Source organism: Papio anubis, chromosome 12 (assembly GCF_008728515.1).
Source record: "Papio anubis isolate 15944 chromosome 12, Panubis1.0, whole genome shotgun sequence".
NCBI lineage: Eukaryota > Metazoa > Chordata > Mammalia > Primates > Cercopithecidae > Papio > Papio anubis.
In genome coordinates, this window is record NC_044987.1 from 26,456,281 (window position 1) to 26,600,459 (window position 144,179).

At 42.9% G+C, this 144,179-nt stretch overlaps 1 protein-coding gene across 4 annotated transcripts; it reads left to right on the top strand.

Annotated features, from left to right (window-relative positions):
* The first annotated feature begins 30,180 nt into the window (after positions 1 to 30,180).
* Positions 30,181 to 94,236, top strand: SLC35F2 (solute carrier family 35 member F2). Of its 4 annotated transcripts, XM_017948931.3 has the most exons (9): positions 30,181 to 31,018; positions 56,090 to 56,196; positions 73,031 to 73,205; positions 76,879 to 77,006; positions 81,797 to 81,956; positions 83,357 to 83,513; positions 84,102 to 84,154; positions 85,725 to 85,879; positions 92,399 to 94,236. In XM_017948931.3, exons 3-9 carry the CDS (start codon positions 73,061 to 73,063, stop codon positions 92,582 to 92,584), a joined length of 984 nt encoding a protein of 327 aa, XP_017804420.1. In that variant the 5' UTR covers positions 30,181 to 31,018; positions 56,090 to 56,196; positions 73,031 to 73,060; the 3' UTR covers positions 92,585 to 94,236. The 4 variants fall into 4 exon arrangements, with proteins under 4 accessions (XP_017804420.1, XP_017804418.2, XP_017804419.2 ...); XM_017948929.3 differs by lacking the exon at positions 56,090 to 56,196; XM_017948930.3 differs by lacking the exons at positions 56,090 to 56,196; positions 92,399 to 94,236 and adding an exon at positions 90,468 to 90,916.
* The last annotated feature ends 49,943 nt before the right edge of the window (positions 94,237 to 144,179 follow it).

A 144,179-nucleotide genomic window follows, 5' to 3' on the forward strand; every position in this document is an offset into this window, starting at 1 on the left:
CTGTTTCATAGAAGGAAATGGAAACTTCTTGACTTACAAAGCTCAAGACTCTTAACAATCAAATTTCAATTTGCCTTTCTTTCCTTCTCTTTTCCTGTTTCCTATCATGAAACCCCCTCTTTCAGCCAGGCCGTTTTGCCTGTTCTTTCATGTTATACTCCACTTTTTACCTGACTTCCAAATTCTCCCTTACTCATAGCCTATCCAGGACCTAATCATAATTTAAAGCTCAGGGAAAGAGGTTTTTTTTTTTTTTTTTTTCCTTCTTCTTCTTCCAAGTAAGCTTTCTTTGATTTAATTCAGAGCCATCTCATCTCGTTTGAAATTCCTGTATAATTTATCATTCATACTAACATTTAGTGCCTTACTTTGTCAGTTAACTTTTAATGCATATGCCTCATTTCTTTAATACACATTGCTAATTTCTTTTCTTTTCTTTTTTTCTTTCTTTTCTTTTCTTTTTCTTTTTTTGAAGACAGAGTCTCACTCTGTTGCCCAGGCTGGAGTGCAGTGGCATTATCTTGGCTCGCTGCAACCTACACCTCCCAGGTTCAAGTGATTCTCCTGCCTCAGCCTCCCAAGTAGGTGGGATTACAGGCACGCACCACCACGTCCGGCTAATTTTGTATTTTCAGTAGAGATGGAGTTTCACCATGTTGGCCAGGCTGGTCTCAAACTCCTGACCTCAGGTGATCCACCCAGTGTGGGCCACCATGCCTGGCTGATACTGCTAATTTCTTGATGCCAAGAACACATATACCTCTATATCCATTAATACATACAATAGTGTCTTGAGCCCAAGGGTCATATACGTTAAACTAAAAATTGGGACATATGGTCTGTGAAAATTTGTCTGTACACAGGACTGCCATTTGAACTTTGAGTACTCATGACTCATGGGAAACCCACCCAAATTTCTTGATCAGTTTATAAGTCCTTTGTGTTGGTGTATTTAAGTTTGTTTTCTAACTAATGTGCCTTGCAGCACAGTAAAGGCGATGTTATTTGGCATATATGAATGAAAAGTTTAACTTTTTAAAATCTTATCTGATTTAACACAAAAACAAGTAAATCAAAGCATGGAAATCAAATACATTAAACCTCAGAATATTCTTAGCTGATTTATTTTGACAAATGTTTAAATTATTTAGCTATTCTGAATTTGATTTTAATGATTTATAACACACTGTAGTGCATTAGTAAATGTCTTAAGGAGTGTTTTGTAAAAGTAAGCAGCATCTCAGTAATGATATCACTATAACTCTGCCATTTAATTTTTGCTGACAAGTGGCTGAGCCTGTGAGGATAATTGTAAGAAACATTAAGGAACACGGCTTACGCAGTTGATACAGGATGGCGCTGTATTTGCCTTTTCAATTCTTTGTGCCACTATAGTTTTTCAATACTTTTCAAAACTGCTAGCAGTTCAATAAGACTTTTAGTTCATTCTTGAGCTTAAAATATCATCTTCATATGCACTCAATACTATATGCCCAAATTTCTCAAGTGCTTACTTACTTACTTTTTGCCAGCAGCACTTTTAAAGGGTGTTCCATTATATCCTAAATGTCCAAACCCTTTCTCTTTTTACTTCTGCCTGGAAAATGTTCAAAAGCGCTTCAATTTTTAGGGACTGGGCATGGTGGCTTACACCTATAATCCAAGCATTTTGGGAGGCTGGAGCGGGTGGATCATTTGAGGTTAGGAGTTCGAGACCACCCTGGCCAACATGCTGAAACCCCGTCTCTACTAAAAATACAAAAATTAGCCGGGCATGGTGGTGGGTGCCTGTAATCCCAGCTACTTGGGAGGCTGAGGAAGGAGAATCGGTTAACCTGAGAGGCAGAAGTTGCAGTGAGCCTAGATCTTGCCACCGCACCCCAGAATGGGTGACACAGCGAGACTCAGTCTCAAACAAAACAAAACAAAACAAAAAAGCACTTCAGGTTTTGTTTTGTTTTGTTTTGTTTTTTTAGACGGAGTTTCGCTCTTGTCACCCAGGCTGGAGTGCAATGGCATGATCTCGGCTCACTGCAACCTCTGCCTCCCAGGTTCAAGTGATTTTTGTAGCTGGGATTACAGGCACCCACCATAATGCCTGCCTAATTTTTGTATTTTTGTAGAGACGGGGTTTCACCATGTTGGCCAGGCTGGTCTTAACCTCCTGACCTCAGGTGGGCCACTCACCTCAGCCTCCCAAAGTGCCTGGATCACAGGCATGAGCCACTGTGCCCAGCCAGAACTTCAGTTTTTTAACAAGAATACAGTAATCTACAATGTATATTTTACATGGAATGACTCTAGATAATGTGAATAGTTTCCTTAGGCATTTTTCTTCAATTTTTTTCCCTTTGACATTCTTAACAGAGGCTACTTAGTTATTCCTCAATGAGAAGGAGATTAACATAAAGGGGGCTATAGTAAGGCATTCCCAGAATTTGTTGACTTTGAGAGTAATACCAAAAGAAATCAATGTATTCATTAACTCTTTTTTTTTTTTTTTTTTTTTACCGGGGGATGGAGTCTCACTCTGTCACCCGGGCTAGAGTGCAGTGGCATGATCTAGGCTTACTGCAAGCTCTGCCTCCTGGGTTCACACCATTCTCCTGCCTCAGCCTCCCGAGTAGCTGGGACTATAGGCACCTGCCACCACGCCCGGCTAATTTTTTGTATTTTTCAGTAGAGACGGGGTTTCACCATGTTAGCCAGGATGGTCTTGATCTCCTGACCTCGTGATCCACCTGCCTCAGCCTCCCAAAGTGCTGAGATTACGGGCGTTCATTAACTCTTATAGTGGATAGCAGCTGCAGGAAATATCCACTCTAAGATGTGTATTGCCAACAAACACTAGGACTACGCTGTAATCCTAGGGCTGGTAAATAACTCAGAAAGTTGTAACTTTCAGCATTATCCAAGTGAGGAAGACACTATATTTTACAGCTATAAATACTCTGTTTAGGCCGGGTACAGTGGCTCACACCTGTAATCCCAGCACTTTGGGAGGCCACGACGGGTGTATCACCTAAGATGAGAAGTTCGAGACCAGCCTGGCCAACATGGCAAAACCCTGTCTCTATTAAAACTACAAAATTGGGCTGGAAGCAGTGGCTCATGCCTGTAATCCCAGCACTTTGGGAGGCCAAAGCGGGGGGATCACGAGGTCAAGAGATCGAGACAATCCTGGCCAACATGGTGAAACTCAGTCACTACTAAAAATATAAAAAATAGTTGGGCGTAGTGGCGCACACCTGTACTCCCAGCTACTCGGGAGGCTGGGGCAGGAGAATTGCTTGAACCCGGGAGGTGGAGGTTGCAGTGAGCCGAGGTCGTGCCACTGTACTCCAGCTTGGGGACGGAGCGAGATTCTGTCTCAAAACAAAACAAAACAAAACAAAACAAAACCAAAAAAACCGCTACAAAATTGGCCAGATTGCTTACACCTGCAATCCCTGCACTTTGGGAGGCCAAGGTGGGTAGATCACCTGAGGTCAGGAGTTTGAGACCAGCCTGGCCAACATGATGAAACCCCGTCTCTACTAAAAATATAAAAAATTAGCCAGACATGGTGATGGGCACCTGTAATCCCAGCTACCTGGGAGGCTGAGGCAGGAGAATTGCTTGAACCCCAGAGGCAGAGGTTGTAGTGAGCTGAGATCGAGCCCCTGCACTCTAGCCTGGGCAACAAGAGTGAAACTCCGTCTCAAAAAAAAAAAAGTTAGCTGACTGTGGTGGTGTGTGCCCGTAATCCCAGATACTTGGGAGGCTGAGGCAGGAGAATCACATGAACCCAGGAGGTGGAGGTTGCAGTGAGCTGAGATCATGCCATTGCACTCCAGACAGGTGACAGAGCGAGACTCCATCTCAAAAGATAATAAATAAATAAATAAATAAATAAATAAATAAATACTCTGGTTACTGGAGAGATGGAAGCTGCTGCGGGAAAGAGGCTTTCCAATTTACATCGCCCCTTTTGTGTTTCATTTACATGGTAACACGATGGCTTAGCACTTGATACCCCTTCAGTTTCCTTCCAGTGCGCCTTCCTCATTTGCAAAGGCTGGAAAGCAAAAAGTTTAGATTTCCCAAACTCCTAGTGGCTATGCGTTATTTAAAAAAAAAACTTTTTAGTATGAACGTTTTCAAACAAACATTTGCAAAAGTAGATAGATGCTGACGAGTTGATGGGTGCAGCACACCAACATGGCACAAGTATACATATGTAACAAACCTGCACGTTATGCACATGTACCCTAGAACTTAAAGTATAATAAAAAAATAAAAAAAATTAAAACAAAAACAAAAACAAAAGTAGATAGAATAGTATAATGTACTCCATATAAGCAAAAGCTCTAAAATATAGTAAGATGAGTGTGCTTAAAGGGGTTATCTTTTATTTTTATTTTTATTTTTATTTTTTAAGGATTGAAGTCTTGCTCTGTCACCCAGGCTGGCCTCAAACTCCCGGGCTCAAGCGATTTTCCTGTCTCGGTTTCTCAAATTTGCTGAGATTACAGTCATGAGCCACCACAGCCAACCATGAGATTATCTTTTATGTCACTCTGGACCTAAGCTTTATTTTATGTGCTATTTTTTTTTCCCATTTGTTTTTCTTTTCATGTACATTTTAAAAATTGGGTATAACTTAAAGTGCACATAAAAGTGTGGGTCACTGAATTTTTACATATGTATATACCATGTAACCACTCCTCAGATCAAGATATAAATTATCTTTATGTCCCGGAAGTCTCCTTCCTGCTCTCTCCCAGTTGATATTTCTCCACAGTGTGTTAGTTTCCTAGATTATCACAGACTGGGTGGCTTAAACCAACAGAAATTTATTCTTTCACAGATCTAGAGACTAGAAGTTCAAAATCAAGGTATGGGTGAGGTTGATTCCTTCTGGATGCTCTGTGGGAGAATGTGTTCCATGCCCTTCTCCTAGACTCAGGGTCTAGGAGACTGAGTCTCCTAGGAGACTTAAGGTTGCCAACAATCCCTGGTGTTCCTTGGCTGGCCTCTCTCCAGTCTCTGCCTCCATTGTCACGTGGCATTCTCCTTCTATATCTCTATATCCAAATTACCCTCTTCCTTTTTTTTTTTTTTTAGATAGAATTTCGCTCTTGTTGCCCAGGCTGGAGTGCGATGGCATGATTTCAGTTTACCACAACCTCTGCCTCCCAGGTTCAAGTGATTCTCCTGCCTCAGCCTCCTGAGTAGCTGGGATTACAGGCATGTGCCACCATGCCCAGCTAATTTTTTGTATTTTTTGTAGAGATGGGGTTTCTCCATGTTGGTCAGGCTGATCTCAAACTCCCAACCTCAGGTGATCCGCCCACCTTGGCCTCCCAAAGCGCTGGGATTACAGGCGTGAGCCACCTTGCCCAGTCCAAATTGTCCTCTTCTTATAAGAACATCAGTCGTTGAATTAGGGCCCACCCTAATCCACTCTGATCTTGTCCTACTTGATTACATTCTCATAGACCCTATTTCCAAATAAGGTCACATTCACAGGTACCTGGATTAGGACTTTGACATATTTTTTGTGGGGACACAATTCAATTCATAACACCAAAGGTAACCACTCTTCTGACTCTTAAAATGGATTAGTTTTACTTTCTTAGTTTTCTTGAAACTCACATAAATAGAAGCATGCAATATGTAATGGCTTTTGCCACTCAATATTATGCGTGTGAGATTTATCTCAAATTTTTTCCCATAGTAGTACTTTGTTCTTTTCATGCACTATAGTATTGTAGGAATAGACAACAGTTTATTCTGTTGATGGGCACTTGGGTGTTTTCCAATTTGAGGCTATTACTAATAAAAATGGAGCCGGGTGCAGTGGCTCACACCTGTAACCCAGCACTTTGGGAGGCCGAGCAAGTGGATCGCTTAAGCCCAGGAGTTTGAGACCAGTCTGGGCAATCTGGCAAAATTCTGTCTCTACAAAAAATGCAAAAATTAGCCGGGGTAGTGGCATACACCTGTGGTCCCAGCTACTTGGGAGACTGAGGTGGAGGATCACTTGAACCTGGGAGGTGGAGGTTACAGTGAGCTGAGATTGTGCCACTGCACTCCAGCCTGGGTGACAGAGTGAGAGCCTGTCTCCAACAACAACAACAACAACAAAAGTTACAAACATTCCTGTGTTCTTGTAACATTAATGCAAATATGTATTCATTTCCTCTTGCACATACACCTAGGAGTGGGTTTGCAGGGTCATGGCATATACATCTGTTCAGCTCTAGCAGCTATACTGCCAAACAGTTTTCTAAAGTGGTTATACTTCTTTCTATTCCTGCCAGCAGCATATTAGAATTCCAGTAGTTATACATCCTTATCAATTTTGGTATTATCATTGAAAAAGTTAGCGGTTCCTTTGGGAATGTAGTGGAATGTCATTGCATTTATTTGATGACTAGTGATAGTGAGTATCTTATGTTTATCGATCATTTGGATATGATTAATTTGGAACTGTGTTTTCTTCATAATACTTCTGATACCAACTACTGTGATCTGTTTCTACCCAAAGAACACTTCTGGCACCAAATGTGTGGGGTTTTTTTTCCCTGACGTCAACCAGTTCTCCAGCTCTTCAGATACCAACTGGATTTCCTACGGTTCTATCTGATATTATGTACTTTGAGTTGGCATCAGATGCAACAAATTAAGGGTTCAGTCCCACTTCATCTGCCATCACTTCAGATGTCAATTGCAAGCTGAGGGCCTCCCTTCTCGTGAATGACCAGCTTTAGATTGGGAGTTCCCATGATCCCCTCCTCAGGTTCTATAATTTGCTAGAACAGCTCACAGAACTCAGGAAGACCGTTTCCTTATATTTACTGATCTAGTATAAAGAACATAACTCAGAAGCAGCCAAATAAAAGAAATGCATAGGGTGAGGTATGAGGAAAAGGCATAGAGCTTCCATGCATTCTCTGGGTGCCCCACCTTCCCAGCGCCTCAACAAGTTCACCAACCCAGAAACTCTCCAAACACCATTGTTGCTGTTTTTTATGGAAATTTCATTATGGTGGCATAATTGATTACCTCATTGGCCACTGGTGATTGAAGTCAATCTCCACCTCTTCCCTCCTTCCCAGAGGTGAATGGGGGCCAAAGTTCCAACTCTAATCACATGGTTGATTCCTCTGGCTACCATCCTACACCCTACAGCTATCTAGGGAACCACCAAGAATCACCTTATTAACGTTATTTTAGGTTTAGTTGAAAGGAGCTTACTATGAATAACAAAAGACACTCCTCTTGTGTCAGAGATTCCAAGGGTTTTAGGAGTTCTGTGCCAGGAACTGGGATGAAGACCAAGTATGTATCTCATTATATCCCAATATCACAGATGTCTTATTTTGTGAAGGGCCTATAAAAATATTTTGCTGGCTGGGCACGGTGGCTCATGCCTGTAATCTAGCACTTTGGGAGGCCAAGGCAGGCGGATCACCTGAGGTTGGGAGTTCGAGACCAGCCTGACCAACATGGAGAAACCCTGTCTCTACTAAAAATACAAAATTAGCCGTGTGTGGTGGCACATGGCTGTAATCCCAGCTACTCGGGAGGCTGAGGCAGGAGAATCGCTTGAACTCAGGAGGCAGAAGTTGTGGTGAGCTGAGATCGCGCCGTTGCACTCCAGCCTGGGAAACAACAGCGAAACTCCGTCTCAAACAAAACAAAACAAAATAAAACAACAACAAAAAATTGTGCTGGCCAGTTGTGGTGGCTCATGCCTATAACGCCAGCATTTTGGGAGGCTGAAGTTAGAAGATCGCTTCAGTCCAGGAGTTTGATACCAGCCTGGGCAACATTGGAGAGACCCTGTCTCTACCAAAAACAAACAAACAAACAAACAAATAAATAAATAAATAAAATTTTACAAAGAAGACATTAACATAAAGAAAAATGAACAAAAATTTTTATGTACATTTTGCTTAGGTTGTCTTTTTCTTTTGGATGTATACGAGTTCTTTAAAATGTATATAGATACGAGTCTTTTGACGGCGTGGTGGCTCACCCAGTAATCTCAGCACTTTGGGAGGCCGAGGTGGGCAGATCACTTGAGGTCAGGAATTCGAGACCACCTTGGCCAACATGGTGAAACCCTGTCTCTATTAATAATACAAAAATTAGCTGGGCATGGTGGTGCATACCTGTAATCCCAGCTATTTGGGAGGCTGAGGCAGAAGAATGGGTGGAATCTGGGAGGTAGAGGTTGCAGTGAACCGAGATCACGCCACTGCACTCCCCCCTAGGCAACAGAGCGAGACTCTGTCTCAAACAAGCAAACAAACAAAAGATATGAGTCATCTGGCAGATATATGTATTGTAATTTTTTTTTTTCCTGAGACGGAGTATATCTCAGATATTTGTAAAAATACAAATATCACCCAGCTAATATTTGTATTTTTAATAGAGCCAATGTTTCACCATGTTGGCCAGGCTAGTCTCGAACTCTGACCTCGTGATTCGCCCACCTCAGACTCCCAAAGTGCTGGGATTACAGGCGTGAGCCACTGTGCCTGGCCTAATATTTTTAAATAAATAAGTCTGTTGCTGGATTTTAAAAATTGTTTTAATGGTTCAACACCTTTATATTATAGATTAAGTAAATGCAAAATTCCATTTCAGGCAGTAATGTCAATTAGACACCCTGAATGACCCTTCAAACTAAACAAAATATAAGGCACATAAAATAATTTAAAATGCATTACTGAGCTGATATGAAAGTAATAATGTTATCAGCAGAACATATCCAAGTTACAGAGCACCAAAGTATGTTACCGGCAGCAAATCCGCAAGGGTCTGCAGCAACCTCAATCCTTTCATACTAAGAATAATTCACCTGATGGGCATAAACCAGAGTGAGAGATCCAGGCAAATTTTAGAGCAGGAATTAAAGTTTATTAAAAAGGTTTAGGGCAGCAATGAAAGAAAGTAAAGTACACTTGGAAGAGGGCCCAGTGAGGGACCAGAGAGAGTGAAGTGCACAATCTGACCTTTTGACTTGGGGGTTTATGCGTTGGCATGCTTCCAGGGTCTTGCATTACTTCTCCCCTGATTCTTCCCTTGGGGTGGGCTGTCCACATGTGCAGTGGCCCGTCCACATGTGCAGTGGCCCACTAGCACTTGGGAGGTGAGCATGTGCAGTGTGTTTACTGGAGTTGTATGCATGCTCATTTGAGGCATTCTTCCCTTACCAGTCAAGTGTTCCTATAAAGTCATATACCAGTTAAACTCCACCATTTTGCCTCTTAGTGCACAAGTGTGAGCCTACTTGTCCGACTCCTAAGATCTTATCAGGAAACTGCCGATCACCAGCTTCAGGTTTTTCTATATATTGGGAGACCGCCTTTCCCTGGTGCTGGCTGCAACCAAGAGAGAAAGTTAACAACCACCTGACCATTGATGGTTGCCTAACATTCCTGGTAGGGGAAGATGCCCTCTCCTGCCCTGCTCATATCTGACTAATTACTTACTGTAACAATAACTGCAGAGTCCTCCAAACGAAAGAAAGCTCAGAGACCTTGAGAGGTAATATGCTAAAGACAGTATTTGCCCTGCAGGTTTCTGCTAAACCTTGAAGAATGTGAGTCTTCTGCTTTGAAGACCTCTTGGAGCTACTTCTTTTTTTTTTTTTTTTGAGACGGAGTCTCGCTGTGTCACCCAGGCTGGAGTGCAGTTGCGCAATCTCAGCTCACTGCAAGCTCCACCTCCCAGGTTCATGCCATTCTGCCTCAGCCTCCCGAGTAGTTGGGACTACAGGCACCCACCACCATGCCTGGCTAAAGAAAAGAAAAGAAGCGGCTAAAACCCACCAAAACCAAGATGGGCACGAGAGTGAGCTCTGGTCGTCTTCACTGCTACACTCCCACCAGTGCCGTGACAGTATACGAATGCTATGACAACATCAGGAAGTTACCCCATATGGTCTAAAAAGGGGAGGCATGAATAATCTACCCCTTGTTTAGCATAATATCATCAGGAAATAGCCATAAAAAAGGGCAACCAGCAGCCCTCAGGGCTGCTCTGTCTGTGGAGTAACCATTCTTTTACTCCTTTACTTTCTTAATAAACTTGCTTTCACTTTTACAGACAGCTCGCCCTGAGTTCTGTATTGTGTGAGATCCAAGAACCCTCTCTTGGGGTCTGGATCGGGACCCCTTTTCTGTAACATTCTGAATAAAACTGAAGCTCCAGGGATATACCTGAAGCTCCTGAATATACCTGAAGTATAAAGAAAAATGAAAAAATAAATTCCATTGTGCAAAAGACATCAGAAAATAAAGTTGCTTATCTGTAACAGCCCAAGGGGTTCACCTTGCTGGCTGCCTAGACAGAGCTGATTCATCGAGACAGGGGAATTGCAGTAGAGAAAGAGTCACGCAGAGCTGGCTGTGCGGGAGACTGGAGTTTTATTATTACTCAAATCAGTCTCCCCAGGCACTCATGGAGCAGAGTTTGGAGACGGAGTCTCGTTCTGTTGCCCAGGATGGAGTGCAGGGGCACAATCTCAGCTCACTGCAAGCTCCACCTCCCAGGTTCACGCCATTCTCCTACCTCAGCCTCCCAAGTAGCTGGGACTACAGGCACCCACCACCATGCCCAGCTAGTTTTTTGTATTTTTAGTAGAAACAGGGTTTCACCATGTTAGCCAGGATGGTCTCGATCTCCTGACCCCGTGATGCACCTGCCTTGTCCTCCCAAAGTGTTGGGATTACAGGCATGAGCCACCGCGGCCAGCGGAGCAGGGTTTTAAAGGAAAACTTTGTGGGTTGGGGAAAGCAGTGGGCCAGGAGTGCTGATTGGTGAGGGATGAAATAATAGGGAGTCAAAGCTGTCTTCTTGCATTGAGTCCATTCCTGGGTGGGGACCGCAAGATCAGAAAAGCCCGTTGATCAATCTGGGTGGTGCCAGCTGATCCATCAAGTGCAGGGTCTGCAAAATATCTCAAGCACTGATCTTAGGAGTAGCTGAGGGAGGATCAGAGTCTTGTAGCCTCCAGCGACATGACTCCTAAACCATAATTTCTAATCTTGTGGCTAATGTTATTACTATAAAGGCAATCTGGTCCCCAGGCAAGAAGGAAGTCTGCTATGAGAAAGGGGTGTTATTGTCTTTGTTTTAAACTATAAACTATAGGCCCAGGTGTGGGTTGCTCACGCCTGTAATCCCAGCACTTTGGGAGGCCAAAGTGGGTGGATCACCTGAGGTCAGGAGTTCAAGACCGCCAGGCCAACATGGTGAAACTCTGACTCTACTAAAAATACAAAAAACTGGCCTCGTGCAGTGGCTCACGCCTGTAATCCCAGCACTTTGGGAAGCTGACGTGGGCGGATCAAGAGATCAGGAGCTCGAGACTAATCTGGCCAACATAGCGAAACCCTGTCTCTACTAAAAATACAAAAAATTAGCCAGGTGTGGTGGCCTGTAATCCCAGCTACTTGGGAGTCTGAGGCAGGAGAAGTGCGTGATCCCGGGAGCAGAGGTTGCAGTGAGTGGAGATCACACCATTGCACTCCAGCCCGGGCAACAGTGCGCGACTCCATCTCAAAAAACAAAACAAAACAAAACAAAAAATTAACCAGGCAGGGGTTCCCTCTTTTGGCTTTGGAGCCCCCCTCCCTCTGTCTCTGTACAGGGGAGCTTCTTCCTTCTGTCTTCTCCCTTTCTTCTTGCCTATTAAACTGTCAACTCCTTAAAACTAAAAAAAAAAAAAAAAAAAAAAAATTAGCCAAGCATCCGAGTGGGTGCCTGCAATCCCAGCTACTTAGGAGGCTGAGGCAGGAGAATTGCTTGAGCCTGGGAGGCGGAGTTTGCAGTGAACTGAGGTCGTGCCATTGTGCTCTAGCCTGGGCAAAGAGAGTGAAATTCCGTTACAAAAACAAAAACAAAAACAGAAACAAAAAAAATGCGAACTACAAACTAAGTTTCTTTCAAAGTTAGTTCACCGTACGCCCAGGAATGTACAAGAACAACTTGGAGGTTAGATGCAAGATGGAGTCTGTTAAGTTAGATCTCTTTCACTGTCTCAGTCCTGCAAGTTGGTGGATCCTTGCACAGTTACCCTCAAGACCCAGGGCTTATATACAATAATAGGGAATTTGCCAAAAGGCAGGACATACAGTAAGTATGTGAAACTATAAATCTTAACAGGTATTCTCAGAACTGGAGTTAATCATAAATCAACATGGATTAGCATATGGAGTTGATTTAGCTTCCACAAACCTGTACTTCGTGGGGGAGAAGAAGCAAGCTAGAACTAAATTACTAGATAACAACAGCATATAAGCTGGGAGAGTCATAAAGTATTCTAAGGTTCTTGCATTGTTTGGGAAAAGGATAAAACTTTTGATTAATTTTAGACTTTGCTAAGTTTGTATGTTATGACTACTATGAAAGAATAGGCATAATGTACAAAACTTCCAAACAAGTATAAGAGAAAAAACTGAGCCAATTCAAAAGAAGGAAGAGAGAGAGACAGAAAGAAACATTAAGACAAGTTGAAAACCACATAGTAATTTGGTTTAAATAAATCCAAATATGTCAGTAATCATCCTATATGTAAATAGACTAAACTGTCCAATGAAAAGGCAAAGATTAAAGTAGATTCAGCGGTTCAAGTAACAAAAAGGAAAAAAAAAAAGGCAAAGAAACTAAAAATAAAACACAGCTGGGCATGGTAGCTCACGCCTGTAATCCCAGCACTTTGGGAGGCTGAGGTGGGTGGATCACTTGAGGTCAGGAGTTTGAGACCAGCCTGGCCAACATGGTGAAACCTTGCCTCCACTAAAAATACAAAATTTGCTGGGCACAGAGGCACACACCTGTAATCCCAGCTACTTGGGAGGCTGAGGCAGGAGAACTGCTTGAACCCGTGTCCGGAGCTGCACGCCCCGGCCATAGCGAATAATAATTGACGATTGAAAACGCCTGAGCTTTATTCATTTCCACCTTACACCTCCTCCCTATCTTTGCCTTTTCCCCTGTATTAATACCTCATAAAAGATGGCGCTCTTCCTGCTTCTTCTTCACCCATTTTTCCCGCGCCCGCGAAAATTGCTACCTGACAGCGCAGGCGCCACATGACGTTCGACCAGAGAAACCAATACCTATCTGGCCACACCCTCCGCGATGAGATCATTTTCGCCTTGGCCCAACCCCTTCCCCTCCAAGTGTATATAAGGAACTGCATTACCGCCATTAAAGGAGAGACTTGATCAGAGCACTGTCTTGTCTCCATTTCTCGTATCTCTTGTTCCCCAAATTCCCACCCCCTCTTCCAGGGCCTGCAGTGACGATCCCGCGGGCCGGGATAAACCCGGGAGGCAGAGGTTGCAGTGAGCCGAGATTGCCATTGCATTCCAGCCTGGGCAACAAGAGCAAGATTCTGCCTCAGAAACAAAAAACAAAACAAACAAAACAAAATCCAGCTATGTGCTATTTCAAGATATATATAAATATCATTATTATACAGAAATATTGAAAAGCAATGAATAGAAAAAAAAATACACCAGGCCAATACCAGCTAAAATGAAGTTGGAAAAGCTCTATTAGCATCAGAAAAAGTAGACTTTCACACAAAAAGTATTAGGACAGATAAAGAGTGTCATGTCATAATAATAAGATACTCAATTCAACAGAGATGTGTAACAAAAACTACTCTGTACCTAATAATAAAAATTTAAAACATACGAAGTAAATATTGACAATTGTATAAGGAGAAACTAAGTTTCTATTTCTTCCTATAATGGAAGAATAGGTTGGTTCTCAAATTTTAATCTAACTCATGATCCCATGATGGGCTTGTTAAAACAGATTGCTAGCCGGGCGTGGTGGCTCATGCCTGTAATCCCAGCACTTTGGGAGGCTGAGGCGGGTGGATCACCTGAGGTCGGGAGTTTGAGACCAGCTGGACCAACATGGACAAACCCCGTCTCTACTAAAAAGTACAAAATTAGCCCGGTGTGGTGGCGGGCGTCTGTAATCCCAGCTACTAGGGAGGCCGAGGCAGGAGAATCGCTTGAACCTGGGAGGCGGAGGTTGCAGTAAGCTGAGATCGCACCATTGCACTCCAGCCTGGGCTACAAGAGCGAAACTCCATCTCAAAAAAAAAAAAAAAAAAAAAAAAAAAGACAAAACCAGATTGCTAGGCTCAACTCCAGAGCTTCTGAGTAATAAGTCTAGGGTGGGGCCTGAGAATTTCCACTTCTCACAAGCACCTGAGAGAAGCACCTAGTTCTCAGGTGCTGCTGATGTTTCTGATTCAGGCCCATGCTTTGAGAACCACTGGTTTCACAAATGTTTCAGAAATTGATAGATCAAATAGACAAAAAAATCAGTAGGAGACTGAGTATTTGTTCAAATGGACATGTTAAAACACTGAGGGCCGGGCACAGTGGCTCATGCCTGTAATCCTAACACTTTGGGAGGCCAAGGCCAACGGATCACTTGAGGTCGGGAGTTTGAGCCCAGCCTGGCCAACATGGTGAAACCCTGTCTCTAGTAGAAATACAAAAATGAGGCGTGGTGGCGGGTGCCTATAATTCCAGCTACTCGGGAGGCTAAGGCAGGAGAATCACTTGAACCTGGGAGAAGGAGGCTGCAGTGAGCTGAGATCACACCACTGCACTCCAGCCTGGGCTACAGAGTGAGGCTCCATCTCAAAAAACAAAACAAAACAAACAAACAAAAAACCAACCAACCAAACAAACACATCGAGAATAAACACTCTGCCGGGCGTGGTGGCTCACGCCTGTAATTCCAGCACTTTGTGAGGCGGAGGTGGGTGGATCACCTGAGGTTGGGAGTTTGAGACCAGCCTGACCAACATGGAGAAACCCCGTCTCTACTAAAAATACAAAATTAGCCGGGTGTGGTGATACATGCCTGTAATCCCAGCTACTCAGGAGGCTGAGGCAGGAGAATTGCTTGAACCTGGGAGGTGAGGTTGCAGTGAGCCGAGATGGTGTCATTGCACTCCAGCCTGGGCAACAGGAGCGAAACTCCGTTTCAAAAAAAAAGAAAAAACAAAACAAAACAAAACATTCTTTTACACACACATGAAAAACATTTATCAAAATTGACCATGTCTTAAAATTTATCTCAATATTTTCAAAGTATTGAAAGTATCAGGTCAGGTCAGGCATGGTGGCTCACATTTGCAATCCCAATGATTTGGGAGTCCAGGAGTTCTAGACCAGCCTGGGCAACATGGATAAAACCAGTCTCTACAAAAAATTTAAAAATTAGCTAGGTGTGGTGGCGCTCGCCTGTAGTCCCAGTTACTCTGGAATCTGAGGCAGGAGCATCCTGTGAGCCCACGAGTTTGAGGCTGCAGTGAGTTATGACTATACCACTGCACTCCAGTTTGGGTGACAGAGCGAGACCCTACCTCTGAAAAAAAAAAAAAAAAGTATCATATAGCCTACATTATCATACAATTAAGTTAGAAATCAACTGTAGAAAATAATTAAAAACTTGGCCAGGCGCGGTGGCCCACGCTTGTAATTCTAACACTTTGGGAGGCTGAGGCATGCGGATCACCTGAGGTCAGGAGTTCGAGACGAGCCTGGCCAATATGGTGAAACCCCCATCTCTACTAAAAATACAAAAATTAACTGGGCATGGTTGCTTATGCCTGTAGTCCCAGCTACTCAGGAGACTGAGGAGAGAGAATTGCTTGAACCCAGGCGGCAGAGGTTGCAGTGAGCTGAGATCACGACACTGCACTCCAGCTTGGTGACAGAACGAGACTCCGTCTCAAAAAAAAAAATTAAAAGCTCTTATTATGCTTGGAAATTAAGGGATGTGTCTTTCCAACTCAGGAGTCAAAGAAGAAATTATAATGGAAACTGGAAAATACGTAGAGGTGAATGCGGGTGAAGCCGTTTTCAAAACTGGTGAGAGGCAGGTCAAAATTAATGAGTTTAGAATACAATTTAAGGAGTTAGGGAAAAAGCAACATAAACCCAAATAATGTAGAAGGAAGGAAATAATATAAATTGGAACAAAAATTACTGAAGTAGGGCAAGGGTCGGTGGCTCAAATCTGAAATCTCAGCACTTTGGGAGGCCGAGACGGCCGATAGCTTGACCCCATGAGTTTGAGACCAGCCTGGGCAACCCAATCTGTACAAAAGGTACAAAAACAGCCAGGTGAGGCGCCTCGTGCCTTTGGTCCTAGCTGCTTGGGAGGCTGAGGCAGGAGGATCACCTGAGCCTGGGAATTTGAGGCTGCAGTGAGCCATGTTCACGCCACTGCACTCCAGCCTAGGGGAGACCCTATCTCAAAAGTAAATAAATAAATAAATAAATAAATAAAATATAAAGAGAATTAAAAAAAGTTCCCAGAGGAAGGAATCCCTTTGCTTAGTGTTGAAGGACAAGACTTCGCCTTAATCTAAGGGAAAGGTATAGCTGTGCCAAACGGCATCTTGTAGTTCATGAGCTGTAAGTAACTTGGTCTGGCTAAAGGGATAGTTGTTGTAAGTGGGTGCAGAAGAGTGAAGAAAGGAAAAGGCAGTGAGAGAGGCACTGAAATTAATATATTAAAATTCATGCAAGATGTGTATGAAAAGATAAAAAGAAATATTTTTGTGAGGTCTCTTTACCGTTTAGCTTCTTTTGAGTGCTAACATGATTCTCAAGATACTTATGGGACTGTTCTCCATAGATGGGCAGGAAATGCTCTGTGGGCAGGAGAATACAATGTAAGTAATCAAATAACAAGATAATTTCAGATAATTTCTGTATTAGTTTATTAGGGTTGCCATAACAAGGTACAACAGACTGAGTGGCTTAAACGTATTTATTTTCTCACAGTCTTAGACGTTAGAAGTCTGAAATCAAGATGGTGGCAGAACTGGTTTTTTTTGTTGAGACAGAGTTTCGCTCTTGTGGCCCAGGCTGGAGCTCAATGGTGTGATCTCCGCTCACTGCAACCTCTGCCTCCCGGGTTCAAGCGATTCTCCTGCCTTGGCCTCCCAAGTAGCTGGAACTACAGGCATGTGCCACCACGCCCGGCTAATTTTGTATTTTTAGTAGAGACGGAGTTTCTCCATCTTGGTCAGGCTGGTCTCGAATTCCCGACCTCAGGTGTCCGCCCGCCTCAGCTTTCTGAAGTGCTGGGATTACAGGTGTGAGCCACCGCGCCAAGAACTGGTTTCTTTTGAAGCATCTCTCGTGGCTTGTAGAGGGCTATCTCTCTGTGTCTTCACACGGTCTTCCCTCTGTAACTATCTGTGTTTTAATTCCCTCTTGTTATAAGGATACTAGTTATATTGGATTAGGGCCTACCCTAATGTCTTCATTATAACTTAATACCTCTAAAGACCTCATCACTGCAATCACATTCTGAGGCACTGGAGGTTAGGATTCCAACATATGAATTTTGGTAGAACTCATTATAGCCCTCCATCTACCTGTCCTCCAAATTCATACACTCACCCTGCTCTAACGGCCCCAGAAATCTTAACTCATTTCAGCATCAAGTCTAAGCACAAAATATCATCTAAATCAGGTATGGGTGAGACTCATAAGAGTTATGATTTGTCCTGAGGCAAAATTCCTCTCCAGCTGTTATCTGCTATAAAACCAGACAAGTTATCTGCTTCCAAAATACAATGGTGGAATAGGCATAGCATAGACTTTCCCATTCCAAAAGTCAGAAATAAAAAATAAATCCCAGTCGGGAGTGATGGCTCACGCCTATAATCCCAGCACTTTGGGTGGCTGAGGCAGGTGGACCACCTGAGGTCAGGAGTTCGAGACCAGCCTGGCCAATATGGCAAAACCCCATCTCTACTAAAAATGCAAACATTAACCAGAGGTGGTAGCTTATGCCTGTAATCCCAGCTACTCAGGAGGCTGAGGAAGGAGAATTGCTTGAACCCAGAAGGTGGAGGTTGCAGTGAGCCAAGATCATGCCACTGCACTCCAGCCTGTGTGACAGAGCGAGGCTCCATCTCCAACAAACAAATAAACAAACAAATAAACAACAAACAAAGACTTTAAGGCTCCAGAATAATCTTCTTTGGCTTGATGCTTTGTCCTTGGCCCATCAGGGTGGTGGTCCATCCCCTCAGCCCCGGGTGACTGCAATATATGAATTTCTGGGTAGGAGGTGGTACACAGTTCAGTCCCCAACAATTCCTACAATGAAAATGTAACCTATCAATTTGATAGGGAGAGACTGGGAACCAGTGGATTAAGTCAAGGACATCTTCTCTAAGGAAGCAACATTGGACCTAAGACAATGCTTAGATCTGAAGGCAGAATATTCCGGGCAGAGGAAATGAGGCAATAGAAATAAAAGGAAAGAGAAAGCACAGTGCATAGGTTGAAGAGTTAGGCAGGGCATTCAAGCTAGAGCAAGGAGCCTAAATTTCATGCTAAATACAGCAGGCAGGCATTGTGGGCTTATAAGCAGGGGAGAGTGACTTTATTTCATAGGGATTTTGGGTAATGGATTGCAGGGAGGCAAGAACAGAATAAGTAAGAAGATATACCAGTCTGTTGCAGCATATATGCAGAAGATATACCAGAATGTTGCAGCATTCGGTGGTTTGGCCTATGGTCTTGAAGACAGAGAAAAGGGAATGGATTTCAGATATATTTTGAAAATGAAAATAAAAGACTGGGCTGGGCATAGTGGCTTATGCCTGTAATCCCAGCACTTTGGGAGGCTGAGGCTGGTGGATCACCTGAGGTCAGAAGTTCGAGATCAGCCTGATAAATATGGTGAAACCCTGTCTCTATTAAAAATACAAAAATCAGCCAGCTGTGGCAGCATGTGACTGTAGTCCCAGCTACTAGGGAGGCCGGGACAAGAGAATTGCTTGAACATGGGAGCCAGAGGTTGCAGTGAGCCGAGATCATGCCACTGTACTCCAGCCTGGTCGACAGAGCGAGAATCTGTCTCAACAAAAAAAAAAAAAAAAAAAAAGAAAAGAAAAAAGAAAAGACTGGCTATTGGATTGAATGAGAGAGATAAGAGAAAAGGAGAAACCATGTATGATCCCCAGATTCTTTTATTTTTAAAATTAATTTTTTTTCCCATAGAAATGAAGTCTTACTTTATTGCCCAGGCTTGTTTCAAACTCCTGGCCTCAAGTGATCCTCCCAGCTCAGCCTCCCAAAGTGCTGGGATTACAGGCATGAGCCACCATGCTTGGCAGATCCCTAGTTTCTTAGTTTGAGAACAGATAGATTGAAGTGCTTTATATTGCAATGGGTGTGAGGAAAGTAAGAAACGGAGGAACAGAAAGAGTTTTGTTTGGGCCATATTTGAGATGCCTTTAAGACTTCCTAGTGGATATGGCAAGTCAGCAATTATATATACAAATCCGAAGCTCAGGGGAAGCCTGTGTGGAGTTAAAAGTCAGAGAGTCATTAGCCTACGGTTGGTATTTTAAACCACTGCATTAGACAACAAGGGACTGCTATGGTTAGTGACACAGTTTAAAAGTTCTCAAGATGGTTTTTTGTTTTTCTCTTTTGTGTTTTAATTCTTTGTACAACCTATATTTGTTTCCTTTTCATTTTCCCTCCAGTACTTATTTTAGAAGTTAGATGACCTCAGGAAAAGGGATTCAGGCAACGGTACCTGGAAAAGAGGTGAAGTGAAGAGAAATCTTTCAGAACCGTAAGCAGAAAAGAAGGGGTGAAGTGGGAGCTGGCCGGGACCAAGGGATAATCAGGAAAAAGCTCATTTCTCAGAGCCTTTACTCCTCAATTAAATAATAAGGTTAGGCTGGGCACGGTGGCTCATGCTTTTTTAGGGGTTTTGGGGAATGGAGTCTTACTGTGTTACCCAGGCTGGAGTACAGTGGTATAATCTTGGCTCACTGCAACCTCTGCCTCCCAGGCTCAAGCTTTTTTTCTTTCTCTCTCTTTTTTTTTTTTTTTTTTGAGACAGAGTCAGTCTTGCTCTGTCACCCGGGTTGGAGTGTAGCAGTGCGATCTCAGCTCACTGCAACCTCTGCCTCCTGGGTTCAAGCAATTCTCCTGCCTCAGCCTCCTGAGTAGCTGGGATTACAGGCGCCCACCATCACACCCCGCTAATTTTTGTGTTTTTAGTAGCAACAGGGTTTCACCATGTTGGTCAGGTTGGTCTTGAACTCCTGACCTTAAGTGATCCACCCGCCTTGGCCTCTCAAAGCGCTGGGATTACAGGTGTGAGCCACCACACCCGGCCTAGCTCAAGCTCTTTTAATCCCAGCACTTTCAGAGGCCAAGGCAGGAGGACCACTTGAACCCAAGAGTTCAAGACCAGCCTGGGCAACTTGGAGAAACTCCAGCTCTACAAAAAATATGAGAAATTAGCATGGTGGTGCACACCTGTGGTCCAAGTTACTTGGGAGGCTGAGGTGGATCACTTGAGCTTGGGGAAGTTGAGGCTGCAGTGAGCCGTGATCACACCACTGCAATCCAGCCTGGGTAAGACAGTGAGACCTTGTCTAAACAAACAAACAAACAAGCCGGGCGCGATGGCTCACTCCTGTAATCCCAGCACTTTGGGAGGCCGAGGTGGGCAGATCACTAGGTCAGGAGTTCAAGACCAACCTGACCAACATGGTGAAATCCCGTCTCTAGGAAAAATACAAAAATCAGCTGGGCGAGGGGGCAGGTGCCTGTAATCCCAGCTACTCTGGAGGCTGAGGCAGGAGAATAGCTTGAACCAGGGAAGCCGAGGCTGCAGTGAGCCTAGATCACGCTACTGCACTTCAGCCTAGGCGACAGAGCAAGACTCTGTCTCAAAAAAAAAAAAAAAAAGGGCAGTTAGGGTTGTGCAAAGAACGTACTTTCCTCTCTATTAAATTGTAAACAATATGAATACAAGAACCAAGTCTTAATTACTCCTACATTCTTCCTGCCATCTAGCATGGGGCCCTGAACATAGTAGGTGTTCTAAAATGTTTTTGGAGGGAAAGAAGGAAAGAAGGAAAGGTGGATGGAAGAGTAAAAATGTCTTTCACATACTGAATATCAGAGATCACATCTAGAAATGTGGTCTGCACATAATTTGCATTCAACCAATATATAGTTGATTGATTTGTAATGGGTCCTATAATAAGATAATGGTAATAATGTGAATTCTCTAAACAAAGTTGCCATCTAAGCAGATAGTATTATTGATTCACTCTGCTTAATGACAGGTAATTCTGACATTTTCATTTGTTTGGTACCTTGTGTACTTTAGGCCATTCAAATCGAAGACAGATTGACACTGACCAGTATTCTTCGAATACTTGTGAAAGAGAAAATAAAGAGGCTTAGCTGAGATAAAGCAGCTATTGTCCTTGTGAGCCTCAAGTATAGTAGCAATAAATGCATTTAATAGGATGCTACAAACAGAATTTTTAAAAATAAAGCTTTTTAAGTAAGGGTTTTAAAATGAACTTTAATTATAGATTATATTTGGAAAGTTCCTATTGAATGTTTATAGAAATGACTTTCGTTTAACTACCTTAAACATTGGTTCTAGATTAAAGGAGTCTTAATTTTTTTTTTTTTTTGAGACAGAGTCTCATTCTGTCACACATGTTGGAGTGGAGTGGCATGTTCATGGCTCACTACAGCCTGCATCTCCCAGGCTCAAGGAATCCTCCTACCTCAGCCTCCTGTGTAGCTGGGGCCACAGGTGCAAGTTACCATGCCCAGCTAATTTTTATGTTTATTATTTATTTATATTTTTTGTAGAGATGGTGTCTTGTTATACTGCCCAGGCTGGTCTCAAACTCCTGGCCTCAAGTGATCCTCTGCCTTGGCCTTCCAAAGCCACTTCTTTACTACTGTGGTATTTTTAGTATTCAAATATTCCTCACAAATAATATAATATAAAATCTTGGTTGGGCATGGTGGCTCATGCCTATAATCACAGTACTTTGGGAGGCCAAGGTGGGTGGATCACCTGAAGTCAGGAGTTCAAGACCAGCCTGGTCAATGTGGCAAAACCCTATGTCTACTAAAAATATACAAATTAGCTTGCTGTGGTGGCATATGCCTGTAGTCCCAGCTACCTGGGAGGCTGAAGCAGGAGAATTGCTTGAACCCAGGAGGCAGAGGTTTCTGTGAGCTGAGATCACACCACTGCACTCCAGCCTGGGCAACAGAGTGATACTCCATCTCAGAAAAAGAAAAAAAAATCCAAACACTTAGTGCATTAGGCTGTTCTTATGTTGCTATAAAGAAATATCTGAGTTGAGTAATTTATTGAAAAAAGAGATTTAGGTCAGGCACAGTGGCACGTGCCTACAATCCCAGCACTTTGTGCAACAGAGGCCAGAGGACTGCTTGAGCCCAGGAGTTCGAGACCAGCCTGGAGAACATAGTGAAACTCTACCTCTACAAAAATTTTAAAAATACAAAAATTAGCCGGGATGGTAGTACATGCTTGTAGTCCCAGCTACTCGGGAGGCTGAAGTGGGAGGACTGCCTGAGCCTAGGAGGCCGAGACTGCAGTAAGCCATGATTGTGCCGCTGCACTCCAGCCTGGGTTACAGAGCAAGCAAGATCCTGTCTCAAATAATAATAGTAATAATGAGATTTAATTGGTGGCTCAGAATTCTGTAGGCTTTACAGGAAGCATGGTGCTGGCATTTGCTTCTGGTGAGGCCTCAGTAAGGTTACAATCACAGTGGAAGGTGACGGAGAGCCAACATGTCACATGGCAAGAGTGGGGGAAGTTTTTTTTTTGAGACAGAGTTTCGCTCTTGTTGCCCAGGCTGTGTGCAATGGCGTGACCTCGGCTCACTTTGCAACCTTCACCTCTCAGGTTCCAGCGATTCTCCTGCTTGAGCCTCCCGAGTAACTGGGATTACAGGCATGCACCACCACCACGTATTTTGTATTTTTAGTAGAGACGGGGTTTTACCATGTTGGCCAGGCTGGTCTTGAACTCCTGACCTCAGGTGATACACCTGCCTTGGCCTCCCAAATTTCTGGGATTACAGGTGTAAACCACCAAACCTGGCCGGTTCCCGACTCTTTTCAACAACCAGATCTTCTGTAAACTGAGTGAGAACTCACTTATCATTAAGGAGATGGTGCTAAAGCTTTCATGAGGGATCCCATTGATCCAATTACCTCCCACCAGGCCCCACCTCTAACACTGGGAATCACGTTTCAACATGAGATTCAGAGGGGACAAACATCCAAAACCATCACTTAGAACTACAGTCTTGGCTGGGTGCAGTGGCTCACGCCTGTAATCCCAGCACTTTGGGAGGCCAAGGCAGGCGGATCACAAGGTCAGGAGATCGAGACCACGGTGAAACCCCGTCTTTACTAAAAATACAAAAAATTAGCCGGGCACGGTGGCGGGCGCCTGTCCCAGCTACTTGGGAGGCTGAGGCAGGAGAATGGCAGGAATCCGGGAAGTGGAGCTTGCAGTGAGCCGAGATCGCGCCACTGCACTCCAGCCAGGGGGACAGAGTGAGATTCCGTCTCAAAAAAAAAAAAAAGAACTACAGTCTTATTATTTTTTTAAATGGATGGTAATCTTAATATGGATTTGACTATCATAGCTTTTCTTATTCAGTATGTTGTATTTGGTGAGATCTAAAAAGTATATCTCTTTATAATTATTTTTACAAGCAATGAGTAAAAGATACTGGGAAAGAGGCTCATACATGCTTGCCAATTAAATTGGAAAGACCGCTTGGTGCTTTTAATGTCAGTATCAATCAGTTACTATTCTAAAGATCTTGGACAATTAATCTTTTCTGAATTTTAGCTTACTCACCTGAAAAATAGTATTAATTATGCCTGAGAGCAATTTGCAAAGCATTTGTGGCAGACCATTGATGGCTTCAGCAATATCCTCCAACCCATATGCTCTTTTCCCATGTGATGGTGACACCCTGTTCCTTTGAAAGGTGGGGTCTATATTCACTTCCTTTGAGTCTGGGTGGGTTTGGGACTATGGTGGTAATGAGACTACATGACTTTTTTGGCTAGGTCGTAAAAGGAGATACTGAGAAAGAATAGGAAAATAAACAGTGTTTGTTTTGTTTTGTTTAGTTTTTTTGTGAAACTGGTCTGGCACTTACAACTGAGTCATATTATTATTATTATTATTATTTTTTTTTTAGATGGAGCCTCATTCTGTCACCCAGGCTGGAGTGCAGTGGCGCAATCTCAGCTCACTGTAACCTCTGCCCCCTGGGTTCAAGCAATTATCCTGCTTCAGCCTCCCCAGTAGCTACCACGCCTGACTTTTTGTATTTTTAGTAGAGATGGGGTTTTGCCATGTTGGCCAGGCTGGTCTCGAACTCCTGTCCTAGGTGATCTGCCTGCCTTGGCCTTCCAAAGTGCTGAGATTACAGGCGTAAGCCATTGTGCCCAGCCTTCATATTATTCTTTTATGGGAGATAATCTAACAGAATATCATTCTCAGATGAGATTATCCTGAGACCATGATAAAACAAAATAAAGCAAGGCTAGCTCATAATCTTCTCTAAGCACAAAAACAATGTCATTGTGCCACCCATAAAATATCAACTCTGGACTTTTTGACAAAATGAGTGACTGCTAGTTCTTTAACAATTATAGTTTTTTCCTCACCCAAGTCTGCCCTCCATATAGATGTCTTGAGATACCAGTAAGAATTGCATCCAAACAGCCTCCAATCTAGAGTGAACTCCTGCTTCCTTAAACCCTTCTTTGAATCACTCAACAAGCTAATAGCCTATATGTATTTAGTTCTTCCTAACTCGCTGTTACTGAGAATCTATGGTTCCCCCATCACATGAATTCTCTCTCACAGCAAGGAGTAATAAGTTCAACTTGTTGAACTACATATACATTTACGGTGGTCTTTGGTTGGAGGATACTGACAATAAGCTCTGGCTTTTTTCTCTTAGGGCACTTGCTTGGGGTAAGAACCGTCTGCCAGCTGCTAGGTATGCAGACTAATTATCCTAGTCACCTGGCTATGAGGAAGCCCAAATTAGCAAATTAGCCCACAAAGAGAGACCACTTAGAAAGCCCCTGAAACTAAATGGAGAGAGAGAGAGAGAGAGATGCTGGTCAGGTTCTCAATGCTCCAGCCCAAACCTCCCAGTCTACCCCTTGCCTTCTCACTTCAGCTACCTTCTGACTGCAACCACAAGAGACATCGCGAGCCAGAACCACCTGGCCCACACCTTCCTAAATTCCTGACCCACAGAAACCTCAAGCGATAGTAAAATGATTGCTGTTTGAAGCCTCTATGATTTGGGGTGATTTGATACATACAATAGAAAATATAAATTATCTGGCACACAGTAGGCACTCAATAAGTGGCAGCTGTTGTTTTGTAATTGTAAGAAATAAAGTTACTATGTGCAAAACCCCCAGCACCTAAATTATTTTTCCAGTAAATTTCCATCGACATAAACTTGTGGATCGGTGCCCGTAGATCCACTCAATGTATTTTAATCCTGATACCAAAATAAGGTAGACTGATCAATACTCCTTAGTAGGGATGAGCTCATTTTGGAGCAATGCTAGAGTAGTACTACTGTTGCCACTTTTTGAGGAGGATTTTGTGTTTAAGAAATACATATAATTTTGTCCATAACTTTATAATCCATGTCAGTGGTTAATTATATTTCCTGGCTCCATTGTCTCCTGGGGGTGACATGTTGAGCCTTATATGTTTTTGTTTTGTTTTGTTTTTGTTTTGAGATGGAGTTTTGCTCTTGTTGCCCAGGCTGGAGTGTAATGGCACAATCTCGGCTCACTGCAACCTCTGCCTTCTGGGTTCAAGCAATTCTCCTGCCTCAGCTACTGCCCAAGTAGCTGGAATTAGTCATGTGCCACCATGCCAGGCTAATTTTTTGTATTTAGTAGAGATGGGGTTTCACCATGTTGGTGGGGCTGGTCTTGAACTCCTGACTTCAGGTGATCCACCTGCCTTGGCCTCTCAAAGTGCTGGGATTACAGGCATGAGCCACCGTGCCCAGCTGAGCCTGTTTTAAATTAATATTAATGTGACTTATTGAAAAATGCCTTAATTGTATATTTTTTAAATTGCAAAGGCAGTATATGCTCATAGTAAGAGCACAAAATGAAGATACATATGGCAATCTCTCAATCCCTTATTCGTTCCCCGACCCCATCCCCAACCACTCACATGATTTAACCATCATCAATAACCTGTTGTGTATTCTTCCAAATCCTTTTTCTTGCTCATATAAACACAGAAAACATAAATATGTGTCTATCAGTGTATTAATATATGTATGTATATATAAAGATATTTGGTTGGTAGCTTTTATTAAAATGGAATCATATTATACAATTACCTTAAAATTTGCTTTCTTCACTTGACAGTGCACCCTGATTTCTATAAATCAGTGTATATACATTTGCATTTGTTTCCTGTGGCCGCCATAATAAATCACCAATTTAGTGGCTTGAAACAACGTAGATTTATTCTCTTACAGTTCTGGAGGTCAGAAGTCTGAAACCAGTTTCACCAGCCTATAGTCAAGGCTAAAGTTGTCAGGGCTACTTCCTTCTGGAGCCTCTGAGCTTCTGGTGGCTGCGTGTATTCGTTGGGTTGTGTTAGCCTTTCTCTGTCTTCAAAGCGCATCACTTCAACCTCTGCTTCCATTATATCACTTTCTTTTCTTTCTGTTTCCCTCCTGTTTTTTTTTTTCAGGACAGAGTCTTGCTATGTCACCCAGGCTGGAGTGCAATGGCGTGATCTCGGCTCACTGCAACCTCTGCCTCCCAGGTTCAAGCAATTCTCCTTCCTCAGCCCTCTGAGTAGCTGGGGTTACAGGGGTGCATCACCATGCCCGGATAATTTTTGTATTTTTATAGAGATGGGGTTTCGCCATGTTGCCGAAGCTGATCTCGAACTCCTGACCTCGTGATCCACCTGCTTCGGCCTTCCAAAGTGCTGGGATTACAGGCGTGAGCCTCCACGCCCGGCCTCTGTTTCCCTCCTATGACAATGTGATTACATTATGGCCCACAGGATAATCTCTCCATCTCACGGTGTGTTACTTTTATTTGAGACGGAGTCTTATTGTGTCGCCCAGGCTGGAGTATAGTGGCGCCATCTCGGCTCACTGCAACCTCCGCCCTCTGAATTCCAGTGATTTTCCTGCTTCAGCCTTCCGAGTAGCTGGGATTACAGGCGCCTGCCACTGCGCCCGGCTAATTTTTTTTTTTTTTTTTTTTTTTAGACGGGGTTTCACCATCTTGGCCAGGCTGGTCTTGAACTCCTGATCTCGTGATCCACCTGCCTCGGCCTCCCAAAATGCTGGGATTACAGGCATGAGTCACCGCGCCTGGCCGCCCAGTGTGTAACTTAATCACATCTGCAAAGTCCATTTTGCTACTCAAGGCAACATTAACAGGTTCTAGGGATTAGGACCTGGATATTTTGGGGGACATTATTCAGCTTGCTACAATGTATAAATCCATCTTTTAATCTTATGTATTTATACAAAAGCATACATTTTACATAACAGGGACTCTATTGGCGGGGCGTGGTGGCTCACACCTGTAATCATGGCAGTTTGGGAGGCCGAGCAAGTGGATCATGAGGTCAGGAGATCGAGACCATCCTGGCCAACAACAAACCCTGTCTCTAAATAAAAATACAATAATTAGCCAGGCATGGGCACGTGCCTGTAGTCCCAGCTACTTGGGAGGCTGAGGCAGGAGAACCGTTTGAACCAGGGAGTTGGGGGTTGCAGTGAGCCGAGATGGGGCCACTGTATTCCAGCCTGAGGACAGAGAGACTCCGTCAAAAAAAAAAAAAAAAAAAAAAAAAAAAAAAGGGGATTCTATTATATGTGCCAGAGATTTTTTTTTTATTTTTTATTTTTTAGACGGTCTCACTATGTTGCCCAGGCTGGTCTGAAACTCCTGAGCTCAAACAATCTTCCTGCCTTAGCCTCCTGAAGTGCTGGGATTACAGGCATGAGCTACCGCACCTGGCCCCGCACCCTCTTTGAAAGTTACTTGTGTTGATGTGTATCTTATATTTTTCTTCATATTCACATAATCAAACATAGTAGTCCTCCCTTATGTTTCTAGAGCCCCGGTGGACGTCTGAAACTGCAGATAGTATTCTGTCCTATACAGTATATATTTTTTTCCTATACATACCTATAATAAAATTTAATTTATAAAATTGGCACGGTAAGAAATTAACAACTCATAATAAAATAGAACAATTATAACAATATACTGTAATAAAAGTTATGTGAATGTGGTCTCTCTCTCAAAATATCTTACTACAGTCATCTATTTTCAGAGGGTAATTGGACGTGGTAACTAAAACTGTGGAAATCAAAACCTCAGGTAAGGGGGTGACTACTGTATATATTGCAAATAAAAAACAAATCAAATTTGGTTAAGGAGAGACTTTATTTGAAGGGATTATTGCAAATGGGGATGGGTGGGGACTACGGGGAAGGGTTCCTGCAGTAGGAGGAAAGGGTCTATTCTCTACCCACGGGAAGTGGAATGAAAAGGTGGCTCCCTTGGATAGTAGATCATAGAATGTTTCACCCTGAGGCCAGCTTCTCAGGAGGGGCTACTAAGGTGGGGTTACCTGGGCTCAGGGTCAGGGTGGGTGAAAGTTCAGAGGTATGAGGAAGAGAAATTCAACCAAAATCTTTGATTAAAAAAAAAAGGTGGGAGGTTTATTTTCTTCTTTCTCTTTATCTCTCTCTCTGTCTCTTCCTTTCTTTCTTTTTTTTTTGAGACGGAGTTTCGCTCTTTTTGCCCAGACTGGAGTGCAATGGCGCGATCTCGGCTCACCGCAACCTCCGCCTCCCAGGTTCAAACGATTCTCCTGCCTCAGCCTCCCGAGTAGCTGGGATTACAGGCATGCGCCACCACCCCGGCTAATTTTGTATTTTTAGTAGAGACGGGGTTTCTCCATGTTGGTCAGGCTGGTCTTGAACTCGCGACCTCAGGTGATCCACCTGCCTCGGCCTTCCGAAGTGCTGGGATTACAGGCGTGAGCCACCGCGCCCGGCCTCTGTCTCTTTCTTTCTTTCTTTCTTTTTTTGAGACAGTCTTACTCTGTTGCCCAGGCTGAAGTGCAGTGGCGCCATTTCGGCTCACTGCAACCTCTGCTTCCCGGGTTCAAGCGGTTCTCCTGCCTCAGCCTCCCAAGTAGCTGGGATTACAGGCGCGTACCAAAACGCCTGGCTAATTTTTGTAGTTTTAGTAGAGACAGGATTTCGCCATGTTGGCCAGGCTAGTCTCAAACTCCTGACCTCAGGTAATCCGCCCGCCTCGGTCTCCCAAAGCACTGGGATTACAGGCGTGGGCCACCGCGCCCAGCGTAGTAAGGTTTCTTAATTGTCATTATTTTCTAGGAGCACAGGGCTCAGGTAGAATTCAACGTTGTCAATATACAGGGTTAAATGAGTTGTTTACTTTACAAAAGTGAGATCTTAAATGTGCTTCTAATGTCCTCTTGTTTCATGATATGCTTGTATTATTATAATTAGTCCTCTACAGATGACCACGTTCTTAGTTTCAAAGGTTTTTTTGAGGTTCCTGCAGCTGCTAAACTTGGGGTTCCTGAAGCCATATTTCATTTTCGAAAGCTATTCTTTTTTCTTAGACTCCCTTTTACAAAATTGCCAGCTTGTCTGCATAGCCTATTTGAACATACGTTTATTTTGTCTCACCCCAAACCCCAAAGCAGGTGGCCAGGAAAAAAAAAAAGGTCCCAATACCTTTTCTTTTGTTTTCTGGATCTCCTCCTTTCCGGAAGCAGGGGGTCAGTGACGGGAAGTTTTCGACCCCAGCTTAGTGTCTCTTAATCCCTCTTTGGCCCGTGGAAGCCTCGGAAGGCGTGGCCAGGGCCGGACATCCCAGCCGAGCGCTGGGGTTTGGCACCGTCTCCCTCCCTGGCACGGCGGAGACAACTGAATACTGAAAGACAAAACCAACACACTGCGAGGAGAGGAAGGAGACACGCCTCCATCCACGCCACAAAGGCACGTTTCCAAGATCTTTTTAGGATCTTACCCATGTTTTGCAGGGAAAAGCGACACAGACCTGAAGCGCCTTCAGGTTTTTTTTTTTTTTTTTTTTTTTTTTTTTTTTTTTTGAGACGACGTCTCGCTCAGTTGCCCAGGCTGGAGTGCAAAGGCGCGATCTCGGCTTACAACCTCCGCCTCCCGGGTTCAAGCGTTTTTCCTGCCTCAGCCTCTCGAGTGGCTGGGACTACAGGCACCCGTCACCACGCCCGGCTAATTTTTGTATTTTTAGTAGAGACGGGGTTTCACCATGTTTTCCAGGCTGGTCTCGAACTCCTGACCTCAGGTGATCCACCCGCCTCGGCCTCCCAAAGCGCTGGGATTACAGGCGTTCCAACGCGCCCGGCCAGCCTTCAGCTATTTTAATGAAGCGATCTTGTGCAAATCAGCCAGAGGAAGGGAGAGTGGGAGGGAGGAGGAGGGGTCAGCCAGTCCTTCCAGTTAGCTCACTCACCAGTTAGCTCACTCACTGTCCCGGCTCACTCACCGCTTCTTAGCTTAGGAATCACCTACAATAACCTAGTGTTACCGTATCTTGTGATTTCAAACAAGGAACCCTAAAAACCTGAAAGACACATTGGGTGTCGCTCAACAATGAGGCTCAGCTGCCAAGACGAAAAAAAAAAATTGCCCTTTCTCCTCCTGCTACCCTGGAGGTGCCAGGTTGTAATCTGCAAATGTATTGTCTGGCCCTTAGGGCTTGACAGTTCATGATTGGTCGCTGAAGGAGCCGGGCGGAGGAGCGAGAGGGACGCGAGCGAGCGAGCAAGCAAGCGAGGGAGGGAGCGCAGGGCCAGAGCCGAGCCCCCGCCGACCGCACAGGCGCCGCCTCCCGTCTTCCGGGACCCAGCACTTCGGGGGTTTTGGGCGCCGGAGACGCGTAAGGGCGCCCATGGAGGCAGACTCGCCGGCGAGCCCCGGCGCCCCAGAGCCCCTCGCGGAGGGAGCAGGGGGAGAGTTCTACAGTCTGCTGCGCAGGATAAAAGGCAAACTCTTCACCTGGTGAGTGGAAGGCGCGCGCTGCAGCTCAGCTGGGGCGCGTGGGCGGCTACGGGCCCGACGCGCACGTGGACACTGAGCACACGCTCTGAGGCTCCCAGCAGGGAGGCAGAGGGGGCGGCCACACGGACTTGGGTTCAGGGCTCAACACGTGCGACAGGGATGGTGCGCTTTACCTGGCCTCGGGAAGCACTTGGTGCGTCTCCCTCGGCTCCCGTTTCGAAATCGTGGCAATGTATTTTAGAGGATTTTGGGGGAAATCCACCCTGTTGGCACTGTTAGGTCGGTCCTCTGGGACGTTCCGCCGGGGAGGGACGAGGTCCCCGGGGATGCCGTGAAGGAGCAGTGCCCACCTCGGGCTGGGCAGGTGGGTGAGCGCCACTTCCTGGCGCCGGCGCCCTCATTCCGTCTGCTGCCGAGCCCTCCAGACTGGGCGCGGTGATCCGAGAGTTGACCCAACTGAGAAATCCTGGTTAAGTTTTGTGCTGCTGCCGCGCGGGAGACCAGAGCCGGCCCTCTCTTCCTGGGCCTGAGCGAGGTGACATAGCCTCCCCCAGGGCTGGGGTCCAGGGAAGCCTGTTTGTGGTATCACTATGCTCTGTGCGAAGTAGGGACAAATGTTTTTAAGGAGTGGGCAGCGACTCTAGAAAGCGTTTCTGTGGTTGCTGGAGGACTTGCACTCTGGAAATGAGAGAACCCAGGACCTAAATTGTGAAAGACATTTATTGGGCATTCGCTCTGTGTCAGGTACTGTGCATAACAATGTATGTGGATAATATCAGCGAATCCTCACCACTTTAGGAGATGGTACTATTGTTATATCTGCTTTACCGCTGGAGAAACAAAGAAGGCTAAGCAATTTGCCCAAGGCCACAAGATGATCTTTAAGGGGTGATGCCTGCAAGCCCTAGTATGAGCAGCGTGGGCCACTGACAACTCATGAAACAGGCATCTGATTTTTTTTTCATATTAACAAAGCGAATTTCCCTTTAACGATTGTGAAAGATATGTCCTGAAAAGCCATACCATTTAAAAAATGAGATCGATAAAGCTGTGAGCATTTTTTTATCGTATAAATATAGTTTGAAATTGATGCATGTGTTTAAAGGGGAAACTTGACTCAAAACCACCTTGTAGCATCTAGTTGTGTGTTTCCTGATAAATTTGTTGAAAGTTCTCAGCTGGGAGGCAATTCAGTGTAATGGCTAAGGGCACTCACATTCTGGACTCAAATCCTGTCTGGGTGACCTTGGACAAGTCAGTCCGCCCCTCCCGTCCCCTCCCTCCCTCCCTTCCTTCCTTCCTTCCTTCCTTCCTTCCCTCCTCCCTTCCTTCCTCCCTTCCTTCCTTCCTTCCTTCCTTCCTGTCGTCTGTCCGTCCTGACGGACTCTCGTTCTGTCACCCAGGCCTGAGTGCAGTGGCTCGATCTCAGCTAACTGCAACCTAAACCTGTCGGGTTCAAGCGATTATCCTGCCTTAGCCTTCGAAGTAACTGGGATTACAGATATGTACCACCGTGCCTGGCTAATTTTTCGTACTTTTAGTAGAGATGGGGTTTCCCCATGTTGACCAGGCTGGTCTTGAACTCCTGACCTCAAGTGACCCACCCGCCTCCGCCTCCCAAAGTAGTGGGATTACAGGAGTGAGCCACCACGCCTGGCCTGTGCTCCAGTTTTCTTATTTGTAAAATGGAGATAATAACAGTACCTACCTTGTAGGGCTGTTACAAGGATTAATTGGGTGACTGCACAGGAGAGGGCAGGCAAAGCCTGGCTCCTTTCAGGGCTCCGTATGGGTTAATTGTCACCATTAGCTCTCTCTATTCTTGGGTGATGGGAACATGTGGTGATTACTTCAGGAGATGCCAGTGGCCTTGAAGCTGGGGCAGATGATATGGCAAGATGTCTGTTTAACAAGATGTGATAAGAATTAACAATGATTTTCTTTTTGTTTTTGTTTTTCTTTTTTTTTTTGAGACAGAGTTTTGCTCTTGTTGTCCAGGCTGGAATGCAATGGCACAATCTTGGCTCACTGCAACCTCCGCCTCCTGGGTTCAAGTGATTCTCCTGCCTCAGCCTCCTGAGTAGCTGGGATTACAGACGCCCGCCACCACACCCGGCTAATTTTTGTATTTTTGGTAGAGACAGGGTTTCACCATGTTGGCCAGGCTGGTCTTGTACTCCTGACCTCAGGTGATCCACCCACCTCAGTCTCCCAAAGTGCTGGGATTACAGACATGAGCCACAGCACCTGGCCTGATTTTTTTTTTTTTTTTTTTCCTCTCCTAATGTTCTGATACTTTTGGAATCTGGGTATGCTTTATAATCAGTCTAGTAGCCTCCTAAATATGATATTTCTTTTGTCTGTGAATGTCCTTTTTATGTATCTCTTTGAGGGCTTTTTCCTTTCTTGTGGAATAGCGGTTCTGTGCATTTTTTTTTTTTTTTTAGACGGAGTTTCACTCTTGTTGCCCAGGCTGGATGTTGGCTCACCGCAACCTCCGCCTCCCAGGTTCAAGCTATTCTTCTGCTCAGCCTCCCGAGCAGCTGGGATTACAGGCATGTGCCACCACACCTGGCTAATTTTGTATTTTTAGTAGAGACAGGATTTCTCCATGTTGGTCAGGCTGTTCTCGAACTCCCAACCTCAGGTGATCCCCCTGCCTCGGCCTCCCAAAGTGCTGGGATTACAGGTGTGAGCCACCATGCCCGGCTATGGACAAAGTTCTTTAACAGCAGAAATGGTGTCTTTTTCTTTTTTATGTCTACCACAACCCTTAGCACATGAATGAATGAATGAGTGAATTACTGAGCGATGACAAAGGTTCTCAAGGCTTCCTTTCCATTCTGCCTCCCTCCCTGAACTCTTCCCTTTATTGGTCTTTATTCCAAGGGTCTTGGGCTGAGCTTCTTGTTTGGTTGGCTGGGCTCTTTTGTTGATTAAAGTTTCCATTCCTACCTCTGGCAGCCATCCAAGCACTTGGATTTTGGATTGCAGTTTCTCTTTATCCGACCCAGCAATCAGAAAAGAGTGGTTTACCAGATATCCAGTACTCCTAATACTCAATATTTTAAACTTTGTTGTCAAAACTCATGTCCCAAGTTTGAGTTTAGCTTTGTGAATCCACACCTGTGGCCAGGGAACCAAGGGTGGGAGAGTGTAGAAAGAGGTTGGTGAATGGATGTGATGTGTTATCACCATATGGGCAAGATACAGAGAGAGATTTATAACCACATAGCTCATTTCTACTCCTTTTACCAAAAAGGGGCAAGAATAGCCTTTTTGGGCAACTGGATACTAAATATAGGGAAAATATTGGGGCCTGGAGCTTGTTATGTTTTCATTATGAGGAGAATATGTTCTAAGTGACCCCAGCTCTTAATATACCTGCCCCGATAGGGTACAGACATCTTTTCTCTATGATTAGGAATATCAGATCACTTATTCAATAAAAGTTTATTGAACACTTACTATGTGCCAGGCATTCATGATAGTGAGAACCATATATTCCTTAGTGGACTCTGTAATTTTGGCTTTTATCATTGCTGTCAACTCAAGTGAAAAATATTCTGATAGAAGACCATGGACTTCCAGGAGTGTCTGAGAATACTTCTTATTTAATTGTTTATTATTATTATTATTATTATTGAGACAGAATCTCACTCTGTTGGCCAGGCTGGAGTGCAGTGGCTGATCATGGCTTACTGCAGCCTCAACCTCCGTGGCTCAAGTGATCCTCCCACCTCAGCCTCCTGAGTAGCTGGGACTATGGCATGCACTGCCATGCACTACTAATTTTTTTTTTTTTTCGCAGAGACAGGGTTTCATCATGTTGCCGAGGCTGGTCTCAAACTCATGGGCTCAAGTGATCCACCTGCCTCGGCTTTCCAAAGTGTTGGGATGACAAGTGTGGGCCCCTGCGCCTGGTATTATTATTTAATTGTATACTGTCAGTTTACATTCTGACACATAGATCCTAATTTATTCATATATATGTTTTTAATTTTTAATTTCAGTTTTTGTAGGGACAAAATCTTACTATGTTACTCAGGCTGATCTTGAACTCCTGGGCTCAAGCAGTCCTCCCGTCTTGGCCTCCCAAAATGCTGGAGTCACTGCACCAGGCCTATTCACATATTTTAAAAATGCGTATTCCTTATAACAATCATCAACTTTGTATCTCTAGCAAAAAACCTTTAATTATTGTTTTATATATTTATCCTTTTTCCCATCAAACGATGGTAAACTTTTCGAGGGCATGGATTTTTATCATATTCCTTTTGTAGCAGAGTGCCGGACATGGTTTATTCATTGATTCTTTCATTCACCAAGCCTTGGACATCTGTAATGTTCTAGGCTTCAGACTAGTCTCTTTGGCCATAATGAACAGGACTAAGTTCCTGCTCTAAAGAAAGCTCATAATCAAATTATGGTAAAAAGTTATATTAAGTGCTATAAAGATAAGTGCAAGGTTCAGCAATGGCACCAAAGAGGGCAGAGACCAAGTTTACCAGGGTGAGGTAGGGTTGGGGAGCTTGAGAGGGAAGGTGATCGGGATTATGAAGACTGAATGAGTTTTCCAGGTGGCCTAGGTGAGGAAGGGTAGTCTAGGCTTGAAAGTGCCAGAAAGTGTTTTGCTTAAGGAACTTCAAGTGGCTTGGTGTGAAGGGGCATGGGCTGGAAGAGGGAAGGATAATAGGTGGTCAGTCTACACCCACATTCCTTTGTTTTTTTTTGAGATGGAGTCTCGCCTAGGCTGGAGTGCAGTGGTGTGATCTCCTGAGTTCACACGAGTCTCTTGTCTCAGCCTCCTGAGTAGCTGGGATTATAAGCATTGGGTCACCATACCTGGCTAATTTTTTTTTTTTTTTTTTTGAGATGGAGTCTTGCTCTATTGTCCAGGCTGCAGTGCAGTGGTGTGATCTCAGCTCACTGCAACCTCCGCCTCCCGGGTTCAAGCGATTCTCCTGCCACAGCCTCCCTAGTAGTAGCTGGGATTACAGGCGCATGCCACCATGCCCAGCTAATTTTTGTATTTTCAGTAGAGACAGGGTTTTGCCATGTTGGCGAGGCTGGTCTTGAACTCCTGACCTCACGTGATCGGCTCATCTCTGCCCCCTCCAAAGTGCTGGGATTACAGGCGTGAGCCACTGTGCCCAGCCAGTTTAATTTTGTATTTTGTATTTTTTTTTTTTTTTGAGATGGAGTCTCGCACTGTCGCCCCAGCTGGAATGCAGTGGCGCAATCTCGGCTTACTGCAGCCTCTGCCCCCCGGGTTCAAATGATTCTCCTGCCTCAGCCTCCCGAGTAGCTTGGATTACAGTGTCTGTCACCACACCCAGCTAATTTTTTGTATTTTTAGTAGAGACAGGGTTTCACCATGTTGGCCAGGCTGGTCTCAAACTCCTGACCTCGTGATTCACCAACCTCGGCTTCCCAAAGTGCTGGGATTACAGGCGTGAGCCACTGTGCCCAGCCAATTCTGTATTTTTAGCAGAGATGAAGTTTCACCGTGTTGGCCGAACTGGTCTTGAACTCCTGGTCTCAGGTGATCCACCTGCCGTGACCTCCCAAAGTGCTGGGATTACAGGCCTGGGCCACCACGCCCGGCCAACACCCACACTCCTTGTTATTGTCTAGCAACAGGTCTGGGATACACCTGTGCTTTCTCCTTTCATTTGGGTTTCCGCCTTCCAAAGGGTAAAGTCCTAGACATTTTTGAAGGAGTCATTTAGTTCTGCTTAACTGTGCAGACTTATCCAGTCAACAGACATCTATTGAGCACTCACTGTGTATGCAGCGTAAATCCTAAGCTGGTATGTCGCCCTGCATAAAAACATATTGTTTTATAGTGTTACTTAAACAAAGATGTAAGGTTAGGAATCTTTTGTGGCTTGTGCAATTCCCTGGGGAATTGGGAAACTGGATTCTACTAATCTTCATAAATTCTCCTCCCTTCCCCCTTTTACTATGAAATTATTTAGTATCTTCCCATTCTACTAGACTCTAGGAATCAGGAATCATCTAGTTATGGCCATTCTATATTCTGATTGTAACATTACTGACCTTGCAATAGATTCCCAATAAATATGTGATGCATGGCTGAGAATGAATCCTTAATACCAATAAATAGGCATTGTATAAAATATTACATCCCTTTTTTTAGAAAAAATCTTGACTGCATTATATGTTTGTGACCCAGTCATGTTATTTTGTTCATCTAGTGTGTTTTTCAACCTCAGCCTTCTTTTTTTTTTTTTTTTTTAAATTTATTTTTCTTTTTATTTTTTTTGAGATGGAGTTTCGTTCTTGTCACCCAGGCTGAAGTGCAATGGCGTGATCTCCAGTCACTGCAACCTCCGTCTCCTGGGTTCAAGCCTTTCTCCAACCTCAGCCTCCCAAGTAGCTGGGATTACAGGCAGCTGCCACCATGCCTAGCTAATTTTTGTATTTTTAGTAGAGACGGGGTTTTACCATGTTGGCCAGGCTGGTCTCGAATTCCTGACCTCAGGTGATCCACCCTCCTCAGCCTCCCAAAGTACTGGGATTACAGGCGTGAGACACTGTGCCTGGCCATCCTCAGCCTTCTTGACATTTTGAGTTGACTAATTCTTTTTTTTCTGGAGACAGAGCCTCACTCCAGGCTGGAGTGCAGTGGCATGATCTCGGGTCACTGCAACCTCCCCCTCCTGGTTCAAATGAATCTCCTGCCTCAGCCTCCCGAGTAGCTGGGATTACAGACACCTGCCACCATGTTTGGCTAATTTTTGTATCTTTAGTAGAGATGGGGTTTCACCATGTCGGCCAGGCTGGTCTCGAACTCCTGACCTTAAGTGATCCACCCGCCTCGGCCTCCCAGTGTGCTGGGTTTAGAGAATTGAGCCACCACGCCCAGCCTTGAGTTGATTAATTATTTGTTGGGGCTGTTCTGCAAGATGTAGATCCCTGACCCCAGCCAATAAGTGCCAGTATAGCACCCTCACCTCCACTCCCAGTTGTGATATTCGAAAATGTCTCCAGAAATTACCAAATGTCTTCTGGGGGACAAAAATCATCCCTGGTTGAGAACCACTGATTAGTCTATTGTTTTTACCCGCTACAGAGTATTCTGTGGTTCCACAGTCCATCCACCAGTGTTAGACAACCAGACAGTTTCCAACTCCCAGCCTCCACAAACATCACTGTGATGACCATTCTCAGACATGTCCCCTATGTGCTGAAGAAAGAGATGATAGCCGGGCTTGGGTCTGAGTCCCTCTAGGTAGAGGGGAGGGGATGCACCCTAGGATGGAGAAATCTTGGGCACCACAGAATCACTGTTGATTTCTGTTGTTCAGTGACCATCTGCTAAGCTATTCCTATCAGCTGCTCTGAAAGAAGGAGGAGGCGGTCTCTCTAGGTTACAGCCCATTAGCCCAAGGAGCTTGGAGAGGGTAGGTGAGGAATGATTGCTGGCTGGACAGCCTGAACCTGTTTTATTAATTTCTCAATACTGGAGGGAGTTGTTAAACGGGCAGGCATGTACTGTAGGGAGAGGTAAGACTGGAATTGAAAAGCTTTTCTCCAGGATGCCCTCCACTGGGCCTCTTGCTCCTCTCTCTGCCCCAGGGTGTAGTCTCCTTCTTCCCCTAGACCACTTCTAGACAATCTTTGGGTTATTCCATCTTTTCTTTGCTTCTTTTTTCTGGTTGACTTGAAGGAAATTAGTGCTTATTCCCTGTCTTGACAGCACTTCCAGAATAGTCCCAGAGCCCACCTCTGCCTTCAATCCCTATTGTCTTTTATTTTTTTTTTCCCGAGACGGAGTCTTGCTCTGTCGCCCAGGCTGGAGTGCAGTGGTGCAATCTCCGCTCACTGCAGCCTTCGCCTCCTGGGTTCAAGCGATTCTCCTGCCTTAGCCTCCCGAGTAGCTGGAATTACAGGTGCCTGCTGCCACGCCTGGCTAATTTTTGTCTTTTTAGTAGAGATGGGGTTTCACCATGTTGGCCAGGCTGGTCTCGAACTCCTGACCTCAGGTTATCCTCCTATCTCGGCCTCCCAAAGTGCCGGGATTACAGACTTGAGCCATCACGCCTGGCCTCAATCCCTATTGTCACTAATTCAGTTTAAGCCTTTATCGTCTCTCACTTAGTAATAGCTTCCATCCATGCCTCCATCTACCCCCGACTCCAATCATCTCGCTACACAGAAGTCAGAGTGATGCCTAATAAAACGAAGGAGTATTAATAGCTGTCATCAAATGAGAATTCGCTGTGTATCAGGCACCCTACTTACATTTCATCAATCCTCATGACACTCCTACAAAGATAGTTTTTTTATTCTGTTTTGATGGACAAAGCAGGTAAGTAACTTGCCCAGGACAGTTGGCTGATGAGAGGCAGAGCTGAGATCGTTTCATTTGATTCTAAAACCCAGACCTGCTTTACTCTTTCAGAAATCTCAGGTGATATGACCAGTGTACCCAAGAAAATTAAAAGAAAAAAAGAAAGAAATCTCACTACATTATGCTCAGGCTGAAAACCTTTTGGGATTCTTCCCATCAACTACCCCAGTGATTTGCAAACTGGAGGAGCTCTTGGGGTTCCCTGGAGGTTCCTTAGGGTTCACCATGGGAGACAAGTAGGGAATAGGAGCTGGTGGGCTTCTAGGCTGGCCTCTGGCACCCACCAGAGTGTGCTGCTATTGCTTTATAGTTGGGCTTTTATGCCCGATTAATAACAATAATACTGTACACTGGATAACTTATAAGCCAAAGAAACTTATTTCTCACAGTCTGGAGTCTGGGAGGTCTGAGACCAAGGTGTCTGCAGGCTTGGTGTCCCCTGGTTCATCGTCAGCTGTTTTCTTGCTGTGTCCTCACATGGTAAAAAGGGTTTGGGAGCTCTCTGGAGTCCCTTTTGTAAGGACACTAATCCCATTTATGTAGACTCCGCCTTCATGACCTAATCATCTCCCAGAGGCCCCACCTCCAAGTAATATCACATTAGGGATTAAGTTTCAACGTATGAATTTTGAGGAGACACAACTACTAAGTCTATACCAATGCTGTTTGAAGAAAGGGTTCTGTAGCTGAAACAAATCTGAAAGCCACTGTTTATTGGTTAGAGCTCAAACTGCTGCCCCTCCTCCTCTCCTCTTCTTCCTCTTTACCTGAACATAATAATTCCTTTTTTAAGTTTTTTTTTTTTTATTGTAAAATATGCATAGCATAAAATGTACCATTTTAGCCATGTTTATGTGTACCATTCAGGGGGATTAAGTACATTTGTAATACTGTGCCACCATCACCATATCTGTTTCCAGAACTTGTTTATTATCCCAAACTCTGTACATTTCAAATAATAACTCTGCACTCGCCCTCCCCAGCCCCTGGCAACTACGGTTCTACTTTCTGTCTCTATGAATCTGACTTCTCTAGATACCTCATATAAATGGAATCATTTAGCACTTGTCATCTTGTGAGAGTTCAGTCTTCTCGACATGAACTATGAGGCTTTCCATCACTGGCCCACTTCCCTCTCCAAGTTCACCTCCCAGAGTGTCCCTCTCTCACTTGGCACTCGGTCCAGCGACACTGACCTGCCCTTGTGCACACCATACCTGTGCCTTTGCACCTGTAGTTCCCTCCTGGGATTGCTTTTGCTGTTGGCACCAAGTAGGAAATCTTCCCTGTTTCCTCTCTCTGTCCCTCCTGACACACATCTTCGGTTGGGTGCCCCTCTGTGTACCTGTTCCTACCTCATCATTGCACTTCTCGTATTGTAATGCTAAGTATAATTATCACTTGCCTAGGAGGGTGCCTTTTTAAGGACAGAGATGATAATTCATCTTTGAAGTTCCTGCAGTACTTTATGCCTGGCACAGAACTGAAATGGTGGCAGTTCCTCCCATGAGATGTATGAGTTAAGACTGAAATAAAAATTAGGCTATTTCTGAATAGCTTTCAGAGATTATTTTTGAAGGTAGCCACATTTTTGGAAGAAGTGAATTGCCTCCCCAGGAAATTGCTTGTGTAGGTAGGTTTTGGTAGGTTTATTAAAAAGCTATAGTAGACTTGCTCATGCCTGTGGTCCCAGCACTTTGGGACACTGAGACAGGAAGCTTTCTGGAGCTCAGTAGTTCGAGACCAGCCTGGGCAACAAAGCGAGAGTCCTGTCTCTACAAAAAAATAAAAAATAGAATATTAGCCATGTGCAGTGGTTTAGGCCTATAATCCTAGCTACTCGGAAGGCTGAAGCAGGAGGATCGCTTGAGCTTGTGAGTCCAGTATTTCAAAGTCACTTCACTGCACTCTAGTCTGAGCGACAGGGTAAGTCCCTATCTGTAAAAGAAAAGCTATAAAAACTTCCTTATGTTGTTATTTACTGAAGACAATCAGAGAGAACGAATCATTTCACACAGACTAATTTTCCAGATAATTTAAAACTCATTCTTTTAAGCATTAAAATTCACTTTTTTTTGAGAGAGAGTCTCACTCTGCTGCTGAGACTGGAGTGTAGTGGCGTGATCTTGGCTCACTGCAACCTCCGCCTCTCGGGTTCAAGCGATTCTCCTGCCTCAGCCTTCTGAGTAGCTGGGATTACAGGTGCCCGCCACCATGTCCAGCTAAGTTTTGTATTTTCATAGAGATTAGGTTTCACTGTTTTGGCCAGGCTGGCCTTAAACTCCTGTCCTCAAGTGATCCACCCACCTTAGCCTCCCAAGGTGCTGGTATTACATGTGTGAGCCACTGTGCCCAGCCTAAAATTCACTTTTAAATCCAGTTGAGTGACACTATGTAATGGATTGTTAACGTTTGCTAATTCATTTATTCATAATTTTGGCAGCAATTCTTTGAGGATTAATTGGTTTGTACTGAACAACTGTCTTAGGGTAGGCCAAGCCATTTAGTTACTTAGTGTGTCCATTTGCAACTAATCCTGAAGATTTTGCCAAGAAAAAAACCATTATTTAAAAATTTTCATGGCATATTTAAGACAAATATGTGAGACTACTCTTTTGATAAACAGTACATTTATTGTGGTATCACATTTTCTTCATGATTCAGGATCATCATCGTTAACTTTTTTCTGCTGAGAGACAACAGTATGTTCATAGGCATTGGTATGAATTATTTGTCTGATTTTTTTCAGTCTTTTTTCTCCCAGGTTGTCAGGTGTTTTTTTTTTTTTTTTTTTTTTTTTTGTATTACCAGTCATATCTCTGGAACCCTGTGTTCTTTCTAAATTATGATTTCTACCATCTTAACACTGTAGAAACCAGATAACTCAGTTTCTTAGAATTGCTTGTAGTCGAAGTATAAATAGATCCCAAATAAAGATTTGAATGGTTTTCATTTTAATAAATTATAAAAGCTTTGAATCCAGATATTTTGAGCTGTTTATTTTGGATGATGACAGGAACTTATGTTATTATTTTTTTATTTTTTATTTTTTTGAGACAGAGTCTCGCTCTGTCACCAAGGCTGGAGTGCAATGGCAGGATCTCGACTCATTGCAACCTCCGCCTCCAGGGTTCAAGCAATTCTCCTGCCTCAGCCTCCTGAGTAGCGTGGATTACAGGCGCCTGCCACCACACCCAGCTAATTTTTGTATTTTTAGTAGAGATGGGGTTTTACCATGTTGGCCAGGCTGGTCTTGAACTCCTGACCTCAAGTGATCTGCCCACCTCAGCCTCCCAAAGTGTTTGGGATTACAGGTGTGAGCCACGGTACCCAGCCAGAGCCCATGTTATTTAAAACTATCAGACAAGTGATGTGTCACAAAAACTTGGTTATTTATGTTAATGATACACAGAGAGATTCCATGAAAAACCACAGGTAAATCCAAAATTTCTTTCTAGTAATTTCTTTTTCCTTTCTTTTTTTTTTGGAGATGGCATCTCACTCTATCACCCAGGCTGGAGTGCAGTGGCACAAACATGGCTCCCTGCAGCCTCAACTTCCTAGGCTCAAGCAATCCTCCAGCCTCAGCCTCCCGAATAGCTGAGTTTTGCCAGGTTGCCCAGGCTGGTCTTGAACTCCTGGGCTCAGGCGATCTGCCCGCCTTGGCCTCCCAAACTGCTGGGATTACAGGCGTGAACCTTCTAGTCATTTCTTAAAAATGTAGAGTACTTAAGGAAAAAACAGATTTCGTTTCTTCAGTCTAACACAGCCTTACTAAGGTGGATGGTGTTGTGCTGGGTGGATACAGTAGATCTTCCCAGAGAATTGTGGGGATATTCCTGCTCCAGAAGTGTTTAGGATATAGTTGAGGGGAAGAGCATTTCCTAAGCTTTTCACTGTGATATCAAGCAAGAAATAACAATAACAGCATTTGTTGAGTAAGGCTTACTTTGTGCACTGAGAGCAACCACACTATTCTGAGACCTCAGGGTGAATTAACTCATGTAATTCTTACAATAACTTTATTTATTTATTTATTATTTATTTATTGGAGAAGGAGTCTGGCTCTGTCACCTAGGCTGGAATGCAGTGGCACGATCTCAGTTCACTGCAACCTCTGCCTCCCGGGTTCAAGCGATTCTCCTGCTTCCGCCTCCTGAGTGGCTGGGATTATAGGTGTGTGCCTCCAGGCCTGGCTAATTTTTGTATTTTTAGTAGAGAGGAGATTTCACCATGTTGGCCTGGCTGATCTCAAACTCCTGACCTTAGGTGATCTATCTGCTTCGGCTTCCCAAAGTGCTGGGATTATAGGTGGGAGCCACTGCGCCTGGCCCTTATAACTTTCTACGACAGGTATTATAATACTATTATTGCTAGCGCCATTTCACAGATGTGAAAGTTGGAGCACGGAGGGGTGAGGTGATTTTCCCTAACAGTATTAGTCACACAGTGGTACGGAATGCAACCAGGCTTCCCCCTCAGGCAGTCTGGCCCCCAGAGCCTGTGCTCTTACTCACTGTACCATTCTGCCTCTTGTGATAGGTCAAAAACAAAAAACAGACCTTGGGCAGTCTATCCCTAGGCTTGTTCTGGATTATTTGGATCTCTAGGAATGGCAAAGAGTATATAAAGTCAGGATAAATAGAATGCATCTTCTGGGAGCATTATTTATTTTTTAGACCCTAGTTGCATGGAAATGGATTAATCATAATCACTGGCCTATGACACACTGTCATTGTGGGCCCATGAATGGCTTAATTAATATATATATATACACATTTTTATATATATACATATATACACACACACATATATACATATATATACACACACACATTTTTTAAGAGACAGAGTCTCACTTTGTCACCCAGGCTAGAGTGCCATGGTATGATCATAGTTCACTGCAGCCTTGAACTCAAGTGATCCTACTGCCTTGGCCTCCAGAGTAGCTAGGACTACAGGGGTGCATCACTAGACCTAATTTTAAAAAAATTTTTGTAGAAATGGAGTTTGCTATTTTGCCCAGTCTGATCTTGAACACCTGGCTGAAATGATCCTCCCACCTTAGCCTCCCAAAGTGCTGGGATTATAGGTGTGAGCCACTCTGCTCAGCCTCAATTAATTTTTTTTTTTTTTTTGAGACAGAGTTTTGCTCTTGTTGCCCAGGCTGGAGTGCAATGATGTGATCTCAGTTCACTGTAACCTCTGCCTCCTGGGTTCAAGCGATTCTCCTGCCTCCGCCTCCCGAGTAGCTGGGATTAGCCCAGCTAATTTTGTATTTTTAGTAGAGACGGGGTTTCTGCCTGTTGGTCTGTCTGGTCTTGAATTCCCGACCTCAGGTGATCTGCCCACCTCGGCCTCCCAAAGTGCTGGGATTACAGGCGTCAGCCACTGCGCTCGGTCAGCCTCAATTGATTTTTTAATGTAGTAAGTTCCCATAAACCCATCTAGCCCTAAAGCTAGAATTTACATGTACCTAGACCAGAGATAGTCACAATCTGGAATTTTCCTTTCACTATTCCGTTGCTCTCATTTTAATATTGCTTTGTACCTCTGTATTTCTAAAAAGTATGCTTTTATTATCATGTTTGACTTTATAAAAAGGATATCATGCTCTATAATCTGGTGAGATTTATATTCCCTTATATCACGTTGCTAAAATTAATTCATATTGTTACAGATGCTGATGCTGTATACAAACACTCACTTTGACTCTATATAATATTCTTTCCTGTGAATATACCACACTTTATTCATTCATGCTGTTGATGGGCATTTGGGTTTTTTCCAGGTTTTTTGCTATTGTGTACAGACTTATAGAAACATTCTTCTGCAGGTCTCCTATTGATCATGTGTAAAGGGCTTCTTTCATTCACAGACACGCACATATACATATATCTAGGAGCAGAATTGCTGGTTTATAGGGAATGTGATTGTTAGACTTCGTAGAATAATGCCAAACTGTTTTCCAAAGCAGTCGTACCAATTTCCACTCCTAAATTAGCCAGGTATGGTGGTACACACCTGTAATCCTAGCTAGTGGGAAGGCTAAGGTGGGAGGATTGCTTGAGCCCAAGAGGTGGAGGCTGTATGAGCTGAGATTACGCCACTGTATTCCAGCCTGGGTGACAGAGTGAGGCTGTATTTAAAAAATTAAATTTAATTAGAGGGGTGTGGTGGCACATTGCCTGTAATCCCAGCTACTTGGGAGGCCGAGGCATGTGAATTGCTTGAACCCAGGAGGCGGAGGTTGCAGTGAGCCCACATCATGCTACTGCACTCAGCCCACATCATGCTACTGCACTCCAGCCTGGGCAACAGAGTGAGACTCTGGCTCAAAAAAATAAAAAAATTAATTTTTTTTTTCACTCCCACTAGCTGTATGTGAGAAATCCTGTAAAACAACTTCCAGTCAAGCTTTAATTTTTTTTCTTTTTTCTTTTTTTTGAGACGGAGTCTCGCTCTGTCACCCAGGCTGGAGTGTAGTGGCGTGATCTTGGCTCACTGCCTCCCAGTTTCAAATGATTCTCGTGCTTCAGCCTCCTGAGTAGCTGGAGTTACAGGCACACCACCACGGCCAGCTAATTTTTGTATTTTTAGTAGAGATGGTTTTACCATGTTGGCTGGACTGGTCTTGAACTTCTGGCTTCAACTGATCCACCTGCCTCATCCTCCCAAAATGCTGGGATTACAAGTGTGAGCCACTGCACCTGGCCAGGCTTTAAAATTTTTGACGGTCAAATGAATGTAAAATAACATCTTATTTTACATATGCCTGATCACTAATGAAGTTGGGTCTGTGTGTGTGTTTATTGGCTTTAGTGTACTTTTTTTTTTTTTTTTTTTTTTTGAGATGGAGTCTCTTTCGTCCAGGCTGGAGTGCAGTGGCACAGTCTCGGCTCACTGCGGCCTCCGCCTCCTAGATTCAAGCAATTCTCCTGCGTCAGCCTCCCGAGGAGTTGGGATTACAGGTCTGTACCACCACACTTGGCTAAGTTTTGTATTTTTAGTAGAGACAGGGTTTCACCATGTTGGTCAGGCTGGTCTTGAACCCCTGGCCTCAGGTAATTCACCCGCCTTGGCCTCCCAAAGTGCTGGGATTACAGGCGTGAGCCACCACACCCGGCCAGCCTTAGTGTACTTCTGTGAAGGGCTGCTGTTCTGTGAAATACCCACCTTTTCCATATTATTTTCCTGTTAAACAGATTGCTATATACATATTGCAACTTACCTGGATTTAAAGATCCCACGTGAGACTGACAGAGTTTTGGCTTCTGGCAGGTTCCCCAATAATCCTCATTTAGTTCTTGTGTGGTAGTGGAAGTTGAAAAGTTTTTGAGCATATTCAGAGTTGTCTGGATTAAATTAGGAGAAGTTGAAGCTGGTTTAAGGGAGGAGTATGACAGTTTTTCTGATTTAGGGCCTGTGGGGTGTTGAAACGCTGGAAAGGATGACATGACTCACAGGAAATCTCCCCGCCGCCTCCCCTTCCCTCATGGGCCAGGTCTCCACGAGCTTTCTAGATTAGTCACCGACTCCTGTTTTTCTTCAGGTGCCTGATTGGTGTGTGATGAGTGTAGTAGGTCAGTTGTTAGAGGTGTTGGTGGTGTCCAGCTCACCACTTTCATAGGGAAAAAAAAAAAGAGGATTTATTACTTTACAGAATCATGGCGGGTTACACTGCCAAACCACAGAGAGACCAGAGAAGCAGCAGGAGCCAGGAGTCCAAACCACACACAGCAGGATTCTGTGTAAGCCTTTGTGCATTGCGTTTGCTGTTGGCTTCATTCTTCCAGCTGCACGCCAGTTGATGATCTTCATCTGAGGATTGCATTGGACAATTTAGATCACACAAAACACAAAATGAACAAACCCCTCAAGTTTGAAAGCAATTTTTGTTTTGATAATCTGCAATGAGGGAAATTTAGCTTTTACAATAGTTAAAGAGAATCGTCCTTCGGAACCTTCTGTTCCACCCTAATGGGCAGGCGGTGTTAAGAATTGAACGTTTTATGTGGCTTCTTGGCTGCCTGTTGAGAACAGGGTTTGTTTGTGCTCAGTCCCTGTGCCAGACTGGGATGGACAGAGGGAGGGTTGTATGTCTGTCTCAGGGATGTACTCTCTTGCAATCCAGACTCGTGAAACGGCAGCATGTTTATTACCAACGCTAATCCCATGCTTCCTGATCCTACCTGCCTCCCACCCCAGCACCCACCTTTTTAGTCCCGCTGGAGCTCCTGTGTGTCTTTTGGAGTGTGTCCACGTTTGTGCTCCTCTTAGAATTTTTCTCCCAGAAGAGTTGTGGGGAGGGAGGATCCTGGAGGCAGAGGCCACATACTCCATATATTGCCCACGGTTGAATCCTGCCCTCTTCATTTTGCCCCTTGCCCCTAATCTAGGCAGTAGACTTAAGTTCCTCTGACCCATATCCAAAGAGAATAGGTGATTTGAAAATGTGTTTCAGGTTGGGTGCAGTGGCTCACGCCTGTAATCCCAACACTTTAGGAGGCCAAGGCAGGGGGATCACCTGAGGTTGGGGAGTTCCAGACCAGCCTGACCAACATGGAGAAACCCGGTCTGTACTAAAAATACAAAATTAGCCGGTTGTGGTGGCGCATGCCTGTAATCCCGGCTACTTGGGAGGCTGAGGCAGGAGAATCGCTTGAACTGGGGAGGCGGAGGTTGCGATGAGCCGAGATGGTACCATTGTACTCCAGCCTGGGCTACAAGAGCGAAACTCCGTCTCACCAAAAAAAAAAATGTGTTTCACACTTTCTCGTTTCAGCCAATGAAAGCCAGAGGACAAAGAGAAGGATATCATGAATGGATTTTATAGTTTCCCTTATATTTATCAGAATACCTCTTATTAAAATAATTGTAGAACAGATAACCATATGGGTTTGACTAATCAGTGCCCATTGTTATAGAGGCAGGGTAGTGTGTTTTCTTGTTTTTCTTTTTTTGGGACAGTGTCTTGCCCCGTTATCCAGGCTGGAGTGCACTGGTGTGATCTCTACTCACTGTAACCTCTGCCTCCTGGGTTCAGGTGATCCTCCCACCTCAGCCTCTTGAGTAGCTGGGATTACAGGCATGTGCCATGATGCTCAGCTAATTTTTGTATTTTTAGTAGAGATGGGGTTTCACTATGTTGGCCAGGCTGGTCTCGAACTCCTGACCTCAAGTGATCCCCATATCTTGGCCTCCCAGGGTGCTGGGAATACAGGAGTGAGCCACTGCGTCCAGCCAGAGTCAGGGTAATTTGTACCAATTGATCTCCCTGTATGATATCATAATCATCAATATTACATATAGTATATTTTATTATTGTTATCAGGGAAGTAATGTATGGAATGGGAAAAATATAGGCTTACTAAATTTCTGATCTTGTACAAGTTACTTCTCTGAACAGCTGAAACTGTTACAACTGTTTTTCAACAGTATAATTGTACTAATAATCTCTATCTTACAAGAGGTTTTGTAATATTTAAGAGAAACATATTGGCTGGGTGTGGTGGCTCACACCCGTAATCCCAGCACTTTGGGAGGCCGAGGTGGGCAGATCACCTGAGGTCAGGAGTTCGAGACCAGTTTGGGCAATATGGCGAAACCCCATCTCTACTAAAGATACGAAAATAAGCCGGGCATGGAGGTGCACGCCTGTAGTCCCAACTACTTGGGAGACTGAGGTGGGAGAATTGCTTGAAGCCAGGAGGCAGAAGTTGCAGTGAGATGAGATAGCGCCACTGTACTCCAACCTGGAGTACAGAGCGAGACTGTCTCAAAAAAAAAAAAAAAAAAAGGCTGGGCGCTGTGGCTCATGCCTGTAATCCCAGCACTTTGGGAGGCTGAGGCAGGCGGATCACCTGAGGTTAGGAGTTCGAGACCAACCTTGCCAACATGGTAAAACCCTGACTCTACTAAAAATACAAAAATTATCTGGGTGTGGTGGCAGGAGCCTGTAATCCCAGCTACTTGGGAGGCTGAAGCAGGAGAATCACTTGAACCCAGGAGACGGAAGTTGCAGAGAGCCGAGATCACACCATTGTACCCCAGCCTGGGTGACAAAAGCGAAACTCCATCTCAAAAAAAAAAAAAAGAAAGAAAAGAAACATCATATATAAGTACTTAGTATGGCACCCACACACATTTATTTTTATTAAGCCACCTCACTTTTGTTGAGATAAGAAAGGTTTTTTGAATCCCTAATAGATGCACGTAGTGTACTTGCAATGTAACAGTGGTTATAAGCTCAGCCTCTGGAGCCACACTGCTTGGGTTGGTCTCCAGGTTCTGCCATTTGCTAGCTGTGTGATATTGGGCAAGTTACTTAACATCTCTGTGCCTCCATTTCTGTATCTATAAATAGCAATAATAATGGTACCTACCTCATAGGATTGTTGGGAGGATTAAATAAATTAGTGTTTGGTATATAGTATACACTCAATAAGTGTTAGATGCCATAATTATTATTACTATTACTATTACTAGATATTGTGAGACTATATGTATATAAGGTGGGGGTAAGTGGGTGGCAAAAATATCCGTAACACGATGTCTGCATTTAGAATCTAGTAAAGGAAGTGGAACGTATAAAACACTACAGGCAAAATATAGAAAATGAAAAAATAGGATTACAACCACAGTGTCATAGGAATTTAGAGGTCATCATTCTGGTAGTGGGCGCCTTTCTTACTTTCTTTATTCCCACAATTATTTCAATTTACTTTTTTATTTTTATTTTGAGACGAAGTCTCAATCTGTCACTCAGGCTGGAGTACAGTGGCGCGATCCCAGCTCACTGCTACCTCTGCCTCCCAGGTTCAACTGATTCTCCTAAGTCAGCCTCCCGAGTAGCTGAGATTACAGGTCTATGCAACCACGCCAGCTAATTTTTTGTATTTTTTTTAGTAGAAATGGGGCTTCACCATGTTGGCCAGGCTGGTCTTGAACTCCTGACCTCAAGTGATCCACCTGCCTCGGCCTCCCAAAGTGCTGGGATTACAGGCCTAAGCTGCTGCTCCTGGTCTTATGTCAATTTTTTAGTGTGGCAAAATGTAAAGAACACAGACTTTGGAATCATATTTGGATTTTAATCTAGTGCTGCTATTTATTTGGCATATATACTTGGTTAAAAGACTTAAATGCTAGCAAAATGATACATATATAGTATTGTATGAACATGCAGTATGTTAATATACATAAGAGCTCAGTCAGTGGCTAGCACTTCCCTGTCTTTTATTATGTAGGGGGTGAGACAGTACTAATGTGTCCCCTGTATTCTTCACTAAGAGTCACATGGGACATAATACAGAAGAATAAATCACTGGATTTATACTTTCAATTTTTGTTGGTTTGCATGGAACTAGTTCAGCAGTTTCTGGCTTGATGGCATGGTTTTATTTTCTCCCTGGCAAACGATGAAAGTGTTTTAATCCAAGGTGGCTCCTGATCAGTTTTGCCTGCAATTTTTTAATAGACTCTCTATTCGATGTGATTATTTTGTTGCTAAGGAAATTCACTGAGATGAATGTAAATAGTTATAACATTATGATTCAAGTGTTGTTTTAAAGTATCACATGCATTGTTGACTTAGAATATTCATTTTCTATTGCTGTTATAAATTACCACCAATTTAGTGGCTTAAAACACCACCAATTTATTATCTTACTGTTCTGTAAGTCAGAAGGCCAACACTGGTCTTCCCGGGCTAACAATCAAAGTGTTGCAGGTGTTGCATTCTTTTCTGTAGGTTCTAGGGGAGAATCAATTCCTTGCCTTTTCCACCTTCTGGAAGCCGCCTGCCTTCCTTGGCTTGTGATTTCAAAGCTAGCAACGTTGCATCTCTCTGAGCCTTCTGTTGTTATACCTCCCTTTGACTGAGAAACGTTCTCCCTTTTGAAGTCTCATGTGATTAGATTGGGGCTACCTGGTTAATCCACATCTGCAAAGTCCTTTTCGCCCTGTAAGGTAACCTATTCGCAGGTTCGGGGTGAGGGAGAGAGTGTGGACACTTTTGAAGGGCCAATATTCTTCCACCTACATTTAGTGGTAGAACCTAGAAATGATGCCCCCGGACCAGAAAAAAAAAAAAAGCTTTAGAGCACAAAGATAAGAACACGTAGATGTTCGTGAAAATGTAAGCAATAGTTCTACAGCTCATGAACAGCAGGGAAACAAAAAAGAAAAAGAAAAGATGTAAGTGATAATTCATAAAATGTCAAGGAAACCTTTACTCAGCTCTTTCACCCACAACCTTTTACACATACTCGGTGTTTGAAAGAATGAACCAATAATTGTTACTGACTGTTTAAGTTATACCACGGATTAGAAAACTGCTGATTCCTTTGGATGAGCTGCATCTTCAGGCTCCATTCATGCGGGGGAATTTACAATGCTGTCCCCTTTGCTGGGATGACAGTTCTTATAGCCCTTTTATTGACCCAAACAACTTGTCTTTATTCTGGAAGTCTAGATGAAATATCACCTTATGAGTAAGGCCTTCCATGAATCTCAGATTTGGTTAGATCTCATCCTACCTTGCACATCTCTGTTCATCCTCACCACATTAGGAATTGTTGCTTTACTGTTCTTGTTCACTGCTGTATTGTGAATTCCATGAGGACAGGGGCTCCATTTCTGTGTTCCCATAGCTTGATACAGTGTTAGGATCTAAAAAAACAAGTGCTGAATTGAATTGGGTACCATTAAGGAGACGGTAATAAGAGTCATTGTGTTTGGGAGGCCGAGGCAGGCAGATCGCTTGAGTCCGGGAGTTCCAGACCAGCGTGAGCAACATGGTGAAACCCTGTCTCTACTAAAAATACAAAAAATTAGCTGGGCATGGTGATGTACGCCTGTAGTCCCAGCTACGTGGGGGCTGAGGTGGGAAAATCACTTGAGCCCATGAGGTTGAGGCTGCAGTGAACCCTGATTATGCCACTGTGCTCCAGTTTGGGTGGCAGAGTGAGATGCGACCCTGTCTCGAAAAAAGGAAAAAAAAAAAAGTCACTGTGGGCTATTGAAGTTGCCTTCCAGGTTTGGACTATTTCCGCTAAGCAGGCAGGGAAAATTCGCACACATTCCAGTCTCTAGGTAAAAGTCTTGAAGTGGTGTGCTACTGCAAAGGCCTGTCTTGAAAAAAGACACAGGTATAACCTCTGATTTGATTGTTTTGAGATAGATGACCTCCCGCAGACAAGGCTGCAGTTTACCAGGTGTGCTGTGTTCAGTCCATAGGTGCAATTACCTTCAAATACCTTAAGTGGCTGTTTGCTCTTGCTCCAGACTTTTCTGTTTTTGCATGTGAGTGTGCATGTTAATGATTTAAGGCATTGAATGTTGGCCTCTTTAGCAGCCATTTGATTTCCTGCATAACTCTCATTTTCTACAGGACTTGATATTGGTAGCTTTTATCTTATTGGCTGTGGGATGATATTATGATGGTTTACAGTTGTCAGGTATTACAGGAGTTGTATATGTCGGTAGTGTGGACAATGTGATTGGAGTGTATTAGGATATTTTTGCATGCAAAATTCCAAGTTAAATGTAAAATAATTATAATTCTATAATAACTGAATCTGTAGTCATGCAATATGTTGTTATCTGTTATAAAATGTATGGAAAAATATACTCAGATATGAGTATATATGATATGAGTATATATGAGTATATATGATCAGATAAAAGGTTGGGCATTTATAGACAGAAATCGCATTAGCCTGTATTTTTACAGCTGTGGAAATCTAGCCTGTGTTTTTGTAGCTTCATTCATTTTCTTTTTCTTTGAGATGGAGTTTCACTCTTGTTGCCCAGGCTGGAGTGCAATAGTGCGATCTCAGCTCACTGCAACGTCCGCCTCCTGGGTTCAAGTGATTATCCTGCCTCAGCCTCCCGAGTAGCTGGGATTACAGACATGCGCCACCACACCTGGCTAATTTTGTATTTTTAGTAGAGATGGGGTTTCACCATGCTGGCCAGGCTGTTCTCGAACTCCTGACCTCAGGTGATCCACCCACCTCAGCCTACCAAAGTGCTGGAATTACAGGCGTGAGCAGCCACGCCCGGCGGCTCCATTCATTTTCATCAACATTTGGATGCATCCTCTATTGGGAATTTATTTTAGCAAGAGTCATGTAGGAGGGAACATGGTTAGCAAAAGCACTCTACTTATGCCAGTAGGTTTGTATTTTGAACCTGATTCTGAGACTTTTGAACAGCATCAGTTAGGCAACCCATTTCACCTCTTTTTTTTTTTTTTTTTGAGACAGAATCTCACTCTGTCACCCAGGCTGGAGTGCAGTGGCGTGATCTTGGCTCACTGCAACCTCTGCCTCCCAGGTTCAAGTGATTCTCCTGCCTCCGCCTCCTGAGTAGCTGGGATTACAGGCACGTGCCACCGCACCTGGCTAATTTTTGTATTTTTAGTACAGACAGGGTTTCACCATGTTGGCCAGGATGGTCTCAATCTCTTGACCTCGTGACCCGCCCACCTCAGCCTCCCAAAGTGCTGGGATTACAGGCGTGAGCCACTGCACCTGGCCATTTCACCTCTCTTAGCCTCAGTTTCTTCATCTGTAACCACACAGCATTGGCAAATGGATCAAAAATAAGATAGGGTGTAGAAGAGTTTTTGTATACTGGGAGTCACTATAGAAAACATAGGCAAGGTATTCTGATGGGGTCCATTAGCATGAATATAATAAATACTTGATGATGATGGGTACCCCACTGGCAAGTGCAGGGAACTTTAAGTCAGCAGTTTGGAAATCTGGTCTAATCACAGACCAGAAAAGGTTGGGAGAGAAACAAAAGATGGAATGTGAGCTGCAAGTCCAAATTAGCCACAAGGATTAAACATGAGGAGTCAAGGGGAAGCCTTCCAATGTTATAATTAGTGTTTTCTTCTAGTCCCTGTACTTTCCTAGTTCTTTTAAGATGGAATGTAGTTTTTTTTTTTTTTTTTTTTTGAAACAAGGTCTCACTCTTGTCACCCAGGCTGGAGTGCAGTGGTGTGATCGTGGCTCACTGCAGCCTTGAACTTCCTGGGGTCAGGTGATCCTTTCACTGCAACCTCCTAAATAGCTGGGACTATAGGTGCATGCCATCATGCCCAGCTAATTTTTGCATTTTTTTCTGTAGAGGAGTCATTCGATCATGTTTCCCAGGCTGGTCTCACATTCTTGGGCTTCAGCGGTCTGCCCACCTTGGCCTCTCAAAGTGCTGGGATTACAGGCGTGAGCCACCACACTTGGCTGTAAATAGATTTCTCATTGTTTGAAAACTAGTATGTACAAAATAAAAAAGAAAATAACAAAAAACTTCCACAATCCCACCCAAATTATCTGGTTCTTTTAAGGTTTAATCAATCAGGCAATTTGATCCATCAATCAGTTCATCAAATCATTGACTTCTAAACCCTTCCACTGCTATCTTTTGGCTTCAGGCCTTCTCTTGTTCAGAATAGAATGAACCAGTTCTGGGAACTAACAACATTGGGAATACTCGGAGGTAGACATTGTCTTGATTGGAAATATCCTGAGTTACAAGTAAAGTGACTGGATATAACCTAGTGGGTTACTTGCCTTATCTAGACCCATACTAAGCTTGCTGTGCTCTAAACTTCTGTTGTATTGCTATAGAATACTGCAAAATTGGCTCACCCACCCCCTCCTTTAGTCTAAGAAATGCAGTATAACATTTGGTGAAGATCAGCAGAAAAAAAAATATTTTGCCAATTTCAGAAATATCCTGCTCCATCAGAAAATATAACTGGTGTTATAATTTATAGGGTAATTTTTGAAAAAGGTTGCTTTATTGCTTTATTAAGTAGCGAGACTGTGGTTTTGGCAAAACTTTATGAACATATTTCTAGAGTGGTAGATAAGAAGGCTGACACCTGAACCTCTCGATTCCTGTTCTTTGCCAGAATTTTCCAGTTCTCTTTGTCTGGAACATCATGATCAGTTCATTTGGTAGTGACCAGTCTCTGGAGAAAGTAGCTCTTGCTGTTCAAACTTACACTTATACTTGAAAATAAAGGTGGTAGTTTTTAATGAGAATCGTCACTGCTAACTTTGACAGATGGTCACAAGGCGACCATCTCAAAAGGAAAACCTATCTGGGAAATATAGGATTAAAGTTGCTTCGTGTATCTAGAAGAAATATAGGATTAAAGTTGCTTCGTGTATCTAGAACAACGGCAAATAAATTACATGTCCCCCCACTTCATGAAGATACTTTTGTATCTGCCTTGCAACCAGATAAGATTGTCTTGTTGGTTGGGTGCGGTGGTGCATGCCTATAATCCCAGTGCTTGGGAGGCCTAGGCATGAGGATCGCCTGAGGCCAGGAGTTTGGGACCAGCCTGGGCAACATAGTGAGGCCTTGTCTCTACCAAAATGTTTAAAATTAGCTGGGTGTGGTGGCATGTGCCTGTAGTCCCAGCTACCTGGTAGGCGGAGGTGGGAGCAGATACTATCACTCTGTCCCATTCCCATGAATGTTGCAACTTATTTTACATTTTTATTTTTAAGTTGAATGCTTTCTGATAGTCGCATTTGGGTTGACACGTTTCCAAGTTAAACTGTAGACTGATTTCTTCTTGTAATCCATTTGTTCCTACTTGTTCCAGTTGAACTAACAGAGGTTTCAGAAAGGTCAGCTTTCTCTGGTGGCATTTTTTACCTTTGCAGCAATTCTGCCAGCCCATATTGATTCATATCCTGGATAAACAAAGATGAATATGACGCTGTTTCTGCCTTTTAGGAGCTTGTGACCTACCTGGGAAGCCATACACATAGTAAGTAGAATACTGTGTGAGACATTTTATATTAGATTAGCAATCTTCAGGTTTTTCTTACATTATGAACCCCTTTTATTATTATTTTTTGCCAGGAATCTTATGTTTTGAAATATTTTGACACCCTTTCCCCAATACTCATTTGTTAAGTAATAATGAGTTTATTTTTTTCTCTCTCTTTTAACTAATCAGACAGTAGAACTTCTGGTTAGCAAGAGAAAATGACTGTTACCACGCTTGGTTGATATAATTAGAGCTGAAAGCAAATACAAGTGATGTTTTGGTTTGTCTGAACAGCCTCGGCATGGGTACATGTAGGGTTTCTGTTGACTTAAAAAAAAAGTTTTATGGAAACATTCAAATAAAAGTAGAGACTATTCTCTACTGTGATGACAACCCAGTTTCCTTCTTTTTTTTTCTTTTGTGATGGAGTCTTGCTGTGTCGCCCAGGCTGGAGTGCAGTGGTGTGTTCTCGGATCACTGCAACCTCTGCCTCCTGGGCTCAAGTGACCCTCCTGCCTCCGCCTCCCAAATGGGCTACAGGCATGCGCCACCACGCCCTGCTAATTTTTGTGTTGTTAGTAGAGATGAGGTTTTGCCATGTTGGCCAGGCTGGTCTTGAACTCCTGGCTTCAAGTGATCCGCCCGCCTTGGCCTCCCAAAGTGCTAGAATTACAGGCGTGAGCCACTGCAACTTGTCCCTTATCACCCAGTTTCAGTGAATGTCAGCAGTTCATTCTTGTTCCATTTATACACTTCCACTTTCTTCCTCTTGGATGATCTTAAAGTAAATCTCAGGCATCACGTAATGTAATGCACAGATCAATGTTAATCTCTAACAGATAAGAACTTAAAAGCAACTATAATACCATCATTCCATCTAAAAATATACAATAATTCCTTAATATAAAATACCCAGTTCATATTAAAATTTTCTCAGTTATCTCATAATTAAAAAAAAATAGTTTGTTCAAATCACAATGCAAATAAGGCCCATGTATTTTAATAGGTTGTTATGTTTATATCTTTTTCTGTCTTAGGCTTACCTTCTTCTTTTTACTTTTAAAGAAACAGTTCATTTATCATGTGGTTTTTCACATTTTGGTTTTTGTTGATTGTGTCTTTCTGATAAGTTAACAATATTTTCTTTTTTTTTTTCTTTTCTTTTCTTTTTTTTTTTTTTTGAGACGGAGTCTCACTCTGTTGCCAGGCTGGAGTGCAGTGGTGTGATCTCGGCTCACTGCAAGCTCCACCTCCTGGGTTCAAGTGGTTCTCCTGCCTCAGCCTTCCGAGTAGCTGGGACTACAGGGACCCACCACCACGCCCGACTAATTTTTGTATTTTTGGTAGAGATGGGGTTTCACTATGTTTGCCAGGATGGTCTCGATCTCTTGACCTCATGATCCGCCTGCCTCGGCCTCACACACTGTTGGGATTACAGGTGTGAGCCTCCGTGCCTGGCCAACGGTATTTTCTTCTTAGGATAATGTTTTTAAATGCATAAATATATAAGATTATAATGGAAACCAATTGCAAAGATTTAGTTGTCAAATTATTAAAAATTGGGATATATGTTAATATAGAGGCTTTTTTTCTTTAAAATTTACTAAGTAACAAAATATCACAATGAGTTTTTAACTACGATGATTTTTTTTTTTTTTTTTTTAAAGAGATGACATTTTGCTCTGTTGCCCAGGCTGGAATGCAGTGGTGCCATCAGAGCCCACTGCAGCCTCAAACTCCTTGGCTGAAGCAATTCTGCCTCCTCAGCCTCCCAGGTAGCTGGGACTACAAGCATGGACGATCATACTATCACATCCAGCCTTTTTTTTTTATTTTTTAAAACTTCTATAGAGATGAGGTCTTGCTGTTTTGCCCAGGCTGGTCTCCAGCTTGTGGCCTTAGGTGATCCTCCCGCCTTGGCCTTCCCAACATGCTAGGATTACAGATGTGAGCCAGCGTGCCTGGTTTACCATGATTTTGGAGTAGCGATGAATATAAATTTTATTTGAAATTTTAGCTATAGTTGCCATATGAAATGAAAATATCTGAATTCTTTTGGCAGCAAAGTCTTAGGTATTGCTAGCACCACTATAGTTTGTTGCCTACATTTATAATTGAAGCGATTATTAAATTTTAGTTCAATGTTACTGAAAATGAGGATATATATATTTTTTTCTACTGAAATTCATAGACCCTAGAATATTTTCATGGACCTGGTCCATGTGCCCCAGGTTAAAAAAATCTGTGGTCCTATTTTTTTTTTTTGGTAAGATTTCATAGGTATTGTGTACTACCATCAAGAGATGTCTTAGTTTGTTTTTTGTTGCTGTAAAAATATCCAAGGTTGGTAATTTATGCAGAAAAGAAGTTTATTTCATACAGCTCTAAAGGCTGGGAAGTTCAAAGATTGGGCAGCTGCATCTGTTTGGCTTCTGGTGAGGGCCTTGTACTGTGTCATAGCATGGTGGAAGGCATCATAGGGCGAGAAGGGTGCACTGAGAGTCAAACAGGCTTTTTTTTTTTTTTTTTTTTTTTTTTTTTTTAAAGATGTAATCTCACTCTGTCACCCAGGCTGGAGTGCGGTGGCAAGATGTCTGTTCACTGCAGCCTCTGCCTCCTGTGTTCAAATGATTCTCCTGCTTCAGTCTCCCAAGTAGCTGGGATCACAGACTCCTGCCACCACACCTGGCTAATTTTTGTATTTTTAGTAGAGACGGGGTTTCACCATGTTGACTAGGCTGGTCTCGAACTCCTGACCTCAGGTGATTGGCCCACCTCAGCCTCCCAAAGTGCTGGGATTACAAGCATGAGCTTTTTTTTTTTCCTTTTTCCTACCAACCTCCTCCTCTGAGAGAGTCTCTCTCTGTCGCCCAGGCTGGAGTACAGTGGCGTGATCTTGGCTCACTGCAACCTCCACCTGCTGGGTTCAAGCAGTTCTCCTGCCTCAGCCTCCTGAGTAGCTGTGACTACAGGCGTGCACCACCACGCCTAGCTAGTTTTTTGTATTTTTAGTAGAGACAGGGTTTCACCATGTTGGCCAGGCTGGTCTCGAACTTCTGGCCTCAAGTGATCCGCCTGCCTCGGCCTTCCAAAGTGCTGTGATTATAGGCAGGAACCACCGCGCCTGGCCAGGATTAAGTTTCAGCATGAGTTTTAGAGGGGACAGATATTCAAATCATGACAGGAGATATATAATGTTTTCTTGTCTGTTTCTTTTTTGTTATGTTAGGAGCTATTGATGTTTTGTCTAGATCCATTATTTAATTAGGACTCCTAAAGTGATATTTTATTTGTCGTCCCCTCTTAATTTATTGTACAGACTATTTCCACAAGGACAAACTCCTTGTCATCAACTCTTCGATTACTCTGAGGTATAATTTGTATAAGAAGGGCAGGATAAACATTGACTGATTTCTTTTATTCACCAGTCTTCAAAATAATAAGTTCATTCCCTAGCATCCACCAAAGAAGACCAGCAAGTTAAAAAATTTTTTAGTATTGCTATTTTTTTTTTTTTTTTTTTTTTTTTTTGAGACAGAGTTTCGGTCTTTAACCTAGGCTGGAGTGCAGTGGTGCGATCTCAGCTCACTGCAACCTCTGCCTTCCGGTTTCAAGTGATTCTCCTGCTTCAGCCTCCTGAGTAGCTGGGATTACAGGTGCTGCCACCTGCGCATCTAATTTTTGTATTTTTAATAGAGATGTGGTTTCACTATGTTGGCCAGGCTGTTCTTGAACTCCTGACCTCGTGATCCGCCTGCCTCAGCCTCCCAAAGTGCTGGGATTACAGGCCGGAGCCACCGTGCCCAGCCAGTATTGCTATTAACTCATGGGTTTAAACATTTGAGGTGTTTCATTCCATTGCAGTTATTCTTCCCAGTGCTAAGAATTTATTTTTGTCATAGATTCAATCCTTAGTTTTCTTACTATTTGGTGTGACAAGTTGTTCCAGGCTTATTTTGTACATTTCCTGCCCCAGGTCTGAAATCAGCCATTCTCCAAAAAGCCCTAGTTCTTTTTATTTTTGTTTACTTACTTACTTAATTTATTTTGAGACGGAGTCTTACTATGTCGTCCAGGCTGGAGTGCAGTGATGCAATCTCGGCTCACTGCAACCTGCGCTTCCTGGGTTCAAGTGATTCTCCTCCCTCAGCTTCCTGGATAGTTGGGATTACAGGTGCGCCACCACGCCCAGCTAATTTTTTTTTTTTTTTTGAGATGGAGTCTTGCTCTGTCGCCCAGGCTGGAGTGCAGTGGTGCAATCTTGGCTCACTGCAACCACCGCCTCCTGGGTTCTAGTGATTCTCCTGCCCCAGCCTTCCGAGTAGCTGGGATTACAGGTGCACGCCACCACGCCTGGCTGATTTTTGTATTTGTAGTAGAGATGGGGTTTTGCCATGTTGGCCAGGCTGGTCTCGAACTCCTGAGCTCAGGTGATCCTCCTGCCCCGGCCTCCTAAAGTGCTGGGATTACAGGGGTGAGCCACCACATCCAGCCATTTTTGTATTTTTAGTAGAGACGGGGTTTCACCCTGTTGGCCAGGCTAGTCTTGTACACCAGACCTCAAGTGATCCACCCACCTTAGCCTTGCAAAGTGCTGGTGTTACAGGTGTGAGCCACTGTGCCTGGTTCCTAGTTCTTTTTAGTGGGAGGTCGTATTTAGTTGCCATTATCTAGACACTAGAGGTGTTTATAATTAATGGATTAGTCATTGTTTCAGAGCTTTTTAGGGGAGATAGGATATCTATATGTATATATTATGAAATACTCATGACATACTACGAAGTACTCATGAGTCAATTGTACCTTTCAATAAAGTTCAAAACTATAAGGTTTTTAACTCAACCTCTTCGATCTTACAATTTCATCTTCTTTTTTCTGTATATCCCAAATGAATACATCAATATTCATATTGTATGTGTATGTATATACAATATTCATATATCAATATGTATATACAGTATTCATATTGTAGGGGGACACGGCCCTCAAAGCCAGAAGAGGCTAAAGGGGCTCCCATCAATGTAATTTCTTATCTTCTGTATTCCACAGTATTTGTACATACTCCCAAAATAATATCAACACTGTATCCAAACAGTTTAAGCTATTGTACCATTCTTTTTGATCCTATGGTATATTTTATTAGGAGTGTACTGTCAAATTAGTATGTTTTAAAGTCTCTTGAAATAATTCCTGTCTGTTTGGTTTTGCTACCACCTTTTAAAACATCAAGTTTATTTTAAATTTTGTTTATTTTAGATGTGGCTTTTTTAAATTTCATTTTTGTTTTACATAATTATAAGTTATGTAACATACTTACATGGCCTCAAAGGCAAATCTATAAAACAAAGTATCTTCAGACATACACCTTTTACTTTGCTCCCTCTGCTGCCCTGTACACAACTTTTAAAAAGTTTTGGTTTGGCCAGGCGCGGTAGCTCACGTCTGTAATCCCAGCACTTTAGGAGGCCAAAGAGAATGGATCACCTGAGGTCAGGAGTTTGAGACCAGCCTGACCAACCTGGAGAAACCCTGTCTCTACTAAAAATACAAAATTAGTCTGGCTTGGTGGTGCGTGCCAGTAATCCCAGCTACTTGGGAGGCAGAGGTTGCAGTGAGAGTGAGCTATTGCATTCCAGCATGGACAACAAGAGCAAAACTCTATCTCAAAAAAAAAAAATTTTTTTTTATTTTGTCTTTCCTTTTAAAAAATCAACAACTTATAGATAAATATTTGCATTCCATACCCATTTTTCTCCACATTTGCTTCTCCTTTTTAAAAAAGGAGTCACTTTATAACAGTACATATAAATATGTGCCTTGCTTTTTATAGCTGTACAGTAGTAATCCTGTGTGTTTATTCAGCTAGTCTCCCATTGTTAGACATTTTGTTTTTTTCCTTTAGTCTTTTGCTAGTATAAATAGTGCTGCAATGAATAGCTTTGTAGACACACCTTTTTGTATTTTTGCCCGAGTTGCCTTGGGGTAGATTCCTTGAGACAAAATTGCTAGAAATTGTCAAATCAGCACCCCCAAACTCTCCCGCTGAAATAGAGATTTATTGTTTTGCACTTTCACTAGCAAAAGTCAGAAGTACTATTAAGTTTTTGAAGTGTCAAAAACAGATCCTGAACAGCCCATGGATTGCATTCACTTATTCCACGGATTCCTAAAAGCTGACAGACCTCAGAATCAGAAGCATTGCTGTAGACCTTTGCTCACTCAAGGTCTGGTCCATGGATCAGCAGCATAAGTATTTCCTGAGAGCTTGTTAGGAATGCGGAATCTCAGGCCAGGTGCAGTGGCTCACGCCTGTAATCCCAGCATTTTGGGGGGCCGAGGCGGGTGGATCATGAGGTCAGGAGTTCGAGACCAGCCTGACCAACAGGGTGAAACCTGTTTCTACTAAAACTACAAAAATTAGCTGAGTGTGGTGACAGGTGCCTGTAATCCCAGCTACTCAAGAGGCTGAGACAGGAGAATTGCTTGAATCTAGTTGGCGGAGGTTGCGGTGAGCCGCGATCGTGCCCCTGAACTTCAGCCTAGGCGACAGAGCAAGACTCCATCTCAAAAAAAAAGTGGAAACTCAGGCCTCTCTCCAAACCTACAGAATGAGAAGCTGCGATTTAACAAGAGCCTTAGATGATTCATATCACATGAAAGTTTGAGAAGCACCAGGCTAGAACTGTGTTCTTCAATGCTATAACTCCCGGCCTCATGCAGTTATTTAAGTGAAAATGAATCCAAATAGAATAAATAGAATAAATAAAATAGAATAAAACGAAACATTCAGTTCCTCATTTATACTAGCCACATTTCAAGTGCTCAAGAGCTACTTTTCAAACATGTCTATCACTGTGGTGACATCTACAGTGTGGCACAATGCTGATCCCTGGCTTCACCGTCTAATTTGGTAGCCATTCTCCATATATGGCCATTTTAGTTAAGTTGAAATGAAATAACATTAAACATTCAATTCCTTATTCCCATTAGCCGTGTTTCAAACACTCAATAGCTGCATATGGGTAGAGGGTACTCTATTGGACGGTGCATATATAGAATAGACAGGTATGGTCAAGAGGTTACCAAAAGGCTGGGCAAGCCAGAGGAAAGAAGGAAATAAAATGCACTCAGTGCCTCAGGTGGGTGGATGTGCTAGGTACTTTGATAGGTTACATCAGTTAACCCTTAGGCGCATAAAGGTGGTATTACACTCACTTAAAAAAAAGTAAGAGAACTACCTAACACTAATAAAGAGTAGAGTTAGATCTTCGGATTCAAAGACTAGGAGTCTTTCTACTATATTCAGAAGGAATAATCTTTTCCTGAAGGCCACATCTAAATTGCACTCTCTACTAGCCTTTTCCAGAACAAGACACGGTGTGCACCACTGTTTTCACTTGCCTGTACCTGTTTCTCTTCTTTTTCATGTTTCAAATTTAAATCCAGACCCCAGTTTTATCTAATTCTAGAGCTTGTATTTTTTCCACTGTAACATTCATTGAGTTCACCTTTGAGGGCCTCTTGTCTACAGTATTGTCTGCCTTGCATTTTAACATGATGCCATCTTCATAATAGTAGCATTTTTTGTTAACTTTAAATAAACATTTACTGAGCACCTATTCTGAGTAAGACATAATCCAGTGAGCAAAAAGAAAACACTGATTTTCTTTCTTTTACTTACCTTCTTTGTGAGGTGATCATGTATGCCACTACACTTATCTGTTTTTTAAAATTTGACTTTTTAAGCTACTTTGAGTTTTGAATATGACTTTAACAGAATGTGGGTTCTTCAAAATTGCAAGCTACTTATGCTTACTAGAATTTGATGATACATTAATGGCTAAACTTTTGAATCATAGGAATGTGGAAATGGAAAGAAAACAGTTCATCTTGGCTGCTACTTACTGTGTAAAGAAAAGCTACTTATAATTCCTTCCTTCCTTCCTTCCTTCCTTCCTTCCTTCCTTCCTTCCTTCCCTCCCTCCCTCCCTCCCTCCCTCCCTCCTTTCTTTTCTCTTTCTTTTCTTTTTTCTTTCTTTCTTTCCTTCTTTCTTTCTTTCCTTCTTTCTTTCTTTCTTTCTTTCTTTTTCCTTCCTTCTTTCCTTCCTTCCTTCCTTTTTCTTTCTTTCTTCTTTTTCTTTCTTTCTCTCTCTCTTTCTTTCTCTCTCTCTCTTTCCCTCCCTCCCTCCCTCCCTCCCTTCCTTCCTTCTTTCCTTCCTTTTCTTTCTTTTCTTGTTGTGTCGACCAGGCTAGAATGAAGGGGCGTGATCTTGGCTCACTGCATACTCCACCTCCTGGGTTCCAGTGATTCTCATGCCTCAGCCTCCTGAGTAGCTGGGACTATAGGCGCACGCCACCACACCTTGCTAATTTTTGTACTTTACTTAGTAGAGATGGGATTTTGCCATGTTGACCAGGCTGGTCTCAAACTCCTGGCCTCAAGTGATCTGCCCACTTCTGCTTCCCAAAGTGCTGGAATTATAGATGTGAGTCACAGTGCCTGGCCAAAAACTCTTTATAATTTATTTCTAAACATGCTTCTAATATAATTTAAAATGCTTTAGAAATAGAAACTGGGTAGCTTATGTGCAGAGTACGAGAACTTGGTCTAAATGAATATTTCTTTTTGGGTTCCTAATAGGATTTTTATAGATGTACTGGAAGTTGTTATTCTTTACCAGGTATTTACAGGTGGCAGATGTAATGGATTTAAAAATCTCCCCCAAGTAACTGTGTTCCATAGGAGTCTTAGCACTAGTATGAAATCCTGCCTTTAGCTGACAACATGCAACCTAGCAGCACAGATTTATTGAGACATAAAGTGAAGGGAATGCATAATTTGCATTCAAATAATGCATCTTATCCATCATTTGGAACTCTTTTTTCTTCAAATAAAAAGGAAAGAATAATTTAGTGATTTGCCATCCTGATTGTGTCTTAGACTCATCTAGGAGACTTAAAATAGGCTGATATTTGGCATCTACCCCCTGAGAATCTGATCCAATTGGTTTGGGCTGGGGTCTTGGTGTCAGTGTTATTTTTAAAGCCCAGTATTTTTAAATATATAATCAGTAGAGGACTGCCTATCTAATTTGAAAGAGTAAATAAAGAAGAGCTGAAGAAATGAATGCATCCCATCACTGTGTCTCATATGTATATTATATATGTGTGTATATGAGTGCATCTCATTACTGTGTCATATATATGTTACATATATGTGTATATGAATGCATCCCATCACTGTGTCTCATATATATATGTGTGTGTATATGAATGTATCCCATCACTGTGTCTCATATATATATTATATATGTGTGTATATGAGTGCATCCCATTACTGTATCTCTCATATATATTATATATATGTGTATATGAATGCATGCCATCACGGTCTCATATATATTATATATATGTGTATATGAATGCATCCCATCACTGTGTCTCATATATATATATTATATATGTGTGTATGAATACATCCCATCACTGTCTCATATATATATTATATATATGTATATATGAATGCATCCCATCACTGTCTCATATATTATATATGTGTATATGAATGCATCCCATTACTGTCTTATATATATATTATATATATGTGTATATGAATGCATCCCAGCACTGTGTCTCTCATATATATTATATATGTGTGTATATGAATGCACCCCATCACTGTGTGTCATGTGTATATATCATGTAAAACTAGTGTTTAAATTAGGCACACACTCATATTTTAAATTAGGCACACACTCGTATTATGGCCTTTCCTCCATTCCTCAATCTTCCTGAAATATCTTTCGGGTGTGTGATTGTTTTGACTCCTCTGTGAACCTTTCCCAGGACGTCTTGAGCTTTGCTTCTCCTTGGCTGCATGCACAACTCTTATTTTAACCCTTTCTCGTTTTATTGTGGTTTTGTGTTATGAGGTCTGTCTGACTCCTCACACAGAAAACACCTGAGGTTGTTCAACAATAGCACATGCCCTGTGTGCCGGGCACTGTTAATCATGGAGAATATAATGTCCCTTTCCTCCTGGAGCTTAGAGTTTTGGGGAAAGAACAGTCATAAGCGGTGTGGTTGGTACTGTGATAGAGGGGTGTGGTATTTTGTAGAGGCACAAAGTGGAGCTCCCTGATCTGTTCTGGGGAGAAGAAAGAGGGTCTGGGACTAGAAAATAGATGAGTCTTAATTCTAAATTCCTTGTGCTTGGCACATATTAACAACCATTGAACTCTGGTGAATAGATGGCTGAGGAGCTTACTGACTGAAGACATGAATAAAAGTATATTTTCACTGGAAATCAGGTACATGAGTATGTATTTTGGAATGGAAGGGAGGTTACAATATAGATTTTAGGTTTCCTCGAAGAAAGAAGGAGAGAAATAAAGTGCCTCATGATCTTTTCTTCTTTCATTCCTTGAATTTTTTTTTTTTTTTTGAGATGGAGTCTTGCTTTGTCGCCCAGGCTGAAGTGCAGTGGTGTGATCTGCAACCTCTGCCTCCTGGGTTCAAGTGATTCTCCTGCCTCAGCCACCCAAGTAGCTAGAATTACAGGCACGCGCCACCACACCTGGTTAATTTTTTTTGTATTTTTACAAAAAATACAGGGTTTCACCATGTTGGCCAGGCTGGTCTCGAACTCCTGACTCAAGTAATCCACCCGTCTTGGCCTCCCAAAGTGCTGGGATTACAGGCATGAGCCACTGTGCCTGGCCTCATTCCTTAAATTCTTAAAGTTATAAAATAGATTCTAACAATAATGTGGTTGGAAGTGACCTTACTCAGCCCATCTTCTACCTGTTTGTCCACTCCTGCCCTCAGTGATCCATAACTCTTGTTTGCTGTGTATTCTGGAAGGCTGGCTCCCCCGGTGTGAAGCTGCCTTGGGGAAATTTGTCTTGGAATAGGATCATATCCTGCCATTGAAGTTCATTTTAGTGGAGGTTCCGTTAGAAAAACCGGGACAGGATATATCCGAAGGTCGGATGCATGTTTCTTCTGGCAACTTCGCTTAGACAGGAACAGGTTTTGTTATGGTATAGAGAGTTCCTCTGTTCAGAATTCACATGAACCAGGACCTTGTACAAATTTTATACAAACGTGAATGTGGAGCTGTAAGTAACAAAAATTGTTTTGAGGCCTTCAGTGTCTATACGTCTGAGTGTTTTGTCTTCTTTCTTCCTTTGTTCAATTTCCTACCCCCTCTCACTCTGGCTTTTCTCTCTCACTCTTCTGTTATAGATGAGGTCATTATGATTTGGAGCCAAGAGAAGTGCATTCCTGTAACTTTAAATCTCCATACTCAATTTGTGACTCTCCTTTTTTTAGAAGATGGTTACAGTTTATAATAGTTAGAGGACAGCTTGCTTAATTGTGCTATTTTAGAATGCAGATATGAGCTTACTGTAGGAATTCTGTCAATTTGTGAAGAGGGCTTAATGCTTCCACACTTTTTATTCTCACTTATTTCAGATTTATAATTGCTTTCAAGTCCATTATGAGATGCGAAAAATGTTCTCAATTTGATTAGGTTATCAGCCACTTGGTTAGAGTGTCTGTGCCTGGTACTTTGGACGTCCAACTCCCCCATGATGTACAGGGAAGCAGTGTGACTACTGGGAGGAGAGAGATGAGGCCAGGCTCCCCCTTTCTTGACAGCAAGGCGAGGTACAGGGATGCTTTGAAGAAGGGTGTTTTGTCTTGCTTTGAGACAGAATCTTGCTCTGTTGCCCAGGCTGGAGCGCAGTAGCACCATCTCGGCTCACTGCAACCTCTGCCTTCCAGGTTCAAGAGATTCTCCTGTCTCAGCCTCCCGAGTAGCTGGGATTACAGGTGCCCGCCACCATGCCCAGCTAATTTTTGTATTTTTAGTAGAGACGGGGTTTCACTATGTTGGCCAGATTGGTCTTGAACTCCTGACCTCAAGTGATCCGCCCGCCTCAGCCTCCCAGAGTGCTGGGATTACGGGCGTGAGCCACCGTGCCCAGCCTGAAGGGGTTTTCTAATATAAACTCTGTTATAAAATAATAATGGAGAGAGAACGGAGGGGAAGAGAGGGATGAGGGGAAAGAGAGGAAAGAGAAAGAGATATAGAACGTCGGAAGATACCAACTGTGAGGGATGACCCACTTGTTATCCCAAGACTGTGCGCTGTAGCAGGGACAGCAGATGTTTAATGGCCAGGAAATTTGGGCATTAGCTCTGCTCCCGTGTGATCTTAGACAAAACACTACTCTTTTCTGGGCGGCAGTCTCCTTGATTAAAGTGGGTTAGTGCTAAGGTTCTGCAATTCTGAGACTTCCTTCCAGGGAAGAGAGGAAGTTTCCTTAGAGCCCTTCCTGCCTTCCTTCCTGCCTCCCTCCCTCCCTTCCTTCCTCCCTCCCTCCCTCCCTCCTTTCCTCCCTCCCTCCCTCCCTTCCTTCCTCCCTCCCTCCCTCCTTCCCTCTTTCTCTCCTTTTTGGCAAACTCTCACTCTGTCGCCCAGGCTGGAGTGCAGTGGTATGATCTCGGCTCACTGCAACCTGCCTCTCAGGTTCAAGTGATTCTCCTCCCTCAGCCTCCTGAGAAGCTGGGATTACAGGTGCACACCACCATGCCCAGCTAAATTTTGTATTTTTAGTAGAGATGGGGTTTCACCGTGTTGACCAAGCTGGTCTCAAACTCCTGACCTTGGGTAATCCACCCGCCTTGGCCTCCCAAAGTGCTGGGATTACAGATGTGAGCCACCTTTAAGCAAATTTGAACCCTGTGATCTGGTCTTTTAATAGTTAGGAGCACTGATCTCTTCTGCCTTTTACAGACAGTATGACGATGGGTGAATTCTGGACCTGCTCTGAGTCTCATCTTCTCCCTCTGTAGCATAAGTGCAATAGGACTTTTCTCAGGGCTGTTGTCAGGATCATGTAATTGAGATTGTGAGCTGTGATAGGTACTAATTGAACAATGAAATATAGGAAAATTGGAATCATTTCCTCAGCCGGGTACCTCTCCCCACATGGTTCCTGAGAGAGGCATATGGCTGGGAATAATGACACAAAATAAACGAACTTTTTCATCCTTTGGCTTTGGCCCCACATTCCCGGAGACTCCTGGTGCACTATACCGGACTAAGCGGTGAATTTCCTTTGTCTAGGATAGGGCAGCCTAGGACCTGAATCAATGCAAACCGTGCCTCCTTCAAGAGGAAGTGTGCACAAGAGAAGGAGATAGCAACTCCTGGACCTGGTTTAGCTCATCAGCCGGTGCTGGGTAGAGCGTGCCTAGAAAGAATGCTACCTGTAGGGGAGCAAATCCTTAACTTTTGGCTCATCTTGGTGTAAATTTCCTCTGGTAACCTAAAACAGTGTCCTTGGATTTGGCCAGTTCTTGACATCATCACCTTCCCCTTAGAGAGTGGAGACTCCTTCCTTTTGAGAGTTCCAGACTCAGCTACATGAAGTAATATAACCCTTTGGAGAGCAATCTAGGAAAACAAAACTGAAGATGCTCGTGCCCTAAGAACAAACACCATCTCGTCCAATTCCGTTCTTGGATATATCCAGAGCAAGTGATTCCTTTAAACTTTATTGTAGAAATAGAAAGTCATTATATTTGTAGGACACTCTGAGTTTCCTGCTCCCAGCAGAATGCAACTGGCTGGAATCTGTCCAGATGCCTTAGATGGCTCCCATCAGGCCATCTTGAGTACTGAGGAGATTAAATCTTAGTGTATCTATAACCCATTTTTTTTTTTTTTTTAATAGAGACAGGGTCTCACTTTGTTGCCCAGGCTCTTTTGAACTTCTGGACTCAAGAAATCCTCCTATTTTTTTTTTTTTTTTTTAAATAGAGATAGGGTCTCACTATGTTGCCCAGTTTTGAACTCTTGAGCTCAAGCAGTCCTCCTTCCTGGGCTTCCCAAAGTGCTGGGAGTACAGGTGTGAGCCACCATGCCTCGCCATCTGTAACCCATTTGTACCACCTGGCTAAAAACTAGAAAAAACTCTTAGAAAATTACATCAAAAGACATATGAAAACAAAAAGAAAAAGGAATATAACCAAAATATTCATCAACGATGGAATGGATTAATAAAGCATGATGTAGTCATGTGGTAGAGTACTATACAGTACTGAAAAGGAAGAACAAGAACTCATGTATCCATATGGATGGCCCTCTCAAACCCTGTTGATCAAAACCACAGTTGCAGAAGTATATACAGTATGATGCCGTCTAGTTAAAATTTTGAAACAATGCTATTTGTTGCTTAGGGATACTTACATAAATATTAAAATATGTAGAAAAGCATGAAAATAATAAATACTGAGTTCTAATTACTTACCTCAGGAGACCTAAGGGATTAGAGAGAACACACGTGGGATACCTTGATGTTGCCAATATTTCTTTCTTTTCTTTTTTTCTTTTTTGTAGTGGTGTGATTTCAGCTCACTCTAACCTCCACCTCTCAGGTTCAAGCTATTCTTGTGCCTCAGCCTCCCTACTAGCTGAGATTACAGGCGTGCACTACCATGCCCGGCTAATTTTTGTGTTTTTAGTAGAGATGGGGTTTCGGCATGTTGCCCAGGCTGGTCTCGAACTCCTGGGCTCAAGTAATTCACCCACCTCGGCCTCCCAAAGTGCTAGGATTACTGGCATTAGCCACTGTGCCCAGCTGACAATTGTTTCTTTCTTTTTCTTTTCTTTTTTTTTTTTTTTTTGAGACGGAGTCTTGCTCTGTCGCCCAGGCTGGAGTACAGTGGCGTGATCTCGGCTCACTGCAACCTCTGCCTCCCAAGTTCAAGTGATTCTCCTGCCTCAGCCTCCTGAGTAGCTGGGACTACAGGCACATGCCACCACGCCCAACTAATTTTGTATTTTTAGTAGAGATGGGGTTTCTCCATGTTGGTTAGGCTGGCCTCGAACTCCTTACTTCGTGATCCTCCTCTCTCAGCCTCCCAAAGTTGCTGGGATTACAGGCATGAGCCACCGCGCTCGGCAAATTGTTTATTTTTTGAGGTGATAGATACATGGATACATGTTGATTATACATTATACATACTTTGTTATTTGTTAGATAGAAGAATTACTAAAAATTAAAAATGAAACATGCTGTGAGAGAGTAGTTCAAGGTGAGGCTGGAGAGTCAGATGGTGGGTTGCCTGTAGGGCCATTTTAAAGTGTGACTTTCACCTAAGGCCAGAAGGAACCAGCCAGTGAAAGGTTTTATTTTTATTTTTATTTATTTTATTTTAGGTTTTAGACGTGAGAAATAATCTCATAATATTAACACTCAGAACATCACTCCTGCTGCAGCGTGGAGACTGGATTTGGGTAGAATGACAGTAGGACAGGAAGAATACTTAGAAAAAGTTTCCTCTTTGAAACACCACCTTCTCTAGGCCTCCAGATTGTTTCTTCCTTCCTAGTTCTCCCCTTACCTCTCTGGCCATGCCCCTTTATCTCCATCTCTAATGAGTCTTCCTCCCTCCCTCCCTTCCTTCCTTCCGTCCTTCCGTCCTTCCTTTCTTCCTCTCATTCTGTCGCCCAGGCTGGAGTGCAGTGGTGCAATCTCAGCTCACTGCAACCTCTGCCTCCTGGGTTCAAGCGATTCTCATGCGTCAGCCTCCTGAGTGCTGGGATTACAGGCGCCCGCCACCACACCCTGCTAATGTTTGTATTTTTACTAGAGACGGGGTTTCACCATGTTGGCCAGGCTGGCCTCAAACTCCTGACCTCAAGTGATCTGCCTGCCTTGGCTTCCCAAAGTACGGGGATTACAGGCATAAGCCACCGCATCCAGCCTCTCCAGCCCTTTAAATATTGCTGTTTCCCACGGTATTTCTTTATTGCTCTCTTTTCTTTCCAATTTTTAGTTATGTGCCTTGGTGATCTCATTATGTCCCGCATTCAGCTACCACCTTTATGCTCATGATTCTCAAGTTTATTTCTCCAATCCAATCCTTTCTTCCAGCTCCAAGCTGCCTACTAGACATTTCTTCTTGGCTATCTCATAATTAAACAAAATCCAGCATGTCCAAAATGGAGTTATTATCCTTTCTAAATATGCCTTTTCCTTCTGCCTTTAGGATCTTGGTTAACCATATTGCTATCTATCCAATTATCTGATCCAGAAAATAGGTATTATTGTAGACTCTTCTGTCTCAGTCAACTTGCTTCTTTAATTAGTTTCCATGTTAGAAATGCAGGGTAAGGGCCAGTTACAGTGGCTCACACTTGAAATCCTAGCACTTTAGGAGGCTGAGGTGGGAGGATCCCTTGAGCCTAGGAGTTTGAGACCAACCTGCGCAACGTAGTGAAACCCCATCTTTACCAAAAAAAAAAAAAAAAAAAAAATTAGCTGGGCATGGTGGCATGTGCCCATAGTCCTAGTTATTTGGGAGGCTGAAGTGGGAGGATTGCTTGAATCTGGGAGGTCAAGGCTGCAGTGAGCTGCGATTGCACCACTGCACTGCTAAGCAATAGAACAAGACCCTGTCTCAAAAAAAAAAAAAAAAAAAAAGACAGACACACACACATGTGTTTTTGGCTGTGCATGTTATAGTCAAGTAATCAAAATGATCTCTAAATGGATGTTCAGTGAAATAGGGGAATATGCCTTTGTGGGAATGGAGGGGATCAGAAAGATAAAACAGAAAAATGTAGTCCTTCAATAACTAACATTTAAATAGTTATTTCATAAAATGAAATGAAGAACCACCTGGAATAATTAGCATTTCCCTTTGTGTTTAGCCTGTGTGTGTGTGTGTGTGTGTGTGTGTGTGTGTGTGTGTGTGTGTGTAAGGTATAACTTATTTGCAAGCTATTCTGATTTCTTCCCTTATTTTCCAGGAATATTTTGAAACAATTGCTCTGGGTCAGATGTTGTCCTTGTGTATATGTGGGACAGCCATCACCAGCCAGTATTTGGCAGAAAGATACAAAGTGAACACCCCCATGCTTCAGAGCTTTATCAATTATTGCTTGCTGTTCCTAATTTATACAGTGATGCTGGCATTTCGATCAGGTATGTCAAATGTGGAAATTACCTTTTCAACAAAATTATCTTCATAAAAATTACTAGAAAAGTATGACACCTCTGAATTCTGTGAAAGTAGTAACTAGAGACTTATGCATAATTCTCTGAAATTGTTGATTAAAGTAAGTAGCACCATACTGTTTGTAACAGAGAAGTTGTCCAAAAAAAGTGGTTTTTTGTTGTTGTTGTTGTTGTTGTTGTTGTTTGTTTTTGAGCCAGGGTCTCACTCTGTCACCCAGGCCGGAGTGCAGAGATGCAATCTTGGCTCACTGTATGTAGCCCTGACCTCCCAGGCTCAAGTGATCCACTCACCTCAGCCTCCCTAGTAAGATGGGACTACAGGCATGTGCCACCATGCCTGGCTAATTTTTTTTTTTTTTTTTTTTTGGTAGAGAAGGGTTTTTGCCATGTTGCCCTGGCTAGTCTCTTAACTCCTGGGCTCAAGTGATCTGCCCACCTCAGCCTCCCAAAGTGCTAGGATTTCAGGTGTGAGCCATTTGGACCCGACCTAAAAAGTATAAATGTCATTACAAGTTAGGTCCCCCCACCAATTTAAAAAATATTTTAAAATATTAAGATGATATTAAAAACACTTAAAGTCAAGAACCTTACTCTCCAAAATATTTACTTACAAGTAAATAAAGATGGTAAATGGAACATTAGTTGATTGTGTAGATCAGGTCTCTGGGTTTTTTTTGTTTTTGTTTTTGTTTTTGGTGCAGTGGCATAATCTTGGCTCACTACAACCTCCACCTCCTGGGCTCAAGTGATTCTTGTGCCTCAGCCTCCTATGTAGCTGGGACTACAGGTGCACACCACCACGCCCGGCTAATTTTTGTATTTTTAGCAGAGACAGGTTTGTTACATAGGTAAATGTGCAGGTTTGTTACATAGGTAAATGCACTCTTGGTATTGTGCATTCTATAGGTTTTGACAAATGTATAATGGCATACATTTACCATTACAGTATCAAACAGAACAGCTCCACTGCCCTAAAAATCCCTCTGCTCCACCTATTCATTCCTCCTTCCCTCCCCACAGACTCCTGGTAGCTACAGCTTCAGTGTTGCTCTGTCACCCAGGTTGGAGTACAGTGCAGTGGCGTGATCTTGGCTCACGGCAACCTCTGCCTCCTAGGTTCAAGCGATTCTCCTGCCTCACCCTCCCTAGTAGTTGGGATTACGGGCATGTGCCGCTACACTCGGCTAATTTTTGTATTTTTAGTGGAGATGTTGGCCAGATTGGTCTCGAACTCGTGACCTTACATGGTCTGCCACGGCCTTCCAAAATGTGGGGATTACAGATGTCCGTCCAGCTTCATTATTTTTTAAAACTTTAGTTTAACCCTTTGTTGTAAAGGGGTTTGAAGGTCTGATTCTAAATTTACTACTTGCTTTTGAGTCATGTGGCCGACACAGCAGAAGAAAAAGCCTCACAAAGGTTAGTGAATCCAGTGAAGAAGGACAGCACTGTGCACACTTAGGAAATTACAGTAATTTATTTCATCTCATGCACCAGCTATCTAAAGGTTTTTATTGAAATTTAGGGCTGGGTGTGATGGCTCATACCTGTAACCCCAGCACTTAGGCAGTTGGAGGTGGGAGGATCGCCTGAGGCCCGGAGTTCAAGACCAGCCTGGGCAACATGATGAAACTCCTTCTCTACAAAAAATATAAAAATTAGCTGGGTATGATGGCATGTCCCTGTAGTCCCAGCTACTTGGGAGGCTGAGGTTACAGGGAGCCAAGATGGCACCACTGCAGTCAAGCCCAAATGACAGACCAAGACCTGTCTCCAAATGAAGAAAAAAAAAAAAGAGCTGGGAGTGGAACTATACATGGTTAATAACCCTATACTTTGCTCTTTGTGAAAGCATTGGCCTTCAGGAATTCGGTGAGACTCCCAAATGTATCAGTGCAGTTAGTCTCCTAAGGGGTGGTTGTTAGGTACTTCCTATGCCATTTGATGCTAGGAAGACTAATTCTGTGTTGTTGTTGTTTTTTTTCTTCTGAGACGGAGTTTTGCTCTTGTTGCCCAGGCTGGAATGCAATGGCACGATCTCAGCTCAGTGCAACCTCTGCCTCCCAGATTCAAGTGATTCTCTTGCCTCAGCCTCCCTAGTAGCTGGAATTACAGGCACCTGCCACCATGTCCGGCTAATTTTTTTTATTTTTAATAGAGACAGGGTTTCTCCATGTTGCCCAGGCTGGTCTTGAACTTCTGACCTCAGGTGATCTGCCCACCTTGGCCTCCCAAAGTGCTGGGATTACAGGTGTGAGCTATCGCACCCGGCCTAATTCTGTGTTTTCAAGATGTTCCTGCTAATTGGATTTTACTGATAATTATTTGGTTATGATTCTCACTACTTTTATTTATTTGTGAGTTATCTTGCCATAAAGCCTTCTCATATATGTGCCAACTCTGCATCTCCTGTGATGCCAGATTCTCCAAAGTAGTGAATCCAATTAATTTGAATAAATATAATTTGGGGGAATAAAATGTGTTTCTTCAGTGTGCCACTAAGCCTTTTCTCAAACTTATAATGTACTTATTTTTCACTTGAAAGCACATCTCTTCCAAAAGAATGATCACATGTAGACTTTTCTTTGAAGAAGCCCATGGATAGAAGTTAAATAACCAATTAATTTCTAGGAAAACATTTCATTTCCTAGGATAGTCCGTGGTTTGTCAGAAATGGCGACATGCAAGCTCATATCCAGAAATTTTATTTCTGTTATGATAGGAAAGGGATTTTTAAAAAAGTTATTTTTTTTTAAGTTCTGGGGTACATGTGCAGAATGTGCAGGTTTGTTACATAGGTAAACATGTGCCATGGTGGTTTGCTGAAGCTATCAACCCATCACCTAAGTATTAAGTCCAGCATGCATTAGCTCTTTTCCTTAAGGCTCTCCTCCCGCCCTGCCCTCCCCCCCTTTTTTTTCTTAAAGAGGTGGAGTCTCATTATGTAAGCCCAGCTGGTCTTGAACTCTTGGGCTCTAGCTGTCCTCCACCCTTACCTCAACCTCCTGAGTAGCTGGAGTTACAGGTGCACACCACCATGCCCAGCTAGGAAAGGGAATTTAACCACTTTTCTCTTACTTTCATTCTGGTGCTTTTATTGAACACTTGGTCTCTGATGACATTTTAACTAGGGTTTCATACTAGAAAAAAATCTAACTCTGGTGAGCTGTTGCAGGAGTTTGGGTTATGAAGACCATAACCTTCATAACACTGGGAGGGTGCCACATTGGAAATATACAATAGCCAGGCGTGGTAGCTCACGCCTGTAATCCCAGCACTTTGGGAAGCTGAGGCAGGCAGATCGCTTGAGCTCAGGAGTTCGAGACCAGCCTGGGCAACATGGTGAGACCCCATCTCTGCTAAAAATACAAAAATAATTAGCTGGGTATGGTGGCGTACGCCTGTGGTCCCAGCTACTCAGGAGGCTGAGGTGGGAGGCTGGCTTGCACCCAGGAGGCAGAGGTTGCAGTTAGCTGAGATTGCGCCACTGGACTCCAGCCTGGGCAACAGAATGAGACCCTATCTCAAAAAGAAGAAGAAGAAGAAAAAGAAATTCTTGCTTCTACTCTTTTATCTTCAAATCAACATGTATGGTATCATTTGCAAATAACATGTACTGACCCAGATTTCTTTCAACCAGGCAGTGATAACCTTCTAGTAATCTTGAAAAGAAAATGGTGGAAGTACATCCTGCTGGGACTAGCAGATGTGGAAGCTAATTATATGATTGTCAGAGCCTACCAGTACACAACTCTAACCAGTGTCCAGGTAAGAGGGAGCCCTCTGACCACTTTGGATTTTATAGCTTCAAAAGGAGAACACGAAGTCATACATGTTGACCTAATTTTATTGAAAATCTGTTCAGTTGAAGAAAACCTGAACACAAGTGGGTGCTGTTTTCTAGTGGAGCATACGCTCTAATGAGTACTGTTTCCTAGAATTAGTGAAAATGTATACAAGTTAAGCTGCCCCCAAACTGCTAATGCTATGGCAGAGCAGTTCCTACCACAGTAAGCGTAAATATTTAGTTGGCAGTTGATGCTGTGGTGTTGACTATGCTGCTGAAACATGGCATATGAAAGTAGATCTACCTTTGTTCTATAGGAAAGTTGGAGCTTTGCAAGCATAGTAGATATTCATGACAAAGGAACCATTGGAAGAAACCCATTAGACATTTTTGGGAGAGGTGGTAGCCAGAGTTAAAACTCCCATCCCTGTTTCTTTGTTAGGTTTATTCTTGCTGCATTGAAAGAAAAATATTCATTCCTACATTGCAGAGGTTTTCAACTTTGTAAAGTTGAAGACAACTGATTTCAGTTGTCTTAATGTTAGCAAACTATGGGATGTGTTGTAACATTAACTCACCGTTACTAACTACAAAATGTTTTATAAATGGAGGTGAAAGTGAGATAGACTCAAATGCCAGGTTTAGGTGTCACAGTTTAATAAGTTTATAATTTTTTTTTTCATTTTCTTAAATAATAAAAAAAAGTTTGTATCAGATATGGGATTTGAAGTTTATAACTTTTTGATATATCCCTTTCTCACTATACAAAATACAGAGATGTTCTTACTTGACTCTAAATTTTAGGGACTGGAAAAAATTGAGATTAGACTTATTTCGCATAGAAAATATAAGGATTGTTGAGAACTCAATATTTTTCCAATGTGAACCTACATTAAATGTTATTGCCAGAGTGCCTTATATTAAATACTTTGTTTTCTGTAACATTTTGCTAAGCATTGTTCTCAGCAAACCTCTCGGACTTTGACCAGTATGGGTTAAAAAGCTGAGATAGGAAATGATTTATTAAGACAGACACCATAGGAGGCACACAAAGAACGTAAAGTTTCGCAAAAATTAAACCCAGCAGTTACCTAGAGAATGAAGCATGAGAATGAAGTTACCTAGTATCACTAATAGGAGTAAGTGTACTTTTAGCATTGGTTAATGAAGTATACATAAGTATGCAGAAAATGGCATTTTCTTGTCACACCTACTCTCGTAATCTCATATACATTTTAATTACTTGATTACAATTCCCAGGAACTTTGATCTCTAATAATGATAAAAAGTTTTGAATTGGTGCAAAGCCTAAACACAGTTAAACAGAACCCTTACAGTTGGATATTTGCGACTGAAGTTCGTGCCTTCTTTCAATTTCAAAGAAATTGAAAACAATTTCTTTCACACTAGCCCCTTAGAAAAACCTAAGCATTTGGTTGCCACAAGTCATGCACTTACAGTCCTAGTGAGGAATATATTATAAAAAAGGCATCTAACAAGGTAATGTTTTCTCCAGTAGCAGAGACGGCTGTCACAGGACTGATTCAAGCTGGTTCTCCACCTGAGTAAATCTCTGGCCTGGGTAGTCCAAAAGGATGGAAATTTGGATTAGGTGGTCTTTGAACCTTCTTTTTAAGGATTCCTTAGAAGGTTCTGTAATTACCAACAGTCATGGCATAGTTCACGTGAAGATCATGATGTGGCCTAGGTTTCTGCTCATGTCCCTTCCCACTTTACTGCCACATCAACCCATTTCCCACTCATGGCCTGCTGTTCTTCCTAGAATGCAGTCCTTTTTGAAGCCTGCTCCCCTCATTGTCAAAGGCTAATTCAATTTTCATTTTCTCTTCTATACTCTATTGTACCTCTAATATGGTCTGACTCATTTTTATACTAACCACGTGGCAGGGTCTGTCTTAGTACCCTGCTGTGACTAGACAATAATTTTTAAAAATTAAATTGATACTCTTAGAACTGAAACAATCAGAGAAGACATCCATCCCCAAGAATACTTTTTTTTTTTTTTTTTTTTTTTTTCTGAGGAGGAGTCTTGCTCTGTCACCCAGGCTGGAGCATAATGGTATGATCTCGGCTCACTGCAGCCTCCGCCTCCCAGGTTCAAGTGATTCTCCTGCCTTATCCTCCTGAGCAGCTGGTATTACAAGCATGTGCCACCACACCTGGCTTTTTTTTTTTTTTTTTTTAGATGGAGTCTCATTCTGTCGCCCCGCTGGAGTGCAGTGGGGTAATCTTGGTTCCCTGCAGCCTCGGCCTCCTGAGTAGCTGGGATTACAGGCATGCGCCACCATGCCCAGCTCATTTTTTTTTTTGTATTTTGAGTAAATAAAAGGTTTTGCCATGTTGGCCAGGCTGGTCTCAAACTCCTGACCTCAAGTGATCCTCCTGCCTTGGCCCCCATAGTGCTGGGATTACAGGCATGAGCCACCGCACCCGGCCACCAAGAATGCATTTTGAAAAGAAGGTTCACGTGTCTGAAGGTGATAGATATCAGATGAGAAGTCATGGAATGTTAGAGTCGGAGGGAACCTATGTGATCATTTCATCTCATCTTTTTATTTTATATTTTGACTTGGAGAGTGACTGGCTGGGGACCACACATCTAGCTGGTCAGTGTGGGGCTGGGGCCTGAGGTCTCTGGAGCTCTGACCATGACATAGGCAGCTCCCTCATTGCCCAACAAAAATTGTTAAAGACAGAGCACATTTAAGTTTGATTTTAAGACACAAGGATAAAGGGAATCTTCTGTGGTAGTTCTTAGAATGTCTTTTTCTACTTTTTTTTGTTTAAGGAATGTAGTTGAGATTTTGTTAAGCCATATGGCTGGATTCTGCTGGTGTCTTCAGGGACAGGGTATTATCATTTGCATCGTTTAATGTTTTGTTATTCAGGCAGGCTCAATAAAGCACTTAGGAGATTAGAGTTCTGCAGCTGGAATAAATAACAAGGCAAGATGCCATTCCTACACATGATGCATTGGACTTCACTGATGCTACTGCAGTGAAAGGCAATCAGTAAACAACTGTGGACAGGATTGAATGGGCTGCTGGAGATTAGGGGCCTGTCTTGTTCAAGACTAACCAGATACGGAGAGAATCAGGGACAAGGTTTGAAACAACAGGGTGAGCAATAAAACAGCAGTTTCAGGAATATTATTGGTATAAGGAATATATTTCTTCCTTGAAATAAATACATTGGAATTCATCAAGAATCTCTTGAATATATTTTATCCTTGAATGCACATTAAATTTGTGAATTTAAGAATTGAACGAATTCACTCTCTTTTTTATCTTTTATCTTGCAAACAACTTTGGGCTTGCTATAATTTTGGCATGCTTAATCCCTCTGCCTTCCAGATGAGCAATATCAGGTGTATAGCTAGTGTTTTCTGGACCTGTTATCAACAAGTGATGGAGAAGCACGTGAGGAGGATGAGCAAGAATATTTGCCATGAGCACGAGTGTGTCTTACATGGTGGGGTTGGACGCTTTGTCAGGGAGATGGTGTCTGTTCTCTCGTAGTAACCGGTGCTTTTTTGTAGCACTTAGCCCAATTCCAGTGAAATATCTGGTGTGATTATTTATTCCATGTCCTTTCTAGCTTTGTGTGCTCCTGAGGGCACAGCTTGCTCTGTCCTGTTCACCTCTATTTCTAGCTGCTTTCACAGTGTCTCACATATGCAAGGTGTTTAGCAAATATTTGTTGGCTGAGTAAATGGTTGCCTGCAGGAAGGAATGTTTGTCTACCGAACTTAAAGATACACACAGGGCCAGGCATGGTGGCTCACGCCTGTAATCCCAGCACTTTGGGAGGCGGAGGCAGGCAGATCACCTGAGGTCAGGAGTTCGAGACCAGCCTTGCCAACATGATGAAACCCCATCTCTACTAAAAAATACAAAAATTAGCTGGGCGTGGTGGCAGACGGCTGTAATCCCAGCTCCTCAGGAGGCTGAGGCAGGAAGAATTGCTTGAACCCAGGAGGTGGAGGTTGCAGTGAGTCGAGATTGTACCACTGCACTCCAGCCTGGGTGACAGAGTGAGACTCCATCTCAAAAAAATAAAATAAAATAAAATAAAATAAAATAAAATAAAATAAAATAAAATAAAATAAAATACACAGGTGGGAGCATAGAGGTAAAGAGCACAGGCCCTCAGCAGAATTCTTGTGTTCAGCAACTGACTCTTCCATTGTATTTTATTATTTTATTTATTCACTTATTTTGAGACAGGGTCTCTCTGTATTGTACAGGCTGGAGTGCGGTGGCGCCATCACAGCTCACTGCAGCCTTGAACTCCCAGGCTTAAGTGATCCTCTCACCTTAGCTTCCCAAGTAGCTGGGACTACAGGCGTGCACCACCACACCCAACTATTTTATTTTTTTTTGTACAGACAGCATTTCACCATGTTGCCCAGGCTGATCTCGAACTCCTGGGCTCAAGCAATCTGCCCGCCACAGCCTCCCAAAGTGCTAAGATTACAGGCCTGAGCCACTGTGCCCAGCTGTCATCCCATTTTTAACTATGACAACTCATTTCACCTCTTTGTACCTTCATTTTCTCATGTATAAAATTGGATTGTAATTTCAGTCTCATAGAGTTGTTGTGAGGATTACATGAGTGAATTCAGGTAAAGCTCTTAGTATAGGGCTGGCAATAATAAATGCTCAATAAATACTGACTCCTATTATTTCTTAATTACTCATCTTTTAGCTAATGAGAGATATGTTTTAAACTGTTGATTCTTTCCATGCAGCTTTTGGATTGCTTTGGGATTCCTGTGTTGATGGCTCTGTCGTGGTTTATTCTTTATGCAAGATACAGAGTGATCCACTTCGTTGCTGTGGCTGTCTGTCTGTTGGGTGTAGGAACCATGGTTGGTGCAGACATATTAGCAGGGAGGGAAGACAATTCAGGTAAGATAGTGTCACATGTTTGTGCTTCAGTCGCAGAATTTTATGTTTTCATTTTTATTCTGCAAACTATATCTTTTTATAGTAAAAAGCAGAAAATACATTCTCGTTAACTACATTTGAAATTATATTTTTAGGTTTACTTGTATCTGGTATTTTGTAACTACCTCCACAAAACAATCTGTATGTTCCTACCAGCCTACAGTCTTTCTTCCTTTTTGTTACATTAAATAGTTTTGTTTGTCTCTTGAGAGCAAAGTTTCTTTATATATTTGCAATAATCTTTTGTCTCATACATTTAAGATTGGTTACTGGAAAACCTACTGTCGATTCTTTTTTTCTTTTTTTATTTAATCAGCGAAGAAACTTGTTCACTGGAGTATTTCTTCTTAAGTCACTGTGTAGGTGAGAACACTTTGCCTCACTTTGTGTTGAATTCAGTTGATAGTATAAAATGTAATTAAGGTCTATGAATTCATCCAAGCTTCAAGTGAGTTAAATGTCTCCTTGGATTGAGAGAGAAAATTACAGTTGATACTATAAAATCTAATTAAGGTCTATGATTCACCCAATCTGCAAGTGAGTTAAGTGTCTCCTTGGATTGAGAGGGAAAATTACTTTGAAAGCAGGTTCCCATTTTTCAAATTGACCTACCTCTTCAGTGAACTCCATTAATTTGTCATGTCATAGAATCATTTTCTGAGGCCTTACATTATGATATATACTATCAATTTCTAGCCTGTTAGACTTCCGAGGAGTTACATTATGAAAAATCACAGCAGAATTGAACCAGAAAGTGAGAAGAGTAAGAGACTTTAAACTTCTAGTAACCAGGTTGGGTGCGGTGGCTCACAGCTGTAATCCCAGCGTTTTGGAAGGCCAAAGTGGGTAGACCACCTGAGGTCAGGAGTTCGAGACCAGCCTGGCCAACATGGTGAACCCTCCGGCTCTACCAAAAATACAAAAATTAGGCCAGGCACAGTCACTCACACCTGTAATCCCAGTACTTTGGGAGGCCAAGGTGAGCGGATCACTTGAGTTCAGGAGTTCAAGACCAGTACAAATACAAAAATTAGCCAGGCCTGATGGAGGGTGCCTGTAATCCCAGCTATGCGGGAGGCTGAGGCTGGAGAATCACTTGAACCCGGAGGTGTAGGTTGCAGTGAGCCGAGATTGAACCACTGCACTCTGCACTCCAGCCTGAGCAACAGAGCAAGACTCTGTCTCAAACACATGCGCGCACGCGCACACACATACACACACTCACACATAAACTTCTAGTGACCAGTTTCTTCTTCTTTAGCGTCATTTAAATGAACACGAGTCAGATGACCGCCTGGAGGCACGCCGTAGAGGCTCACCTGTTGACAGTGTTTTGCTTTTTGTGGCTTGTCTTCCTGCAGGGAGTGATGTATTAATTGGCGACATCTTGGTCCTTCTTGGGGCTTCCCTCTATGCCATTTCGAACGTTTGTGAGGAATACATCGTGAAGAAGCTGAGCAGACAGGAATTTTTAGGAATGGTGGGCCTGTTTGGAACAATTATCAGTGGTATACAGCTGTAAGATTCTACAATCTTTTTCTAAAAACAAAATAAGCAAATATATTATAGATGATAACTACTAATACTCATTATTTATTTGGCCCAAATTCACATTTGAAATTAGTATTAGGTGGATGCAAGAGTAATTGTGGTTTTGCCATTACCTAACAACTTGCTGAGTGTCTATTAGACGATTGTTAAAATATCAAGAATTACTTCCTGTTTTCTTAAACATGTGTGTCGCTTAGGATTCCTGATTAGCATGTGGTAGAGGCATTTACCAGTAAGGAGTTTTCTTTTTTAGTTATTTCCAGAAAATATTAACACATTAACTTCCTAAGCTTATTCAAAAACAAAGCATAATATCACATTTTTCTCCTATACTTGACTGTTATTGCAGAGCACCTGTAAGGGAGTCAAACATATCTTTATGAGCTCCTTTGGTTTTATTGTCATTTTTATTGAAGACAGTTATTTTTATATTCTAAGACAAATTCAAAAGTCCGTGTAATTCTGCACTTTAGCTGAAGTATAGTGACTAAAATGCTTATAAAATAGTGAAAATTAGTATGTGGACCTCTCTGTGACCTCTTGTTTTAATCTTAGATTGATTGTGGAATATAAGGATATCGCCAGCATTCACTGGGACTGGAAAATTGGTATGTAAAGAAAGAAATCCTTTTAGTCAGCATTCTTTCCTTTAACTAACACATGAACATCTAGAGGATTATATTGTGCTTTATTTTAATATTTAGACACCTTTGTAAAATCCCAGAGTGATTTAATACATATCAGCTACAGTGGTTTACATTGAGTTTTCTCTGAAAATTGGTAGATAAACTTCCATAAAAGTTAATTCTTAATCTTTACCTGCAGGAATAGCCTTTGGTTACTAGGGATCCTGAACAAGACTGGAGATTGAACTTTGGTCAAACCAACTTTCAAGTAGATCTGTATCTCGGGTCCTCAAATTTCTTGCGAAGGTTATCTGCTTGATATAATTTGTGAAGCATTAACCTGAATCGTCAGTGGTGTGAAATCTCCCTCACCTCCCATTGCTCCTGTCATCTGAATAATCTTAGGCATCTGCATAAATAAATAAAGGAAAACAAAATGGTGATGGGACAGTCAGAAAAGATTTGAACCTGGTTTAACGATGGGGTGGGGAGAAGTTAAATAGTACATAGATGTCATTGAAGATTGTCTACCATGCTTGATAATTTAATTCAATTAAATAACTTAGATTGCAGGCTGGGCGGGGTGGCCCACACCTGTAATCGCAGCACTTTGGGAGGCCGAGATGGGCGGGTCACCTGAGGTCAGGAGTTCGAGACCAGCCTGGCCAACATGGAGAACCCCGTCTCTACTAAAAATACAAAAAAAAAAAAAAAAAAAAAATTAGCCGAGCATGGTGGCGGGCGCCTGTACTCTCAGCTACCCGGGAGGCTGAGGCAGGAGAATCACTTCAACCTGGGAGGCGGAGGTTGCAGTGTGCTGAGATTGCGCCACTGCACTCCAGCCTGGGCAAGAGTGCGAGACTCTGTCTCGAAAAAAATAAAAATAGATTGCCAGAAAGAGTGTGTGTGTGTGTGTGTGTGTGTGTGTGTGTTGCGTATGGGATGAGATTAAAGAAATGGTTGCAAAGCAGAGATAATTGCTAATGTAGTCAACATCCACATGACAAGCACTGTCCTAAAGAGGATAATTATGTTGCGCTGCCTTGGAGCACTTAATTTAATGAGATGAACAAAATACAATGGACCTAATAACTGTCTTTGATGTCTTTAAAGATACTTTATTCTGAATCCAGTTATATGAATCATGTCCAACCAAACAAAAGCAAAGAAAAGATAATGATTTTTCTTGACACGAGATGTTGATTCTACCTTTACTGGCCTTTTATCACAAACATCACTGCGTCCTGGCAGGGTGCATAGCAAGGGGTGATAAGAGCAATGGACTCAGTCACACCATAAGCAGGATTTTCTGACCTTGATCATCCAACACCTTGTTGGATTTTTGAGGTCCTTTATCTACATCACAACTTGCTATTAATATTCTTTTTTCCAGAGAGCTTTGTGGTCTCATTTGCAATGCTAACTGTTAACAAGGGGCTTTGTAGATAATATGCTAAAGGATTAGGGAGTTTTATATGGCAGCCAAGCCTCAAACTCCTTTGTCTTATGATTTCTTGTGCTAATATTAGATATTCCATGTTTTTTTCCACAGCCCTGCTGTTTGTGGCATTTGCCCTGTGTATGTTTTGCCTTTATAGCTTCATGCCATTGGTGATTAAAGTCACAAGTGCCACTTCCGTCAACCTAGGCATCCTGACAGCAGACCTCTACAGCCTTTTCGTTGGACTCTTTCTGTTTGGCTATAAGGTAAACAAATAGAGCATGTTCAAATAAGAATACTTGCTTGGATCCAAAAAACGTAGCAGGTTTCTTCAAGACTCGATCAAAAAATAAAACCTTCTCATCCTCTTGGCAAGAATTTTGTTAGTCAGGCCTCCCTTTACTACTACTGAATTAGAAAATGGGTTCACATAAGAATTGCTCTTCTAGGGTTATTCTAAAGAGTGAAATACGGCCGGGCGCGGTGGCTCACGCCTGTAATCCTGGCACTTTGGGAGGCCCAAGGTGGGCGGATCACAAGGTCAAGAGATCGACACCATCCTGGCTAACACGGTGAAACCCCGTCTCTACTAAAAATACAAAAAATCAGCCGGGCATGGTGGCAGGCGCCTGTAGTCCCAGCTAATCCGGAGGCTGAGGCAGGAGAATGGCGTGAACCTGGGAGGTGGAGCTTGCAGTGAGCCGAGATCGCCCCACTGCACTTCAGCCTGGGTGACAGAGCGAGACTCCGTCTCAGAAAAAAAAAAAAAACAGTGAAATACATGGATTTCATCTTCGACGGTATGGCCCAGGGCACTAGCTTATGGAATTGTTGACGCATGTTGCCGGGTGATAAACAAGCTGACCCAGAGCCGCTATTGACCTTGAGGGACAGTGTAACTTAGCCTGAGCACTAGGAACTTTTCCATTCATTCCTTTTGCCCTGGTACACAGACAAAAAGTCTGGAGTACCTGCTGGAAAGGAAAGAGAGATGGCCAGCTTATCATGCATGCATAATTGGGATGGTTCTGTCTTTGATAGTAATTTTATATCTTAAAGGTAATTCAGTCCAGTGGTTTTTCAGTCATTTTCTATCCACATCATCACAGCCTTTACAAGCGTAACCTGCTGCCATCAGCAGTGGGTCCTATTACATGCACTAATTCTCAAGGCAGGTGGGGTGGGAGGGAATATATCAGTATCTCCAGGGGAAGCAAGAGAGCAAATATGAAGTTTGAAAAAATAACATCCTCAGAGAGCCTGATACACCTTTCCTTGAGAACTGATTGAGCCATTCATTTTATTTTATTTTATTATTTAATTAAATTAATTAATTTGTTTATTTGAGATGGAGTCTCACTCTATTGCCCAGGCTGGAGTGCAGTGGTATGATCTCGGCTCACTGCAACCTCTGCCTCCCGGGTTCAAGCGATTCTCCTGCCTCAGCCTCCTGAGTAGCTGGGATTACAGGCACCCTCCATCATGCCCAGCTAATTTTTATATTTTCCTAGAGATGGAGTTTCACCATGTTGGCCAGGCTGGTCTTGAACTCCTGACCTCAGGTGATCTGTCCGCCTCAGCTTCCCTAAGTGCTAGGATTATAGGCATGAGCCATAATACCTGGTGGAGCCATTTATTTTAGACATGGAGGAACAAAGGCCCGGGGAGGTGATGTGCAGCTCAGTGACTTACCCTTAGTCAGCAGCTGGTTAGTGGTAAAGCCACTACTAAGTCTTAGTTGTCAGTCTTCTATCAGTCCAGGCTTCTTGCCACTGCACTTTCCACCTTAATTTCATTATTAAGATGAGAATCTCAAGCTTATGATTGCATCATGTTAAAGTCTCATAATCAGAGAAAACCAAGTATATAGATTTTTTTTTTCAACTTCACAGCTACTTGGAAAATTCCTAGCAGGTTAGCAGTTCTCATTTTTTTTTTTCTTAGATCCAGGGCTTGCTGATCATTCTTTTTAAAATCTTAAGCCCCTTTTAAATGCTTAAAAATTCAGAACCCCAGTCATTTATACCTATTATTTACCATATTATAAATGAAAACGGATAAATTAAAAAATACTTATTAATTCATTAAGAAAATACTAAATTCATCATGTTAACATTTTTATGAAAGATTGTATTTTTCAAAATAAAAAAATAGAAGAATGTCATTGATTTATATTTTAAAAATCTCTTTACTGTATGGCTTACTAGAAAACACCTGGATTCTCACCTCTGCTGCTTCCTTCTGCCTTGTCATATCACATGTCCTATAGCTTCTAGAACATTTCATTGTGCATCTGCAAGATGATGAAAGTGAAAAGGGCATATAGCATTTTAGTATTATGGTAATGATAGTTTTGAGGGCCAGGCGTGATGGCTTACCCCTATAATCCCAGCACTTTGGGAGGCTGAGGTGGGTGAATCACCTGAGGTCAAGAGTTCGAGACTAGCCATGGTCAACATGGAAACCCCCTCTCCACTAAAAGTACAAAAATTAGCAGGGCGTGGTGGCCCATGCCTGTAATCCCAGGTACTCGGGAGGCTGAGGCAGGAGAATCGCTTGAACCTGGGAGGCAGAGGTTGCAGTAAGCCGAGATTGCACCATTGCACTCCAGCCTGGGTGGGTAACGAGCAAAACTCTGTCTCAAAAAAAAAAAAAAAAAAAAAAGTAATAATAGCTTTGACTGTATAGATTCCTCCCCAGCGTTTTAGGTTTTAGGATTTTGGATTATACTTTGAGAACCCCTGCTTTAGAAATATCTCTTTTCAGCCTGGACAACATGGCAAAACCCATCTCTACAAAAAAAAAAAAATACAAAAATAATTAGCCAGACATGGTAGTGTGTACCTGTAGTCCCAGCCACTGGAGAGAGAGGCTGAAGTGGGAGGATCACTTGGGCCCAGGGAGGTTGAGGCTGCAGTGAGTCATCATCTGACAACACCACTACACTCCAGCCTGGCTGACAGAGCGAGACCTGTCTTCTCCCAGCGTGCCTTCAGTAAAGGATTATTGACCTGCTTCCTATTTTCCTGACAGTCATTTGAGCAGACGGTTAGGATGTTGGCCATTACCTGATAATTTTAGTTTCAGTAGAGGCTATCAACTATATTTCTTTGTCCTTGTAAAATTTTTTATCCAGACAAATCCTTATTTATGCTATTCCCAGAAGTCAACCATGAACTCACAACACTTAACTGAATTATTGATACATTAAGCTCAGTGGATTCTCAGAAATTTCTACTTAAGCAATGTAAACCTTTTTGCATTGCAAGGTTACATGTCAGGGAACCAGCTGTTATCTTTGCAGACTTGCTGGTTAAGGTATTCCTGAACTAAGACTGAAGGAATGTTTATAGCTTTATAGCTTATTGGTACCATCATTTAAAAAAAGCCAGGCGGGGCACGGTGGCTCACGCCTGTAATCCCAGCACTTTGGGAGGCTGAGGTGGGTGGATGACGAGGTCAGGAGATCGAGACCATCTTGGCTAACATGATGAAACCCTGTCTCTACTAAAAATACAAAAAATTAGCCAGGCGTGGTGGCACATACCTGTAATCCAGCTGCTCAGGAGGCTGAGGCAGGAGAATGGCGTGAACCCAGGAGGCAGAGCTTGCAGTGAGCCAAGATCACGCCACTGCACTCCAGCCTGGGCAACAGAGCAAGACTCTGTCTCAAAAAAAAAAAAAAAAAAGCCAAAGTGTGCTGGGCATAGTGGGTCACACCTGCACTTTGGGAGGCCAAGGCGAGTGGAGCACGAGGTCAGGAGATTGAGACCATCCTGGCCAACATGGTGAAACCCCATCTCTACTAAAAATACAAAAATTAGCTGGGCGTGGTGGCACACATCTGTAGTCCCAGCAGGAGAATTGCTTGAACCTGGGAGGTGGAGGTTGCAGTGAGCCGAGATCATGCCATTGCACTCCAGCCTGGGTGACAGGGTGAGACTCCATCTTAAAAAAAATAAAAAAAGTAAGATAAATAAATAAAGTCAAAGTGAATCAGAGAAGTCATCATGATGGGCCCAGATTTTTTTTCTGAGAGCCAAATTGTCATGGACTACAATGTCAGCCTTGTTTTTCTGTGATGCTGTGGCTGCATTTCATCTGGCCACCACTAGGAGTGCCGGTGTTTCTATATAGCAGTTGCAGGCCAGTTGGTGGCTGGCTATAGCTTCAACTGCTTTTAACTTTAAAATGAAAAAATCCCTTTCTTATGTCATTTTTTGGCCACATAACTTTACTATTCTCAGAATCGGAGCATGCAGTTGATAAATTCCTTTCCAGTTATTTTGTGTTCCTTTGTCCCTGAATGTCTAATAGTTCATTCTTAGATCAGATTTTTACTATTTTTGGTCAAATGTTATTTCAAGACTTATAGAGCAAAGAGCAGGTCTTCTGAAATCTTCAGAATAAATTACAGAGGTAGAAAAAACTCAGAGCATAATGAAGTCACCTAGCACTTTAGAAGCAGTTTTTTTGTTTTGTTTGTGATCGAGTCTCGCTCTGTCACCCAGGCTGGAGTACAGTGGTGTGATCTCAGCTCACTGCAACCCCTGCATTCTGGGTTCAAGTGATTCTTGTGCTTCAGCCTCTCAAGTAGCTAGGATTACAGGCACCTGCTACCAAACCCGGCTACTTTGTGTATTTTTAGTAGAGACGGGGTTTCACCATGTTGGCCAGGCTGGTCTTGAACTCCTGACCTCAGGTGATCCACACGCCTTGGCCTCCCAGAGTGCTGGGACTACAGGGCATGAGCCACTGAGCCTGGCCAAGAAGTAGTTTTTAAAGGCAGATTGTAAGCTTAATATACTACAAGTTTTAAAAACTGTGTCTAACTTTGGCTCTAATTTTTTGAAGCAGACAGTTGAAAAAGAGGCTCAGAATTTTTTACACTCATCCATGTCAGACCTTAAGCACTCTGCCTCTCCTGAAATTGATCTTGAGTGAATATTTGCTGAATAAAGTAACTGCAAGAAACTTCCTGCATAGATCCAGACACACAGAATTTTACAAGACAAAAAGTAAGCACCTCTAATTCAGGAGACTTAATCTCTTTATTAGTCTCTCCATGCTAATAAAAGTGACTCAATTTAATCACCTGCCTTCTTAAGAGAGACATAGTTTTTCTTCTGAACATTTAAAAGCCACCAAACCAAATATAACAGATTTTGAACAAGTTATATAGGTTTTTTCACAGGTAACAGTGAACACTTTATGGGACAGCATGATTACCTTTCAAAATACCAACTTCAGGCTGGGCGCAAGTGGCTCACACCTGTAATCCCAACACTTTGGGAGACCGAGGTGGGTGGGTCACTTCAGTTCAGGAGTTTGAGACCAGCCTGGCCAACATGGTGAAACCCCGTCTCTACCAAAAATACAAAAATTAGCCAGGCATGGTTGTGCGTGCTTGTAGTCCCAGCTACTCTGGAGGGTGAGGCAGAAGAATCGCTTGAACCCAGGAGACAGAGGTTGTAGTGAGCCGAGATTGCGCCATTGCACTCCAGCCTGGGAGACAGAGTGAGACTCTGTCTAAAAAAGAAAAAAAGAAAACAATACAGACTGATTTCTTTAATACTTCAACTTTTATATGAATTTTCAGCTGAAATAAGAGGAAATATACAAAGTTCTTAATAGGATTTATTTAGACTTTTGGGGTATATCATTTTTCCATATATATACCCAATGAATTAGTGTTCTGTCCTCACTGCATTTTGCTCTAGATGGTGGTTTTCAGTCTTAGGAAGGGGAAAGTTGGGGAAGGTCACCAAAAACTCCATCCATAGTTGTAAAATGTCTGTCACAGACATTATAAAATGTCACAGGCTCTCTGTTCCCTATGATTGTCCTCACTGGACCTTACACCAGTCGCCTCTTTGGGCTTCGGATTCTTCTGGTATCTTAGGCTCTTTCTAGCTCTAAAATTCTGAATCTGCTCAGTGTACCATAAATTTTACTATGTAATACTTGCCTACAGAGACAAGATAATGTATTACATTTTAGCAAAATGAATTTCATTGAATAGCACACATTGAGAGGCTGTAGAGCAGATGCCACTTCTGTACTTCCACATTTCATCATAGTCTTATGTTCCTCTGTTTCATATCAATATGGTAGGCTGTGTCTAGGGTCTGAACGGGGCTCTCTGTGGTATCCATGATGACCTTTTATTTTCTCCACTAAGTGGGATTATATGCAGAGTGGGGTGTAGCTGGATTATGACAGAGAAAAGCAAAGATCCATTTCTCCTAAAGATCCAAGGATCCAGGTGGCTTATGTGCTGGGTGCTGTTGGCAGAGTCCCATCATTCAGCAGCATACAAAGGAAGGTTTTGTGCATTAGCATCTCCTTAGGCAACTTTCAGAAAAAAGATCATGAGGCCAGGCATGGTGGCTCAAGCCTGTAATCCCCCACACTTTGGGAGCCTGAGGCGGGTGGATTGCTTGGGCTCAGGTGTTCGAGACCAGCCTGGGCAACATGGAAAAACCCCGTCTCTACAGAAAACATAAAAATTGGCCAGGTGTGGTGGTGAGTGCCTGTGGTCTCAGCTACTCTGGAGGTTGAGGCAGGAGGATCACTGGAGCCTGGGAGGCAGAGGTTGCAGTGAGTCGAGATTGCGTCACTGCACTCCATCCAGCCTGGGCCACAGAGTGAGACCCTGTCTTAAAAAAACAAAAAGAAAAAGAAAAAGATTATGAGAAGGTAATCCTCAAAGCACAGTTGGCAAAAGCCAGCAGCAAAGATGTGTATGTGAGGGGCACAATTCACTGCCTGTTCTTCTCTTCTAGTTTTCAGGACTCTACATCCTGTCCTTCACCGTCATCATGGTGGGGTTTATCCTGTACTGCTCCACCCCGACTCGCACGGCTGAGCCAGCTGAAAGCAGCGTGCCTCCGGTCACCAGCATTGGGATTGACAACCTGGGGATGAAGCTGGAGGAGAACCTCCAGGAGACCCACTCTGCTGTCTTGTAGCTGGAGAAGACGGCGCACCCATCCCCCACCAGGATAAAGCAGAGCCTGCTGCTTGCTGAAGGGACACTTGGGGAAAAATAGCAGACTCAGAGTGGACACTCTACAACCCTGGGTTGGATCCAGTGGTTAGGTTTTAGAGAGGAACACCAAAAAAGTTCAAAAGTAGAAATACCAAACTAGAGCAGAAACCAAGCTAAGAGTGTGTTTCTGTGTTTGAGGACCAATACCTGTTCGTGTCAGGGAGATGAGGTGCGGACCCCACACCGGGGTCTTAGAGGCACCAGTGGGAAAGCAGGACTGGGGAGAGATCCAGGAGTGAGCCAGCCTCAAGCCAGGGCGGGAAAGCAGGCTGTCCAGGCTGGGCTTGGTGGTCAGGAACAGGGGCAGCTCACGGTGGCTCTGGAGTACGTTTCCTCTGTCAGAGGCTTCGAGGTTTTTTTTGTTTTTTGTTTTTGTTTTTTGTTTTTTGTTTTTTGTTTTGCTGGGGCAGTTATTGTCCACAGGCCTTTGGGTACAGATGAAGCCTTGGGGCTGACTGCATGTGGCAGAAAACGGGTGGGTCAGCCCTTGAAAACTCCTGAGCTATAAGTGTGAGTACTGTACGAGCATTAAACTGGAGTGCAGTAAACCTAGGAACCCTCCCACAATTGGTTTTTTATTTGTTTGTTTGAGACACAGAGTCTAGAGTGCAGTGGCACAATCTCAGCTCACTGTAACCTCTGCCTCCTGGGTTCAAGTGTGAGTAGCTGGGATTACGAGCATGTGGCCCCACGCCCAGCTAAGTTTTGTATTTTTCAGTAGACATGGGGTTTCACCATGTTGCCCAGGCTGGTCTTGACCTCCTTACCTCAAGTGATCCGCCTGCCCCGACCTCCCAAAGTGCTGGGATTACAGGCATGAGCCACCATGCTCGGCCTGTTTGGTTTGATTTCATAGAGAGGTGGGGTTTCGCCATGTTGCCCAGGCTAGTCTCAAATTCCTGAGCTAAAGCGATCTGCCCACCTCGGCCTCCCAAAGTGCTAGGATTACAGATGTGAGCCACTGTGCCTGGCCTATTTGTTTGTTTGTTTAAAACATTTCTCCATCACTCATTCCAGGTCCCAGAGCCAACTCTCTCTGCTCTCAGAGCCTGTGACACTGGATATGTGTTCCACAGTTTCAGTCCCAGGTCATACTCTCCAACATTTTTCAGAGCTCCATATACATGTAGATGCCATCCTTTCTAAAAACTTCTCACGACCTCCTGGAATATTCCTATTGATCTCATTTTATTTAGCATTAGCTCAAGAAACTAAGTCTTAGTGCACATTATCACAACAAGAAAAAGCTTTGTTTTTATAACTGGTAAAAACAAGAAAAGATTATCATCAAAATATAAATGAAAATATAAAATCATTTCTCTCCGAAGAGTATGCCTGGGAGCCTCCAGTTGTTAAAAGAGGATACTATTACTACTTCTTATCAAAAATTTGTAATGCCTTGTGATTTTTATGGTACTTCAATACAAAGTGTTAATATGTATCATCAGTATAATAACCAACAAAATGCCACTTTTAAGAAAACTGTTACGTAAATTTTTTTGTAACAGTGTAAGAAAGAAATGGGGAGTAAGTGTTCACATCATTAAAAGGCTTTGAATTCATGGAAATAAATCAACTGTGTGGTTTCTTTGATTAACCAGTTCCCCTTGTGGACTTTTTTTTTTTTCCAATAAAACCTTCCTTTAAAACCCTTGTGGATTTTTTTTTTTTTTTTTTTTTTGAGACAGTCTCGCTATGTCGCCTAGGCTAGAGTGCAATGGTGCCATCTCAACTCACTGCAACCTCTGCCTCCTGGGTTCTGCAGTTCTCCTACCTGGACCTTAGGCACGCGCCACCACGCCTAGCTAATTTTTATATTTTTAGTAGAGATGGGGTGTCACCGTGTTGTCCAGGCTGGTCTCGAACTGACCTCAAGTGATCCATCCACCTCAGTCTCCCAAAGTGCTGGGATTCCAGGCATGAGCCACCACGCCCGTCCCCCTTGTGGATTTTGAATGACTTCATATATTCAATATTTCCTCATACTCAGTTTTTCAGATTCATATCCTCTGTGGGGTGAGGCAAGCCTGTCTATTTGGGGACTATGCTGGGATTCAAGGGAATTTAGAGCAAGCCCGCCGATCATTTGCAGGAATAAACGTTTTCCACTTCTGAATTACCACAATGAGTTTCTTACTTTTTTGAGTGAAGTAACCTTTCATTTTCTGCAACCAATTAAAACTGCCTTTTCAACTGATATTTAGTTTTCATTCCCTAACATTAACAACTATGAGAGTGGGAAGGGTTATGTTAAAATGTTTGGCTCTTTTGGGAAGACTTTCAGTTTGATTAGCACACTGATGGTTTATTTTTAAATTTGTGCTATTTTGCTCATTGTTTCATTTTATTTACACCAGTGACAGCTGCAGTCAGAACTACAGTTGCTGATCCTCCAAGATGGCTGTTTGGTGAGCAGGGTCATTCACAAAGTCTTTGGTTACATATTTGGGTGTTTAGGATACATACACACCATGATGGACTTTAGAAAAAGGAGGTAGGCCAGGTACAGTGGCCCAAGCCTGTAATCCCAGCACTGTTAGGGGCAGGTCTTTGTTCATAGAGCTCCCAAGATGGTGGTGGGCCACTCGCAAGATGGCGCGGGCCACTCCCAAGATGGTGGCAAGCCTTTGGTTCTCTCAGCTGGGGTCCTTGGCCTCACGGATTCCAAGGAATGCAACCTTGGGCCATGCGCTGAGTGTTACAGCTCTATTAGAAGCTGTGGGTCTAGTGTTCAGCTTGATTAGGACGAATCTGGGCACTCAGCCCTACAGGAACAGTGGCGAGCCTTTAGCCCCATCAGGAGCGGCAAAGGACGCCTGGCTGGATCAGGAGCATAGCAGACACCCTGCCGGAGCTGGAGCGGTTGAAGTCAATGGCGGGTCTGCAATGGCGGCAAACAGCAGTCGTGGACGGCTGGGCTTGAGCCATAACAAACATGGACCAGAAGAGTGTGCAGCTGCAAGATTTAAGAGTGAAAACAGAGCTCCCATACAATGGGAGGGGACCCAAAGGGGGTTGCCTGATGTGGCTCAAATGCCTGGGTTTATATCCTGATCATTGTCCCCTCCTGGTGCTCTTAGGCGATATATGATTTGACTATTTATTTATCTCCTGCTTTTAGCCTAATTTGTATTTTAGTGAGCCCTCTTTACTACCTGATTGGTCGGGTGTGAGCTGAGTTACTAGCCCTGTGTTTAAAGGTGGGTGAGGTCACCTTCCCCAGCTAGACTTAGGAATTCCTAGCCTAGGAAATCCAGCTAGTCCCGTCTCTCAGCACTTTGGGAAGCTCAGGCAGGCAGATTACTTGAGGCCATGAGTTGGAGACCAGCTGGGTTAATTAACATGGTAAAACCCTGTCTCTAAAAAACACAAAAATTAGCTGGGTATGGTGGCATGTACCTGTGGTCCCATCTACTTGGGAGGCTGAGGCTGGAGGATCACTTGAGCCTGGGAGGTTGAGGCTCCAATGAGCCGAGATCATACCACTGCACTCCAGCCTGGGCAATAGACCCCGTATCAGAAAAAGAAAAGAAAAAGGAGGTAGCATTTTTTGAACCCTAGGAAACAATCCAAATCTCAACTTATCTCTGTTAACTTTTTTTTTTTTTTGAGATGGAGTCTCACTATGTTGGCCAGCCTGGGATCCACTATCCCGATCTCGGCTCACTGCAACCTCTGCCTCCCGGGTTCAAGCAATTCTCCTGCCTCAGCCTCCCAAGTAGCTGAGACTACAGGCATGCGCCACCACGTCCTGCTAAGTTTTGTATTTTTAGTAGAGACGGGGGTTTACAATATTGGTCAGGCTGGTCTCGAACTCCTGACCTCGTGATCTGCCTGCCTCAGCCTCCCAAAGTGCTGGGATTACAGGTGTGAGTCACCATGCCTGGACATCTCTGTTAACTTTTAGAGATATACTTTGTTTACATATTCAAAAACATAAACATTTTTAGAGAATGATCTTTGATGTATGTATTATACCAGAAAAGACACCACCATAAAGGTTAATATTTTAACATAATTGAGTTACCTCACTTGAATCTGAGTGTTCTTGGAGAAACCTGAAGTCACCCCTTACGACCAATACGATTTGTGTTCCTCCTCACTAAACAGATATTGAATGTTTATCGTGTCTAAGTAGTTTTTTTATGTATGTGTACCAGTTTATTATAAAGGATACAGATGAAGAGATGTGTAGGGTAAGGCATGGGAGAAGGGGCGAGAGGCTTCCATCCTCTCCCTGGGCACACTACTTTTCAGAAACCTTCATGGCTTCAGCTATCCAGAGGCTCCCTGAACTCAGTTCTCTTGGATTTGTTTTGCTGAGGAGAGTCTGGCTCTGTCACCCAGGCTGGAGTGCAGTGGCTCAATCTCAGCTCACTGCAACCTCCACCTCCCGGGTTCAAGGAATTCTCCTGCCTCAGCCTCAGGCATGAGCCACCATGCCCAGCTTTTTGTTGTTGTTGTTGTTATTTTTGGTAGATACGGGGTTTCACCATGTTGGCCAGGCTGGTGTCAAACTCCTGCGCTCCAGTGAGCTGTCCATCTTGGCCTCCCACAGTGCTGGGATTATAGGCGTGAGCCACTGCACCTGGCCCTCTTGTGTTTTTATGGAAGTTTCCTTATTCAGCATTCCTTCCCCAGGGTACAGGGTGGGACTCTCTCTGGGGAGGGTCTGAAGGCCCACAATCAGAAAAGTAGGCGAGGTTAGAGTCCTGCCTTGGGGCAGGTGAACAGAGGGCAGGAGAAACATTCTGTTTCCTGAGGCCTTACCCAACATAACAAAAGACTGTAATGGGGCTATGGTAGTTAGGAACCAGGAACTGGATGCAAACTGATATATATCATGACACCATAGGCCACCTCTAGTTTTCAACCATGGATCCCTTACAGCAAAACAAATATACACAATCTTTAATCATTACTTTAGTCCATCATATTGTGTGACTGTCTCCCAGGCAGAGGTCACTCAAGTTTGCAAGCTTCCTTTTAATCTTGTCAGACTCCAAAAGCAAGAGTGGTCTTGGCAGGCACACTGCTTCGCCCTTTCAGGCACCTGGGATCATCGAGCTAAGAGACAGCTCTGAGCCTCTTTAGAGTCGTCATTAATATGATATTGGATTTTCCTCAATTTATAACCCACTTTTAAATTTATTTATTCTTGGCTATTCCTCCTATTTTCCATTTGTCATTTAATTTTACCCCAATTTTTCCACTTTTGGAAGGACATTAGTTTTGGCCACTGTGCTGATTCATGTCACTGGTAGCAGTACCTGTCTAGCGAGTGCCTCCCCTTCAGTCCATGCCCGTTCCTAGAAGGAAAGGTCACATAGATTCTGAACTAGTGAGCCCTTTTTTTTTTTTTTTTTTTCCTTGAGACAGAGTATCACTCACTCTGTCACCCAGGCTGGAGTGCAATGGTATGATCTCAGCTCACTGCAACCTATGCCTCCCAGGTTCAAGTGATTCTCCTGCCTCAGCCTCACGAGTAGCTGGGACTACAGGAACACACTACTATGCCCAGTTAATTTTTGTATTTTTTAAGTAGACACAGGGTTTTATCATGTTGGCCAGGCTGGTCTCGAACTATTGACCTCAGGTGATCAACCCACCTCAGCCTCCCAAAGTACTGGGATTACAGGCCTGAGCCACCGTGCCCAGCCTATATTTATTCTTAATCCCAATTTTCCCAGATGGGGTGAAGGCACAACCAACCCCTCATCAGGCCCGTAGGAATTCTGAGGAAGTTTAAAAACATAGTGACAGTTTCCTGTTTAGAAATCATTCCTGCTTCCAGCACTTGTAGTTACAGCCCTGGTCCTAGGACCACTGCATTAGGTAGTAGAGAGAAAAAAAATTTTTTGAGGTGATTTTGAAACCACCTTTGCAAAATTATAACTGAGACAATGAAAGAGCTCTAACCTAACCAACTCTGTCTTGCTTCTAACCTCCAAGCTGTCCTTGTTTATTCCTGGGCATAGGCTGAACTAACTTTGGGAAGAACTTAGTTTATAGGTTATAGTTTAAAACAAAGAGGAGGCCAGGCATGGTGGCTCACACCTGTAATCCCAGCACTTTGGGAGGTGGAGGCGGGTGGAACAACTGAGGTGGGGATTTCGAGACCAGCATGGCCAACATGGTGAAATCCTGTCTCTACTAAAATACAAAAATTAGCAGGGCATGGTGGTGGATACCTGTAATCCCAGCTACTCGGGAGGCTGAGGCAGAAGAATCGCTTGAACCCAGGAGGCGGAGGTTGCAGTGAGCCAAGATCATGCCATTGCATCCAACCTGGGTGACAGAATAAGACTTTGTCTCAAAAAATAAAAATAAATACATAAATAAAAAATGATTACAGCCCTTTCCCCAAAAGAAGCCTCCTTGCCTGGAGACTGAACTACTAACATCAGCCACAAGATTAGGAATTATGATTTAGGAGTCATGCAGGTGGAGGCTATAACATTCTGACCCTTTCTAAGCTGCTCCTATGATCAGTGCTTGAAATATTTTGCAGACCCTGTACTTGATGGATCAGCTGGCACCACCCAGATTGACTAACTGGTTCATCTGATCTGTGGCCCTCACCAAGGAACAGATTCAGTGCAAGAGGCCAGCTTCCATTCCCTATGATTTCATCTCTTACCTAACCAACTAGCACTCCTGGCTCACTGACTTCTCCCCACCTACCAAGTTGTCCTTAAAAACTCTGCTCCCCAGAAAGAAACTTAGTGGGGGAAAAAAAAAAAGTCAAGCCCCCTCCTCCTTTCTCCGTCAACGTGATGTGTGTTTGACTTCGCTTCTCACCATGTCTTCTCACAAGACTTTCAGATTAAGCGAGTCCTGGCCAAGAAACAAAAGCAAAATTGTCCCACTTCCCCGTGGATTCACAAGAAAACTGGTAACAAGGTCACAATCACATTACCATATCAAGCTGAGAATGTCACCACTATCTGGAGAGATACACATGTTTTATTGGGAATATATTTTTTATGTCTGAATCTGTTATGAATGCATTCGTTGGCTGGCTTCAGTAATAAATATGTGAAACATTTCAAAAAACCAAAAAACAAAAAAAAACCCTCTGCTCCCCGAATGCTTGGGGAGACTGATTTGAGTCATAATAAAACTCTGCTCTCCCGCACAGCTGGGTCTGCGTGAATTGCTCTTTCTCTACTGCAATTCCCCTGTCTTGATAACTCACCTCTGTCTAGGCAACAGGCAAGGTGAACCCACTGGGCAGTTACAATTTGGGGAAGAAAGACAAAGTTATAATCATTATACCAGTGGATCCCTTCCTTGGCAAGAATTGTATAGTCATTACCGACATCCTCCCCAGCTCCCCTTCCCCAGATCAACCAGAAGGAGACAAAAAATCTAGCGGGGGAGATTCTAGTTCCATTCATTTTGAGTGTGAGCACACACTCGTGAAGGTGTGTAAGCCAGCCATTCATAATTTTATCTCCCCCATTTTAGGCAACCAATGTTTCAATTGTCCATTCTTTCTCTATTACTCTAAGAACGATATTTCTCCGCCTATTGTTGGACGTTATGAGTTGTGTACAAGTAGTTTCAACTTTCCCAATAATGTAAATAATCAAGGAATTTGAAAACCTTGACCTCTGACTGTAGTTATCATTTAGCCCAATTCCCTTTTTAAAGATAAATAAGGGAAGGCATAGGAAAGTGATGGGATTTGTCTGAGTTTTGTGCCAAATAAAAATGGACTCCTAGTTCATTACTGGATTCCTAGTTCATTACTAATTCTCAGACTTAGCAGAATGTCAGAAACACTGGAGATGCTTTTAAAAACAGACATTATCAAGTCCTATCCCAGAACTACTGAGTCAGTCTCCAGGGGTGGAGGCCAGGGATCTCTGAGAACACATTTCCTAAAATATTTTGCTTAAGAATAAACCTGGGCTTGGTGTGGTGGCTCACACCTTTAAACCCAGCACTTTGGGAGGCCAAGGCGGGAGAATCACTTGAGGCCAAGAGGCCAGAAGTTTAAGGTCAGCCTGGGTAACACAGTGATACCTTGTCTCTACAAAAAAGAAGAAAAAAGAAAATTAGTCAGGCATGGTGGCACCCATCTGTAGTCCCAGCTCTACTCAGGAGATTGAGATAGGGGATTCACTTGAGCCCAGACATTTGAGGTTGCAGTGAGCTATGATTGCCACCACTGCACTCCAGCCTAGGTGACAGCAAGACCCTGTCTCAAAAATAATAATAATAACAATAATAATAATAATAGTAAATAAATAAACCTGTATCTCTATAGGAATAATGGTGTAGTAGAGAATCTCAGGTGACAAAAATCCCATCTGTCCATCAAGGTTGATCTCAAATGTAGTCTCTTAGGAACCCTTTCTCAATCTGGGTCCCACCTGCCTTTAAGCTTCCATAGTCTTTGCTCATATCTTCCTTTTAGCACTTAGCACACAGTGCTTGTGGTTTACATACCTGCCCTTCCTCACCCCAGCTGGAACTCTTGTAGATCAATTAGTGGATGTTTTTCCTTTTTTTTTTTTTATTGAGATGGGAGTCTCACTCTACACCAGGCTAGAGTGCAGTGGCATGATCTCGGCTCACTGCAACCTACACCTCCCAGGTTCAAGCAATTCTCCTGCCTCAGCCTCCCGAGTAGCTGGGATTACAGGCGCCCACCACCACGCCTGGCTAATTTTTGTATTTTTTAGTAGAGACGGGGTTTCATCACGTTGGCCAGGCTGGTCTTGAACTCCTGACCTCAGTTGATCCTCCCACTTCGGCCTCCTTAAGTGTTGGGATTACAGGCGTGAGCCATCGCACCCGGCCCCTTTCCTCTTTCTAGCCCATTGGTCAGCTTACTTCTTGGGTTAAATAAACTTTACCTTTGGTCCCAGGACAGAACACTGAATGGAACATTGACCTAAAGTAAAGCCTTCTATGCAGACACATGTGGTTAGCAAGTTGTCCTACACTGCTCTCTTTCCTCCTGTGCCTTTTAGTCCTAGTCTTTCCCCTTGCCTGCTCCTCATCTGGAGAGGGGCAGAGGAGCTCCAATCTAGGCATCCCAAGTTAAAAAACAGTGTCTCAGAGAAGCAATGGTATGAATGACAGCTATTAAATCATAATACTGTGTGCAAGGCTATGCGTCCTGGTTTAAAGAAATTTGTGAGAACTGGGAGTTTAACCAACCCATATAATACTGCTTCCTTGAAAAATTTATTTTCAAACATCTGGTTTACATGAGATCTTAAATTTTTAAAAAAATATTTTAATTAATCCAATATACTTAAAATACTATTTCAGTATGTGTCATTAGCCACATTTCATGTATCCAATAGCCACATGTGGCTGATGACTACCCTGTTGAACAATGAAGTCTTAACTTCTTCAAATTAGACTGTTAGAATAGGTGGGCAGGCAAACATGAACACCAAAGGAGAGGGCTCTCACTAAGGAACATTAGGCAACCATCCGGCAATGGTCAGGCGGATTTAAACTCTGTAAAATAATAACCGGTCACAGCCGGCACCAGGGAAAGGCAGTCTCCCAATAGATAGAAAACACCTGAAGCTGGTTATCAGCCACTTCCCAACAGGCTCTTAGGAGCTGAGTGCGCGCGCTCACCCATGCACACTAAGATGCAAAAGGGCGGAGTTTAACTGGTATATGTGAAAGTGACACCAGCAAAATCCTGTCTTCTTACAGTGTTACCCCAGTCCAGTTGCACAATATACTTCATCTATACAACACTATGGAAAACGTAGCAACTCTGTTATACTATTCATCAGTAGGGTTTGGGCTTTTTTAAAGTATTTTTTTTTTCTAATTCAATGGGGCGGGTTGTGGGGGGCGGGCGGGGAGTGGAGGCTGTGTTGCAACTATGTTGCCCAGGCTGGTCTCCAACTGTTGGGCTCAAACAATCCTCCCACCTCAGCCTCCCAAAGTGCTGTGATTACAGGTGCAAGCCACCAGCAATGCTTTTTTGTTTGTTCGTTTTTGTTTTTTCTTTTACTTTTTTGAGACAGAATTTTGCTCTTGTTGTCCAGGCTGGAGTGCAATGGCACAATCTTGGCTCACTGCAACCTCCGCCTCCCAGGTTCAAGCGATTCTCCGCCTAAGCCTCCCAAGTAGCTGGGATTACAGGCATGTGCCACCATGCCTGGCTAATTTTGTACTTTTAGTAGAGCAGGGTTTCTCCATGTTGGTCAGGCTGGTCTTGAACTCCTGACCCCAGGAGGATCCACCCACATCAGCCTCCCAAAGTGCTGGAATTACAAACCAAGTCCGGCGGTTTTTTTTTTTTTTTAAATGGCATGAATGTCTACAAAAAATATTTTAAAATCAACAAATGTTGTTCTAATAGGCTAAAAAAGCGTTTAGAGGAGGTTTTCTTTTTTCTTCCTTTTTTTTTTTTTGAGACGGAGTCTCAGTCACCCAGGCTGGACTGCAGTGGCACAATCTCAGTTGTTCAAATGGCCTTTTAAAATTGGTACGAATTATTTCATTTCCTTCTCCAAAAGTGTTTGCATTTTAAATTAAGACTGCTGGAAGAAGCTGGGTGCAGTGGCTCATGCCTGTAATCCCAACACTTTGGGAGGCCAAGGCAGGTGGATCATGAGGTCAGGAGTTCGAGACCAGCCTGACCAATATGGTGAAACCCTATCTCTACTAAAAATACAAAAATTAGCTGAAGACAAAGTTGTCTTCAGCCTCTTAAGGAATTGGTACGTATTTATGGGTGGACCTTCCAGCAGGTGGCGCTTTAACTATCTCGTAACAACCTAAAGACTGTTTGCATAAACAATAGTGTTGTCATTTTATAGTGCTTCCATAATGTCCCGTAAATCAAAGTGCTGTGTTTTGTTTTAAAAAGGATATTATAAAGACTGTCCTCATCAGGGGCTGCCTTTGGTTAACAGATGAATAATTGTTGGAAGCTAAACAATGGGTACACGTGGACACACAGAGTGGAATAATAGATATTGGAGACTCCAAAAAGTGGCAGGGTGGGAGGGAGGTGAGGGTTGAAAAATTACTTGTTGGGTACAGTGTTCATTATTTGGGTGATGGGTACACTAAAAGCCCAGACTTTACCACTACCCAACATACACATGTAAGAAACTTGCACTTGTACACATGTATATATGTAATAAATATATATATTATATATAAAATTTATATTATTATTTTTTTTCCTTTTGTTTTAAGCTGTGGCACTGGTATGTCAGGCCAGGTTTCCATTACTAACCAGAACAGTCAGTTTCCAGTAACCTTTTTCTGATGAATGTGTAAGTTAAACATTAAAGAACTGAAGAAACTGATGCCTGAGTGTGAGCGCTGGAATGCGAAAACAAACCCATTAAGACCTGGCCTGGGTTTTCTCCGGCCCTAAAGTCTGATCAAATAATGAAAACATTCTTACACATACAACTTGTGCCAGAGCTCATTCAAGGTGAAGAAACTTTCCAAGACTCTAGAGAAAGCTTTCCAGACCCTAGACCCTAAAGATTAGATATAGATCAAATGAAACACTGCCGCTTGTAGGTGCACTCCCAGACATAGGCATATAACTTAGAATATGTATAAGCACTGAAAAAAAGACCTTGTAAATTTGAGCTGGTCCAACGAGTTACTCCAACCTCGTCCCTGAAACTGGTTGCAGAAATAAACTCCCTTCTTTCTTAGTCTGTCTGCATCTCATTATTGAACTATGAGAACAAGCAGCTGGACCCTTCATTCTGTCTGGGTACACTGGCAGAGGAACAGACATATAGATCAATTGGACGTAGGAAGAAACTCACACAAATATGCTGAAATTGATTTTTGAGAAAAGTGCAAAAGCAGTTCAATGGAGGAAAGATAGTCTTTTCAACAAGTGGTGCTGGAACAATTGGACATCTACTGGGAAAAAAAATAAACTTTGACTACGTCAGTTAGAAAAAAGCTGTTGAAGAACTGGGGTCCTATCCAGGCGTGGTGGCTCACACCTGTAATCCCAGCACTTTGAGAGGCTGAGGCAGGTGGATCACCTGAAGTCAGGAGTTGGAGACCAGCCTGGTCAACATGGTGAAACCACATCTCTACTAAAAATACAAAAATTAGCTGGGCGTGGTGGCTCATGCCTGTAATCCCAGCTACTTGGGAGGCTGAGGCAGGAGAATTGCTTGAACCTGGGAGATGGAGGTTGCAGTGAGCCAACACAGTGCCACTGCACTCCAGCCTCAGCAACAGAGTGAGACTCTGTCTCAAAAAAACAACAAAAAAGAATTGGAGTCTCAGAAAAGTTGAAACATCTGTCTCAGGTCACACAGAGTTTGGTGGCTAAGGTAAAAACAGAAACCAGGATTTTGACCTTTCAGTTTAGTCAGCAGCCAAAGTCTCTGCTCTGTAAATTCTGAAGGGGTCATGGTTCCTGTGGAACTGCTGAGACAGCAAATGCAAATGCATCTCTAATGAGAGCTGCTAGGATGATTTTCTTGGAAAAACTAACTTGGTAGTACAGTTTTCTCTGCAACACTGGGGGCTGCCGTTTTAAGAAGCTGTCTACAGTTTGTTTCTGTGAGGTCTTATGTATGCCTAGTCATGATTCTCTTTTCTGTCATAATTATGGTGATGTGCCATTTCATCTACATTTAATCACTTAGTCTCTGGACGTATCTTCAGCCTTCAAAATATATCAATAAATCAGGGAAATTTAGCAGATGGCCACTTAGCTGATTAAAAGGCAAGAGATTTATGAGGAAATTAGGTAATGCTGACCATGCAGTTCTCTAGTAGTCTGATAAACGGTGTTTTGAGAAGTCTGGCAATATATAAATGGTGTATTAGGGGAAGTAAAGCCTCTTCAGAACAACAAAATTGTACCCACCCTTCATGCATAAACCTGTAGGATTTAATGTTCCAAGCTTTCTTCTCCCAATGCTCAAACTTTTACAATGTACCTCATTCCTTGGTTTAAATATTATCCTCTTCTAGCAATCTTTTCTTTTCTTTTTTTTTTTTTCAGACGGAGTTTTGCTCTTGTTGCCCAGGCTGGAGTGCAATGGTGCGATCTTGGCTCATCGCAACCTCCGCCTCCCGGGTTCAAGCAATTCTCCTGCCTCAGCCTCCCGAGTAGCTGGGGTTACAGGCATGCATCACCATGCCCAGCTAATTTTGTATTTTTAGTAGAGATGGGGGTTTCTCCATGTTGTTCAGGCTGGTCTCGAACTTCCGACCTCAGGTGATCCACCTGCCTCAGCCTCCCAAAGGGCTGGGATTACAGGCGTGAGCCACTGCACCCAGCTTCTTCCAGCAATCTTAATTTAAAACGCGAACACTTTTGGAGAAGGAAATGAAATAATTCGTACCAATTTTGAACAATTATTAGCCATTTGAACAATTATTAGCTCCAACTGACCATAAACAAGCATTCAGATAGTTCCATATATGCCTCACTCAATCAGCTATTACTTTCACTGCCTGCCCATTGGGGAGGCCACAGTCTATACACAATATGTGATGTAGAGAACTTGTAGTGCTAGTAGCTGGGGTTTCCATGCTGTCTTTGTCCATTTATGCTGCTATAACAGAACACCCAGAGAGCTCATTCCTTCTTCCACCATGCGAGGACACAGTGTGTCTACAAGCCAGGAAGAGTGCCTTCACCAGACATGGATTCTGTTGGCAGCTTGATCTTGGACTTCCCAGCCTCCAGAACTGTGAGAAATAAATTTCTGTTGTTCATGAGCCAGCCAATCTATGGTATTTTTGTTATAGCGGTGTGAATGGACCAAGATATGCCTATTCTACTTTGCAGTGTATCAAAATCTTAATGGAATGGGAAAGGTCAGAAACAAACACTTTTTAAACATTCAACATAGAACCAAACATAAAGCCTTAAAAATAACAGGAACTCGGTAATATTGCATTTGTATTTGTTGATTAACTATGCTTTTACCTATGTTCTATCAGATCCTAAACTTGTGAACTTTTTGTTTGGGTAAGTAGTAATAATCATACAATGTAACAAAGCAAAAAGTGATTTAATATTCAAGACATTGCCCAAATATGATATCTCTAAATTACATATTAATCTTTTCCAGGAAGTTTCATTCTTGGCATAAGGTCAATGGTACAGAAGAAAGAATTTTAGAAGATGCTTGATGAGGAAATGCTATTCCTATTTAGGAAAAGGAAAGCTTAATTCAATAAGTTATATTTTCTATGGTTGGAACACATGCTATTGACAAATGACAAACAAAGTAAATAGAAGGGGAATGAAAGGAACATATGATCATTCCGGTGTTAACAAACATGAATGTTGGTGAAAATGAGTGTATTTGTGAGCCAGAATCTGCATATCTGAGTAGATGATTCACACTCTTATAGACTCTCCAGACGAATGCTTAGGATTGAAGAAACGGGTTCCATCATTAAAAAGCTGGATGATCTGTGGCCAGGCTCGGTGGCTCACGCCTGTAATCCCAGCACTTTGGGAGGCCGAGACGGGAGGATCACGAGGTCAGGAGATCGAGACCATCCTGGCTAACACGGTGAAACCCCGTCTCTACTAAAAATACAAAAAAAATTAGCCGGGTGCAGTGGCGGGCGCCTGTAGTCCCAGCTACTCGGGAGGCTGAGGCAGGAGAATGGCGTGAACCTGGGAGGCGGAGCTTGCAGTGAACCAAGATCATGCCACTGCACTCCAGCCTGGGCGAAAAAGGCCAACACCATCTCAAAAAAAAAAAAAAAAAAAAAAAAAAAGGGATGATCTAGGGTGATTCTTTGTCACTTCCCTTTCATAACTCTCATTGATCTAGCAGTAGTATGTGTCTGGCAATGGACTTTTTTTTTTTCTTAAAGATGGAGTCTTGCTCTGTCGCCCAGGCTGGAGTGTAGTGGCGCGATCTTGGCTCACTGCAAGCTCCGCCTCCTGGGTTCACCCGCCATTCTCCTTCCTCAGCTTCCCAAGTAGCTGGGACTACAGGCGTGTGCCACCATGTCCAGATAATTTTTGTATTTTTAGTAGAGGTGGTGTTTCACCATGTTAGCCAGGATGGTCTCGATCTCCTGACCTCATGATTCGCCCACCTCGGCCTCCCAAAGTGCTATGGACTGTTTTTTAAAAACATACACTGTCTTATTTAAACTTTACATCTTAAGGAGGCATATACTATTTATATCTCTATTTAACCAATGAGGAAATGAAGGTTTGTACCAGGCAGGATAGAATTAGGTTATGCTACTATAACAAACACCACCAAATATCTTATTGGCTTAAAACAAGATTTAATTTTTGGCTGGCTGGGCATGGTGGCTCACACCTGTAATCCCAGCACTTTGGGAGGCCAAGGTAGGAGGATTGCTTGTGCCCAGGAGTATAAGACCAGCCTGGGCAACATAGTGAGATCCCATCTCTACAAAAAAAATAAAAAATTAGCCTGGCATGGTGGCACACATCTGTAGTTCCAGCTACTTGAGAAGTTGATGGGGGGAGGATTGTTTGAGCCTAGAAGGTTGTGGCTAGAGTGAGCCCTAATCACACCACTGCACTCCAGCCTGGGCAACAGACCAAGACCCTGTCAAAAAAAAAATTATTTTTTGGCCATACTACAGTTCCACTATGGGCTTCAGGTTTTGGTCACTTCCCTGACACAGGCCTGCTACCCAGGGAACTATTAGAAATGCCAGCCAGATAAGTGATCTGTTGAGCCCAGGAGTTTGAGACCAGCCTGGGCAACACGGTGAGACCCTGTCTCTACAAAAAAATACAAAATTAGCTAGGTGTGGTGGTGCTCACCTGTAGCTCCAACTACTCAGGAGGCTGAGGTGGAAGAATCCCTTAAGCCTGGGAGGTCGAGGCTGCAGTGAGCTGTGATCATGCCACTGCACTCCAGCCTGGTGACAGAGCAAGAACTTGCCTCCCACCCCTGCCCCCCACAAAAAGACAGAATGAATAAAAACCTGCTGAAGTTTAGCTACACATGTTGCAGTACCTAAAACTTAGCATTTTTTTCTCTGTTGCCTAGGTTGGAGTGTAGTGATGTGATTACAGTTCACTGTAGCCTTGACCTCCTGGGCTCAAGTGATCCTCCCACCTCAGCCTCCTGAGAAGCTAGGGTCACAGATGTGCATCACCACACCCGACTAAATTACTAAATTAATTTTTTTTTTTTGAGACGAAGTTTCACTCCTGTTGCCCAGGCTGGAGTACAATGGCGTGATCTCAGCCCACTGCCACCTACACCTCCCGAGTTCAAGCAATTCTCCTGCCTCAGTCTCCCAAGTAGCTGGGATTACAGGCATGAGCCACTACACCTGGCAAATTTTGTATTTTTAGTAGAGACAGGGTTTCTCCATGTTGGCCAGGTTGGTCTCAAACTCCCGACCTCAGGTGATCCACCTGCCTCGGCCTCCCAAAGTGCTGAGATTACAGGTGTGAGCCACCACACCCAGCCATTTTTTTTTTTTTTTTTTTTTTTTTTTAAAATACAGATAGCAGTATCACTGTGTTGCCCAGGCAGGTCTTGGACTCCTGGGCTCAAGCGATCCTCCTGCCTCGGCCTCCCAAATTGCTGGGACAATAGGCATGAACCATCATGCCTGGTTATACTTAGCATTTTAATTTATGTGAAATCATCCCTTAAAGCGTCAGCTAGACTTAGGCACTTAAAAGGACTGATTTAAGTATCTATTGCCCAGAATGATTGACTTTTTTTCCTGCCCAGGAGATGCATCTTTTTTGTTGTTGTTGTTCCAGAGACAGAGTCTTCTCTGTCACCCAGGCTGGAGTGCAGTGGTACGATCTCGATTCACTGCAACCTCTGCCTCCTGGGTTCAGGCAATTCTCCTGCTTCAGCCTCCCGAGTAGCTGGGATTACAGGCGCCCGCCACCAAACCCGGATAACTCTTGTATTTTTAGTGGAGATGGGGTTTCACTCCCTTGGCCAGGCTGGTCTTGAACTCCTGACCTCAAGTGATCCACCCACTTTGGCCTCCCAAAGTGCTGGGATTACAGGCGTGAGCTACTGTGCCTGGCCAGGAGTTTGCATCTTTAGGGGTCAAATAATTTTAAAATGTTCAATCCTCAAAACACAAAATATCCCCTCTTCTTCCACCACAGCAAGACCATCAACCCTCCTAAGGGATACAACTTTTTTTTTTTTTTGAAACAGAGTTTCGCTCTTCACTCAGGCTGGAGTGAAGTGGGCCATCTTGACTCACTGCAACCTCCACCTCCTGGGTTCAAACGATTCTCCTGCCTCAGCCTCCCGAGTAGCTGAGGTGCGCACCACCATGTCCGGCTAAATTTTTTTTGTATTTTTAGTACAGACAGGGTTTCACCATATTGACCAGGCTGGTCTTGAACTCCTGACCTCAGGTGATCTGCCCACCTTGGCCTCCCAAAGTGCTGGGATTACAGGCAGGAGCCACTGCACCCAGCCAGGATGTAACTCTTAATATTCACCTTTTTAGAGGCGATGCCCCCAAGATATTCTAATATATTCATATAAACTTCTGGAGTAAGGACTTTTTAATGAATCTAAGCTATTCTATTCCCTTTCGAAAAGACGATGTGCTCAATGCATCTACGGCAGTTTTCTAGTACCTTCCTTGCTGAAAAAGAGAAAAAACAACCCATAAATTTATCTGGGTCATTTCACCACATTATTAGGATGATTCACACTTAAGAATAAACTATCAGGTTTGAAAAATCTAATACATTTTATAAATAATATAAGAAAAATAAAAATATATCCATGTTGTGTGGGAAATAAATTAGAAATAAAAATCTGATGATTGTTCTTTAAAAGCCTAACACCTATCAGAAATCTTTTCTCTGATGGGGATTAATAGCTATTTGTGCTTTATTGCCATGGTGATAAAAATTTGTTTCCAATGGTATCATTTCAATTTTGCCCAATGGAAAAATTAGTTTGTGATTTTCTCACAACCATAAAATGTATTTCCAACAATACAGCTGTGCATTTTAATTTATTATCTCCCTGTTTCATATTTAGTTTTTTTTTTTTTTTAAGGAGGCTTGTGTTCTAAGGGATTCTAATACATTAGCTAATTGTGTGTGCTCTAGAGGCAGAATCTATCACTTAATAGTTCTGTAATCTTTAAAACATTTTTATTTTAATAGGTTTTTGGGAGAACAGGTAGTGTTTGGTTACATGAATAAATTCTTTACTGGTGATTTTGGAGATTTGGGTGCACCCGAGCAGTGTACTGTACCCAGTGTGTAATTTTTTTTTTTTTTTCCTTGAGACAGAGTCTGGCTGTGTCGCCCAGGCTGGAGTACAGTGGTGCGATCTCATCTCACTGCAACCTTTGCCTCTGGGGTTCAAGCAATTCTGCTGCTTCAGCCTCCCGAGTAACTGGGAATACAGGCACCCGCCACCACGCCCGGCTAATTTTTGTATTTTTAGTAGAGATGGGGGTTTCACTATGTTGGCCAGGATAGTCTCCATCTCTTGACCTCGTGAACCACCCGCGTAGGCCTCCCAAAGTGTTGGGATTACAGGCGTGAGCCACTGTGCCCGGCCCAGTGTGTAGTGTTTTATCCCTTGCCTCTCTCCTGCTCTTCCCCACCTGGCTCCAATCATGTCTAGTTTTATATCTTTTGTCTCTTGATGTTGTCAACTTCTGCCTCTTATTCACTCTCCAGCCTTCAATAAAAACTTTGAAACTTGGCTTATAGGTTTCCCACCCAACTTCCTGCATCACTTGAATGATTCATGGCCAGTTCCCCTTGAACCTCATAAATTCTTTATCTCCTTACTGCCAATGACTGCTACCTTAATTTCTCTCCAGCAGCTACTCCCATATTACATCTAAAGTTTGTTACCACTCAGAAGTGCTTTCCCTCTGTGTCTTAAGTCCTTGTATTCCAGATGCTGAGCACAATTCACCTCATCAGACCCAGCACAGCCATTTTGTATACTCCCCTGAACTCTTATTCTTTAAGAACGTTGACTTTTTCCCCCTTCTTGAGTATTTTTTCTTCTCTCTACCCTGCTTGGAGTCTGGCTGATTGCTTGGACTTTTTCCATTCCACCTATACCCTTCATTTGTTTGTACCCATATCTTGCCCAGCAAAACTCCAATGCTAAATCCATGCTGAATCAATCCTTCATGACCTGCTTGACATAGTGTCTGGTCTAACCTAGGAAATGTGTGTTGGAGAATCCTCAGGCTGGAGTTTTTAGGCCACCTCCTTTCTAGCCAAGGGGCATCTGTGCTAGTGGATAAGTTATCAGCAGTTTAGCAGTGAAAGCCTCCTTTAGTGAATCAACTATATCCCATCTATATTCCATTATTCTTTGATTTCTTTAGGCATTTCTGATAGTTCATTTCTCACCTTTTCTTTTCTTTTTTTCTTTTCTTTTCTCTTTCCAGAGTCTTGCTCTATCGCCCAGGATGGAGTGCAGTGGCATGATCTCGGCTCACTCCAACCTCCGCCTCCTGGGTTCAAGCGATTCTCAGCTTCCCAAGTAGCTGAGATTACAGGCGCCCACCACCACACACGGCTAACTTTTGTACTTTTTCACCATGTTGTTGGCCAGGCTGGTCTCGAACTCCTGACCTCAGGTGATCCACCCACCTTGGCCTCCCAAAGTGCTGAGATTACAGGCATGAGCCACCATGCTGGGCCAAGGGAATTTCTTAGCAAGTTGAAGGGGAAGGGCCAGGCATGGTGACTCACACCTGTAATCCCAGCACTTTGGGAGGTCGAGGAGGGTGGATTGCCTCAGGTCAGGAGTTCGAGACCAGCCTGGCCAACATGGTTAAACCCCAGCTCTACTAAAAATACAAAATTTAGCTGGATGTGGTGGTGGGTGTCTGTAATCTCAGCTACTTGGGAGGCCGAGGTGGGAGAATCACTTGAACCTGGAAGGCGGAGGTTGCAGTGAGCCAAGATTGTGCCACTGCACTCCAGCCTGGGCAATAGAGCGAGACTTCATCTAAAAAAAAAAAAAAAAATTGTTGGAGGGGAATTGGGAATTGTGTAGTGGTCCAGTGTTCAGGCTTTAGAATGCAAAGAGCTCAGCACAATGCTTACCACACAGTGAACCCTCATTAAATGGTAGCTGGTATTATGGTAGAGAAGTTTATCTCACTTTATTGGTATACTTGAAGATCAAAAGAAAACGTTGTAATGGAAAAAGAGACAAAAAAAAAAAAAAAAAGGAGAATACGTTGTACATAGTAGCTGTTCAATAAATAACTGTTGAATATAATTGCCTGCAGAAAATTTTTTTTGGGGGTAGATTCTCACCTTGGGGGCTCCTATGATCTTTTAAAAAATTGAGTTTTCACCCTATATATGTCAATGATCAATTACGAAAAAACTGAAGTACAGATAAGAATAAGTAACAAAAAAATTCCCCCAATTCTCCCAACCGGAGACAATCACTACCAACAATTTAGAGAATATCTTTCCAGATCTTTATTTTATTTTTTTGACACAGAGTCTCTCTCTATCGGCCATGCTGGAGTGCAGTGGCACTATCTCAGCTCACTGCAACCTCCGCCTCCCAGGCTCAAGTGATCCTCCCATCACCAAGTAGCTGGGACTACAGGCAGGCGGGCACCACCACATCTGGCTAATTTTTGTATTTTTAGTAGAGATGGGTTTTTGCCATGTTGGTCAGGTTGGTCTTGAAATCCTGGCCTCAAGTAATTCACCCACCTCAGCCTCCCAAAGTGCTGAGATTATAGGCCTGAGCCATGGCGCCCAGCCTCCTTTCTAGATCCTTATGCATATACACATGTGAAAAAGTTTGCACAAATACATACACGTAGTCTGCATGTACTGAACCATATAGTACATATCATTTTGTAATTTGCTTTTTTGCACTTAGCGAAATGTCATAGACATCTTTCCAAGCCAGAGAATATTGCTTCTCCTAAGAATTGAATAACACCCACTTGAACAGATACCCTGAGGCTTGGTAAAAATCAGGAAACTGTACACTAGATGGCAGTGTTGAAATAAATATTTTGGAAAATAAATACCTGCGTTAACTAATGGAAGAACAAGAAGCTCCTGGGACTTCAGTCAAGTCCTGTTATTGACAGCCTGATAATTAATAACTGGTGAAAGAACATATATCTGATCAAGATTGTATTACTTTGGAGGCTCCATATTCCCCGAGCTTGGGCTGCAAACATCAGCTCTAAAGACTCTTTAAGATTTGTAAGACTGCATTCAGATTTGTTTTATCATCCATCTGTGAAACTGAAAATTTGCCCTCTATGGAAGGAATAAACTGCTTGCCATCTCTTTCACACTCTCTTCCGGATGCCTGTACCAGACACAGCAGATGGACTGATACTTTTTCTGCCTCCCCAACCTGAAAAGCAACTCTGAATCCTGCACTACTTCCATTGCAACAGAAGAAGACTTGCCCCATAGTAGTTATGGGAGAAACGTCTCCATGTCTGGTTTAAGGCACTCTGTGGGTGGTGCTTCACTCTGAGATTCCAAGTCTCAGGGACCTTTATGTGACTCTCCCTGGAATGTATCTTCTCCATAGCAACTGTCCACAGAGAGTGTGTCAGCCTGGGCCTTCTGAATCCCAGCCTTCCTTGGGTCAGATTTAGTCAGTGTTTTTTTTTTTTTTTTAATGCAGAGTCTTGCTCTGTTGCCCAGGCTGAAGTGGGCATCTTGGTTCACCACAACCTCCGCCTTCCAGGTTCAAGTGATTCTCCTGCCTCAGTCTCCTGAGTAGCTGGGACTACAGGCATGTGCCACTATGCTCGACTACTTTTTGTATTTTTAGAGAGATGGGGTTTCACTATGTTGGCCAGGCTGGTCTCAAACTCCTGACCTCATGATCCGCCCACCTCAGCCTCCCAAAGTGCTGGGATTACAGGTATGAACCACCGCGCCCGGCTACTATGTTTTTTGTAGATAGTTTCCATCCCTGATCCCAACAAATATACATCACACACACCCTCTGGCATTTGTACAGGACAATCAATTGGGGGAGAGTGCAAAATGCAAGTCTGGAATTGCAGTTTAGCCACTAACATTGTGATCTTGGTTAAACCCCTTGGCCTGCCTATTTCTCCACCTCTGTTTTGTTAAATGTGAGTAATGATACCTGGCCCCATTCTAGGGTATCAAATACATAGATTATATAGGTACTTAGGATCCTCCCAATCCCACTCATAAAATACAAGAAAAGTATTTTGAATGAATTTGATCTTTTTCTTTCTTTCTTTCTTTCGACAGAGTCTCACTCTGTCACCCAGGCTGGAGTACAGTGGTATGATCTCAGCTGACTGCAACCTCCGCCTCCTTGGTTCAAGCCATTCTCCTGCCTCAGCCTCCTGAGTAGCTGGAATTACAGGCTCCCGCCACCACGCCCAGCTAATTTTTGTATTTTTAGTAGAGACAGGGTTTCACCATGTTGGCCAGGCTGGTCTCGAACTCCTGACCTCAGGTGATCCGCCCACCTCAGTTTCCCAAACTGCTGAGATTATAGGCTTGAGCCACTACACCCCACCAGAATTTGATCATTTCTGTTATTAAAAACAGTCATCGTGGGAAGAATCAGGACTTTTTTTTTTAATATTTATTTTATTTAGTTTGTTTTTATCTTGTGCTACACTGACTTCTCAAACTCCACAGCAGAGGTCCTAGAGGCATAGTACCGTGAAAATATGATTGAGGACTTGAAGGTATTTTCAGAGTCAGAGCACAGTCATGTCACACTCACTGATAGTAACTCCATGGGTCTATTATAGCACTGAGTCATAGACACACATTTCATCTTACGGGAAGCAGCACAAAGGGACGAGAAGCAGCTTTGTTCCCACAGACTCTATGAAAAGCCACAAGTGACATTGCTCTGGGAGCTGACTGTTCTGGCTTTATTTAGCTGGAGAAAATGATGTCTGGCTTAAACTGAGAGCCTAAATAGGGAGATCTGAAGTAATGGTTTAGGAGATGCCATTGATGAAGGTTTAAAGACAATCTAGCTCCCTTCCTGGTCACAGGCAACCAATAGGAGAGTTAACTAGTGACCCAAATGAAACACTATCAATTTGATAACCTTCAACATGACTGAGTTGAATTCAATACATGTCAATCCAAAGAATGGCTTTTTTTTTTTTTTTTTGAGATGGAGGTTTGCTCTTGTCACCCAGGCTGGAGTGCAATGGCGTGATCTTGGCTCATTGCAACCTCCGCCTCCCAGTTTCAAGCGATTCTCCTGCCTCAGCCTCCTGAGTAGCTGGGATTACAGGCATGCACCACCACACCCAGCTAATTTTGTATTTTGAGTAGAGATGGGGTTTCACCATGTTGGCCAGGCTGGTCTGAAACTCCTGACCTCAGGTGATGTGCTCTTCTTGCCCTCCCAAAGTGCTGGGATTACAGGCATGAGCCACTGTGCCCAGCCCAAAGAATGGCTTTTGAGTGCTTACTCTGGCTAGGGTATGTGAAAGATGAATAAGTGAATCCGATTTCAGGAGGTGTAATCTAGAAGATATGTATACACACACACACACACACACACACACACCCGTCTACTGTAGGGTGATAAACCCAGTTAGTTTGTCTATCTTGTTCATTGCCTTATATCAAGTGTCTGAAACATAATAGGAGCTCATTTTTTGGATGAAGAAATACATTATCTATGCAAAGCAAAATATAACAACTGCTGTCAAAGAAATAAAAAGTGATAATGGAGTACAGAAGGGATAAAAAGTAATATCGACTAAAAGGAAGAAGGAAGGCCAGGTGCAGTGGCTCATGCCTGTAATCCCAGCACTTTGGGAGGCCGAGGTGGGTGGATTGTTTCAGCCCAGGAGTTCTAGACCAGCCAGGGCAACGTGGTGAAACCTTGTCTCTACAAAAAATACAAAAAAATAACCGGGTGTGGTGACACGTGCCTGCAGTCTTAGTTCCTCGGGGGGCTGAGGTAGGAGGATCACCTGAGCCTGGGAAGTTGAGGCTGCAGTGAGCCATGATTGCACCCTGCACTGCAACCTGAGCAACAAAGCAGGATGCGGTTTCAAGGAAGAGTCACGAGGAAAGGAAATATTTGAACAGAACCTTGAGGGATGGGTGGAATTTTCATGGGAAAAGGAAAGGTGATTGAGATTGATCCCTTGCTTCAGGAGGAAACACGATGAGCAGAGACAGGGAAGTCAGGAGACAAGAGAAAGATAAACTTAACAAAAAACAAAAATAAACAAACACACATAGGCTTTCTGTGGCAGTTGCTGGTCAAAGCACTTTACAAACACTAACTCATTTATTTCCTTGTTAATTTCTTCCTTGTCCCTGTGGACATTCCAGAACATGTTGTTTAATATCCATGTATTTGTACAGTTTCCAAAGTTTCTTTTGTTATCAGTTTCTAGTTTTATTCCATAGTGATCTGAGAATATAAGTGATAAGACTTCAATTTTAAAAAAATTTTGAGGTTTTTTTTTTTTGTCCTAACATATGATCTATCCTGGAGAATGTTCCATGTGCTGATGAGAAGAATGTATATTCTGTGGTTGTTGGGTAGAATGTTCTGTAAATGTTAGTTAGGTCTATTTGTTCTAAAGTACACAGTTGAAATCCAAAATTTCTTTGTTAATTTCTGTCTAGATGATCTTAACGCTGAGAGTAAGGTGTTGAAGTCCCCCACTATTTTTGCATTGGAGTCTATCTCACCCTTTAGATCTAATAATACTTAGTTTTATTCCATACACTCAGATGAGTGCTTTGGTGTCATATGTTTAGAATTGTTATATTGTCTCTCTTTTTTTGAGATGGAGTCTTGCTCTGTCGCCCACTCTGGTGTGCAGTGGTGCGAACTCTGCTCACTGTAACCTCTGCCTCCTGGGTTCGAGCGATTCTCCTGCCTCGGCCTTCTGAGTAGCTGGGATTACAGGCACGTACCACCACACCTGGCTAATTCTTGTATTTTTAGTAGAGATGGGGTTTCACCATGTTGGTCAGTCTGGTCTCAAATTCCTGACCTCAGGTGATCTGCTCACCTTGGCCTCCCAAAGTGCTAGGATTACAGGTGTGAGCCACCGTGCCCAGCCTAGAACTGTTATATTCTCTTGCTGAATTGATCCCTTTATCATTATATAATGCCCTTTTTGTATAGTGTCTCTTTTTACTGTCTTTTATGCTTTATCTGATATAAGTATAGCTACTCCTCACTTTTGGTTTCCATTTGCATGGAATACCTCTTTCTATCCCTTTCTTGTCAGTCTATTTTGTGTCTTTACAAGTGAGATGAGTTTCTTATAGGCAGCATATAGTTCAGTAATTTTAAAAATCCATTCAGCTAGTCTCTCTCATTCTCTCTCTGACTGTATATATTTAGTCAGAGTCATCCTTCAAAATATATACATTTTGAGGCACATTCTCACTCTATTGCCCAGGCTAGAGTGCAGTGGCATGGTCTTGGCTCACTGCAGCCTGTGCCTCCTGGCTCAAGCAGTCCTCTCACCTCAGCCTCCTGAGTAGCTGGGACTACAATTTCACGCCACCATGCTTGGTTAATTTTTACATTTTTTCATTTTTTATTTTTTACTTTTTAGAGACAAGGTCTCACTATATTGTCCAGTTAGTCATGAACCCCTGGACTCAAGCAATCCTCCTGCCTCAGCCTTCCAAAGTGCTGGGATTACAGACATGAGCTACTGCACATGGCCTCAGTCTATAATCTTTTAAGTAAAACATTAAATTCATTTACTTTCAAGGTTATTACTGATATGTGGCAGCTTATTCCAGTCATTCTATTAATTGGTTTCTGGTTGTTTTGTATATCCTTTCTTCCTTTCTTTCTCTCTTATTGCTTATCATTGTGGTTTGCTGGTTTTCTGCAGTAGTAACATTTGAGTCTTTTCTCTCCCTCGTTTGTGTGTTTGCTGTACCAGTTGGTTTTATACGTTCATGTGTTTTCATGATAGTAGATATTGTTCTTTTGCTTCCAGGTGTAGGTGTTGGAATGTGACTTCGTATCTCTTCCCATCAAGAGATGGAATCTGGAGTTGTTTTTTGACTTGCCTTAGACAATCACTTGCAGCAGAAGCAACTCTGTTCAAGTTCTAAGCTTATGCCTCAAAAGGTCATATATACTTCTTTTTCCATAGGTTAATGGGGTACGGGTGGTATTTGGTTACATAAATTCTTTAGTGGTGATTTGTGAGATTTTGGTGCACCCATAACCTGAGCAGTATACACTGCATCCTATCTGTAGTCTTTTATCCCTCACCTCCCTCACACCCTTTCCCCCAAGTCCCCAAAGTCCATTGTATCATTCTTATGCCTTTGCTTCTTCATAACTTAGCTCTGACATATCAGTGAGAACATATGATCTTTGATTTTCCATTCTTGAGTTACTTCACTTAGAATAATAGTCTCCAATCTCATCTAGGTCCCTGTGAATACCATTAATTCATTTCTTTTTATGGCTGAATAGTATTCCACAGTTTCTTTATCCACTCGTTGATTGCTGGGCATTTGGGTAGGTTCCACGATTTTGCAATTGCAAATTGTGCTGCTATAAACATGCAAGTATAAGTATCTTTTTTGTATAATGACTTCTTTTCCTCTGGTAGACACTCAGTGGTGGGATTGCTGGATCAAATGGTAGTTCTAAGTTCTTTAAGTAATCTCCACACTATTTTCCATAGCGGCTACACTAGTTTACATTTTCACCAGCAGTGTATAAGTGCTCCCTGATCACCACATCCATGCCAACATCTACCGGCTTTTACTTTTTTGATTATGGCCATTCTTGCAGGAGTAATACGGTATTGCATTGTGGTTTTGACTTGCATTTCCCTGATCATTAGTGATGTTGAGCATTTTTTCTTATGTTTGTTGGTCATTTGTATATCTTCTTCTGAGAATTGTCTATTCATGTCCTTAGCCTACTTTTTGATGAGATTGCTTGCTTTTTTCCTTGCTGATTTGTTTGAGTTCATTGTAGGTTCTGGATATTAGTCCTTTTTCAGATGTATAGACTGCGAAGATTTTCTCCCACTCGGTGGGTTGTCTATTTACTCTGCTGACTATTCCTTTTGCCGTGCAAAAGCTCTTTAGTTTAATTAACTCCCAGCCATTTCTTTGTTTTTATTACATTCGCTTTGGGTTCTTGGTCATGAAATTCTTGCCTAAGCCAATGTTTAGAATGGTTTTTCCAATGTTATCTTCTAGAATTTTCATAGTTTTAGGCCATAGATCTAAGTTCTTAATCCATCTTGGGTTGCTTTTTGTATGAGAGATGAGGATCCAGTTTCATTTTCCTACATGTGGCTAGCCAATTATCCCAGCACCATTTGTTGAAAAGATTGTCCTTTCCCCACTTTACGTTTTTGTTTGCTTTGTCGAAGATCAGTTGGCTCTAAGTATTTGGGTTTATTTCTGGGTTCTCTATTCTGTTCCATTAGTCTATGTGCCTATTTTTTATACCAGTACCACACTGTTTTGGTGACTATGGCCTTACAGTATAGTTTGAAATCAGGTAGTGAGGCCTCCAGTTTTGTTCTTTTTGATTAGTCTTGCTTTGACCATGTGGGCTCTTTTTTGGTTCCATATGAATTTTAGAATTGTTTTGTCTAATTCTGTGAAGAATGATGGTGGTATTCTGATGGGGATTGCACTGAATTTGTAGATTGCTTTTGGCGGTATGGTCATTTTCACAATATTGATTCTACCCATTCCTGAACATGGGAAGTGTTTCCATTTGTTTGTGTCCTTTGTGATTTCTTTCAGCAGTGTTTTTTAGTTTTCCTTGTAGAGGTCTTTTGCCTCCTTGGTTAGGTATATTCCTAAGTATTTCTTTTTTCAGCTATTGTAAAAGGGGTTGAGTTCTTTATTTGATTCTCTGCTTGGTTGCTGTTGGTATATAGAAGAGCTACTGATTTGTGTACATTAATCTTGTATCCAGAAACTTTGCTGAATTCTTTTATCAGTTCTAGGAGCGTTCTGGAAGAGTCTTTAGGGTTTTCAAGGTAAATGATCATATAGTCAGCAAACAGTGACAGTTTGACTTCCTCTTCACTGATTTGGATGCCCTTTATTTCTTACTCTTTTCTGATTGCACCGGCTAGGGCTTCCAGTACTATGTTGAAAACGAGTGGTGAGAGTGTGCATCCTTGTCTTGTTCCAGTTCTCAGGGGGAATGTTTTTTGAATTTTTCCCCATTCTGCATTATGTTGGCTATGGGTTTGTCATAGATGGCTTTTATTACATTGAGGTATGCCCTTGTATGCTGATTTTGCTGAGAGTTTTAATCATAAAGGAATGCTGAATTTCAATGAATGATTTTTCTGCATCTATTGAGATGATCATGTGATTTTTCTTTTTAGTTCTGTTTATGTGGTATATCACATTTATTGACTTGTGTATGTTAAGCCATCCCTGTATACCTGGTATGAAACCCACTTGATCATGGTGGATTATCTTTTTGATATGTTGTTGGATTTAGTTAGCTAGTATTTTTTTGTTAAAGATTTTAGCATCTATGTTCATTAAGGATACTGGTCTGTACTTTTCTCTTTTGTTTATGTCCTTTCCTGGTTTTGGTATTAGGGTGATACTGGCTTCATAGAATGAATTAGGGAGGGTTCCGTCTTTCTCTTTCTTGTGGAATAGTGTCAAAAGGATTGGTACCAATTCTTCTTTGAATGTCTGCTAGAATTCTGCTGTGAATCCCTCTGGTCCTGGGCTTTTTGTTGGTAATTTTTAAATTACCATTTCAATCTCACTGCTTGTTATTGTCTGCTCAGGGTATTTAATTCTTTCTGATTTAAGCTAGGAAGGTTGTATTTTTCCAGGAACTTATCCAACTCTTCTTGGTTTTCTAATTTATGTGCATAAAGGTGTTCATAGCAGCCTTGAATGACCTTTTGTATTTCAGTGATGTCAGTTGTAACATCTCCCGTTTTGTTTCTTAATTAGGTTATTTGGATTTTCTTTCTTTTTTTCTTGGTTAATCTTGCTAATGGTCTATCAATTTTATTTATCTTTTCAAAGAACTAGCTTTTTGTTTCATTTATCTTTTGTATTTTTTTTTGTTTGTTTCAATTTCATTTAGTTCTGCTCTGATCTTGTTTATTTCCTTTTTTCTGCTGGGTTTGGGTTTGGTTAGTTCTTGTTCCTCTAGTTCCTTGAAGTGTGACCTTAGAATTTCAGTTTGTGCTTCTTCAGTCTTTTTGATGTAGGCATTTATGGCTATGAACTTTCCTCTTAGCACTGCCTTTGCTGTATATCCCAGAGGTTTTGATAGGTTGTGTCATTGTTGTTCAGTTCAAAGCATTTTTAAATTTCCATCTTGATTTTGTTTTTGACCCAATGATCATTCGGGGCAGGTTATTTAATTTCCATGTGTTTACATGGTTTTGAAGGTTCCTTCTGGAGTTGAGTTCCAGCTTTATTCCACTGTGGTCTGAGAGAGTGCTTGATATAATTTCAATTTTCTGAAATTTATTGAGGCTCGTTTTGTGGGTTATCATATGGTCTATCTTGGAGGAAGTTTCATGTGCTGTTGAACAGAATGTGTATTCTGTGGCTGTTGGATAAAATATTCTGTGTATATATCTGTTAAGTCCATTTGTTCCAAGGTATAGTTTAAATCCATTCTTTGTTGACTTTGTCTTGATGACCTGTCTGGTGCTGTCAGTGGAGAATTGAAGTCCCCCACTATTATTTTGTTGCTGTCTATCTAATTTCTTAGATCTATTAGGAATTGTTTTGTAAATTTGGGAGCTCCAGTGTTAGGTGCATATATGTTTAGGATTGTGATATTCTTCTGTTGGACAAGGCCTTTTACCATTATATAATGTTCCTCTTTGTCTATTTTTATATTTTGAGATGCAGTCTTGCTGTGTCACCCAGGCTGGAGTGCAGTGGCACAATCTGGGCTCACTGCAACCTCTGCCCCCTGGGTTCAAGTGATTCTTCTGCCTCAGCCTCCTGAGTAGCTGGGATTACAGGCATGTGCCACCATGCCTATTTTTTGTATTTTCAGTAGAGATGGGGTTTTGTCATGTTGGCCAGGCTGGTCTCGAACTCCTAACCTCAGGTGATCTGCCTGCCTTGGCCTCCCAAAATGCTGGGATTACAGGTGTGAACCACTGTGCCCAGCTTCTCTTTGTCTCTTTTAATTGCTGTTGCTTTAAAGTTTGTTTTGTCTGATATAAGAATAGCAACCCCTGCTCACTTTTGGTATCCATTTGCATGAAATACTTTTTTCTGTCACTTTACTTTAAGCTTATGAGAGTCCTTATGTATTAGGTGAGTCTCCTGAAGGCAGCAGATAGCTGGTTGGTGAGTTCTTACCCATTCTGCAATTCTGCATCTTTTAAGTGGAACATTTAGGTCATTTACATTCAATGTTAGTATTGAGATGTGAGGTACCATTGCATTCAACATGCTATTTGTTTCCTGTGTACCTTGTTTTTTGTTGTTGTTTTTTGCTTTTTAACTTGTTTTTTTGTTTTATAGGTCCTATATGATTTATACTTTAAAGAGGTTCTGTTTTGATGTGTTTTCAGGATTTGTTTCAAGATTTAGAGCTCCTTTTAGCAGTTCTTGTAGTGGCTGGTGGCTTATAAGTGATGAATTCTCTCAGCATTTGTCTGAAAAAGACTATCTTTCCTTCATATATATGCTTAGTTTTGCTGGATACAAAATTCTTGGCTGATAATTGTTTTGTTTGAGGAGGCTAAAGGTAGGGCCCCAATCCCTTCCAGCTTGTAGGGTTTCTGCTGAGAAATCTGCTGTTAATCTGATAGGTTCTCCTTTATAGGTTACCTGGTGCTTTGTCTCACAGCTCTTAAGATTCATTCCTTCATCTTTACTTTAGATAACCTGATGACAGTGTGCCTAGGTGATGACCTTTTTATGATGAATTTCCCAGGTATTCATCATGCTTCTTGTATGTGTGAGAGGTGAAGCCAGCAGGGCTTCTGGGTTAGGTGGGGACTTGGAGAACTTTTCTGTCTAGCTAAAGGATTGTAAATGCACCAATCAGCGCTCTGTGTCTAGCTAAAGGTTTGTAAATGCACCAATCAGCACTCCGTAAAACGGACCAATCAGCACTCTGTAAAATGGACCAATCAGCAGGATGTGGGTGGGACCAAATAAGGTAATAAAAGCAGGCTACCCAAGCCAGCACCAGCAACCCACTCAGGTCCCCTTCCACGCTGTGGAGGCTTTGTTCTTTTGCTCTTCACAATAAATCTTGCTGCTGCTTACTCTTTGTGTCTGCACTACCTTTATGAGCTGTAACACTCAATGTGAAGGTCTGCAGCTTCACTCCTGAAGTCAGCGAGACCACAAACCCACTGAGAGGAACAAACAACTCCAGACGTGCCACCTTTAAGAGCTGTAACACTCGCTGTGAAGGTCTGTGGCTTCACTCCTGAAGTCAGCAAGACCATGAACCCACCAGAAGGAACAAACTCTGGACACACCATCTTTAAGAACTGTAACACTCACCGCAAGGGTCCATGGCATCATTCTCGAAGTCAGCGAGACCAAGAACTCACTGGAACCAATTCCGGACACATTTGGATGTCTAGGTCTCTAGCAAGACTGGGGAAGTTTTCTTCTATTATTCCCCCAAATATGTTTTCCAAACTTTTAGATTTCTCTTCTTCCTCAGGAACACTGATTATTCTTAGGTTTGGTTGTTTAACATAATCCCAGACTTCTTGGAGGCTTTGTTCATATTTTCTTTTTCTTTTTTCTTTTTTTGGTCTTTGTTGGATTGGGTTAATTCAAATACCTTGTTTTTGAGCTCTGAATTTCTTTCTTCTTGTTCAGTTCTATTGCTGAGACTTTCCAGAGCATTTTACATTCCTATAAGTGTGTCCAATATTCCTTGAAGTTTTGACTGTTTTTTCTTTATGCTATTTCCTCAAATATTTCTCCCTTTGCTTCTTGTATCGTTTTTTGGATTTCCCTGCATTGAGATTCACCTTTCTCTACTGCCTCCCCGATTAGCTTAATAACTAACCTTCTGAATTCCTTTTCAGGTAAATCAGGGATTTCTTCTTGGTTTGGATCCACTGCTGGTGAGCTAGTGTGATTTTCTGGCAGGTGTTAAAGAGCCTTGTTTTGTCATATTACCAGAGTTGGTTTTCTGGTTCCTTCTCATTTGGATAGACTCTGTCAGAGGGAAGGTCTTGGGCTGAAGGCTGTTGTTCAGATTCTTTTGTCCCACGGGGTGTTCCCTTGATATAGTACTCTCCTTTTCATATGGATGTGGCTTCCTATGAGCTGAGCTATAGTGATTGTTCTCTCTCTTCTAGGTCTAGCCACCCAGTAAGCCAGGCTCTGGGCTAGTACTGAGGGTTGTCTGCACAGAGTCCTCTGATGTGAACTGTATGGGTTTCTCAGCTGTGGATACCAGTGCATGTTCCAGTGGAGGTGGCAGGGGGCTGAAATGGACTCTGTGAGGATTCTTAGCTTTGGTGGTTTAATGGTCTAATTTGTGTGCTGGTTGGTCTCCTGCCAACCACTTGGAGTAGGCTGGCACTTTCCAGAGAGCATCAGCTGTGGTGGTATAGAGAGGAACTGGTGGTGAGTGGGGCCCTAGAACTCCCAAGAGTATATGCCCTTTGTCTTCAGCTACCAGGGTTGGTCGGGAAGGTCCATCAGGTGGGGGCAGGGCTAGGTGTGTCTGAGCTCAGAATCTCCTTGGGTGGGTCTTGCTGCAGCTGCTGTGGGGAATGGGGGTGAGGTTCCCAGGTCAATGGAGTTGTGTACCTAGGAGGACTATGTCTGCTTCTGCTGAGTCATGCATGTTGTCAGGGAAGTGCGGGAAAAGCCGGCAGTCACAGGCCTCACCCAGCTCCCATGCAATCCAAAGGGTTGGTCCCACTCCCACTGTGCCCCTTCAACAGCTTGAGTCTGTTTCCAGGCAGTGGGAGAGCAGGGCCTGAGAACTTGCCCCAGGCTACCTTCCTCCCAGCTGCCAAAATAAAGGGCTTTGGTTCTTCCCCCATCTACGGAGTCTGCACACCAGATTCGCACCCTCCCCCGAGTTCTGGCCAGGAGGCTTCTCACCAGGTTCAAATTGTTACAAAGTTCCCCTGGAGACTTCCTTCTCCCTGTGGTGTTTACTCCTGCACCTCTGTCTACCCTCCAAAAGGATCCCTGTGGTGCCAGGCAGGAATGGCCTGCTTAGGGACCCAGCGAGCTCCCAGGACCTTTCTCGCTGCTTCCTCTACCCCTGTATTTCACTTGGTTCTCTAAATTGACTCAGCCCCAGGTATGGTCAGAAAATTCTCCCGCAAACTAGACCTTCAGTTTTCCCAGTGAGGGTGTGTGTTTGGGAGTGGAGGATCTCCCTTTCCCACTTCTGCAGTTTGGACACAGTGCTTGGGTGTCTCCTGGGTCCTGCAGGAGCAGTCCACTTCCTTCAGAGGGTCTATGGGTCCTCTTGGGACTCCTGGTTTGTTATTGAAGTTATTCTGGAGCTTAAGTTCACAATGTGAGCTTCCACACGCTGCTCTGTCCATCCGAGTCAGAGCTGCAATCTAGTCCCGCCCCCCATCTGCCACGATGATCATAAATAGAAGGTGCTACACATTTTTAAACAACCACATCTCACAGGAACTTACTCACTATGGGGAGGACAGTCCCAAGAGGATGGTACCAAACCATTTGTGAGAAATACTTCCCCATGGTCCAACCACCTCCCACCAGACCTCACCTCCAACACAAGGAATTACAATTCAACATGTGATATGGGTGGGGACACAGATACAAACCATCCCATACATGCTTCTTATGTCACCCTTGGGAGCCAGGCTGCTGCCATGTGAACAAGCCTGGGCTACCCTCCTGGCTAATGAGAGACGCTGGCCGTGTTACCTCCTCAGCTCTAGATGGCAGTAGACAATTCCCAGAACTCTTTGGCTGAGTGCAGCCCAAACTGCCAACCCATAAAAACATCAACTAATGTGCTGTTTTAAGCCACTAAGCTTTGGGATAGTTTGTTAAGCAGCAGAAGCTAATTGATACTTGACTACACACTATGCTGCCTCTAGATTATACTTAACTTTGTACAACAAATTTCATAGATGATTTTGCATGTTGTCTCATTTAATTTTCACAATTACTACATGAGATGGAATCTAAAAAAAATAGAGATTATAGGAATTTAACTTGTCCAACATCAATTGCTAATGAGTGGAAGAAGCAGTGTATAAAATAGACTGGGCATGGTAGCTCATGCCTATAATCCCAGCACTCTGGGAGGCTGAGGCAGGCGGATCACTTGAGGTCAGGAGTTTGAGACAAGCCTGGCCAACATGGTGAAACCCCGTCTCTACTGAATATACAAAAATTAGCCAGGTGTGGTGGCACATGCCTGTAGTCCCAGCTCCTCAGGAGGTTGAAGCACAAGAATCACTTGAACCCAGGAGGTGGAGGTTTCAGTGACTTGAGATTACGCCACCACACTCCAGCCTGGATGACAGAGCAAGACTCCGTCTCAAAAACAAAAAGGGCTAAAATTTATAAAATTTCCTAAAAATCATAGGTCAAATGAGACTTCAACCAGTGCTGCTAAGGAACAGAGGCTACTTCTGATTCCGATTCCAGATATCATGGTGAATGAGCAGAGCTGCTAGCTGTCTCTTCTAGCTGAACTGTAGAGATGCCATGGAAATGAGAGAAAAGCTCTGGGATTTGAAGTACTAATGCAAAATTCATGAGAAACTTGAGGGGATGCAAAGTGAGTATCACCTGGCATGAAAAGGAAAACTCAGTTTGGGTAGAAGGCCAGGCTCCAGCGGGATGGAGGGGCAAGGGTACTTTGAGATTTTTTTTTGTATATTGTCCTGGGTATATCACTGATATCTCTGTTGTAATGTAGAAAAGAAATGTAGTAGTTCCAGCCCAAAGCCTCAAGTCAGTGGGACAAAAGCAGCGTGGTTGGCTGGAGTGAGAACAGTTAACAATGGGGCAGTCAGATAATTGAGTCTGTGTGTGTTCCCTACTATCTCCCATCTCCCCAGACTTCCAGGAATTGTAAAGTTGAAACGGGGGGAGAAAGGAGCTTTCAGTGGGTATCTTTGAGGGTAATGGTTTATGTAGCTTCTGCAATAATCTGGTATGAGGGTCAGAATTACCTGGTGAAGTTGTAAAATATGAAATGACACTCATCCTCCCTAAATCCCCAGAAACGGCACAAACAAGAATCTGGGCCTTAACTCCTCACTCTGGGTACACATTATCAGGGGAAAATGAACTCAGAGGCAACAAAATATTGAAATAGTGGAGAAGTCCAATCTGTTTGATGGAAAAACCACCACCCAAATGACCTATGCTGGAGGAACCAGAATTGGTATAAGACATGGACCATGAAATAAAAATAAGCTTAATAAATATCCTCAAAGAAATAGGAGATTATGTTGGTTAATATGAAGCAAGGACAAAAAACAACTAAGATGATCCAAGTAGATATCTCAGATATAAAAAGCATAATAGTTGAAATATAGATTCAACAGATATGGCACTGAGCAGAGTGAATATAGACAATAATTACTGAGCTAGAATATCAGGTCAAGAAACTGTCTTAGGTGCCTAAAGAATTAAGGCCCTAGCTTTAACTGGCAACAAGTACTGGAATCTGGAGGAACAAATTCTCTCTCTCCTCTCGTTTTTTTTTTTTTTTTTTTTTTCCCAGATGGAGTCTTACTCTGTTGCCCAGGTTGGAGTACAGTGGCATAATCTCAGCTCACTGCAATCTCAGTCTCCCGGGTTCAAGCAGTCCTCCCACCTCAGCCTCCCAAGTAGCTAGGATTACAGGTGTGCACCACCACACCAGGTTAATTTTTTTTTTTGGTATTTCTAATAGAGACGGGGCTTCACCATGTTGACCAGGCTTGTCTTGAACTCTTGACCTCAAGTGATCCACCTGCCTTGGTCTCCCAAAGTACTGGGATTACAAGCGTGAGCCACCAAGCTCATCCTCATTTGTATTTCTTTTCTCTCTTAGATATAAAGGAAGTACCGTATATACACAGTTCTGCACCTTGCTTTTTCATTAAACAAAAATGCCCAGAGAGGCCGGGCGCGGTGGCTCAAGCCTGTAATCCCAGCACTTTGGGAGGCCGAGACGGGTGGATCACGAGGTCAGGAGATTGAGACCATCCTGGCTAATACGGTGAAACCCCGTCTCTACTAAAAAATTCAAAAAAACTAGCCGGGCGAGGTGGCGAGCGCCTGTAGTCCCAGCTACTCGGGAGGCTGAGGCAGGAGAATGGCGTAAACCCGGGAGGCGGAGCTTGCAGTGAGTTGAGATCCAGCCACTGCACTCCAGCCTGGGCGACAGGGCGAGACTCCGTCTCAATTAAAAAAAAAAAAAAAAAAAAAAAAAAAGCCCAGAGATTATTCCACAGTAAAATAAAAGATCTTCCTCATTTTATATTTTGTATGTGTGTGTTTTTGTCTTCTTCTTCCTCATTTTCTTTTATTGTTGTACATTACTTCATTGTGTAGATGTTTTATAGTTTATCCAAATAACCCTCAGCGATGGATATTTGAATTTTTTTTTTTTTTTTTGAGATGGAGTCTCCTGTGTTGCCCAGGCTGGAGTGCAGGGGCATGATCTTGACTCACTGCAACCTCTGCCCCCCGGTTTCAAGCAATTCTCCTGCCTCAGCCTCCTGAGTAGCTGGGACCACAGGTGCATGCCACCATGACCGGCTAAATTTTTGTATTTTTAGTAGAGATGGGGTTTCACCATGTTGGCCAGGCTGGTCTCGAACTTCTAACCTCGTGATCTGCCTGCCTTAGCCTCCCAAAGTGCTGGGATTACAGGCCTGAGTCGGTAAGCCATGTGCCTGGCTGATATTTGAATTCTTTTCAGTCTTACTGCAGGCGATATCCTTGTTTTTTTTGTTTTTTTGAGACAGGGTCTGGCTCTGTCATCCAGGCCGGAGTGCAGTGGTGCGATATTGGCTCAGTGCAACCTCTGCCTCTGGGGTTCAAGCCATCCTCCCACCTCAGCCTCCCCAGTAGCTGGAACTAGAGGGGCACACCATCATACTTGGCTAATTTTTGTATTTTTTATAGAGATGGGGTTTTGCCACATTGCCCAGGCTGGTCTCGAATTCCTGAGCTCAAGCTATTTGCCCACCTCGGCCTCCCAGAGTGCTGGGATTCCAGGCGTGAGCCATTGCGCTCAGCCCACTACTACTTTTTAACATAGTAAAGAAGGTGCTGGCCAGTGTTAAACAAGAAAAGGGTCTGAGAGATACTAGGACTGAAATGAAAAAGATAAAACCACATCTGTTCAACATCTAAATATATTATTTTTTATTTTTAAATATCTAAAATTTTTATAGAGATGAGGTCTCGCTTTGTTGCCCAGGCCAGTCTCATACACCTAGATTCAAGCAATCCTCCTACCTTGGTCTCCCAATGTGTTGGGATTTCAGACATGAGCCACCATGCCTGACCCAAATATATAACAAATAAAAATATTTGGCGAAATTGCTGGAGACAAGATCAACTTACAAAAATCAACACTGTTTCTCTCTAGGCTAGTAATAGCAAACTTGAAAATAATATAGAAAATAAGATTTTGTTGATAATAACAGTAACAACTGCCTAAGAGAATGGATCATTAAAACATGGCAGGCTGGGTGTGGTGGCTCATGCCTGTAATCCCAGCACTTTGAGATGCCAAGGTGGGCGTATCACCTGAGGTTAGGAGTTCTAGACCAGCCTGGCCAACATGGTGAAAATCCATCTCTACAAAAATACAAAAATTTGCTGGGCATAATGGCAGGCGCCTGTAATCCCAGCTACTCATGAGGCTGAGGCAGGAGAATCACTTGAACCTGGGAGGCAGAGGTTGCAGTGAGCTGAGATGGCACCATTGCACTCCAGCCTGGTCAACAGAGTGAGACTCTATCTCAAAAAACAAAGCACATAGTGGATAAAGACTGAAATCATTAGAAGCCTTGAAGTAGACATTCATGCAGGAATTCATATGTCTTAAATGTGGTAATGAAGTGACAAAAGTAAGAAGCATATTGAAATTATATTAGAAGTACATACAAACTCATCCCAATTTTCATGAGGCTATATGCTTATGTCAGGACATTATATAATATGCATCAGAGTGATGTAGGAGTAAAGAATAAAGGCAAAACTTAAAGAGATAAAGCAGGAGAGATGTTCTGCATAGACTGATGATGATAATGTGTTAAGAATTAGGATCGTGCTTAATTCTTCACCTAAGGTAGAACAGCACAAAACAAAACCCCATAAACAGAAATCCCTGCAAATCCACAGGGACTAGGCTCATCTTACACTGGGCAAGCGAAAGCTACATAAATGAATCATTGGAAATCTCATGGCATGCTAAGAAGGTGAATGATAGATTTTCTAAGCATGTAAGCACTGTTGAAATAAATTCAGCACTCTGTTAAGTCAAAGCCTCTATGCCTTAAGTGAAATGGCAGATGTGGTACCTATGACATTTTGCTCCCTCCTGGGACCTGAACATAAGAAACTCACCGGATTTTCTCACATGGTACTTGGTTAGCAAAATGTAGTTTTCCATCATTGTGTGGCGACTGTCACTTCACAGGCTTTAAAATGGGAAGCAACTGGCAATGACCTTGAATCACAGAGCTTCATGGTTAGAATATTTTTGCCTGCTGGAATATTCAGTACAAACCACCATCTCCTGTTGATGGAATTCACATCAGAGCCCCTCTGGGTGATGTGCACAGTCCTAAAGAGGGTTGAGTTTCAAGTGGCTTAATCTATTTGACTCAAATACCGAGCCCCAGGCACTGTGGTCAAAACAAAGGTATCCAAGGGAACTGTGTCCTTTTGACTCATTAGGTATTATTTTTAGAAGGAGTATATTAAATGGTCATCCTGTCCAGTTCTCCATCTGATGTTTGGCACTGCTTAGCAAGATTCCATTAATTAGTCATTTGATGATGATTGAACATCCTTGTCTGGAAAGCTTATCATTCCAGCAACAGGGATTGCATAACCCTTTTTGTACATTAATGTGTTCATTCATTTCACAAATATTTGTTGAACTCCAACTACGTGTCAAGCACTGGGCACGCAAGGTTGAACAAGACAGATACATTTCTTATTTTGTGAGTCTAACTTTCTGGTGAGAGACGAGTACATTGACAGATATAGAAGAACATGCTACTGAATAATATTTAATGAAAATAAAACAGGGTGATGTCATAGGGAATGTTGGGGCAGGAAGTGGGATGACTACTTTAGGTGGGGATGGATGGAAAGCACTCTTTGAAGAGATAGCATTTTAACTGAGACCTGAATAGCAAGGAGGAAGCAGCCCTAGGAAGCATTCAGGACTGAAGCAATGGCTGGTACAAACTCAATGGTCAGGATAAGAAATTTGGTGGGTGTTCCATGGCATACTACACAACCATAAAAAGGAATGAGATCATGTCCTTTGCAAGGACATGGGTGGAACTGGAGGCCATCATCCTTAGTAAGCTAACACAGGAACAGAAGATCAAACACCACATATTCTCACTTATAAGCAAGAGCTGAATGATGAGAACACATGGACACATAGAGGGAAACAACACACATTGGGGCCTACCAGAGGGCAGGGGGTGGGAGGAGGGAGAGGATCAGGAAAAATAACTAATGGGCACTAGGCTTAATATCTGGCTGATGAAATAATCTGTACAGCAAACACCCATGACACACATTTACCTATGTAACAAACCTGCACATCCTGCACATGTACCGCTGAACTTAAAAGTTTCGGTATGAAAATTTAAAAATAAAAAGATTAAGTGTAAAAAAAAAAGAAAAGAAGAAATTTGGTGTGTGTTGGAGGAAGAGAAAGACCTTGGCTTGAGGGACATATACCTGTTTATCATTTAGGTTTTCTGTTTTGTGAACCACCTATTCATATTATTTACCTTTGAAAAAATGGAACGTCCTTGCTTTTTCTTATATGTTTTCAAATGACCCTTGTATACCCTAAAATTAATTCCTTATTGGTTTTATGTGTCACAAACACATTCTAATTTGTCACTAGACCACTTGCTGGTATGGCATGATTTGTTGAACAGAAATTCTTGATTTTGATGTAGTCAAATCTCATCAACTTTTCTCCTCATGGATTTGCCTCCTGGGTCTTGTTTAAAAAATCCTTCACTGAGTTTATCAGATATTTTTGATATTTTCTTATTTAAATTTTGTGCTTGTTTGCTTTACAGATTTACCTTCTACATATAGTTATTTAATTCGTCTGGAATTTACCTTCATTTATGGTGTGAAGAGTGGATTCATGTTAATTTTTTTCATGTCAGGAGCCACGTTCCACTGGGCATGGTGGCTCATGCCTGTAATCCCAGCATTTTGGGAGGCTGAAGTGGGCGGATCATTTGAGGTCAGGAGTTTGAGACCAGCCTGGCCAACATGGTGAAACCTTGTCTCTACTAAAAATATAAAAATTAGCCAGGTGTGGTGGCAGGCACCTGTAATCTCAGCTACTTGGGAGGCTGATGCAGGAGAATCGCTTGAACCCGCGAGGCGGAGGTTGCAGTGAGCCGAGATTGTGCCACTGCACTCCAGCCTGCATGACAGAGTGAGACTTCATCTCAAAAAAAAAAAAAGCGCCACGTTTTGCAACATCTTCTTTCCCTCTAGTTAGATGATGCCATTTCTATTGTAAACCAACTAAGATCTGGACATTAGGAACACTCATCAGTATTGACGTGTTTGTTTGTTTTAGAAATCATGAGTTCATACTGAGACCTCCTGTGCCAATTCAACAACACCACAGAGATCTTCCTTTCTTTTCTGCATTTCACAATTGTACCCAATTGAGAACCCTGGCTTCCTCAAACATAATCATATTCACACCCTTAATTCTTCAATAAACATAAAATAGATTCAGAATTGTTACATCCATACCACTATGAAAAACAAACCTATTAAAAAAGAACTCAGCAAATAACTTAAAACAGAACTACCATTCGACCCGCAATCCCATTACTGGGTATATACCTACAGAGATCTAAATTGTCTTATCATAAAGACACATGCACGCGTATGTTCATTGCAACACTGTTCACAATGGCAAATACATGGAAATCACCTAAATGCCCATCAACGGTAGACTAGGTAAAGAAAATGTGGTACATATACACTATGGAATAGTATTGATATGGAAGGGAGGCGGGGAGTGCTGGGTAGAGGAGGGTGTGGTCCCTGGCTAGCACTTCATCCCCAGGCCTGTGCCCACAGACTTAGGTGAGGACAGGCATTTCTGTTTTCCTGCCCAAAGGTTTCATTTCCCAAGGCCACCCTGGCCTGCCATGCCCCCATTCTGTGCCCATAAAAACCCCGAGACCCTAGCGGGCAGAGGCACAAGCAGCTGGACTTCGAGAGGACTCAAGGGGAACACGCCAGCGGAAGAGCACACCGACAGAGGCCGGCAGGTCAGCAGGCCATGGACCCGCAGAACAACATGGAGTTTGGCCAGCGTTGGAGGAGGAGAGCCTGCGCCGCTGAACGGCCAGACTCCAGGGGAAAACCATCTCCCTTCTGGCTCCCCCATCCGCTGAGAGCTACTTCCACTCAACAAAACCTCGCACTCAGTCTCCAAGCCCATGTGTGATCCGATTCTTCCAGTACACCAAGGCAGGAACCCCGGGATACAGAAAGCCCTCTGTCCTTGCCATAAGGCAGGGGTCTAACTGAGCTGAGTAACACAAGCCGCCTATGGACGGCTAAACTAAAATAGCACCCCGTAACGCACGCCCACTGGGGCTTCAGCTGTAAACGTTCACCCGTAGACACTGCTGCGGGGTCACAGCCCCACAACCTGCCCGTCTGCATGGTTCCCCACGGAGGTTTGAGCAGCGGGGCACGGAAGAAGTGAGCCGCACCCCCATCGCACACCCTGGGAGGAGTACAAGGGAACTTTTCCCATTTCACTGTGAAGCCATGAAAGCAGTGAGATCATGTTCTTTGCAGCAATATGGGTGAAGCTAGAGGCCATTATCCTAAGCGAGCTAGTGCAGAAACAAAACCAAATGCCACATGTTCTCATAAGTGGGAGCAAAACATTTTGTACACATGGACACAAAAAAAGGAGTAATAGACACTGGGGCCTACTTAAGAGTGGAGGATGGGAGGAGGGTGAGGATGGGAAAACTGCCCATCGGGTGTTACGCTTATTACCTGGGTGATGAAATTATCTGTACAACAAACCCCATGACATGCAAGTTACCTATATAACAAACCTGCACATGTACCCCAAACCTAAAATAAAAGTTTAAACAAAGGTATACAGAACTCTGGAGAGGCAGTCGCAAAAAACACACAGACAGAAAAGAGCTCAGGATTTGTCTGTGATCCCTTCACTCCCTGCCTTTACTATGAGGGTTATGGTCAAAGCGTCGTGTCCAAAAGATCCTTGTCAGCCTCCCTGCCCTTTACTGAGGTTATGTTGCTAATATGAAATACACTCCGGTTTTCTATCTGTTCTCAGTTTTAAGTCCTTACTCCTCCTTTTTTTAAAATTTATTTTTATTTATTTTTGTTTTTTTAGACAGAGTCTTGCTCTGTCGCCCAGGCTAGAGTGCAGTGGCACGATTTTGGCTCACACCGCAGCCTCTGTATCCCAGGTTCAAGCAATTCTCCTGCCTAGCCTCCTGAGTAGCTGGGACTACAGGTGCACACCACCGACAACCCTAGGCTAATTTTTGTATTTGTAATAGAGACGGGGTTTCACCATGTTGGCCAGGCTGGTGTCAAACTCCTGGCCTCAAGTGATCCTCCCACCCCAGCCTCCTAAAGTGCTGGGATTATAGGCATGAGCCACTGTGCATGGCCGCTTCTTGTTAATTCTATTTTATTATTTGAATGTGTGGAATATATTCACACATTTCGAAAAGGAAAAACTACCCTCAGAGAAGCATCACTCTCCCTCCCATTCATCCTCCTAATTTCTCTCCTTGTATCTGGGTAATCTCATTGTTTTCTGATTACCCTTCCTGTGTTTCTTTTTGCAAAAAATGAAATAGGTACATGTATATTTCTTGTCTTCCTGTTTTATTTTCTTACACAAAAAGCAGCATGCTACCTATACTCTTTAGCATTTTACTTTTTTCACTTAACAATATATCATGGAATCACTCTCCAATGTTGCTATTTATTTAATGCTGTAAATATTGTGTGTACTGTATTTACTGTGTTTCTGTGCTATTTTAAAAACATTTCTTTTGGTATTTAGGAAAATTTGTTTTGTTAGTTTTAATGGGTATCTTTGTTTAAAGCTTTTCTAGTATCTCTGGTTCACCATTTAAAAACTAACCATATACTTTCAGTTTAAGATGGGGATCCTTTTTCAGACTCTTTCTATTTTCTCCTTTACCTCTTCTCCTCCCATAATTTTTGCTGCATCATTTCTATTTTGTTCACATACTATTCTTCTACCTATTTCCCAGTCCTTCTTTTATTCTTCATTTTACAACTAAATATATTAAATGCTCATTATCAGTCCTTTTGCTGAAGTTTCTTCAGTTCTCCTTTGGTTAAATGAGAGTCCAGGTAGATTCCTTAGGAAGGGCCTGTGTGCACTAGAAAGGCTGCCTGACTGTGTATAAAATCCTTGGTTCCCAGCTACTGTGGAGGCTGAGGAGGGAGGATTGCTTGAGCCCCAGAGTTTGAGGCCATACTGGGCAACACAGTGAGACCCCCATCTCTAAAGAAACAAACAAGCAAAAATCCTCAAGTCTGCCACAAGTCTCCCATTTAACTTGTTAAATGGCTCCTTCAGCCTCCCACAAGACAAGGATTTTGCTGGGACCATCCTGAATGCAAAATAGTCTATCACAGCATCAGACCTGTGACAGATTACAAGCTCTACTATTGGGTTCAATATATGGCTACCGAACTTCTAAGCCTAGTGTTCTACACAATAATTAGTGACAACCGAGTTTCATGTAAAGGCTTTTCACTTGGGGTAGGAGGAGGAAAACAGTACCAGAGTGTCCAGATCCCATCACAGTACAAACTTTTGTGTGGAAGCTAAATTTAGATAGGGTTCCCAGAATATAAATAGCTAGGACACTAATTGGGGAATGCCTCTGGGGTGAGGCTACGTGAAAAGAAGCAGCTTTCATGGTTTAAAAAAAGGTTCCAAGGCTTCTTTCCCCTATAACAGCTGACGGTACATTCCTAGCTCCTTCCAGAACTTACTTCAACGAAAGGTCACTCATCTGCAATCTCTTCAAAGCCTTTGAGATTTCACAGGAGGCTAGAGTGTCAGGGCTGGAAGGATCTTAGAAGTGATCTAATCTGTTCTTTTTAAAATTAACAGATGAGGAAACTGGTGGTATTAAATTGGGGTGAAAGGATAAGTACTTGACTTTTCTGTATGAAAAGTCAGGCTTATTAAAAATGTTTTGTAAAGTAATTTTAGGCTGGACACGCGTGGCTCATACCTGTAATCCTAGCACTTTGGGAGGCTCGGGCAGGATCACTTGAAGCCAGGAGACCGCATATCTAAACAAACAAACAAACAAAAACAAATAGTTTTGGTATAGGCATGAACAAATAATTTAAAAATATTTTTAAGGTTTTGGTTCAGATTTTTTTAAAATAAATTTTAATTTTATTTTTATTTGTGTTTTGAGACAAAGACTATGTCACCCAGGCTGGAGTGAAGTGGCGTGATCGTGGCTCACTGCAGCCTCTAACTCCTGGGCTCAAGCGAACCCGCCTCCTCAGCCCCGAGTAGCTGGGACTGCAAGATGGTGCCACCACTCCCGGCTGATTTTTAAATATTTTTTGTGGAGATAGGAGTCTCCTAATATTGCCCAGGCTGGTCTCAAACTTCTGGCCTCAAGCTATCCTTCTGCCTCGGCCTGCCAAAACGCTGGCATTATAAGTGGGAGCTACCACACCCAGCCTGAAAAAATTTCTAAGAAAAAAACCCTAACAAATTTGAAGTCCCTATATTTCCCTTTCTTATCTTATTCCTTTCTTTCTTTGAGTTAACCATTATAATGGATTTAGTGCTTTGACGCATTTGTTCCATCTATATGTATTAATAAATATAATTTATAGAAATGGTAACATAGTCTATAACATCTTGAAATTTGTTTTTTTTTTTGCTATGTTGCCAAATACTTCAGTGAACCTCCTTGCACATACATGAGAGTTTAATATACATTACATGAATAATATCTATAACATTAATTGCAGATATTACTATTATATATGGGTATATATATCTAGAAGTAAAATTCATTGAGTATAGAGCATTTTCAGTGTTATTAGATCTTGTCTCATTCGCTCCCTAGATAGCATTGTCCCATCTTCATCAAAACTTCTTATTAGACTTTAAAACCTTTATAAAACGAATTGAGGTGAAAGTTTGTCTTACTATTTTATGGTGCATCTTGATTAATGGGGAATATTTTTCAAGTTTTTTTTTGGTTATTAAGATTTCCTTTTTTTTGAGAGTTGCCTGTTTATATACATTGCCCATTTTTCTATTGGGTTATTAGTCTTTCACTTACTGACTTTAGGAATTGAGCTCTGGAATTATTTCTTTGATGGTTTTTATAAAGTTAATATTTCCCCAGTCTAGGGCTAATCTTTTTATTTTAAATTTTTAATTTTTGTGGGTACATAGGTGTATATATTTGTGGGTTGCATGAGGTATTTTGATACAGGCATATAATGGGTAATAATCACATCAGGGTAAATAGGGGTATCCATCACCTCAAGTATTTATCTTTGTGTGTTTCAAACATTCTGACTATACTCTTTATTTTAAAATTCATATATCGATATATATTTTTACTATAGTCACCCTGTTGTGCTAGCAAATACTAGGTCTTATTTTTCTTCTTTTTTTTTTTTTTTTTTTGAGAAGGCTCTCACTCTGTCGCCCAGGCAGGAGTGCAGTGGTGCAATCTTGACTCACTACCACCTCTGCCTCCTGGGTTCAAGCGATTCTCATGCCTCAGTCTCCTGAGTAGCTGGGATTACAGGTGTGCGCCACCACTCCCAGGTAATTTTTGTGTTTTTAGTATAGACCGGGTTTCATCATGTTGGCCAGGCTGGTCTCAAACTCCTGACCTCAAGTGATCCACCCACCTCGGCCTCCCAAAGTGCTGGGATTACAGGTGTGAGCCATTGCACCCAGCTCTAATTTATTCTAACTACTTTTTTTGTACCCATTAACCATTCCCCACCCCCACATCCTCCCCCACTTCACCACTACCCTTCTCGGGCTGTGGTAACCATCTTTCTACTCTCTATTTCCGTGAATTCAATTGTTTTAATTTTTAGTTCCCGCAGATAAGTGAGAACAGGTGATGTTTATCATTCTGTGCCTGACTTACTTAACGTAATGACCTCCAGTTCCATCTCAGTTGTTAGGTATGACAGGATCTCATCCTTTTTTGTAGCTGAATAGTACTCCACGATGTATAGTACCATAGCTTCTTTATCCACTCATCTGTTGATGGACACTTAGGTTGCTTCAAAATCTTAGCTACTGTGAACAGTGCTGCAATAAATATGGGAGTGCAGATACCTCACTGATATACTGATTTCCTGTCTTTCGGGTATACACCTAGGAGTGGGGTTGCTGGATTATACGGTAGCTCTATTTTTAGTTTTTTGAGGAAACTCCACACTGTTTTTTGTAGTGGTTGTGCTAATTTACATTCCCACCAAGAGTATATGAGAATTCCCTTTTCTCCACATCCTTGCCAGCATGTGATTGTGCGGCTTATCTTTTAACTTGGCTTATAGAGTCCTGCTTTTACAGACATTTCACATTTTTATCTAGTCCAAAATGCACACTCTTTTTATTTGTAACAAGACTGACCTACCACCTGACACCAAATGAAGGCAAGACCAGTCAACTCCAATCATTCTAGTGATCTCCAGGCTATTGGCAAATAAGGCATTCAGCACAAGTGTTCTTTTAATTGGGACATGCTGTGAATAATTAGCATGGCCAGTCCCTATCAGGTGTCAGAGCGCTCTTCTTGCCTTCTGGAAGGAGTTCGGATGAGGAGTCATCTCCTGCTGGCTCCGCTCCTCATGGTGTGCCCTTGGTAGAGACCTGGCTTCCAGCTCTACCACTAATTCCATTTAAACCCCAGTTTCCTGATTTGTAAAAAAGAATAATGCTGCTTCACAGCGCTGTTGGATGCACACTGGAGAGGGGTAAAAATGCTTTGCAAGATAACAGATAAAATCAAAATACTATTACTAACCTCTGTGGGCTTCATCATTCATACGTGTAGAATAAGAGGGATAGAACTAGGTATTAACAGCCCCTTTCAGTTCTATAATAGCCTGTGATTCTGTGACTAGGGGTAAAAACAGATCCTCCAAGTAAGATGGGGTAGCAGGTGGCCTCTAGCAGTTATGGGGCTCTTGGTAAGGCCACCTACTGGAAGAAATATTACAAGGCAAATAAGAGAATGCAATATCCCTGCCTTCCTCTCTTCATCACTTCTCCCATCCTTCCCTGCTTTCATCTGCTTCTCCCTTCTGTCTTCCTTTCTTCTATTCTTCTTGGAACACTCCTTCCCCCTTTACTGGCTCACTTCTATTTATTCTTCAGATATTCTTTGTTTTTTTTTTTTTTTTTCCTGGGAAGCATCCTCTAGGAGGCTTTTCCTGATCCACCAAATTTTATGTAGTGGTGTCCTTCCTATGTGCTTCCATGATGTCCTCATAACCTCCACCATTGCACTTACTCACTTGTTTTAATTGTCTGCAATCATAAAATTTAAGCTTGGGGAATAGAAAGGGCTCATATCTTGTTCACTGCTGTATCCCCAGAGCCTGTTTCAGTGTTGGGAATAAAGCAGGGTGCTCAGATCCTGTTGGATGAAGGAGTAGATATACAGGAACTGTGCTAGGCAGCATGAGTACAGAGATGAATAAGACTTGTCCTTAGCTATGAAGGAACTAAAGGTCTTGAAGGGAGGAGGGACATGCAATCAAGTAACTGCAATACTGTATTATGAGAACAAGCAACAGAAATCTGTTCAAAAGCACAGCTTTATGGAGTGAGAAGTGTTTGGACAGGTCGAAGAAAGCACTATGAGAAACAGATGAGCTGGATTTTAAAAAATGATCAGGATGTGTCAATCTGAGTAAAGTAAGGGGCATGCCAGACAGAGAAGCAGCTCACTTACTTAATAATTCAAAAAATGTTTAGTGAGCTTCTACATTGCTCCAAGTACTGTTGTAGGTGCTGAGGGTACAACAGATACAAAGGGAATCCGCCCTGGTGGAGCCCCTCCTCACCTCCTGCAGAGGTTCTCTTTCTGTAGTGACCCCTGTCATCCTGGGCCTCTACAGCTCTTCTGAGAATGTTGGTATTGAATGCATATGAAGTCCTATGGAGTATCTGGCATGCCTCTCTTTGATCCAGAAAAACAGGGTCCTGGCTGTTTTTGTGCTAAGGGAGACGTGAAGGGTTTTTTCTCAATGTTTTGATCAAAGGCACACAGCTGTTACACGAGAACGCCTTGGAAATGTAATCTGACTGCCCCAAAGCACCAGCTGGCTTCACCATCTGTCTCAGGCCACAATTTGACTGAGGACTGTCTTTGGCTGAACACCCCTTGTATGGGTCAAATACTAACACTGGCATTTGCCAGGGGAAATAACAAAGTAAGGAAAAATAAAAGTGGAATAAAGGCTGGAGAAAGTCTCATAAATCAACCCACACCATTATGCAGAGCTTTTATGGAGAAATCAGTAGAAAGAAATCCAGAGTTACATAGAGGTGAAAGTTAAATCATTAAAGGGGCCCTTTTATGGCAAAACTGAATTTCCACTTCCAGGAAGTTTTTGACTGATTCATATGGAATGATAGAAAGGAAATGAACTTCTTTCCTGTTTGTGTTCTGCTTACTTATCTAAGTCAACTTGAAATTTTGTTTCTGAGACAGGGTTTACTTTGTCGCAGAGGCTGTAGTGTGGTGGCATGACCTTGGCTCACTGTAACCTCTGCCTCCCAGGTTCAAGCAATTCTCATGCCTCAGCCTTTCTAATAGCTGGGATTACAGGCACCTGCCACCACGCCTGGATAATTTTTGTATTTTTAGTAGAGATGGGGTTTCACCACGTTGGCCAGGCTCGTCTTGAACTCCTGGCTTCAAGTGATCCACCCGCCTCGGCCTCCCAAAGTGCTGGAATTACAGGTGTGAGCCACTGCTACTGGTTAATTTGGCATTTTAAACAAACCTTCTCCAGGTGAGTGGCTGTAGGGACTAAAGTAAGATTTACAACTTTAAAGAGAGAAAGCAAGAAGAAAGAAGGGGAGTTGAGAATATATTTTATCATTTAAAAATATTGGATGGGCCGGGCACAATGGCTCATGCCTGTAATCCCAGCACTTTGGGAGGCCAAGGCAGGTGGATCACCTGAGGTCAGGAGTTTGAGACCAGCCTGGCCAACATGGTGAAAACCCATCTCTACGAAAAATACAGCAATTAGCCGGGCATGGTGGCAGCGCATGTAATCCCAGCTACTTGGGAGGCTGAGGCTGAGGAGTCGCTTGAACCCAGCAGGTGGAGGTTGCAGTGACTGGAGATCGTGCCACTGCACTCCAGCCTGGGTGACAAGAGTGAAACTCCATCTTAAAAAAAAGAAAAATTGGATGGAGGTGACAAGATGGCCAACAGATGCAGCCAGGGAGCATCTCCCAGTGAGAGAGACCAAAATATTGAGTAAACCAACATCCTTAGGATGGATCTTTAGAGAGAAAACACAGAGTAATAGAGAGGTGAGGCAGATACTGAGGCTGACGAGGGAGGAAGCTGGGAACCCTGCACAGGATTGCAGAGCACCAGGACTGGTTCCCAGGCCTGAATAGCTCCTAAGGAAGGCTGAGTGAAGTGATGGCGGGGTAACACACTCTCACCATGGACCTCTCAGATATTAGCTACAAGAAGTCCCATGACTCCCACAGATGTTTGAATTGCCAAGGGAACCTGCCTGGAGAGTAGGCAGAAACAGCGCTCCAGGCTGTGCAGAGCCAAGGAGGTTTTGCACATGGGGCAACTGCAGCAAAATGTGGCCACAGGCACCCATCCCACAAGATTCTCTGTCTTCCTCTGAGTAGCTCTAACCTTGGCTGGCTGCTGGGCGAGGAGAGAGTGGGGCCATCCTTTCTGTGGGACCGGGGCACGTCTGTTCTGCATCTCCTCTGTCCCCTGGCCCCTCCCAAGGCCCTGCCTTGCCACTCCTGCAAGAGCAGGTATACAGCACAGCCTCCACTGCCCAGGCAGAGTGCTTTCTTCACTGGCCGAGAGCACTCCAGCTTCCCCAGCACAACCAGGGGCCAACGCAGAGGACAAAGCCGCAGGCCAGATCCCAATGCCCCTGGGTTGCAGCACATAGCTCAGAAGTGGCAGGCTGAGATCTGTGGCCAGTGATTAAGTGGGAGAGGAGCCTGCACACTCAGAACACTGAGAGGAGTAAAAGAGGGTTCCTGGACAGTGCAGGAGTGGGGTATGCCTCCCTCCAAAGTGCCAGTGTAGGAAGGGTGAGGCCTGTCTGGCAGCCAAAGCCTCTGCCTGAAGGAGCCCTGTGGCCTGGAACACCTAGCGAAGGCAACGTTGGCATGGTGCCAGTGTTAGGAGGGAGCTCCCCTAAGGCAGGGGAATGGACCTGGTGGGGAAGTCATCTCTCTTCCCTCCCCACCACAGAGCACTGCAGTAAACCCACTGAAATACGGAAGAGCTACTCAGCTAAATAAGAGCTTATCTGTTGGCCATTACTCTTAAGCACCGTCTACTGGATGACAGCCCAAGTTACAACATCAAAAATATTCTTCCAATATACATCATCTGTGAAACACAGGGCAAGAATCTAGCCACAAATAAAGATCTTGCACAGAGTCTTGGCTCTCTGAAAACACCCAGAAACAAAGCCGATTGACTATACTCAACTTACACCACAGAACCCTCAAGGGAAATGAAGTATATAAAAACAACATCCAAATGACAACAAATCCAAAAAGACAAAGGAACACCAGTCCTCTTAGATGAGATAGACTCAGCAATAAGAACTCTGGCATTCCAAAAAGTTATAATGTCCCCTTACCTCCAAATGAGTGTATTAGCTCTCCAGCAATGGTTCCTAATCAGAGTGAAATGACTGAAATGACAGACATAGAATTCAGAATCTGGATGGCAAGGAAGCTCATTAAGGTTCAGGAGAAAGTTGAAATCCAATCCAAGGAATTCAAGGAATCTAGTAAAATAACACAATAGATGAAAGACGAAATAGCCATTTTAAGAAAGAACTAAACTGAACTTCTGGAATTAAAAAATTCACCACAAGAATTCCATAATACCATTAGCATTAACAACAGAATAGACTAAGCTGAAGAATCTCAGAGCATGAAGATCAGTTCTTCAAATCAACTCAGTCAGACAAAAAATAAAAATAAAAAGAACAATTTAAGAAAATGAACAAAATATCCAAGAAATATGGGATTTTGTAGAGACCAAATCTATGACTCATTGAC

What these genes read in the sequence shown, in the direction of transcription:
- SLC35F2 (XM_017948931.3), top strand. Translation starts at nt 73,061, where the DNA reads ATGTTGTCCTTGTGTATATGTGGGACAGCCATCACCAGCCAGTATTTG. An exon ending in CAACTCTAACCAGTGTCCAG is followed by an intron (nt 77,007 to 81,796) that starts GTAAGAGGGAGC and finishes CTTTCCATGCAG; the next exon opens with CTTTTGGATTGCTTTGGGAT. An exon ending in ATTATCAGTGGTATACAGCT is followed by an intron (nt 83,514 to 84,101) that starts GTAAGATTCTAC and finishes TTTTAATCTTAG; the next exon opens with ATTGATTGTGGAATATAAGG.